Raw genomic sequence first — 137397 nt, 5'->3', positions numbered from 1 at the left:
ACAATAGCATAATTAGCTAAACTGTATATTACTTAACTGTACATTACTTAAATGTACATTACTTAACTGAACATTACTTAACTGCACATAGCTTAGTTGTTCATAACTTAATTGTATAAGATTAACCTGTACATTACTTATCTATATATAACTTAACTATACATAACTTAACTGTAGATTACTTATCTGTACATAACTTAACTGTATATTACTTAACTATACATGATTTCAATATAAATAACTTCACTATACATAACTTATCTGTGCATTACTTTACTGTGGCGTGTCATCACGGAAGCTGATAAGAGGTTTCGTATTAACACACTTCAAATGTGAAACACACTCATTGTTCATCACTCAAGTCCTGTATCCGAAACTTCAGTTATATCTTATCTGACGTTAATTAAGGAATTATGAGTTGATTGGGATATTTATAGCCAAGAAAAGTAGATTTACCATGTTACAGTTATAATTCAGGTAAAACAAACAACATGTTTCTATCATTTGCAGCCGTATTTGGTCTGTAGATGGATTTTTTTGGAAAATTCAAAATAAGTGTGGTTCCATCACTTTGCGGTGAAATGTAAATAGAAATAAAAAATTAATAATCACGTATACTTTTAATTAGGTATACCTATGATTAAATATCTTATACTTACGGCTTCTTTACATAGAAATATAGGGGCGATCATATCTCCTCGACACCAATCCCTTTTCATAGTTAGAGGCGATGCCATATCCTCCCCTCTCATTGATATATAGATGTTTTGAAATGAGAAGTCAGTCATAGTAAACAGTTTCCTTTATCAGAACAAAAAACGAAATGCTTATCAATTGATTTCGAACATGCTGAGTCAAAGGTTTTTTTTCGAAATCTGTCATGAGTAGCATTACTGGAGGAATTCTTCCTTTGACATTTTAAAAACATAACATAATTAAATAATTAAGTATCAATATACCATACCAATATAAGTAGCCTATCAGAGGTAGGAGTATATCTTTATGATCTATCCTTAACTGTATCGGGGTTATCCCCCTTGCCATACTATCAATAACACGTGTATTGATCATATTTATCTCTAATATATGAACTTTTTAAAAATTCAAGTTAATTACAATCTCTAATATTGTAACTGGCACACATATCGTTTCACAATACGAGCAGTCTTAGTGAGAACCTATATTTCTTTTCTCTAATTGGGTGTATTTTTAGATTTAGTTTTTGAATCTAAAATGATTTTAAAGTACATATGTTTTCGCCATGTAGCAAGAGGGTGTCTTTTCGAATCTTATTCCTCGGCTGAATTTATCAAATCAAGTTTCAATAGATGGATTAAAAACACCTTTTCATATGATTACTCTTAGACCCTGACAATTTGCTGAGCGATATAATCATATATCTCTCAGTCCTGTCACAGAAAAAAGATCATATCGATTACATGATAGTCCGATACGATTATCAACTCACTTGTAGAATGACAAGGTCGTCGTTCTGGACTGCCCCGTTCTTAGATTTGTGTCCCCTACATCGTAGCTCGACTACATTGTGTGTCAAAATTCTTATGATATTTAGATACAAGTAAGAGTATGGTATCGCTTCAAAATAATTACCTAATATCTTTTATTATCACACTTGTTTGTATATTCTTTGTAACAAAATGAAAGCTTTTGAAAATGCATCATTGGGAAAATGTTTTCTTTGCTCGATGTAACCTAAGGGCAACACCAATAGCATGAGAACTAGGGGGAACCCACATTGTTTTATAAATAGGACAATGGAGGGAAACCTGCAATGTTCTATAAATAGAACAATGAGGGAAACCCGCGTTGTTCTATAAATAAGATAACTAAGGGGTACGTGCATAATGTGAAATATCGTTCAATTTGGACTTAAAACAGCTCTTAGTTCGTCCCGCAAGCCAACTTCGACCATTCATAAGTTCTTATGAATGAAAGTGAAACTTATACATCTATTTGTTTCAATGTATTTTTAGCTATTATCAATGTTGATGTTGACGAACTCAATATTCAGTCTTAAAATTCCAGAAAGGCTGATTTGGTCGATTTAGGCAATATTCCTATTTTTTTGTTTTTTTTTGTGTTTTTTTTTTTTTTTTTTTCGCTAATTTTGGCTGTTCATTTAATAAAGTTAATAACACCAGGTTGATAAATGCTTTTCCAGATTGATCTAGTAAGCAATAATTTCTTCTTTCGTGAGCCTATTTCGAAGAATATAGGTCAGTGCCTGCTGGTTGAAATCAATAGATTTTTATACTATAAATTCACCATTGACTGTAGATATAAGATGATAGATTATTATGATAAGATAGAATAAATTAACGAACGTTCAGCGTATTAATTAATTCATTCATTTTAATTTTATCTTAAAACCTTTACAAACAAAAGTATACAGAGATAGACGAAAGAAAATCATATCAGATATTTCTAGCACCAATGGTAGCCATGCGCAATTATATACAATTGTAGACCAGGAAGTACTTTATTGATTACCCTGGAGATGATATATTGTTTTAATAAAAGTGCATACCATTTCTTTAAAGACCAATGCTCTTTAGGACATCATGATATCTTTTAACGAGAGTACATACTGTGTCTTATCATCAACTTGAAGGATAAAAACCTTCTTTTTTCAGTTTCTATAGTCGAACATTCAAATAGGTTGCGATATTCATCTCCAATGTCTTTTAATTAAACTTTTTTCGGCAAATATAATCTTCCCATGGCATATGTCTCAATCTTCCAAGTTTGAGAGATAAAAAGTTATTTATTGTTAAAATCTGTATGTATGCATGTTTATGTTAACCATTGTCATTTGTTATTCGCATCGACTGTAGCCGTCCATTAGGTTACCTGTGTCCATCCAACAAGTTACCATTAAGCTATTCGTATCTCTCCAAAATGTTACCTGTATCCGTCCAATAGGTTAACCTTATCTGTCCAATACATTATTTGTGTCTGTCCAATGAGTTACCAATATCTGCCCAATAGGTTAAACGTATCTATTCAATAAGTTACATGTATATGTCAAATGAATAACATGTATCTTCCAATAAGTTATCTGTATCTGTCCAATAAGTTACATGTATTTGTCCAATAAGTTACCTGTACCTGTCCAATAAGTTACATGTAGTCGTCCAATAAGATACATGTATCTGTCCAATAAATTACCTGTATCTGTCCAATAAGTTACCAGTATCTGTCCAATGAGTTACCTGTATCTGTCCAATACGTTACATGTAGTTTGTCCATTAACTTACCTGTATCTGTCCAATAAGTTACATATATCTGTCCAAAAGGGTATCTGTATCTGCCAAATAAGTTATCTATATCTGACCAATAAGTTACCTGTTTCAGTCAAATAAGTTACATGTATCCGTTCAATACGTTACATGTAGTCGTCCAATAAGGTACCTGTATATGTCAAATAAATTACCTGTATCTGTCCAATAAGGTTCCTGTACCTGTCCAATAAGTTACCTGTATACGTCCAATAACTGACCTCTATCTGTCCATAAGTCACCTGTATATGTCCAATAAGTTACCTGTATCTCTCCAATAAGTTACCTGTATCTCTCCAATAAGTTACATGTAGTCGTCCAATAAGATACCTGTATCTGTCCAATAAGCTACCTGTATCCGTCCAATAAGTTACCTGTATAAGTACAATGATTCACCTGTAACCGTCCAATAATTATCATGTATCCGTCCAATAAGATATCTGTATCTGTCAAATAAATTACCTGTATCTGTCCAATAAGTTACCTGTATCTGACCAATAAGCTACCTGTATCAGTCCAATAAGTTACCTGTATCTGTCCAATATGTCACATGTATCTGTCCAATAGGTCACCTGTATCCGTCCAATAGGTTACCTGTATCTCACTAATAAATTACCTGTATCCGTCCAATAAGTTTCCTGTATCTCTCTAATAAATTACGTGTATCCGTCCAATAAGTTACCTGTATCTCTCTAATAAATTACCTGTATCCGTCCAATAAGTTACCTGTATCTCTCTAATAAATTACCCGTAGTTACCTGTATCAGAAAACAAAAACCCTCGCGAGAACATTGGGTAACCCAGGCGGTGTGTCTATGTAGTGTTGCTCAGTGTTTGGGTTCCTTTTCTCTAACATCGACCCTAAATGATGAGATCATGAAACGGTGACACACCTTTCTTACTTCGTGTTTACCCTTGAAATATATGTTGAGCGTAGAGAATGGATGGATTGGGCACGACGCGTTGGGCGCTTAATACTAAGGACAGTCAACACCTGCTAGCTGGTTGACATCGTGTAATCATCTGTAAATCGTGTATAATATTAAAACGTTTCCTCCACTACCAAGGTGTAAATGCATTTCCATTATACAAGGATAGTGTTACTAATGTTGTTCATGCTCCTTTCAATAACATTTTGAAACGCTGATTCCAATTTGATATAATTTCAGAGATACGTGATTACTATCCAACACAATGACATGACAGAAATGGTTTCTATTTATTGTAATTTTAGGAGGTAAATAATTCCAATTTAATCTATTATTAGGAGAGAAATGATTCATATTTAATGTAATTTCAGGAGATAAATAATTCATATTTATTGTATTTCAAAGAGAGAGATGACTCCTATTTAATGTAATGTCAGGAGAGAAATGGTTCCTATTTAATGTAATGTCAGGAGAGAAATTATTCCTATTTAATGTAATGTCAGGAGAGAAATGATTCCTATTTAATGTAATGTCAGGAGAGAAATGATTCCTATTTTATGTAATGTCAGGAGAGAAATGATTCATTCTCAATGTAATGTCAGGAGAGAAATGTGTCATTCTCAATGTAATGTCAAGAGAGCAATGATTCCTATTTGACGTAATGTCAGGGGAGAAATGATTCATATTTAATGGCATCCAGGAGAGAGAGGATTCTTAATTAATGTAATGTCAGAAGAGAAATGATTCCTATTTTCCTGTTTAATATAATATCAGGGGAGGAGTGATTCCATTTTTAATGTTAAATGTAATGTCAGGAGAGAAATGACATTAAAGTTTTCATATGGAACCTTAATGACAATTCTAAACATCATTATGCATAATGAGCAGTTTTGATGTCATCTTAATAATACAAAAAGTTGTTAATGTATTTAAAATCTTTTTATTTCATTTGACTTTATTTTTCATCTTTGAAAAACAAATAATCAATACAATCACACAAAGAAGGAGTGAACTCATCCTCCTAGTGATTTGGTCAGGTTTTGGACTTCGGACGAAATGATGTCTGATGTACAGTCAGTGTGATAGCTCTTTTGTTTCGTTACGTTGAGTTTTATCTGGATTTCTGACGACGAAATATCGGATGTGTTGTTAGTGTCGCAACAATAGTGTGATCAGGCTCTGGATTTCCGACGAAAAGATATCTCAAATGAGAGTTTTTAATGTTTTCTCAATAATCATGATGCGTTTTGTTATGTTTTTTTAGTTCCGACGAAAGAATGTCGGATGTGGTGTCAGTGCCGTGTGATTTCTCCATCGCCTTGATACGGTTGGTCAGGTTCAGGATTTTCGACGAAAGTATGTCGGATATATCGTCCATCCCGTGCGATTTGTCCATCGCCATGACACGCGTGGTGATGGTCTGTATTTCCGGAGCTTCCATTCATTTTGTGAGTTTTTGAACTTCAATGAAAGTCTCTCCATCGCCTCGATACGTGTGGTCAAGTTTTGAATTCCCGACAAAAGGATGTCGGAGGTGCTGTCAGCACCTACTGATTTCTCCATCGTCTCGATACGTTTGGTGAGGTTCTGGATATCGCAGGAATGGCTATCGGATGTGTTGTCCTTGGCGTTTGATATCTCCGTCGCCATGATACGTTTGGTTATGTTTTGGATTTCTGACGAAGGGATGTCGGATCTACAGTCACAGTCATGTGAGTTCTCTATCGCCTCGACGCGTTTGGCCAAGTTCTGGAATTCCGATGAAATGGTTTCAGTTATGTTGGCAATAAAGTGTGATATTACGTTCTGGATTCCCGAAGAAAGAATGTCGGATGAGTTGTTACAGCCGTGTGATTTCTCAATCACAAGGATATGCTTGGTCAGGCTCTGGGTTTCAGATAAAAGGTTGTTGGATGAATTATCAGTGGGAGCTTCGCAAGAACAGTGTTGCATTACAAGTGACCTAAACAGACGCAAAAAGTATAAAATAGAAGGTGCTACATATCATTGAAAGAGTCTATTTCGAAATCCTGATCACTTTGAGAGAGAGAGAGAGAGAGAGAGAGAGAGAGAGAGAGAGAGAGAGAGAGAGAGACAAGTGGTTTAATTTGAAGTAAACAATTACCTGATGTTCGCAAGTATACTCTGTCCAATGCGGACTTCATCAACTGTTGCTTGCCGGCTAGATGAACAATGTTGCATTACAAGTGACCTAAACAGACAAAAAAAGTATTAAATAGCAGGTGCTACACATCATCGAAAAAGTCTATTTCGAAATCCTTATCACTTTGAGAGAGAGACAGAGACAGAGACAGAGAGAGACAGAGAGAGACAGACAGACAGACAGACGAGTGGTTTAATTTGAAGTAAACAGTTACCTGATGTTGGCAAGTATACTCTGGCCAATGCGGGCTCCATCAACCGTTGCTTGGCCACCAGATGACATAACTTGTACCATCGTTATGGTGTAAAATGAGGAGACAAGTACCCAAGCGAGAAATTGATTGAACATTTTAACGAGACACCTGTAGTCGTTCCTCGAGGTGAAGTTAAAGGAACTGTTTTTGAAATTACATTTTATATACCTATCTCAGTGACGCGAACACTCTTTAGATTAGTTTATCAGGAACAAAGGCTTTGTTATCAAGTGTTTCCTCACTTCGTATCTTATAAAACATTTGTCCCCACTTTTCAGAAAGCCGACTCGACACGGAAAAACGTCTTATACTTAGGGTTCTTAAGTTATGTATCATCATATTGTTATTCATATATGTATAAATCTTTGCTTTTATCATGTATGTATCAAGTGTGTACTCTGGGATAGTGGGATTCCTTTAGTAAAACTGCTGTAACAACACTAGGAATGTCAAGTATGCTGAAATGCCAATCAATGGAAAATACTTTTGTATATTGGTTTCACGAACCTTAACTTAAAACATATTTAAAGTTTTCAAAGGTATGCTATTTTAGTATAACTAACATTGTATATGGGACCAACCAACCAATTGTTTTTCCATAGAAGTGATAATAACGTTTTGGAGTATTTCATTCAAATTCTTGAATTCAATATGACAATTATGGTTTATAACAAAAGTTTAGGGTCTCATATAACACCTAATCGGAAAAAAGTTGGGTCTTTCAGCTAAAATTTTCTCAATGGTTGCCATTTTGTTACTCCACGTCAACTTGACGGCGTCATTTTGAAAGGAATGGTCAACACAATTTTAGCTTTTTCTGCTGTTATATGAGAATATGTACATGAATAGCTAACGTCAACTGAGTATTTTGTCAAAAACTAGTTTTATTAGTTTGATAAATTTCTCTATTTCACTGTCCAAAATGCAATAAAAGCAGGTATCTGGTGTACCTGAAAACACATCAGTCTCCACAGCTAAATCACTGTAATAGTTACACCATGGTATCTTCTCTAATGGACAACAATTCACTTGGCACAGGCACTAGGCACAAATTCTCAACCATGGTCTATATATATTGTATATGCATACATATATATGGGTTGTGGGTTTGGAATCTCTATCACATTTCTGTCGCCGCACTGAGTACAGATTACGATTAAATTAAGTAAAACGTTTGATTCACAATTGACAAATAGGCCTAAATCTAAAGAGCTTATCACAGTCGTAATCATACATTTTTGTGGCGCCCTGTTGGACAAGAACACACTGGTTTGGACCGTCTACGTCCGGATCGTCATCTCCCCACCTGCTATCATTCTCCTTGACAACTTCATCACTAGTAATCCATTTCAAAATTCCTCCCGTATTCCTGGCTCCAATCCAAAAGTATAAACCTAAACAGACAATAATTACGCATTGTTAACATTTTCCCGGCGTTTGTCCAGATGAATTACGAAAATAATATTTGATATAATCGGATATTCAGACTTCATTACGTGTTTCCGGGTGTACCTTATGTCAATAACTTATAATGCGTACGAAGTCGTGTTATAATATAAATCCCCCATCAACTTTTGATACATGACACACCGACTCTGATATATATATACTTTTCAAAAAATAAAAAGCTATTTTGTTCATTTATTGATTATAGTGTTGTGATCATACCTTTATGCTTATTGAATGGGAAAAGGGAAGATAACCCCTACATTTAGTTTCTACTTTCGTTTTGTATCCGGAATATTCGACCCGGGATATGATTTATGTTTAGTTGAGAGTAAAATGGAAGAAAAACAAGGCCATCTCGTGTTATGCTCTCATGATCAGCTATTCCCAAAGTTCAGCAAAGTTAACGAAATGGAAACATCGGCAAAATCGAAAAGCGTTTGATACTCTTTAGGGGTTAGGTTATGGAAGAAATTACTAAAGAATAAAATTACAGGAAAAATATTTAAAATTACAATTAATTTACATACAAATACTAAAATTTGAGCTAGAAATGGTATGACCGATGAGCCCGGACAAGATAGCTGAAGGCCAGACAGAAAGACGGAATGGTGGAACGAACACATGCAAGACCATATCCCTCGACGGTTCCAGGCAATTATGACCTACATTTTAACCTTTGACCTACATCAAAGAAAACGTTTGTGCGGCTCTATCTACTATATTATTTGTCACTAAAACATCATACTTGGGGCAAAGGTTCGGCTACGTGTGACGTCATGTCACGTCCCAAACATAGGACACACTGGTCTATGTTTTGACCTTTGGATTACATATCAATGTTGTTATGACCTCATGAATGTTGAAAAATAAATGTCATTCCTTAAATAACAGTAAACTTTAGAGACTATTAACTATTAAAATTGATTTCCAAATTTACATTAGCCTTAGAAAATTATTAACCATTTTGTTAGGGTACCCCCTTCACTAAACTCGGTGTTATGCAAGGAGGTCCCCTAGGACTATCAGAAGTTATAATGATTAATCATTTTTGTGGTTATGGTTCATTTCCATGCCTCTAAAAATTGTGGGAGTTAGAAATTAGAGTTGGGGCCAAATGTTGACCCCTCCTTTCCCTAAAATCACAGGGCATCCAACGGTACGTCAATGTTGGATCCAAGTCTCTGTAATGATCACTTACCATATCGTCCAGGAATCCATTTCAAAAAGTACAGGAATTCCTCGCTTGGGTCCGTCACAAGGTTCGCCCCAGCTGATCTACACTTGGCCTATTGATTAATTTTTAAAATATTTTTTGTTTAAAACATCATATCATTAGAAATCCTTTAATGCCAAGGGTAGTAACGAAGAAAAGTTAAACGCATATATAAAGGACGTCCAAGTCAGTTTGCTTGAATATTTGTTTGTTTGTTGTTGTTTGTTTGTTTGCTTGTTTGTTTGTTGGGTTAATCACCCGTGAACCGCCATGGTCATTTTGAGGCGGGGTCTCCCTGTAATAGTTGGTCCGTCGCATGCCACCCATAGCAATTAGAGAAAGTTTCTTCCCCAAGGACAAACAACCATGACAGCACAGATCTGTCAATTTCTTATTAGCTTTCTTAGAAACACAAACTGACACGGGTAGGGAGAGTCGAACCACGCACCTCGGGATCTTCACCTGAGGTCACGTGGTCGGCGCTCTAACCGACTAAGCGATCGCACTGATATTCCATGATCTTATGTATGTCAAATACATGTTCTATTCTGTGCATCTTAAATTAATATGAATGTAGTATGTTTGACTTCTAGGGTATGTTGTAGGCCGAAAAAACTGCATGTACATGTCTAAAATAAATTGTGAAATAATGATTGTATACAAACTTTAAGAAGACATGTGACAAGTGATGTCCAATTATTTTGATTACTTACGATAAAATATGTGTCAATCAAAATGACTTACATACACGCTCTCTCTCTCTCTCTCTCTCTCTCTCTCTCTCTCTCTCTCTCTCTCTCTCAATGACATATAATATAATATAAACAATCAGTCTGCAGTAATATACGTGTGTGAAATATTGCGGGTACCTGTGCTGATGTCCAATTCAAATATTCCACTCCAAACAAGTAGCATCGACCACCAATCACATGCACCTTCGGGTTCATTTCAATATTTTCTGAAATAAATCCAATTGTCATCACACTTGAGGAACATATCAACGCATCTCAATCAATAATTGTTAAGCTTATAATGGGCCATTTCCTGGATAGGATATTGTACACGACCAACATTAAAATATTACACACGACCAACATTAAAATATTACACACGACCTACATTACTATGTTACACACGACCTACATTATTATATTACACACGACCTATTTTATTATATTACACACGACATACGTTATTATATTACACACGACCTACGTTATTATATTACACACGACCTACATTATTATATTACACACGACCTACATTACTATGTTACACACGACCTACATTATTATATTACACACGACCTATTTTATTATATTACACACGACATACGTTATTATATTACACACGACCTACGTTATTATATTACACACGACCTACATTATTATATTACACACGACCTACATTATTATATTACACACGACCTACATTATTATATTACACACGACCTACGTTATTATATTACACACGACCTACATTATTATATTACACACGACCTACATTATTATATTACACACGACCTACATTATTATATTACACACGACCTACGTTATTATATTACACACGATCTACGTTATTATATTACACACGATCTACGTTATTATATTACACACGACCTACGTTATTATATTACACACGACCTACGTTATTATATTACACACGACCTACATTATTATATTACACACGACCTACATTATTATATTACACACAACCTACGTTATTATATTACACACGACATACATTATTATATTACACACTACCTATTTTATTATATTACACACGACCTACATTATTATATTACACATATACACACGACCTACGTTATTATATTACACACGACCTACATTATTATATTACACATATACACACGACCTACGTTATTATATTGCACACGACCTACGTTATTATATTACACAAGACCTGTATTATTACATTACACACGACCTACATTAACATATTACACACGACCTACATTATTATATTACACACAACCTACGTTATTATATTACACACGACCTACATTATTATATTACACATATACACACGACCTGCATTACTATATTACACACAACCTACGTTATTATATTACACACGACCTACATTATTATATTACACACGACCTACATTATTATATTACACATATACACACGACCTACATTATTATATTACACACGACCTACATTATTTTATTACACACGACCTACATTATTATATTACACACGACCTACATTAATATATTACACATATACACACGACCTACTTTATTATATTACACACGACCTACACTATTTTATTACACACGACCTACATTATTATATTACACACGACCTACGTTATTATATTACACACGACCTACGTTATTATATTACACACGACCTACATTATTATATTACACACGACCAACATTATTATATTACACACGACCTACGTTATTATATTACACACGACCTACGTTATTATATTACACACAACCTACGTTATTATATTACACACGACCTACATTATTTTTTATTACACACAACCTACGTTATTATATTACACACGACCTACATTATTATATTACACACAACCTACGTTATTATATTACACACGACCTACATTATTATATTACACATATACACACGACCTACGTTATTATATTACACACGACCTACGTTATTATATTACACACGACCTACGTTATTATATTACACACGACCTACATTATTATATTACACATATACACACGACCTACGTTATTATATTACACACGACCTACATTATTATATTACACACGACCTACGTTATTATATTACACACTACCTACATTATTATATTACACACAACCTATGTTATTATATTACACGCGACCTACATTATTATATTACACACGACCTACGTTATTATATTACACACGACCTACATTATTATATTACACATGAACACACGACCTACGTTATTATATTACACACGACCTACGTTATTATATTACACACGACCTACATTATTATATTACACACGACCTACATTATTATATTACACATATACACACGACCTTCGTTATTATATTACACACGACCTACGTTATTATATTACACACGACCTACATTATTATATTACACATGTACACACGACCTACATTATTATATTACACACGACCTACGTTATTATATTACACACGACCTACATTATTATATACACACGACCTACGTTATTATATTACACACGACCTACATTATTATATTACACACGACCTACATTATTATATTACACACGACCTACGTTATTATATTACACACGACCTACATTATTATATTACACACGACCTACATTATTATATTACACACGACCTACATTATTATATTACACACGACCTACATTATTATATTACACACGACCTACATTATTATATTACACACGACCTACATTATTATATTACACACGACCTACATTTATTATATTACACACGACCTACATTATATATAATGTACACACGACCTACTATTATTACACATATACACACGACCTACATTATTATAGTACACACGACCTACATTATTATATTACACACGACCTACATTATTATATTACACACGACCTACATTATTATATTACACACGACCTACGTTATTATATTACACACGACTTACATTATTATATTACACACGACCTACGTTATCATATTACACACGACCTAAATTATTATATTACACACGACCTACGTTATTATATTACACAAAACCTACATTATTATATTACACACGACTTACATTATTATATTACACATAACCTACATTATTATATTACACACAACCTACGTTATTATATTACACACGACCTACATTATTATATTACATTCTACCTACATTAAAATATTACACTACGCTATTATATTACACAGGACCTACATTATTATATTACAAACGACCAAATATACTATATTGCATATCATCATTATTATTGTACTCATAGCCTCTACGACATACTTTATCATGAATACATGTTCTACACGTTATTATAATACATTAGGCCTACAGTATTATTTTCCATACTACCCAAATATTCAAAATATAACATACGACCTACTTTCTAATAATACACACGACCTACATTACGATATATTATATTTAAATGTGTGCGGTACGTAACTGACAGGATAGGTATTTACCTGTAACTGATGCGGCACATCTGATAGAATACGAAACTTCTATTTTGATTTCTTTGTTTTCAGATAGATTTATGTGTTATGGCTGCGGGGTGGCTGGATCAGTGATAGGCCATGTATATTGGTTCTTGGGTATTTTTACTCAATCTTTGTTCCCCATAAAATATCTAAAATTTTCTATGAGTTTTGCGTAAATATCAAATTTGTAAAGTAAAGCGCATTAAGTAATAATTTAAAGACTTCTCCAATGATATAATTCCTATCCGCATTATATACACCTTCTCAACATAAACGTATCGGGTTGGAAACCTTCCCACTGTATTTGGAAGTAAACAGACAAGGACGTCACAAAATGATATCCCTAATACAAAATGCATTTTCTAGACCCAACCAATGAAATTTAGACACATGCACCATTTTATTTTGATTTAAATATATATATTCCTAAACTAATAAAAAAAAAAAAAAGATTAGGCACAAATTATAACAAATTTATCAAACTACATCGCTGGTGCTAAATGTCTTCATTCTTGGTCATATATAACTATATAAGTAGGTAATTGTACAACAGCTCCTAAACCCATGAACGCGTGTGCATGAAGGTCATTCGATTTAAATCACCATTCAGCAAATATATATTTATTTTATAACATGCATGTACAATGTAAAGCCATTTCTGATTTGCTTACGGTGCAGACGTATTACGGCTCTAAAAAAACGCCACAGTGAATAGAAATGTCAATCTGGGGCGAGGTCCCCAAAAACTGCTCGAAACAAGTGTTTGTGTATCATAAATACATGTGTGTTCGCAAGTAAAATGGCGCACGTGTACACTTCTTTATTTCATTCTTCCGATATGTAGGACAGAGAAATGCATTATGGGTATCCTTTTGTCCCGTGATTGTCTTGTTTATTTGTTTACTTATATAGTGATTTTCATGACATGCGCACTGAAAGATCACTAGCTGCGAACGACCATGTGACATTCCGGTTATGTAAAACGAAAATAGTTGTGAACGAGTGACTATTCTCCGCGAAGGCGATATGTTTTACTGCTACCTACTTTCGCTTTCAGAACATGCTTTCAGTTACCTACGACATGACGAAATTTACACGGGTCATTTCTCCTCTTCAAAACACTTACATCGCTACAGTTCCAAAATATACCTTCTTTTGTTTTATGAACATGTGTGCCTAACGGCGCTGCTGGTACAACCGTTCAAATATGAAAACAGAGACATGTTTTTCTTTAATAGATCGACTTCGGCCATAATGGTGGTATGTATATTCCATTGGAAAGCTCCCTTTCGAAAACAGGTTCAAACGTTTAGATCTGTATAAGATACTCTGAAAGTATTATGACAAGCTACGAGAAAGTCAAATCGTTTTGACAAAAAAAACACCCCTAGTAATGAAATGAGAATTTTGGATCAAAGAGCTACAATTGAGAATTACCAATTGAGAACACGACGTCACAGCTAAGGGCGAAAACACAGCATTGCTAAGATAAACTCGAGAATAGAAGAAACATGATTCCTGTTTCAAACTGGCATTTTCTCCTTCATAGATACCGTCTGTTACAGTGTATTATTTTAGCGGCTCAAAAACTTAGTGATGATTCCAAAATCACTGTATTGGAAAGGAATTTTTCATATCAAGGAATCGATACCCTAATTCTTTAATACAGAATGATAAAAAAAGCAGGGAAACTTTTCTTTTCAACTTTTTTTTGACAATTTGATTTTGATGAAACAGAATCGTGACTTTTGACTTTTTCCACCATATTAATTTCAATATGCAATAAATGTAATTAATCACCGAACGAAGCGATGCAATCTGCCAACTTGATTTGTCGGGAAAGTGATTTCTCGATCACTAAGATTCGTTTGGTCAGATCCCGGATTTCCTGTGAAAGGTTGTCGCATGGTTGGTCAGTGGGAGCTTCACACGTACCGAGTTGCTTTATAAGTGGCCTAAAGAGATGTAAAAAAAAAATCATTGGTATAAAAATGTGCTATACAATAATAAAGTTAATTTTTACTTTAAATATACATAATACATCACTACTGCAATCTAGACAGGTAATGCGAATCTATGTTACCTAAAAAATTATGATATAACAAAACCTATTTTTCAAACTATTGTAAATCAAATAAGCCATATAGAATCTAATCTTTTTTATAAGTTAATAAACATTTTTTTAAATAACACTCGTGTTTTAATGCAGTCATGTGGCTGACAAACTGTACATCTTCAGTCATTGCTGTGGGAATCATCGCTCTTTTGCACGCGACTTGTAACTTGCACGTGACTCTGTGGTTCTCCTTTTCAGAATGACAAATATACATAAAGAAGATAGTTACCTGATGTTTGCAAGTATTCTCTGTTCCATCCGGGCTTCTTCAACCGTCGCTTGGCGACCAGATGGCAGAGGTTGTCCGCTTGATATGGTGAAAAATGAGAAGACAAGGACCAAGGCGAAAATAGGATGGAACATTTTGACAATAGACCCGTGTTCGTATCTAGAGAGGAAAGCTAAATGAACTGTCTTATGAGTAACTTTACATGATATATCTAACAATTACTTAGCTGTATGACCCAAACAGGATGTTCATGATTGTATACAAAACAAAATTAAGACCGCTCGTAAACTCGACACTATTTGATAAATCATCTGACACTTCCTTCTTTTCTTTCCAAAACCCTTCAACAAGAGGCTCTTACAATGTAGTACCAGTATCAAATTTTTCGTATTTCAAGTATTACACGAAATTTACTATTTATGTATAAAATCAAGTGTGTGTACTTGAGTTAACATCCCGACAGTTTCTTTTCTGTTTATTTTCTTCCCTTTAAAAAGTCAGTTTAATCCGGTAACGTTCAAAATGGAAGCGGAATAGGGAAGACGATGAAAAAGTAACGCTTTTAAATAGACACTGCTACAGGTCCGTACATTGAGCCCAATAGGGGAATGCAGCTTTTTTTATTTATTTTTTTTTTTTCTTAAATTCTTCGGAATGATGAATTTTGATGAGATTTCGTTAGGATGATTATCTGGTGAAGCAGACAATGCTTTTATAACATTGAATGTATGGTCTGTCTCCCTAAATCAGGGAAAGAAGATTTAAAGATAACTCGTTAAAATCTGTCTATGAATATGGATTTACAAGTCTGCTGAAAGGTAGTGGGGAGAGGCCAAATAAAGTCAATTGGTTTTAAAATGTTAGTTGACTTCAGCTTTTGATTTTGATTTCTTTTGAATCTTATGGAACCACACTGTTAAATGTTTGTGAAAGGGAAATGTTGACTCCGATATACGGTAATGAGAGAAAGATCTCGAAACGGGAAACGTATTGTGTAATATGACTTCCAGTCCTTTTCTATAATCATTGAATTCCAGGTGATCGATGCAGGCACTATGGGCCCCTTGCTTTTTTTTTTTTTTTTTTTTTTGTACATTTTGTACATTTTGTTCATTTAATATTATTTACTGAAAATATTATCCATTTCTTACTATAAAGAGGATGGTCCATGTCTTTTTTTTTATATAAATTTAACCCTGAATGTCCACTTCGACAAAACATACAAAGTACCGCATAGGTTGAGAACAAATACATGTCTGACCGTTTTTGATAGTCAATATCAACGATATTATTTCTAATTTATAACAAAAAGACACGTATTTCTGATAGTGAAAACAAAACCTCAGAAATATTTTACAAAACATGCGAAGTGGATACAGAGTAAGGGGACGCATGCATCATAACATTTTAACTTCACACTTTTCGAAACTTTAGCGGATCTAATACGAAAGAATTATCAGTACGAAAGAATGATCTCTGCGAACTCATTTTAAAGAGATATCCAAAACCGAAATATTCTCGTATGAACTTCACAAAATAACAAGCCGTCAATACACATGACTTGAACTTTTTTATATTGAAAATGATATAATAAACACGAATTGTTGAGCAAGATAACAACAAAAAAATGAATATTTGAAGAAAAGAACACCCTTAACGGCAACCAAAAAAAAGGCGAAGGGTCTATGCGTGAAATTCGCTCAAATTGGACGATATCGGTCTTGACCTCACTTCAGTATACCCTTAGTTTTGGCCTAATTCTGCAATTAATACAATGATTAGATAAATATGTAAATTTATGTGCACCGCGGGTACGTCCAGAGAGGAACCAATTCGGCAACTGTCCACCCACGAGGTTGATTTGCCTCAGAATATGACGTCACATATCTTTATTTTCACAACAAATAATTCACTTAACCCTTAATTAATTGGAAGTTGGTCCGGCTGAATTGTATAGTATTGTTTAACGGCCATCGACAATTTGAGTGATTATGGTTCGCGGATACACCGTATGTATGTCTTGTAAAACGTTAATAAAAAGTCAAGTACACAAATGAGCTAACTCTAGATTAAGTTTACTTCGTGTATTACAAAAATTAGTTGATAGGAAAACCTTGAAAACTTTATATACTTCATACATACGACCAATATTAGAATATGCTGATGTAGTTTGGGACAATTGCACTCAAGCCGAATCTGATCTTCTTGAATCTATTCAACTGGAAGCCATGCGTATAATAACAGGTCTCAGAAGAGGTACTTCTCACCATATCTTATATAATGAAACTCAACTAGAACCTTTAAGTAAAAGAAGACAGAATCATAAACTTGTATTAATGTTCAAAATTATTAATAACTATACTCCATTGTGTCTCTCTAATATTATACAACCATATTTAAATGTAAACAATATATACACCTTTAGAAATAACAGAGTATTTAATATACCACAGTCACGAACTAATAGCTACGTGAAAAGTTTTTTCCTTCAACTATGACTATGTGGAATTCACTTGATATTTCCATTAGAGACTCTATTACAATTTCTTCTTTTAAATGTAAGTTAAAAACTACTAATGATATAACTATTTCTGAACTTATCATTAATTCTGCTCCCAGACAACTTAACATAATTTTATGCCAGCTTAGAAATTTTAAAAGTGACCTTAATTATGATAAACATTTTGATCACCTGATTGATAACCCATCCTGTGTATGTGGTGCTCCTAGTGAAGATTTAGTGCATTTTTTCTTTCAATGTCCCATGTATTCCAATTCTAGGCATCATATTCTATCCATCTACAACTTATTAGGTTATATAAATCTTCAATGCCTAGTGTGTGGCATCATTAATGCTCCTGATCATTTCAATATCTCTATTCTATATCATGTAAACTTATATATTAAATCCTCAAAACGTTTTTCTGTGTATAAATAAGAAACTATATGTAATACTGTCTTTAGTAGTAATACAATTATATACATTTACTCAACTATTATAGCAAGTTTGTTATGTTAAATACTCATCCTTATAACATTCTAGTATGAAAGTATGAATGAATGTGTGTGAGTGAGTTATTGTTGTTTATTACATTACATATAACTTTTCATTTTAGGCTTGGTGGAAATATGTTGTGTCTTCACTTTATCGAATAATAGTTTTGTTTTCTTACTAAGTAATTTTGAATAGTAGTTATCTCTATAATTATAACACCTATTCTATTTAATTTCATGATGAACATATAATTCCTTACAGTAATCCCTTTTTGAATTAGATACTATACATGTAATGATATATAATTTCTGTAGAAATAATAAAGTGAAACATATCATCTTTCTACCAAGCCTAACCGGAAGTAATAGAAGAAGACTGATATAGGCATTGCGCCTGTTGTCTTATTCTTTTGACAATACTTTGTATTTATTTATATTTGTATTGTTAATAAAATATGTCTGAAATGAAATGAAATGAGCTGTGTTCTAAATGTGAATTCTTCCAATAGTTTGTAGGACCGCGATGGTCGAGTTCTTAAGGTGTCCCGACACTTTATCACTAGCCCTCCATCTCTGGGTTGCGAGCTCGAAACCCATGTGGGGCAGTGTTAGTGATCGAAGGCTAATGGCTTTTTCTCCGAGTACTCCGGCTTTCCTCTACTTTTAAAACTTGGCCCGTCCTTAAAAGACTATGGCTGTTACTAGGGCATTAAACCAAACAAATCTACTGTGCATTCTAGGGACACTGATGGTCTTAATCTTCAGGCCGGTACTACGAAACATAACTCTCCAGAAATTAGTGAATGTATAATGCAGTGTTCCATTTTGATCCTTTGGTCAGTACTGAACCCACAGAAATCTAGGATGCATACAAAGACAAATATTTCAAATTCCTTTATCACATCCGGTGATTTTTGGGATTTCCTCTGGACTCTTCCACAGGGGCTTGGCACGATTTTCCAAATGATAGTCCATATATATATGTATATAGTATCTACATATATATATGGACTATCATTTGGAAAATCGTGTCAAGCCCCTGTGGACTCTTCGAATATGTTGAGTAAAAAATATCTGTACTTTGGAGTATTATTTGACAAAATGGCTCTTAGCCGGAGTATTTCCGTCAAGATTATAATTTAATAGCACGCCATGCTAGAACCGATTCTCAATGGACAAAAAAAGAAAAACGCGGATTGTGCGAAAGCGTACTATCCAGACAAAACAAATGAGGCTAAATTTCAGGAAATATGTGTGGTTAAGGTCAACGAGGAACTGGGAAGACCGCAATGGTCCAACTGAAAGAATGGTGGACTAACATGCTCTGTGGTTCTAGCCGAAATAATGATGATGATGATGATGATGATGATGATGATAAATCAGCTAGGCAAAAGACAAAAACAAGTCGTGTAGTACCATCAGAAATGGGTTAGTAACTTTACTTTTGGCAGTGTAGTCTTTGTGTTACACACCTCACAAGTTTTATATTGATACAAAAGTGATGTGATTCCTATGAATTTTAACAAGAGACGAAGGGACACCTGTCAGTAAATGATCGTTATCGATCTGATGAAGTACTTACCCTTTCCTAACTTTCTTCTTTCTCTTTCTATCCCTCATCCTCTTAATCATTTGATAACACGAGGAACTATGTTGTTAAATCTGGAAGGAACTTTCTGAGATACATTTCTAACAATTTTCAACTGTCAAAAACATGAATTCAAAATTTGATGGGCTGCGAACCAAATATTAAGATTGAGAAATATTCGTCTAAATCTGCCCAACCAATAGCAATAACAAGTCCAATCTACTGTCAAAATCAAAGCAAGCCATTTCGTTTCCCGATCAGACATTGAATTGGCAAACTAGGAATCTACATGTGATGTGGGAAAATATCCGTTCAGTACTTTTCGAAAAACAGTGACGACAAGGATTATTTAGGGATGGATAACAAAAGACTTACCCATGATCATATATGCTGGTCACCAGTCAGCTTGGATCCTTTCTAAAATGAGAAACACGATGTCCTTTATTACCATACATCATAATATCAAAGCACTTGCATAAAGATTTTTTCATGTTCTAATATGATACAGTTTTAAAAGATTTCCTTAAGTAGAAGTTCCTGACCAATTTATAAGACAAAAGAAAAAATACTTGCTGGGACATGAACCAGGTTTGTGAAGAATATCATGAGAGCGTCAGTCTTTGGATAAAGATTGGTTTATCTACAAAGATCACATCGAAGCACACAAAAGATTCTGGTGTTGTCACAATAGGGTACAAAGCCATATACATGTGATCACAAAGGACAACACAGTGTCTTAAGGCATGAAAAAAATGGAAAACGGACATCTTATGACAACATGACAGAAAAGGATGTTCACGCACACGACAGGAATTTGTTCATCAACAAACTTGAAGGTTTAGGCGTTACCAATCAAATTGACCTGTGGCAAGCACTCAATGCACTGAAAAGGAAGTGAAGGCGGTATCAACTGGTTCAGCATAGAAAAGGGGAGGCATGGTCCCCTCTCCTACAGTATAAAGCAGAACTTGTTACACCCGAAGTCCACTGTCTGAAAGATAGCGAAGGGATCATAACACATTGAAAAGGGAAGTGAAGACGGTATTAACTGGTTCAGCAAAGAAACGGGGAGGCATGGTCCCCTCTCTTACAGGGTAAAGTTGAATATGTTACACCCCAAGTTCACTGGTGACTGAAACATAGTGAAGGGGGTCATAACACATTGAAAAGCAGTCTGGAAAATAATTATTTGTGTTACAAATAATCTCGAAATACAGATAGGTGGATAGAACGCGAAAATTTACTCGTCGCGTATAGTTTAAATATTAAAATTGCGAAATTAACCTCCCGCGAAAATAACTACGTTTACAGCAATCCTTCCTGTAGCGATCACTGTCCTGTAATTATAAATCACGTAAACGTCGTGCCCCCATTGACCCAATGCATCTTCCTAGTACCCGAACCTTCATGCCTCGACACCATCCCTCTTAAAGGGTTCGTATTCCCTTGTGAAACCTCTTCATCTGTTATTCAATTAACCAGTCTCCTCTGACATGCTTCCTAATGCACGAAAAATATTCATGTCACACCTATATATAAGGGCAAATATTTACGATGTGATCCATCTGCTAATAGACCAATCTCTGAAAAAAAAGTTTCTTAAACACATATTTAATTATCTTGCTGATTTCATGTCCAAACATTCTTATCCAGATTGCGTCCGTGCGTCCGTCCTCGCGTCCGTGATAGCATTGTGCACACGATAACTGATGCCCTGCATATTCACACTTCACAAGATAGCACCACACTATCAATGTCTACATCTGATTTTTGAGGTCATCGTTCAAGGTTAAAGGTCAAAGATCCACTAGACCACTTTTTTTAGAATTAAAAGCCTGATTACATGATATTTCATAAACCTCTGAAAAGATTTTGATTTATATTCATACCATAACATTACACCATAAAGGTATACACCTGAATAGATGGTTATGGTTAGCGGTCAAAAGTCAAAGGTCACACATAATAACTTCTAAAATGAAAACAAGTAGTTGTGTACAAGTCGTCTTCTGGACACATTTATTTTAATGATCGGGTGGGTTGGGAGTATATTTATGTGGGGCCCACTCACTTTGCTTTGATTCGTTGATTTAAGACCTCTGTCTCTGTAAAACTTGGCAATGATAGATTAAATCCTTTCTTTGATTCTTACCCGAAACAACTCAAAACGTTCCCTTCAATCATCACACTTCTTAAGTTTGGTCTGTTGTTCATGTGTCAACTTATGAGTGATCCATCACACACAAGCTTTTCTGTCAAACAACAGGTGTCAACAAATGAGTGATCCATCACACACAAGCTTTTCTGTCAAACAACAGGTGTCAACAAATGAGTGATCCATCACACACAAGCTTTTCTGTCAAACATTAGGTGTCAACAAATTGGGGAATACAACAGACATAAGCTTTTCCTTTCGAACCTCCGGTGTCAACAAATGGGGGATCCATCAGACACATGCTTTCAGTCGAACATAAGCGGTGTGCATTTCCTTCTGAAATACAAACATTACCAGCTACAAAAGTTCGTATCCTGTCAACCTGACGGCAGCAATGTACTGTTTTGATGCTGAAGCAGCTGGTCTGTCTTGTTGCTGTGTCCTCTTTCGTATCAATTTTTTTCATTTTAGATTAGCAATCCAACCTGAAAACAGAATTGACTTGTGTACTGTACAACTGTACATGTATCTGGTTTGGGTGTATATGTATGTAAAGGGAGGAGGAGGGGCCGCGGTGGCCGAGTGGTTAAGGTGTCTCGACACTTTTATCACTTGCCCTCCACCTCTGGGTTGCGAGTTCGAAACTTATGTGGGGCATTTGCGAGAAAAATGGCGATGTTGATAATATGCATTGTACACAGGAACTTAATTAAATAGTCCACTCCGAAGGGAGAGCAAGGATAAAGCCATGTGACGGAGCCACGAGACTGGATTACCTGCCTTAGTACCATTTCTCTCCGCTAGGCGCGCTCATGAATACGTATTTTCGAAGCGAAGTCTAGCGGAGAGTAGAAAAACTACGGCAGGTAATCTAGTCTACGGAGCCACTGGCTTGCCGAGTCAAGTAATATTCGTAAATACATTTTATTTTATTTTATTTATTTACAGTCGAATCTGTGTATAAAGGACACCTAAGGGACAAGGCAAAAGTATTCTTTATAGAAAAGTGTCCTTTATATAGAGGTTCAGCGAGTTATGTCCCTTATAAACGAAGAAACAAACCAAAGTCTGATTACACTACACTATATATCTCCTGATTATTATATTTGAACACTAAAACAAATGAATAAAAGACAAATGCTTAATTAATTTTCAATCATTCATCTTATACAAAAATTGAAGTTGATATTTGTAACAATTTATATTAAGCCTATAGTTTCAAAAACATTCTTCACAATATCATAACATACTGAATATCTTTTCAGACAATTTGGTTTGGTTTATTTTGTTTAACGTCCTATTAACAGCTAATGTCATTTAAGGACGGCCTCCCGTGCGTGCGACATGCATGCATGTGGTGAGTGCGTATGTGTGTTTTGGGAGGCTGCGGTATATTCGTGTTAAGTCTCCTTGTGATAGGCCGGAACTTTTGCCGATTTATAGTGCTACCTCACTGAAGCATACTGCCGAAGGCACCCAGCAGGACACCCCACCCGGTCACATTTAAATACTCAACATAGTCAAAAAAGTAAAGGTAATTCTTATTAAAACAATTTTCATTAATCATCAATATTTTGAAAAATAAATATGTTTGAAATATCTGTTCTATTACAACATTAATCCCTTATGAATGAAAGTACATTTTCATCTGATAATTATAATCTCTAAGCATTTAAGCGTTGTTTTTTCCCTAAATTTTAACATATTTATATATTAGACATACATTCAACACATTCATACCTTATCATACCATATCTTATACAAGTCAAATTAATACATGGATAACAAGTGTTTTTTTTGAAACAACACAAAACATAAAAAGACAAAACAAGAAAAACAAGGTAGGAGTGTTTGTTTCAATTTTTTTATTATCAGAAAAAAATGATTTTTTAAGTAAGGAAAAATAAGTTCAGTGGAAAGAAATAATTAGCTAAGTTTTTTTTTTTATTTAATCTTTTTTTTAACTTGATATTTTCAGTAAGTCTTTCACATTTGTTCCATTCTTTTCTAAACTTGTTGAAGGAGTTTTCTCCCTTACCCCTGGCAATAAATTTCTGGGTGAGATACAAATCTGTTCAAAACATGTTTAATGCTACAATGTCAATGTTATTCTGAAGACATCTAGATTTATAAATATCATGCTTGATGGTCAAGAATATCATATTATCAACCTATTAATGCCAATATCAGTTTTTAAAAAAATTGAATCAAAATGTGATTAACACGTTATTTAAAAAAAAAATCTAAATTTTGTCGAAAACTTGTACTTTCTCACAATTCCTTAATGTGTGTTTCAATGTTTCAATTTCAGTTTTACAAATATTACATAAGGGACTAGCAGATAATCCCGTTTTAAATAAATACGAATTTGTCGTCAGAATATGGTGATCATTAATCCTAAATTATAATTAAGCCTTTTTGGTAACAGAAAAAAGAAGATTAAAAATCAAATCCTTTGAATCAAAATGTTCTTCCATCTTTATAGTTAATGGAGAATTCGGTCGGTTCTAGTACTCCCCATCTTTATAGTTTATAGAGAACTCGGTCGGTTCTAGTACTCCCCATATTTATAGTTTATAGAGAACTCGGTCGGTTCTAGTACTCCCCATATTTATAGTTTATAGAGAACTCGGTCGGTTCTAGTACTCCCCATCTTTATAGTTTATAGAGAACTCGGTCGGTTCTAGTACTCCCCATCTTTATAGTTTATAGAGAACTCGGTCGGTTCTAGTACTCCCCATCTTTATAGTTGATGGAAAACTCGGTCGGTTCTAGTACTCCCTATATTTATAGTTTATAGAGAACTCGGTCGGTTCTAGTACTCCCCATCCTTATAGTTTATAGAGAACTCGGTCGGTTCTAGTACTCCCCATCTTTATAGTTTATAGAGAACTCGGTCGGTTCTAGTACTCCCCATCTTTATAGTTGATGGAAAACTCGGTCGGTTCTAGTACTCCCCATATTTATAGTTTATAGAGAACTCGGTCGGTTCTAGTACTCCCCATATTTATAGTTTATAGAGAACTCGGTCGGTTCTAGTACTCCCCATCTTTATAGTTGATGGAAAACTCGGTCGGTTCTAGTACTCCCCATCTTTATAGTTGATGGAGAACTCGGTCGGTTCTAGTACTTCCCATATTTATAGTTGATGGAAAACTCGGTCGGTTCTAGTACTCCCCATCTTTATAGTTTATAGAGAACTCGGTCGGTTCTAGTACTCCCCATCTTTATAGTTTATAGAGAACTCGGTCGGTTCTAGTACTCCCCATCTTTATAGTTTATAGAGAACTCGGTCGGTTCTAGTACTCCCCATCTTTATAGTTTATAGAGAACTCGGTCGGTTCTAGTACTCCCCATCTTTATAGTTTATAGAGAACTCGGTCGGTTCTAGTACTCCCCATCTTTATAGTTGATGGAAAACTCGGTCGGTTCTAGTACTCCCCATATTTATAGTTTATAGAGAACTCGGTCGGTTCTAGTACTCCCCATCTTTATAGTTTATAGAGAACTCGGTCGGTTCTAGTACTCCCCATCTTTATAGTTTATAGAGAACTCGGTCGGTTCTAGTACTCCCCATATTTATAGTTTATAGAGAACTCGGTCGGTTCTAGTACTCCCCATCTTTATAGTTGATGGAGAACTCGGTCGGTTCTAGTACTCCCCATATTTATAGTTTATAGAGAACTCGGTCGGTTCTAGTACTCCCCATATTTATAGTTTATAGAGAACTCGGTCGGTTCTAGTACTCCCCATCTTTATAGTTGATAGAGAACTCGGTCGGTTCTAGTACTCCCCATCTTTATAGTTTATAGAGAACTCGGTCGGTTCTAGTACTCCCCATCTTTATAGTTTATAGAGAACTCGGTCGGTTCTAGTACTCCCCATCCTTATAGTTTATAGAGAACTCGGTCGGTTCTAGTACTCCCCATCTTTTTAGTTTATAGAGAACTCGGTCGGTTCTAGTACTCCCCATCTTTATAGTTGATAGAGAACTCGGTCGGTTCTAGTACTCCCCAACCCTATTGAAATTATGTTATGTCATATAATTATATCCAATATCATATCATAATATATAATGTCATATAATTGTATGTAGTATGTTATATTATAATATATATATAGCATCATTACTGAGTTCTTGTTTGAAATGTAGCTTGATTATTGTTCCGCGTACATCTTAATATATACCAACTGTAGATGTAATAGTATATTTGTTCATCCTGTCTTACTCTCATTAATCGGTTGATTCGAGATCGATTTCTTCGCCTGGAATGAGATTTTTGCAACACAATGTATAGAAACTTTAAATCGCCTGAGGTCATTTTTTTTTTAATTTTATTGTTTTTTGTTTGTTGTTGTTGTTGTTGTTTTTTACCCTGGTTTTAAGATATTCGCGCCAGTTAGCAAATATTGGCGGACAATCGTATATTAGATCTATTAATGTTTTGTTTTTGTTTTTGTTTTTTTGGTTTTTTTTTCTGTTGTTGTTGTTGGTTTTTTTCTGTTTTTTTTTTTTTTTTTTTTGTAATTGTTTTGTTTGTTTTTGTTTGTTCCATGAATACATATTAATGCACATGGCTTTGACACAGTGTATACAATACAGCTAAGTAGAAACAAATATGATTGATAATTAGAATCTACATCAGGCAGCAGAAGGTGTGGGAGGTGTAAATAAAGGCGTTGGACTGTCTTGTTATGCTATTCATAGTCGATATAAATGACAGGGGTTATGCAAACATGACATAAATTCGCGCTATAACGCCCGCAATATGAAGTTTGCATTCATAGCTATGTCATTTATAACGACCGTACCATAGCAAGACAGTTCTATCCACGTCATCACGTCATAACTTGTCTTATAGCCTCGTCATGGACACGAGTGTAATATTCTATTTATCAGATAATTCGTTTTCGTAAGAAAGTAATTGATATATCCAAAAACCCTGGAATTGTTTTTTGTTGTTTTTTTTTTATTTTTTTTTATTTTTTTTTTTTTTTATCAGACATGGATTTCGAATCTTGTTACTAAGAGAATCGTCTTATATCATATTCATAACTTAAACTCGCATTGTAGTCAATATTAATGACGTCATCATTATATGTCTGTCTCAATGATTTAATTCACTGTATTGTCAATGATTATGACAACATATATATTCCAATGTGTATATTCATTAGAAAAGCTTCTTGAAAATCATAATCATATATTTTTTAAGAACAGGAAATTTTATAATTTTCGAAGTCGGCTGTAGTTACCTGGGTGAGTACGATCCATGGTAATTAATTGAGCCAATGGGAGACCGCTACACAAAAATGTTGCACATCTGTACATGTCACACCAGAGACGTATATATCACACACTTATGACATGGGCGTACACGGCAGATCGGACTGTTAATGTAGTAAACATAGTTTTTATTCACATGAAACAACAGTGTTTATATGTGTGGTTTGTAATCGACATATAGGTCTCTGCGTGAACCAAGCAAATTTTGTTTGTTTGTTGTTGTTTTTTTTTTCTTTCTTTAAAATTCACGAGCTGTAAGAGTAGAGGCAATGGGGAAAGAAACAAAATTTCCAAACTTTATTCTTTCTTTCTTTCTTTAAGTTTTTTTTTATTTATTTATATTTCACGAGCTGTAAGAGTAGAGAAAAAAAGGAGGGGGGGGGGGAACTTTCCAAACCATGCAGGCTCTAATTTAACCAAGTTTTCCCAATTAAAAAAAAACTCGTTAAAATTTGATATACATGTATATAATTTTTTCAATATGAATTAAAAGTATATACAGAATTTAAAGTTCCTTAACTAGATAAGATATTAACACTTTATTCCCTATGTGACATTTTATAAGTTAATTAAAGGAGTCTCCTGAAGTTAGGAATTGAAAGTCGATGAAACCATGGCCGGGGATTGTGTAAAGTATTTGTACATTTTTGTCCTAAAGATGGTATGTTTAACTGCATGACTGTGTCTGCAATTGGGAAGAATATTTCCGCCACTGTTTTCACAATCAGGTTGATCATCGGACATCGCAAAATTTGTCGGTCACCGTACATGATGGGACAAGCTTTTACTAAACAAAACAGGCTAGTGTTCAACGTTTTTACTTACCTGTATAGGAAATTTACCTGTTCGGAATATTTGCAACAATCTGATTGGCTGCTTCCTGTCATGTGATTTCAGTCCGTCACGACGCCATATTGGTAAGACCATTGACACTTTTACAGGTGGGACTTAGGTACATTTTAGAAGAAAGTTTGGGCAACTTTTCATCTACAAAATGAGCGAAAGTGAAAGGAAACCCCGTTTATGTCATCTGGTGAAATGGCCAGAATTTGCAGGCTATGGTTTTAACTTGCACGCTGAGCGGGGCAAAGCAGGTCAGTACATCGGAAAAGTCGACGAAGGATCGCCGGCGGTGGCTGCAGGATTGAAAGAATCCGACCGCATAGTTGAAGTAAATGGAACAAACATTGGTAACGAGAATCACCAGCAGGTGGTATCCAGGATCAAGGCAGGTGGTGAGGAGGTTACCCTGCTCGTGGTGGATGCGGAGACTGACAATTATTATAAAGAAAACCGTATACTGGTGTCCAGCGCAGACGAAAATGTGTTGAAGTTTTCGGCAGCCCGCGACAGCGAGCCACGCCCGGTCGAAACCGAAAGCCCCCCTCCAGGTAATTGCCCCCAACCACACACCCACCCCGGTTTATAGACAATGGTAAAAGCTAAATAAGTTATTCGGGATTTTTGCTGCCACGCCCCGGGTCACAGGGCATTTGGCTAACAGTTCTAGTTAGTGACATACTTACGCCACACCCCCAACAAACTGACCTAGAAATATTTACACAGCCTACAGCGGGATGTGTATTGCGTTACAATTCAATAATATCAGATATCGTCCGGTGTTCCCAATTAAATGTAATCAGGTATATAGATATTTAACGCTTGTTTGTATTATATGAATATGAATTTATCTTTAATAGACTAAATATACTTCTGATATAAAAGTCAAAAACATCAGTGACAATTTTGATACAATGTATCAATTTGTATATATTCGTGTACATTTATTTGCAGTACATTTTGTATACTCGAATTACTGTATCTCTAGACCAGTATCCATCTGTCCCACTAAATGAGGTGTATGTTTTGTCTGAGAAAATATTTTTATTGTACTTTCTTTTCATTAAGAACATCATGTAACTACATATATGGCATTGTTACATGAAGTTGAGATCAAACCAGTTACGGTATTGATTTTTTTTATAATTATGTGATTGGAACACATTCTTTAGTTGCTTTTCAAGAATCTAGTACACAGATTAATTTGAAGTCTGGTTTTATTACCATATTGACTGGGAAATATTTTTCAGCAACTGCAGAAAATTGAAAAACAGTTGCAGAATGTTACTGTAAAACACTGGATTTTCTAAATCTGCACATGTATGTTTAACAAATTCCTGTAATGGTGAATCCTACCTGTTGCAGAAAATTACAACTGGGTCAATAAAGTTCAACTTTTAACAAAAGGTTGTGCAAGTCTTTTTACTGGTATAAGCCATTTTTTAAAGCCAGCACATATTGTTGGCTATTCACATTCACCCTTCATCCACGGTCCATCATCATCTCAGGGAATCTACTGTTGTGTAATATTAAGACACCACCTGATGGCTTCAGAATGGGATGAAATGATTAACAACTGAAAATAAACAACACTCTTTCTCATCTAGTGAAGTATTTGTTTCTAATTTCATGATATGATTCATGCTTTTATATGGTTGAAGATGGTAAGATAGATAAATATGAAAAAAAAAGCATTAAAATTCATAGACAATAACCTGCTTCATCATCAAGTGTTCAAAGGTATTTTCTGCACAAAATGTTTACACAAAATGTTACACTAGAAAGTCGAGCTTCCAAAGATCGAGTTGATAAAGATGGCCTTTACCTGTTAAATACCATTTTTTGGCATAGCCGTATAATATTCTTTTGGCCCCGAATATGACGCAACGGGTGGCGTTGCTGGTCAAGATGAAGTATATGTGATGGTCAATGTAGCGGTAAATGCAAATGCAGATTAATTCGATATACAGTTAAAAGCGAAACAAAGTTGAGATTGAATGCAAGCTGAATAAGTTGATGTTTCTTTTAAATGACACATTAATAAAATTATATTCCTGATTCAAATTTAGTCTTATTATCACCAAAAATGATTCAAACTGATATTTTGTTATCCGTCCTGAAATGCATTAGTTCGTTAATTTATTTCATTCACCAGCAGTTCTACATTATAACCACCAGCCGTTTATCTTTTTTAAAGATATTTCTTGTTGGACTTATTTTTCAAGTGGCAATCACGTATTGAAAGCTCTGATCATGATTGTTGATGAAAGTTCAATACTTCTTGACGAGTGTCTTCTTGCCAAATTTATTAAAGGTCAAATATCTAAACAGACCAGTTAATATGTAGAAAAAAAAACACTGTAACAGACATTTCATAAATGTATGGCAATTAAAGATCATCTGGTATCTATATATATAAGATGTTCAATAAGGTAAACCTGGCCATAGTTGTTAATTCCACCTGTGCGCAGGGTTAGGGTATATCATTCGTTGAATTACGCATCCTTTAGCAAAATGCAACCATTGCCTTGTCAATTCAATAACATTCCTGAAAATAACATGATCTTCCTCTGTAACCGTCCATACTGCACATATTAAATTACTAAATATATATACCACTTGCTTTTATTTACTCCCTTTATCTTTTATATATTTCAACAATCCCTCATGCAAATTAAAGTGCTTGTGATCAGTGGCCTTGGTGCTTTGATTTATAATTATGTGAAACATACAAATGGCTTATAAATTTTATTAAAGCTGCCTCAATATATGTAACACATGGTCATGATCAACTACTAAGCAGATCATGGGAACTTAAGGCTTGTGATGACATCTACATCTATATAAAGACCCATTATAAATTTTGCACATGATTCGCATCAAAGGTCAAGATATCGATCTCACCTATGAAAAAATGTAAACATTATTTATTTTACAACCATAGCGAAACAAGTTAAATTTATATTAATCACTTATGTTGGCCTGGGTGGAAGCGCGAGAGGGGTCTTACTGTGGGAGAAAATCAGAGTACCCGGGGAAAACCCATGTGGCCGAGGAGGTGACCCCATACCTTTTCCCGTCCGATCGGGGACTCGAAACTCGGCTGCCTAGGTGAAAGGCAAGACTTGATCTGTTACCACTGTGCCACCTAATTCCATGCACAAGATCTCGGCTATCAACTTTATTCCTTAGACATGTATCCAGATCATAAACGTACACAAACGAAGCAGATAATGATTTTATAAAGCTATAATAAAGGTATTAAGGCCATCATTAAAAAATTGTTTGTTTGTGGTTACCCGACCGACTCACTAAAATAGCCGCGACTCAAACAATTTTTTGGACCTTTGCTATTTTTTTTTTTTTTTTTATCTGCTGCTTCCCCCAGCGGTAACACCAATATGAATGTGCCTTGTAACGAACGCACCGACAGCATACAAAATACTTTGAATGCTCTCGGGAGTTACCTTCATATTCAATACTTGCGGATTCTCTCGGGTCTTAACCATTTGAGACAACGATGAGTGTTTCAAATAAATATAGCTAGCTTAACCAACCAATCAGAAAACGCATTATGGTGATTCCCTGTGATATCAAAATATAATTCCAACAGCGATTGGTTAGTTTGGGAAAGTTACTGATGTCATTTTTCAATAATAATGAGGGTTTCCTCGGCGAGAGTGAAGCATCGATCAATCATGGCGGACGATGTAAACATTCTTTCAAAACGTGTTCGGCAGCGAGACAGACTTTGATGAATACAATGATTTTGTTGTTAGACAGAATTAGGGAAGACAAAGTTTATTTAGCAGAGGTTATTTGCCTGGCAGATATATAGTTACATTTAATCCATCTCAAGATAGATATCGACACGGAGCGGATCAATGGCGGTATAAAAATTTTCTTCGGCTGTGAAGATAGAACCGCTTGATGCAATCTTCAAATAAAAGCGTTTTAGGTGTTGAAAAGTAGATATCATTAATATAAAATATTTCTAAAAGTTTGGCTTTGATGAGATCAATCAATTTATATCGGTACACAGCTTCTGATGTCTCTTTGATCTCTAGTCTGCACAGCCATTCCTGGCAGACGGAGAAACGATGTCTGTTTCACTCATAAAAAAGTTACACAGGTGAGGTCAAATACATCTCTATCGAATTAAAAATTTTGAGACACTGATTTCTTCATCGAAATATATTTTATCCAGTATCAATATGCCACTCATAATAGTTGACAAATCTAGTAACAAAATCATCTTTCTTGCTTTTAAATTGCAAATATTTGTTTTTTACCAACATTTGCACCTGTTGATTAAAATGCTGAAGACACAATTGACAACATATATTCAAACTAGAGATAACAACAAACATTTTTTATACAAGTTTTATTCTCATATTTTTTAAGTTATACACATTTGAAAAAAAAAATTAATTTTGTAAAATATCAAAATATTAATTCAGTCATGGGGGAAGTGGTATACAAAAATATGTAACATTGAAAACATAAAATGTTCATTGGGTGTGCTGTTTTAACCGATTTCAAATTGTGCTTTTTTATTTCTTTTCAAACAAATGAGAGTTGTTATGTTGTTGGATGATTAACCAGTTTGAAAGTTCTTTTTCTTATTAAACTGAATTCATATATAAACATATAAGATCAGACATGTATTAAAAAAAAAAAAAAAAAATACCTACCTACCTACCCAGTGAAAAAAATGTGGGTCGGGTAACCACAAACAAACAATTTTTTAATGATGGCCTAATGGCAAGTGTTCTGTTGTATATTTAAGATAAGTTTCAAGGTCACTTATCTGAAGGTCGAAGTCATAATTATTAATGCCATCTTCAAACAGCTCGACAGGACTCATGACGCGGCTGGTCTATAGTCTGATATAATCAACAGCTTTACAAACTGAGCCACAGAAGCATGTTCCATCAGCTGTGTGACAGAGAGAGTATATATATAGTTAACACTGAGTACAAGTCACACTGACCCACTCCATCAGCTGAGTGACAGAGACCCTAACACTATGTACAAGTCACACTGAAACACTCCATCAGCTGAGTGTCAGAGACAATAACACTATATATATGTACAAGTCACATTGACTCACTCCATCAGCTGAGTGACAGAGACCCTAACACTGTGTACAAGTCACACTGACCCACTCCATCAGCTGAGTGACAGAGACCCTAACACTATGTACAAGTCACACTGACCCACTCCATCAGCTGAGTGACAGAGACTGTAGCACTATGTACAAGTCACACTGACCCACTCCATCAGCTGAGTGACAGAGACCCTAATACTATGTACAAGTCACACTGACCCACTCCATCAGCTGAGTGACAGATACCCTAACACTATGTACAAGTCACACTGACTCACTCCATCAGCTGAGTGTCAGAGACCCTAACACTATGTACAAGTCACACTGACCCACTCCATCAGCTGAGTGACGGAGACCCTAACACTATGTACAAGCCACACTGACCCACTCCATCAGCTGAGTGACGGAGACCCTAACACTATGTACAAGTCACACTGACCCACTCCATCAGCTGAGTGAGAGAGACTGTATCTAACACTATGTACAAGCCACACTGACCCACTCCATCAGCTGAGTGACGGAGACCCTAACACTATGTACAAGCCACACTGACCCACTCCATCAGCTGAGTGACAGAGACTGTATCTAACACTATGTACAAGTCACACTGACCCACTCCATCAGCTGACAGATACTGTATTTAACACTACGTACAAATCACATTCTGACCGATTCTATTAAACGAGTGAAAGAGACCGTATTTAACACACTAGTATTAGTACAAACCACACTGACCTGTACATGTGCTATTTAAAATAATTTACACAATGTAACATATAATTGCCTGGGTGATGAATAACTACAAATCAGAATTTTATAATACAAATACATATCCGATATACATGTACATTTGTATATAGGCAATCATTGTGAAAAAGAAAATAACTCGCAATTAAAAAACATCATAGGGGAAGACATCTAAGCAAATGTTGAAATGCTATTTACTATGCAAGAATTGTACTTATATATACTATGTCACTGTGTCATCCATACTATTTCTGATACAGTTTCCAACTAGACACATTTGTGATTCTAGTATCTTAAACAGGGGACATATTGGTCCAGTACTACTTCTGACAATGATTGGTGTTACAAACATAGTCATGATCTAGAATCATATATATATATAGGCTATATTAGTAAAGGTAAATAAAAGTCCTCCGCTCTGGATCATTATCTGGTGAAGTGCTCTGGTGATCAAGGGGGACTCACAAGTGTTTTACACAAGCGGTTTGACTAGTCCCCTCCGCCACCCACCCACCCTGGAGGCACTAGAGTGCAGGGCACATATTAAGTAATACATGTAATTGTTAGAAATCTTTTTTTCTACTTTGATCAATGGATTTGGACCAAATTCGCTCTGTTCTTTATTAAATATTCAAGTGTTTTAAGATTAAAGATGTCACGTACAGGCATTTCATGATCAGTGCACAATGCTCATGAATATCTGTACAGCTGAAAACTTACACAAAACAAAAGCTGAAAGGTGGTATATGCTTTCTCTGATAATGTAAGGGTAGACTGCCACTGGCACCAGTGGTACCAGTTGACCTGTAAAGATAATTATAAAGTCATAAATAATTTGTCTCTCCTGTATATTGACCAGGCATGTTGTCTGTGTGTTACAACATTTGTAGGAGATATGTGTTGTAACTGGATTAACATGCATATCTACAGGGCCCAAGGTATTTTATGTAAGATTGGCTGAGGTCCTTCTCTCTTCCTTGAAAAATAAAGGGGTAAATTTTCTAATTCTCTGCTTCAAAATATATACGATAGGTGCAGCATTAGGTTCCATGCATACAAACTGCACCGATCGCGATACCGTTGCAGTATATGTTAACCAGCGGCAATACAATTGCAATAAGTTATATAGTGTCACATCGTTCTTGCTTGTTAATTAGCCCAACATCATCAAATGGTTCATCCGTCTGTCAGTCTATCTGTCAGTTGTCCGTCTGTCTGTCAGTCTGTCCGTAAACCTTTTCAGGTATAAATATTTCTTGAAAAGTCCTGAAGGGATATACCTCAAACTTCATGTGCAGGTTCCCTTTGGTACCTATATAGTTGAGCCAATTCAATTCAGATTTGACACGTTGTACTTGTTAACCCAACAGGTGGCCATCTTGGATTTTGAGAATGGAAGCTTGTTATCACTATATTTCTTGAAAAGTATTGGAGGGATATTTCTGAAGTATGATGAGAAGAGGTTCCCCTTGGTCCCTATATAGCTAGTTGTGCCAATTGAATTAAGATTTTTGATCAGAAAAACAAAATGGCCGGCAGCCAGCCATCTTGGATTTTGTGAATTGAAGTTTGTTACCGCTATTGATTTCTTGAATAGGACTGGAGGGAATTATATATATACCTCAAACTTCATGTGTAGGTTCCCATTGGTACCTAGTTGTGCAGATTTTAGTTAGATTTTTCACTCATCTGGAAAAGAAAATGGCTGACAGGCAGCCATCTTGGATTTTTAGAATGGAAGTTTGTTATCACTTTTAATTTATTCTTGAAAAGAACTGAAGGGATGTTTGTCAACCTTCACATGTAGGTTTCACTTGTTCTTGTTATCAGATTTTTAAGAAGAAAAGAAGAAAGAAAGGTAGAGAGAAGATCAGTATGACATAGAACCAATAAAGACCGTTCAATGGTGGACATGGCAATTCAAGATCCATGTGATCTATATAGTATGCATGATATAAAATTTGACCTAAATTATCATTATCCTCCTGTATCTTAATTAAATTTGCAAAATGGACTTATTGAAAATTGAAAGCAATATATGTATAGATCTATTTAAAGCAATATATGTATAGATCTATTTATATTTATCTGAAAACAATACCCTATTATCCTTGCCATACTTATAACACAAATTGTGCTATGAACAGAAATTAAAGGGGCCTTGGGCTTTTTGTTTATTTGGCATTGTGTATGATAATGCAGAGCGCCATCAATTTCTAGTGTCTATATACAGATGTGTGTAGATAATCGGTGAGTGTGGGCTTTAGCATTCCTGTACAAGTTAGGAGTGATATGTATGTACAAGCATGCATGTGGGCAGGCTTTAGTGCCGGGCGGGACAGGTCACATACATATAATAGACATTTGTGTGTGACAGGAGGGGAGTGTCCTAGCCTTCAGCTACAGGTGTATGAGTGTGTCTGATCAGACATCAGCCGAACTTTCATCCAGTATATCGTAGAAATTCTCTGATGGAGCCTCAAACTATCAAAGGTACCATATTCTATCATTTATCTAAACAACGATATTCATGTTATTATACAGTAGGTTATTGAATACTTTTCATATTTTCAGTTTATTATTTAGTGCTCTTTCTATGGAAGCCAAATGTTTGATATTAAGTTGTGACAGCAGGCTTGGAGGTGTCTGTTATATTTCACCTTCATTTAATAGCTATGGTATATGTGCTATTGTGGTGTTTCAAAGTTGAGGTCAGAAAAAAATATGTTTATTCTGGATGTATGAAAAAATACTGTACTCTGAAATACGTTGATACGTTACCTGTATTATGGCCAGTGAATAATTTATTCCAAAACTGTGTGGTGTACTGCGACTTTGCCGGTGAATCGTTTTCAAGGTGAACATGGATGTAAGGAAACGACGTCCTGGTCATCAGATGACCAGTACGTCCAGTAAATACTGATACAGGTCCGGATCCCCCCGGATCAGTCTGTAGATTCATTAGGCGAAGCATTCATTCTGTTCTCCTTCTGTTTATATGCATGTGGACCTTACGGAACATTTACAATACTGACCGATGTGTATATCAGAAATGTGGACATCACAGTGAATTACATATACTTGTACCATATATTTGTGTGTATAACATTTTCTAGGGATTACCACACTGGACATTCAAGTGAATACAACATTAATTATAAGTGATACTAGATAGATGACAGACAAATTAATTTTATCTCATAACTCAATTCTTTTGTGCCGTGTATAGATGCCACGCCCATGTTGTAATGTCATGTGATTTTATTGATATAGCTTGGTTGTAAAGAAATGTCCAAAGTCACCTTTCTTATAGATATCGTGATCAACAGAATCTTACACTTGGGTCTTGTAATGATTGAATGCTGTACAGGATAAATTTGACCGATATAAAGGCTCGTGAAGTATCTGTATTAACACCACTCTTAAATCTAAAGCTATCTTCTTATAGATATATATGCTGATCTGTGTCTAATACATATGTAGATGTCTGATCATGAAAAATACTTTTGATTGTCTTGAAAATTTCATGCATATTTTAAAGTACTGTCAAAACTAGAGCTTTACCCGCTTATATATGATTACTCTAGTAACAATCAACACCCTACTCGCTTATCTGTTCAGTTTTCAATTTCTAAAATATCTTCGATTTCATTGAAGATTCTATTTTGATACAATATTAATGTATTTCACAGAACCAGAAGATGTTAAAGATTCTAATTTGATACAATGTATTTTACAGAACATTTAAGATTTTATTTTGATATAATATATTTTACAGAACCAGAAGATGAGCCTGATCAGCCCGAACCAGAGGTGGAACAGGATCCCGAACCTGAACCTGAAGTGGAACAAGAGCCTGAACCCGAGGCTCTGATCAACGACTATGAAACAGTTCCACCTTACGTACCTCCCCAGGAGGAGGAACAGGAAGAGGAACAGGAGGTTGCCATAGAACCGGAGCCAGAACCAGAGGAGGAGAGTGTGCCGGAACCAGAGGTCAGTGTCGAACCTGTCGTGGTAAATGATGTTTCGGAGGATGCCCCCTCCACTTTCTACCCACGTCTGTGTCACATGGTAAAGTGGCCCGACTTTGTTGGCTATGGTTTTAACTTACATGCTGAAAGGGAGCGTACCGGTCAGTTTATTGGCACCGTGGATGAGGCGTCGCCGGCCGAGACGGCAGGCCTGAAGGAAGGTGACCGGATCGTCGAGGTGAATGGATCCAACATTGAGTCTGACTCTCACCAGGACGTCATCAGCAAGGTGAAAGCTGGAGGAGACGAGACCCAAATGTTAGTGGTGGACAGAGAGACAGACGACTACTACAAGTCTCGGGGAATCCAAGTACACAACGGTCTGGAGGAGGTCCGCTATAAGAAGTCTGATCGTAGTGGTAAGTTACCTCAATTTCACAGGGATTAATAGAGTATATCAAAAAACCACTAGAACAGGCTCGCAGTAAATAAATTATGCTAGGAAAGTAAACCATAGTTGTGAGAAATGATTGCAAATATATGTTGTTACTCTGATTTGAAATGGTACATGCATGTTGTTTTTGTTTTTTTTAAGTAAATACGAAAGTCAGAATATTAGGTTATCTCCCTTTATTACAATTGACAACGAAACTTGTCCTAGCCGATGTCTCAAATGCTGCGTCTTGTTTATTTAATTGATTCAACCTGTGTTGTCTAGATCTCTCAGTATTGTCGAACATCATCTTATTTGATCTGTGTCCTCATGCTACTGATTGTCTTTAGTTACAATGGTGTCACAGCCATTTTTCAGTGGAATATCTTTTTTTTGTAGAAATTCAGGAAAATAAGGAGAATAAAGTCCCGAGTGTGAACTCTTCAGTCACAAGCGCTGACAGTGGGGCCATGGCAAGGTTATGTCATATCACAAAGTGGCCACATTTCCAGGGCTACGGTTTTAACTTGCACGCGGACAAAAACAAAACTAGCGGACAATTTATTGGTAAAATAGACGACGGATCTCCGTCGCAAAGCGCAGGATTAAAAGAAGGAGATAGAATTGTGGAGGTTAACGGATCGAATGTAGAAGCAGAATCCCACCAATCAGTGATAGGTTACATTAAGGCTGGTGGTAATGAAACAAGACTTCTTGTGGTAGATTCTGCAGCAGACCAGGCATTCAAATCACAAGGGATTAAAGTCGGCGGCTCAATGTCACAACTCCAGTACATCAAGACTGAAGACCGAGGTAAGCATCAATCTGAACAACGTAACACATCAAATGTGATCTTTATATACCTTGGTAAGGCATTTAGGACCAATAGCATCAAATCAACATTGAAGTGTTGAATTTGTCACAAAAAATTGCTTTATTTCACTTCAATATGGTAAATGACAAGCATACAGTTACATATAATTACTCAAAAGATTAACAATATAAGTTCTTTACGTGTGATCACTGGAAAAATGTTTAGGTGAATCGTATGTAAGTTGATCAGAAATCATTGGCATTAATTAGGAAGTTAACCATTATATAATTATTTAATGGGGAATATTTCTAATGATAAATCAGTGCAGATATTTGTAGCTTGTACAAATATAGAATAGTTGTTCTGTTCATGTGCAGGTATGAAAATTAATTACATGAAGGTTTAGCAGTACTATATATCCCTATCGGTAGCCCTCGGTTTTTAGACTATGTAAATTCCTGAGCATTAGTACTAGGAAAGTGTACCTAATAAATATTTAGTATATTATTGTAACAAGCCTACTTTCCATACACACATTGTAACCTACCGTTAAGTATTAACTGTGTATTGGTCAGCGAAGGTTTATCGAGACTCGCAATAGATTGTGTATTATCTCCACATCATGGCTTCCATAGGACATCTGCTCGGTCATGTGTGACGGGCCTTTCTATTCAGCCACGGACAGTACTAGTGTGGAATGTTTAATTTGATACGTAAATGTCTTGTGTGCACATGAATTTAATTTCACTGTTTCTAAGAAGGTTGAGCCCTAAGGCTATAAGGCCTTCAGGTATGTCTGTGTGAACATGTACAGTGACAATCAGTGCTGGGTTACCTAGTACGTTATATAAGTACTATACATTATATAACGGCTCATTGTTACAGCCGACTTCTGTGTATACTGGACCAGATTCTAGGCATAACACTAAAATTAGCTAATGTATAATTCACCACTGTTGACCAATACTGATGGACTGTCTCCATGGGAAACTTAAATAAAGGCAAGGATGCATGGACACTTTTAAATATACATCTGGGCCCAGTTGTTCAAAAGGTGATTAGCTTAATTAATCACTTGATTAGTGAAAATTTCATTTATCATTTGTTGCAAAACCCGTGAGTTTATCAACTTTAAATTATGCCAGTTGGAAAAGAATTAAGAATTACAGAATTTCATTAAGTTTTTGTCAAGTTAGTTCGACCAGAAATTATTGTATCAGGATTTGAAATTTAAAGATGTTGTTAAAATGTGATTAGCCTAGCTAATCACCTTTTAAACAACTGGGCCCTGATGCGATCATGTTGCCCTGGAAAGTGAATATGTATCTGTGATCAAAAAGTCTCTTCTAATATGTCTGTACGCTTTCAATAATTTAGAACTTATATATGATTTATATATAAGTTACCTACCGAAGAAACCGGGGGGGGGACTATAGGCCTAGGTTTCCTCTCCCTCCGTCTTGTACAAACGTAACGCCAAAATTTGTTTGCTCACTAGCGACTTCATTCCTTTAGGGACTTTGATCATATCCTTGTGGGATTTTGATCAAACTTTAGACAATGTTCGCATATACCATAATATCTCGTACAAGTTTGAGTTGCAGGGATTCTGAGTCATGGTCATTAAATTTTTATATACGTATATGTAATACCAAAGTTTGTCAGCAATCTAGCACATTCATTCTTTGAGAGATTTTGATCAAACTTCACACAATGATATAATTGACCACGATATCTTGGAGAATTTCGAATTTCAGGGATTTTCGATCATGGTCGACACTGTTACTGTTTTTAGCGGGGGCCAGTACGGAAATCGGACATGTATATTGCTTTAGCAGTACCCAGCTGTATATATATATGCTTGGTTTAAATCAAATCTTCAATCAAAATCTACTGCAAATGGTGCAAGAATTGATCATGATGATACAAATTATTTATCAACCAATTAAACATACATGTACATATGTGGAGGCCAGAGAAATAATTTATTTGTCCCCTGCCGTTTGAAAAACTGGGGGACTTTAGGTTTATCCTCCGTCCGTCTGTCCCTCCGTCTGTCTGTCTGTCACGCAACAGTTGTCCGGACAACTCCTTCTAAAGTACTACTCCGATCTTAACGAAACTTGGTATACATGATCAGTATAACATGTTGTTGTGCATCCCACATTTTTTTTCTCGAAAAAACATTTTAAAAAAAGAGAGAAATAAATAGGTGCACTTCTAGCTCAGGCAGGGGACTTTGTATTGCTGTTGCAATACTATCCATCCTTGTTATATTCTACAAAAAATTGAGGGAAATAGCTTGCTATATATAAAAAAAAAGGATGAATATAAAAATAAGTGACTTATCGTTCAAAACTCATGATGAGTCATATACGAGAGAAAATATGTTGATTAATTTTTAGCGGGGGCCAGTACGGAAATCGGACATGTATATTGCTTTAGCAGTACCCAGCTGTATATATATATGCTTGGTTTAAATCAAATCTTCAATCAAAATCTACTGCAAATGGTGCAAGAATTGATCATGATGATACAAATTATTTATCAACCAATTAAACATACATGTACATATGTGGAGGCCAGAGAAATAATTTATTTGTCCCCTGCCGTTTGAAAAACTGGGGGACTTTAGGTTTATCCTCCGTCCGTCTGTCCCTCCGTCTGTCTGTCTGTCACGCAACAGTTGTCCGGACAACTCCTTCTAAAGTACTACTCCGATCTTAACGAAACTTGGTATACATGATCAGTATAACATGTTGTTGTGCATCCCACATTTTTTTTCTCGAAAAAACATTTTTAAAAAAAGAGAGAAATAAATAGGTGCACTTCTAGCTCAGGCAGGGGACTTTGTATTGCTGTTGCAATACTATCCATCCTTGTTATATTCTACAAAAAATTGAGGGAAATAGCTTGCTATATATAAAAAAAAAGGATGAATATAAAAATAAGTGACTTATCGTTCAAAACTCATGATGAGTCATATACGAGAGAAAATATGTTGATTAATTTACCATGTAAATCGAGCCCTATACACACTGTTGATGAGGGTGACTCAAATCACCTGGATTCTGGAGAAACTCATGCATATATACAGTATTTAATATATGTAGATGATAAACTACCAGTTACCGGTTCAGAAGTTAATGAAAGCTTGGTGTTAGGCTTTTGCTGTACACAAATTACTCTAGTAAGTGCCCCTCCCACGTAAAACAATATAAAATAATAAAATTAGTATTCTTCCCAATACAGGTTGAGACCATGGCCAGCTCAAGATGATTTATAATCATTCTGAAGCAACTTGCATCATAAACCACAAGTTTTAAACAATTGAAAGCAGTAGCATATAACACCTACATACATTTTTACACGTGTTTCTGCGCGCCCATCAAGTAATTTTAACTTCATTAGACTCCTGATGAGGACATTGGTAAATATGTTACCCTAATTAGCACGCTTGTTGTCACCATTTAAATGTATGGAGTGCTAATTTGGGCAAATGTGATAACCGTTTGATTATAGACAGTGATTGTAGCCTAGGGTGAGGAGAGAAACAAACAGCCCTGTGTCAGTTTATTATAGACACAATGTCTCGGGGGCAGTATATGTCTTTGTCACCAACATGTTATATTGCAACGTTATCAATGATCGTAAATTCTACCATAGCATCTTTTGTAAGGTGTGAGTTTCGTAATGTATTTACACACTTAAGCTTGGTATAATATATATATACTCCCAGTGATTCTATCATAACATTTTCTGGTCTGAAACTAAAGAAGTTAACTCTTAAAGATACCCAAAATAATTTGGTGACAATTTATTAAATTTTGATCATCAGGTGCATGGAGGTGTATTTTCTGGACCATGTAGATGTCGTCAATTGTCTTATTACTAGAACTGTTGTCCGGAGGCTGTCTGGTTTCAGAAATAGATATATTGCAATATATATAAAGTGTATGTGCACAGTTCCCAATCAATTAACTTGATGATAATAATGAAATGTTGAGGTTACAGATCCTAATGAAATGAAATGTTGAGGTTATATAAATTACAGATCCTGGTTGTTTTGAATTTATTGTATATATAACCGTATGCTGTCTATATATATATGACCATCAGTATAAAGTACTCCTTTTGACAACTGCCAAGGAACCATTGCAAGATGACATTATTATTACAAGTTGATTACCAAAGCTTAATTATGGCATGTTTCCATGGTAATTTATATAAAATAATTATATACTTTTTGTAATGCATATGTCCAATCGTAATCCTTCGTGGTTTAATATAATAATCTCGATAGCATATATCATGATGCAATTAATCTGGCATGGTATACATAAATTCCTAGATCATGTGAACTTTTTATCTTTTTACTGGAGATATCGATGTCGTCAGTAAATTTTCTAGGTATGACAGCTCAAGTCTGGGTATACTTAAGTCGCAAAAATTTGTCTGATACTTTTGTCCTTTGGTGTTACATAATTGTGTTTATATATCCGATTATAAAAAACACAATATATCATATATATACAATAGACGGTGTTGTTGATCCAAAGGTTTAAAGATGTAAATTCCAGTCGTAAGTATACATCATATATACTGTTGTATACAGAGTTTTAGAATCATGATAACTTATTTCACATTGGGAAATATTTGTAGACATTTGATATTTACAATAGTTATACAAAACAACATCTAGTGGAGTTTTTAATGTAGGATCAGTTGGTTCTAAATACATTAATCATCTGGCTATGTACATGTATTTCGCTTTTTCAAGGTGATACAAAATACAATTTGAAATACATAGGAGTATGTGTGCTATCTCTGGAACCAGCAGACTGTGACTATCGGCTGTAATTAGCCATCATCACACAAACAGGTTTCTCAAGTCTAATGCATCACGTTACTGGGAATAGGGCCGGTATACGTACTAGTGGTAATAATTACAGCTGAGCACCAAAACTCATTGACCCGAATATCCCATAATGCACTCCTTTTTCTTTTCACAACTACAATTGAAGGAATGGCAGGGATTGGGTGGCAGCCAGAGGGCTTTGTTAGATAGTTGTAGCTACATTTGTCTCGTAAAATCTCATTAGAAATGAAAACAAATTGAAGATACTTGAAACTGAAAAAAAAAAATTCATTTCGACAGATTTCAAAATTAGATGAAGGCAGCCATTTTGATGTGCCATTTTCATGACGTAACATCAGATTCTGTATTATGATGTCGCAATCAATTTCTGACTGGTGCAGCAGCCAGTGAAGAAATCCTCTAGGGTCGTCTTACACTAGCTGGTGTACAGGCTCAATCTGTATCAAGATATTAACTGCTCATGATCAGGATACCTTACTGATGGAATTTGAACTGTACCTACAGTACATAGGCATGGGACCTGTATACAATAACACTTTATATATATATATATATATACTGTACATAGGCATGGGACCTGTATACAATAACACTTTATATATACTGTAGGTGTATATATGATACATGCATGTACTAGAATTATTGATCTCTGATTATGAGGTCAGACGGTGAAATAAATGAAAAAATTCCATTAACTTATAATCAATAACATTAAATTTAAAAGGAGAATACATTTAAACATAACAGATTAGATCTAGTGTAACATTATATTAGTGACGAAGGAATTTATATGGTAATCAATAAAACCTGATCATGATCATTTAGGAATTTACCGATAATCAGTAATATCTGATCATTAATTATAAGGAATTTACCAGTAATCGATAATATCTGATCATTAAGGAATTTACTAGTAATCGATAATATCTGATCATTAAGGAATTTACCAGTAATCGATAATATCTGATCATTTAAGAATTTACCGGTAATCGATAATATCTAATCATTAAGGAATTTACCGGTAATGGGTAATATCTTATCATTTGCAAGTAGGTATTTCAAATGTGTAAATGTATGAGGGTTGGGGGGGGGGGGATTCCCCATAAGCATATTACTTATTTATGGAAAAAGGGGAAATAGAAAAATTTACAGAAATAACTCTATGCCTATATGGATTATGATTGTGACTTCATAGAATTAAGCTTTCAGCTTTCAGTATATTTAATAAAATATGAATCATGATCATGTCTTCAAAATTGAAGGGAAATTTCTTTAAGAGGTTTCTGCATATAGATGCTAACAATAAAAAACATGTACAGACTAGCTTAAGTACTGTGTGTAGATCTTGATGAAAACTTGAATTCCTTATTTATTTAATTTTTGACAGTATATGTGATCGAGCAATGATCACTCATCATTTTGAGAAATGGTGCGGAAGTGAACTCATACCAAAATGTATAGCTATAGTTGTACACCTAGATGTAGACAGGTGCCCTAGGTAAATCTGGCTATATGGCTATATATGTGTAGACTGGAGTACTATATATAGGTGTTATCAGCTAGGTAGACCTGATCCTGTACATACATTGGATAACAACTGACTGAACTGAGACTCGAGAAGATGAGATTTCTGATTGGGTCAGCAATTTTTTCTAATCCTCTATATAGCAGCCATTATGTACAGTGTATATATATCCCCGGATCTAGATAAATTCAAGTACATGAGTTATCAGATCTAGAGGCAACATTGAAAACACGACTAAACAGCTCTTAAGGAACAGGTTCACCAGCAATTAAACACGTAAACCTGCATCTTTATAAAAATGTCTTTGAAATTATCAATGAAAGGGTTATCAGATTTTCAGAGATGGAGGCGAAAACTGAAAAATGATAACATAGACAGTGAAAACTTCGAAATAATTATATAAATTACACTGTATATGTATATACAGTCAAACCTGCTCTAACGACCCCCTGTATATAACGACTGCCTGTCTATAACGACCGGTTTTAAGATTCCCCGTGAGATTTTACTATATAACGACCCTCTGTATAGCGACTACCTGTCTAATGTGGCTAACGACCGGTGATTTCGGAACGGCGGTCGCTAATTTGTTTTCTATAGCGACCGATTTCTGTCAGCCATCTTCTGATCTCGGCAGTCATCCCTCATAAAATCCCCGGAAAATTCAGACACATAGACCCTGGCTTGATTATACAAACAAAGGACCACCACAACCCTGGCCTGAGTATATAAACAAAAGACCCCTACCACCTGTAAGCCTATAATTACGATAGCTGCCCTGGCCTGGGGCTCGGTAAGAGAGGAGTCGGTAAGAGAGGGTCACCATGCGTGTCGGTATTACATTACAACTGTGCACAGGTGGCTTCATTTGACACGGTCAGTTAATTTTGTGATTACAACTAGGATACATCACTTCAATAACAAACACTGGTCATATCTGTCAACAAAATTTACTCACATGAAAGCCAATAATGCCTTTCTTAATCGTAGCTGTCGGTACTGGCGTTTGTACTGCCGCCATCTTTAATTAGTCAATACTAATAAAAAGTCGTAAACTGACACAAATATCCGGATTTCAATTTGGGTCAGAAAAAAAATATTTTGGTATTAAGAAGTAAGACTATAACACAAAATAATTAGTAGTAACACAAATATAATTAATTAATTAATTATTGTGTATTCTTTTTCTTTATTTATGAAAGAAAGGGAGATAATTTGATAGATACATATAGCATTACTTCAGAACAAAATATTAAAAAAAAAATATCCATAAGACCATTTTGAGTTATATTTTGTGTTTGAGTCCACAAATCATTAAATATTAAACCCTTCAGATTTATAAAGTTTATGCATTTATTTAACTTCTGACTGGTCTTCTGAATGCCCTGTTCAATGACAATTTATATATGACAGATTTAAGTAAATTTGTTGGTGCAATAATTTTGACCTGTCTATAAAGGCAACCTGTCTATAGTGACCGTTTTTCTGCCTCCCCTTGGGCGGTCGCTATAGACAGGTTTGACTGTATCTGTATAGGTATATATCTGTATATGAGAAAGATTTAAGTGAATCCTCTGAACATTTCACTATAATTATTCCATGATACAAATGAAAAACATACACTATCTTAAAAAGATATTTTTTTCAGCCCTTATTTCCTATCTGCAAGCCCTCTGGTGTTTATAAATGTATACACTCTGGCGTTTATAAATGTACATACACTGGTGTTTATAAATGTATACACTGGTGTTTATAAATGTATACACTGGTGTTTATAAATGTATACACTGGTGTTTATAAATGTATACACACTGGTGTTTATAAATGTATATACACTGGTGTTTATAAATGTATACACTGGTGTTTATAAATGTATACACTGGTGTTTATAAATGTATACACACTGGTGTTTATAAATGTATATACACTGGTGTTTATAAATGTATATACTGGTGTTTATAAATGTATCCACACTGGTGTTTATAAATGTATATACACTGGTGTTTATAATGTATATACACTGGTGTTTATAATGTATATACACTGGTGTTTATAAATGTATATACACTGGTGTTTATAATGTATATACACTGGTGTTTATAATGTATATACACTGGTGTTTATAATGTATATACACTGGTGTTTATAAATGTATCCACACTGGTGTTTATAAATGTATATACACTGGTGTTTATAATGTATATACACTGGTGTTTATAATGTATATACACTGGTGTTTATAAATGTATACACTGGTGTTTATAAATGTATACACTGGTGTTTATAAATGTATATACACTGGTGTTTATAAATGTATATACACTGGTGTTTATAAATGTATACACTGGCCATGGTGTTTATAAATGTATATACACTGGTGTTTTTAAATGTATACACACTGGTGTTTATAAATGTATACACTGGTGTTTATAAATGTATATACACTGGTACTGGTGTTTATGAATGTATATACACTGGTACCAGTGTTTATAGATGTATATACACTGGTGTTTATAAATGTATACACACTAGTACTGGTGTTTATAAATGTATATACACTGGTACCAGTGTTTATAGATGTATATACATTCTGGTGTTTATAAATGTATACACTCTGGTGTTTATAAGTTTATGCAAGCTTCGATTCAAATTCATTTAATTCAGCCCTCTGGTGTTTTATAGATACGAAACCTCTGCAAATGGATGCCCTACTTGCGTCTTTAAGTGCACTGTTCTGGTGTTTATAAGTGCATATTTATATGTTATGCCTCAAATTTGACTTATTGGATATTCTTGCATTTATTGCACTGTACATGTAAACATTTTCTTTATTGGAAAACTCAACTCTCTTTTCTCGTTACAGGTGCCCCAGTCAATGGACAGGCTGAAGTTGTAAGTATACATTGATTGTTTAATACTCATATTTGGCATTGTTGCGGCAAGAACAGAGAAAGTTCCATTATGACAAATGTTTCAATGCATACTTTTATTTGTATAGTAAAATGTACATGTATTTGCTATTTTGCTAAGGAAGTACCAGAAGAGTTAGGTTTGCTTTGACCATTTAAGGTGCCCTCATTTTATAGCAGATGTTTCTAAATGTGCATTGTTATTTAAAACATTAAAACTGTTTTTTTAACAGCAGTCTCAGCCTCAACGCCAGATGGCTCCCACCCCGTCAGTGAACTCCGCTCCACCCCAGACAAACGGCAAACCCGCTGATTTGTCGCAGGGACTCCAAATGTCAGCCAAAGAAATGAGGGAGATGCTCGCACGGAAGAAAAAGACCGACCCAAAACACAACAAGATGTCCTTCCAGTCCAAATTAGAAGCCTTCCAGAAAATGTGATTGTTAAACTAAAAGGTTACATACATGATAGTGGTAAATCGGACAGTATTTGGTCAGGACTTATTTTGATTCGTGGCAGGTTTACGTACAATATAGTACATTTAGGTCTGAATTTCAGTTCGGTGAGATTTATAGATTTCTGTACGGTAAGATCTTAAGATTTCGGTACAGTATCTGTACGATAAGATTTGATGATTTCTGTACGATAAGATACGACTTCAGTACAGTAAGATTTATAGATTTCTGTACGGTAAGATCTTAAGATTTCTGTACGGTATCTGTACGATAAGATTTGATGATTTCTGTACGATAAGATACGACTTCAGTAGAGTAAGATTTATAGATTTCCGTATAACACCTTCAGCTTGTATTTACATGATCTATGTGAATTGCTGGATTAACCTGCGGTCTAGCTAGGCTGTGTATCGAGACATCAATATTGTCAGAACATGACCAACTGTAGCGATAGATAAATCCTTTATATATAAAATGTCAGCATCCATTGTTTCTGTATCGTACCATACAGGCCAAGAACATCAATACTACATATATGTCTGTATTGAATTTCTTTAATCGTTGCCAGAAGAAAAATAGATCCATCTCCTATTACAATGCAACAGGAAAGATTGTTGGTTAGGACATCATTTCAACAGCTTTTATTGACATGATGTCATTGTCAATTGGATTTACCATGTTTATAGGATCCAAGTGCTATTGTTTTTATTTTGTGTGTTAAGTGAATTTAAATTTCATATCTAAAATTTGAGGATTTTTTTTTTTAAATTTGACGCCACATTTCATATTAATAGAATTTTTTTTTAATACTGGATAAAATTACGATGAATCTTATGTTTACTCTTTATAGTGCTATTTCTGGGTACTGCCCGATATCCTTGGACAACATCGTCCTTTAATTTCCTAATTATGAAATTTTACTAATTTCGTAGAATTTGTGCTGATCCAATGTAGGGTTTAACATGTTTTATGCATTTAAGTGTTTTGGTTCAAAATTTTTGGGATTTTTCCCCGTTAATACCTGTATGTAAGAGATAGGAAATGAATCTATTTGTCAGTGTAGCGTGTAACATACTGGTAATTCATAAAGTAAGCCTAAAGCATGGACCAACATATCTACCAGCTCTGTCTGGCCACCTGTGGGAACCAAACTCTGGTACATTCCATCTCTCAGCTTCATTCGTGTAAACAGTAACAGCATTTGTGTACCATTAGAAATGGAAGCATTTGATTTTTTGATTTTTCATATAAAATTGTTAACCTATGGTTATTTTCCATTCTATATCATAAATGTTTTTGATTTTTAGAATCTTGAAAACTTCATAGTTACATAATAGTTTTCTATAAACTGCAGATTGAGTTTTGGTCAGCCTGGAAGCACTGTTCAACCTATATATATAGCTACAGGACCAGGAAGAATAATGATACAGATTAAAAAAAAAAAAAAAAAGAATTGGAGATGTCATCAGTAATGCTCTTTTGGTAAATACCAAAAATCAGATTATGTATGTCATTATTTAGTTTACCTGCTAGGAAATGTTTCTTGTCAAAATTTATGCGTCTCAATGTTTGCTGACGATGGTGAAGTGAAAATGTGGTCGATTATGAAACTTATAAGAACTTGTTTTTTGAGGTGTTGTTGGTGGTGATATAGTGATATGTTAGCAAGACGTTATCTTGGTTAGTGAGAAATTGAAGAGAAAAAATCTTTGAATAATTTTGTATCCTTATTTACATAATGTCCTTATCTGTTTTAGATCAGCTGTTGGATTGCCAGTATATAAATGTATTTACTTATATTTGATCGAAATGAATGATACTTTTCGTATGGTTGGGACATACTTGTAGCCGGTGTCGTGTGAATTCAAATGACTACGGCCGTCCGACATCTTGGATGTTGTTTATATTGATGCATTCATTCAGACATTACTAATATAACTAATGATGTTTGTTATGAGCCATATTTGGTTAATATATTGTATTTTTTCAAGGTCATTTTTTTTTATCATTGTTGAAAATTGCAAAAGTTGTCTCATTTTGTTGTCGTATGTATGGATATACATTGTTCGGAGTTATCCCATTGTATCCGAGTTTTCTCAACTTTTGAGATTGTGAAGAAAACATTCCACCGATCATCATTTTGATATTAATTGCTGAGAAGTTCAAGGGAAATATTAATCTGGAAATCACGTTTGATAAAAATGTTTATGTGCTACTCGAAAGCAAGCCATGACAACGGTGACAATACCAGTAGCTCACCTGTAGCAGCCGTGACTCGGGATTTCACAACTGTATAAGAATTTCCTGATATTTATTAGGGACAACTCGGAAATTACAATGGTTGTGTAGTGAAAATATTGGTGGAATGTTTCCTTGACAATCTGAAAAAGAGGTCAAACAACCCAGAGGACGTGGGTTGTAAGATGTATAATCACGGGACTTCATTTTACTCATGTACAGATATTTATCATTATATTATAGAAATTAATTATACAGTGGAGTATTACGTAGATGATTCTAGTTTAAACTGTTGAGGATTATACTATTATAATATTGATAAATGATTACAGTGAAACCTGTCTAATTTGACACCATGTGGGAGTGACAGTTTTGGTCGGATTAGACAGGGTGTCGGAGTCAGGTATTTATTGTTGACTACACTTGGCATCACGGGAATAAGGTACAGTGTCGGATTAGACAGGGTGTCGCAAAAGTCAGGTATTTGTTGTTGACTACACTTGGCATCAAGGAAATACAGTACAGTGTCGGATTTGACAGGATGTCGGAAAAGTCAGGTGTCGGATTAGACAGGTTTCACTGTATTTACGATGCAGGTTTTCACTGCCCACACACTTCTATACGGTACACTAACTGGCACATACTGTCAACATCTTCCGCACGTTGTCTGTTTTCCTGGATTGCTGGACAGAAAAATCTTGAACACTTAATTAGTTTAGTGTAACACACACTATGCCATTTAATTGCCATCCATCAATTTCTTGTGATAATTTTTAGCTCACTGGTTATACACTGGTAAGTTGTAAAGAAATAGTTTTGAATGTTGAAAACATAAATGTGTTCAAATGCAGGGTCGTGGTTTGGTTAAATTGCTGTTAATAGTAAGAAATACATTCCAAATCTATTATAGTTTTCATCGAGTCATCTAATTCATTGCATGTTTCAGCAAAATTGACGCGACTATGGAGCTGTACGTTTAATTTCTGTTCACATGAAATTCCAGCCTTCCGTACTAAACCAATCAACTTCAAATCTGGATTTAAATGTATTACAAACTTTTAAGGCAGTTGATATGGCTATCAGATGTGGTCGAAACACTACCTTGTAACCGTGTTTGAAATCTATGACATATTTACACTCTTGTGTTGAAAAAATCAGATTTTTCCCTCATTTGTATAATGTACTTTGCCTTACGTAGGACCCTCTTTAATCAGAACTTGGACAATCGAAAATGATGCACAAAACAATTACTTATACATATATACTTAAGAATTTTCAAAATATCAGCATCAACATTTTGGACATTTGATTATTTTCGTATTTTGCTAGCTTTAATTTACACTTGTTATTTTAGCAGAGAGCAAGATGGCCAACCCCGACGATGGATTCTTAACGTTGTTCATAGATTTCCAAAAGTAAAGTTTGCAAACTTAGACAGATGTGAAATATAGATGCTCTATACATATAGATTACTATAAATAGTGATAGGTATAAAGTGAACTTTAACGGCATATGTTTTGAACCATAAAGTTACCCTAGCCAATCAGAGTGCACCGGGACTAATCCGTCATATGTAGAGTTTTGTAACAATCAGGTTTTTGTTTATCGCCACAACTGAATATATTACAGCAATAATTGTCTAATTTTTTTATATCCATGTAATCACTAATGTTTAGGTAACTCTCACATGTATATACCACATATAGGTATCTCACAGAATTTCGTCCAGCTAAAATGTGATTGTATTTAATCAGCGAGGCATATTGCTTGCCCTCCGTCGAAGGTTGTGTGGTGTACAATATGTGTAGCTATATGTTTAATTGTGTGTACTATACATCATCGCTGTACCGACTGCTGTACTCCGTATATTTGCTACTTTCACACACAACTTAATTGTACAAATGTATAACAATTGGCTAACTCCTAACAATGCCGACCTATGTTTCATTTTCAAGAAACAGCTCAATTTTTTTTTTTTAATATAATGTCTGGTACATCCTGAATTTGAATTACAGGTTATTGAATATTGAACATACATGTTAGAATTTCGAAAAAAAAAATTAAAAAAAAAAAAAAAAAAGATCCAAAAGAAAAGGAAAAAGATAAACATTGACACTGTCAGAATTTATCAAACAGTAATTATAAAATTAAATCTTGTAACAAAATGAAGTTTTCTGTGTGTAACGACTAGCTGTTATACCGTGTATAATGTCCATGTACCATTATTTTCATGCGCTCTCTTGGCTTACAAACACCTTTTATTGTCAGGGTTGGAGTGGACCAAGGAATCCTTCCTGCTGTACTTATGTAATTAACATGTACATGTATACCGAAATGTGTCATTTTCATTTTACTTTATAAGTTCCTCAAGAAGGAAAAGAAAAGCAAATGTTGGCAAGTAATTCATTTTGAGCCAGAAAACCTGGCAAGTGTCCTGTTTATTTTGTGAAAGTTTTTTACTGGTTGATTTGACTTTTTGTCAACAGTGAATCTTTTGAAAATTTATTGAAAAAGATAGCTTTTTTCTCTGAGCTACTGTGATGAGTGTACATATTACTATTATCTGTTATACAGTCTATATATACAAGTGTACGGTTATAATCTTGTGTGCAGACACCAGATATATTCCAGGAGCAAAACGTTATATTTTGGTACAAATAAACATTAAAAAAAAAAAATTGATGTTGGTGTTTTATATTATTACAGGGCTATTCCAGTAAAATATGATTTATATCTGACAGGAAGACTCCAGAAAAAAAAGAAAGTCTATGCATATTGGGTTTGTGAGAAAATGTGTGTTATTAAATGATAAAATGTGTGTTATTAAATGATAAAATGTGTGTTATTAATGATGCTGTTTAAATTAAATCACTTCCGATAGTTGGTCCTTTTGACTGGAGTATTCCAATTAGGTATATAGATATTTTACTGGAATAACTCTTATTGGCTTCAGATTACACAAGCCCCACTCGATTTGCACTCTTCTTCCAGAATATATCTTCTGGTCACTCAATTTGTAGCTCTTCTGCTTCTGGAAGATCTTCTACCTCTTCCGTCTCGAAGCTGGTAGATTTATCTTCCAAGATGGCAGCGACCATGTTTTAAGTGTGCGAGTGATGAGTTTCACTAGAGAAGGATTTATGACACATACATGCACGTGTTTGTGTCATAGTCTTTGAGAAAACTTAAAAACTTTATATTCTCCCAGTTTACTCGATTTACATATTACGGAATGCGATCTTCTGAGAAGAATGCAAATCAACTGGGGCTCAGAGTCCTCATTTTAACACTAGTACTGTATGATTCTCATTGACCAAGGATGAGTCGTCAAGCTGTTACAAACTTTCGTTGATCTTGACAGTGGTTTTCGATGTATGAAAATGTTGATGTGCACGCGTACGGGCAATAGCATATTTTTAGGTTACATAACCTATAAGGTAGACCATTACGGAGCACTAGGTTCAAACCAACTGTAATTCACTTCTCTTTTCAATAAAAACTTTCAGAAGATTTTCTGCTTGATCCAACATTGATGTTGAACTCTGAAGACCGAAATAAAACTGATCTTGAAAACATTCTGAAAGTTGAGCATTGTGTATGTTCCTCTAGGGCCATATAATGACATTTACACAAATTGAAGGAAACCTCTGACGTATACGACTATCCTGTGTTCTACGATTCATTAAATTGTTACAATCTTTCCATCACATCACAATGTACAAGCTTTGAAACCATAAGGATATGGTGTTTTAAATTTGCTAGCTGTAAATTACTAAATAACACCCAATGTTGAATTTGAATGTTTTGTTTATTTTCTATTCGTACATCAGTGCTACAAATTATAACTTACATACACACATCAACAAGATCTGGAACAGACCTTGATATCAACAAGATCTGGAACAGACCTTGACACCCACAATCAGTGGTCACATGACTGTATGACCTTGACCTTATACACCAAGGAGGATTTCTTTTCAATCCAGCCATACTGATTCACATGAATTTTTCAAATATAATATTCAGTAGATCAGTTCAACATTGACCTTTCTCATGACCTCATGATTTGCATATATATCGGTAATCAAAATTAACCTGGGTAATAGCTGTAACAATTGCCTGGCAAACTCTGATTGACTGACTGCAGTGCACCACAGCCAATCAAATTTTTTTTAAGTGAAATCGAGTCGGCAATACTCGAGTCTCAATTTAAAAGAAACTTAAGATGCTGGTATGTATCGGATAATACATGTACATGCTTTTCAATGAGAGACAACAAAACTTGTTTCACACCATGCGGCATCACAGCAAATTTACTTTTGCAGAAGTTCAAGAACTAATCCGATTAATTGTTTCCTATGGCAGCATGTGATGCCGGTCGCAGCTCATCTATTGCACTATTCCGACTTCGGACATTTAACATAATTCCAGCCTCCTGGCAAGATACAGCACAGTCCACCATCGCTGTTTATGTAGAACAAATCCTCTCCGTGTTTTGAATTGGCTGTTTGTGACTTCTATATCACATCTAGCATATGTATATTAGAAGCTTTCTCAATATTAATCTTCAGAAACTTGGCAACAAAGTAAGTCACAGAGTACTGTATGACTTTTCTACAGATGATCGGGGAAGTGAAACTTTTTCACCGTATACAGGCCATGGTACAAGTTTTTAAGGAAGCATGTCCCCCACATGAATTTTACATGAAAAGTTTTAACGGGGCCCATTACTGTCTACTTGCCATGGTACAAGTTTTTAAGGAAGCACGTCCCGCAGATGAATTTTACATGAAAATTTATAAGGGGGCTCACAACTATCTACTTGTCACAGGCCTTCATGATAAAAGTTATCTGATGTGAGCTCTGTTAGTTTTCTACTTTATAAAGGCCTTGATTCAGACTGAGGTACATACATGTATAGGTAACTAGCCCTGTTTCTTTTCATTTTGTGCAGAAAATAGCTGAAAAAGACATTTCCTGTTAAATTCTCTGAATTGGCAAAACTATTAATTTAAAAATTAAAAATTGAATGAAGATCACTGCTTATTTGTGCTGTTTTCTTAACAAAGGAAGATTTCTATTACAGCTTTTGTTGCTATATCAAAAAAAATAAATGATAAACATGAAATTCAAAACGGCCTCAGGTTTAAAATAACCATTTAAAGATAATCCACACAAAATATTTTGATCCTGCATCTAGTAATTTCCTTTTATATATTTATACTAATTAAGGCATACCATTTTTCACCCTCAGTTGCTCCAGAAGCTTAAAGTTAAGTATTAAAATTTTAGAACAGCTTATTTGTTAACTTTTTGCTTATTTATAATTTGAAAATGAATGATTATGTAAAATTGAAGAATTTTTGATGACTGGATTCCAGTAAAGTCTGATGTTGTATGGTAGATAGTGTCAGGATTTCCTTGTGACTGGCACTCTTGCTCTGACGACCGTTTCATACTGGCACCTTCAAGATATAGGACTTTTCGGTGCTGACATATTTGCGATAGGACTTTTCCATGCCGACATATTTGATTTAGGACTTTTCGGTGCTGACATAAGGATCATCAGGATTGTTTGGTGCTGAAAAGTTTTCCTGTCACAGGGCACACATGTTTATTTTTAGCACAATGTACGTGTGTCACTACTCCATTTGGATAACGCACGAAAGAGGTGTCACTAAATGCCCGGTTACACATCGCACACATCCTGAAATAAACAGACAATTTAGTTCATTACAAATGACACAAATACAACATATATCATCAGGTTTTTAGACAATGTATCAATAAAACAAGAGGCCCATGGGGCCTGTATCGCTCACCTGGTTGAATTTGACCAAATGTCAAAATAATGTTCATGTTCAATTTGTTAATACATTATACAAAAATGTACTCTCTGAAAGACCATATGGATTATTTTTTACAACATAATGGTGTTTAAAGAAACTAAGTCCCTTAGGGTGGGGAAAACCCTTTGGCCTATGTTTACATAAGAATTGTGTTTATCCCTTTATGCCCAGCGTTACTATACATAGTTATGGGATTGAGGGTCACAGTAACCATTTATGCAAAATCTGTTCCCCCATCACCACGGATGTTTCTGACCAAATTGGGTTCAAATCCATTTAAAACTCAAATCTCTATTTCCCCTATTTGGCCCCTCCCTTCAGGCCCCTTGGTGGTCAGAGTCAATATTTATATAAACTCTCTTTCCCCCTTCCCCTAAGAATATTCCAGACCAAATTTGGTTCAAATCCATTAATAACTTTATGAATAATAGCGATTTAAAGGATAAACCCCTATTTCCCTATTTGGCCCCGCCCCTCAGGTCCCTAGGGGTTAAGAGTAAAAATTTATACAAACTATGTTTCCCTTCTACCAAGGATGTTCCTGACCAAATTTGGTTCAAATTCATTCATAACTTTATGACTAGTAGCGATTTAAAGGAGTAACCCTATTTCCCCTATTTGGCCCCGCCCCTCAGGTCCCTAGGGGTTCAGAGTAAAAATTTATACAAACTCTGTTCCCCTTCTGCCAAGGATGTTCCTGACCAAATTTGGTTCAAATTCATTCATAACTTTATGACTAGTAGCGATTTAAAGGAGTAACCCTATTTCCCCTATTTGGCCCCGCCCCTCAGGCCCCTGGGGGTTCAGAGTAAAAATTTATACAAACTCTGTTCCCTTTCTGCCAAGGATGTCACTGACCAAATTTGGTTCAAATTCATTCATAACTTTATGACTAGTAGCGATTTAAAGGAGTAACCCTATTTCCCCTATTTGGCCCCGCCCCTCAGGCCCCTGGGGGTTCAGAGTAAAAATTTATACAAACTCTGTTCCCTTTCTGCCAAGGATGTCACTGACCAAATTTGGTTCAAATTCATTCATAACTTTATGACTAGTAGCGATTTAAAGGAGTAACCCTATTTCCCCTATTTGGCCCCGCCCCTCAGGCCCCTGGGGGTTCAGAGTAAAAATTTATACAAACTCTGTTCCCTTTCTGCCAAGGATGTCACTGACCAAATTTGGTTCAAATTCATTCATAACTTTATGACAAGTAGCGATTTAAAGGAGTAACCCTATTTCCCCTATTTGGCCCCGCCCCTCAGGCCCCTGGGGGTTCAGAGTAAAAATTTATACAAACTCTGTTCCCTTTCTGCCAAGGATGTCACTGACCAAATTTGGTTCAAATTCATTCATAACTTTATGACTAGTAGCGATTTAAAGGAGTAACCCTATTTCCCCTATTTGGCCCCGCCCCTCAGGTCCCTAGGGGTTCAGAGTAAAAATTTATACAAACTCTGTTCACCTTCTGCCAAGGATGTTCCTGACCAAATTTGGTTCAAATTCATTCATAACTTTATGACAAGTAGCGATTTAAAGGATTAACCCTATTTCCCCTATTTGGTCCGCCCCTCAGGCCCCTGGGGGTTCAGAGTAAAACTGTATACAAACTCTGTTCCCCTTCCCCAAGGATGTTCCTGACCAAATTTGGTGAAAATCCATTCAATACTTTATGACTAGTAGCGATTTAAAGAAAAAGTTGACGGACGACGGACGACGGACGCCGGACGCCGGACGCTGCACCATGGCATAAGCTCACCGGCCCTTCGGGCCAGGTGAGCTAAAAATATACATAACAAGTCCCTCGACGAATGTAGGTCAAAGTTCAAAATATAGGTCATACTGACCTACTTTTGATACATGACACACTACCTCACCTAGGGGCACTCAAACCTAAAGTTTGAAGTTTCAATAAGTTACCAAGTAGTGTAGAAGTTAGAATAAATACTTGGTTTTTTTTTTCTCTTAAATATAGATCACAGTTCAAAATGTAGGTCATAGTGACCTACTTTTGATACATGACACAGCACTTCACCTAGGGGCACTCTACCACAAGTTTGAAGATTCAATAAGTTACCAAGTAGTGTAGAAGTTGGAATGAATTTCAGTTTTTTTTTCCTTAAATGTAGATCGAAGTTCAAAATGTAGGTCATTGTGACCTACTTTTGATACACGACACACCACCTCACCTAGGGGCACTCATACCACAAGTTTGAAGATTCAATAAGTTACCAAGTAGTGTAGAAGTTAGAATGAATACCTGTTTTTGTGGGGTTTTTTTTTTCCTCTTTTAAAAATGTAGTTCGAAGTTCAAAATGTAGGTCATTGTGACCTATTTTTGATACATGACACATCACCTCACCTTGGGAAACTCATGCCCAAAGTTTGAAGATTAAATAAGTTACCCAGTAGTGTAGAACTTAGAATGAATACCTGTTTTTTTTCTCTCTCTTAAATGTATATACGTAGAGCCAAGTTCAAAATGTAGGTTAAAGTGACCTACTTTTGATACATGACACACCACCTCACCATGGGGAGCTCATGCCCAAAGTTTGAAGTTTCTGTGACACAGTCTGGACAAGTCAAACAAGAGGCCCAGAGGGCCTGTATCGCTCACCTGGTTTCATGAGATATGAAATAAGGATGATGCTTCAGTATATTTGTCGCTGGTATTGCTATGTCAATATATATCATAAGCATTTTATATGGGTACATGTACATTGGTTTTATTTTAATACTAAAAATGCCAAAAAGTGCATTAATCCATGAAATGAAATGGACTTTTGGCGTGACCCCATAGGGTTGCTACCAAACAAATGTGAGTGATATCCATTGTTTAGTTTCAGAGAAGATCTTGTTTGGACTAATTGACCCCTTTTAACCCTGCCCTCTGCCCCCTGGGGGGTCAGCTCCTTCCTTTATACAATTTTGAATCTCTACCCCTATAGGATGCTACCAGTCAAACCATTGCTAACTTTCAGAGAATAATTTGTTTAAATCAATTTAGCCAAATTGACCCCTTTTGACCCCAAGGTGATGCTACCAGTAAAATATGAGAGATATCCATTGTTTGGTTCCAGAGAAGAGGTCAATTATATGAATATAGCCCGATTGACCACATTTGGCCCCGCCCTTCAGGCCCCTGGGGGGTCAGTCCCATCATTTGTACAATTTTGAATCCCCACCCCATAGTGATGCTACCAGGCAAATATGAGTGACAGGCATTGCTGGGTTTCAGAGAAGAAGTTGTTTATATCAATATAGCCAAATTGACCACATTTGTCCCCACCCCTCAGGCCCCTGGGGGGCCAGCCCCATCATTTGTACAATTTTGAATCCTCACCCCATAGTGATGCTACCAGGCAAATATGAGCGATATCCATTGCCCGGTCTCAGAGAAGAAGTCGTTTATATCAATATAGCCCAATTGACCCCTTTTGGCCCGCCCCTCAGGCCCCTGGGGGGCCAGCCCCATCATTTGTACAATTTTGAATCCTCACCCAATAGTGATGCTACCAGGCAAATATGAGCGATATCCATTGCTCGGTTTCAGAGAAGAAGTCGTTTATATCAATATAGCAAAATTGACCCCTTTTGGCCCCGCCCCTCAGGCCCCTGTGGGGCCAGCCCCATCATTTGTACAATTTTGAGTCTCCTACCCGTAGGGATGCTTCTGACCAAATTTGATCAAATTCTGATCAGCGGTTATGAAGAAGAAGTCAATTGTTGACGGACGGACGGACGGACGACGGACGACAGACGCCACGGTATGGCATAAGCTCACCTTGGTCTTTGGACCAGGTGAGCTAAAAAACGGAAGGACAAAAGGATGAACGGACATAATCCAACCCTATAATAGCACCTAAAGTTGTGAGTCTGAGCAATGTTTTCATTCAGACCCTCTTTAATAGATTAGAGAAACTGAATACAAATGTTACTTAATATAGATTATTCATCTGAGTGGGAAGGGTGTAAACCAATCAGAAGCATATGATACCAAATAGTGTTGACATTTTACTTTTCGGGCATAATTTGATTATATATATCTTCTACCTAACTCGCAATCTTTGAGCTGATGCAAACATTTGAATTTTGATTTACACTAGTGTAGTATATGAAGTAATACTGAAAAGCACCCTGCCCATGCTCTCAATGTATTGTTTTATTAGGAGCGGTCATTTTTTTCAGCAGTATTTCGGAATTTAAATGGAGGCTGTAATGTAAGTGTTATGAGTTTGCCACTTTTCTATTTAGTTTCCAGAAACTGAATGCAAGCCACCTTTTTCATAAATAAACAATGGTTATAATACATGTACATTAAGGTTACACAACAAGTGATTGTTGGATATGGAATTTATTTCACATGAGTAAGTTATTTTTTAAAAGTTACAAAAGACACAAGTGTGAAATAAATTTCATATCAAACAATCACGAGTCATGTGACCTGTTTCTACCACAATAATATCGGCTTGAATCAAAGGGAAACGTGGCCTAGTAAAATTTCGCATATGCAAATAAAGTGTACCGGTGACGTCCGGGACCCGGTGATGTGACGTCATTCGATTATTGATGACGTCAATAACAATTACAGCTTGGGTCAAAGTTCGAATTCTTGACCAATCAAAACACCGGAAGGTCATATACCACTAGTGGTATATAACATATATTTATCCAACAGTCGGCACATTTATACCATGGCTTGAGAGTGGAATAACAGCGTATTGTGGTAGAAAATTAATTATATGTGTAACAGAATGTACATGTAAAATGTACAAGTTTCTGGCAGGTCTTAGTAATAACCCTGGGCTAGGTCAGATCAATCAATCATTAAAGGAAGACTATGCCAAGCTGATGCTACACCAAGGGAGGTGTATACTCTAGCTGCCTGTCACAAATACAGGTAATATAGTATAGAAATTTAATAAATACCAGCAAACGAAAAACCTATACAGGGTCGTAAAATGACCGCTTATTACACCCAAAGTTACATACTGAATGTAGAGACTCTGTAAGATTTCCTCGGGATGCCATTGATAATTTCTTCACTTTGAATTTAAAAGATATAAAGAGAATCTCAAACTTGTGGAGGGTGGCAATAGTGTATATTATGAAACTTTTGGTATTTTTAAAAAATATATAATAGCCTTGGTTTACCTGCTTATAATTACTCCGTTGTCTGCGTACAGTCCTAAAATTAAGTTCGAGAGTCATCATGGCGTTACTGGCCTCTTGGTTACTATATTTTCATTAGAATGTGTTTTATTATGATTTTCATAGCTTTATATAACAATTTTAAAAAATATTTTCATTGTTTGTTTTTGTTTAACGTCCTATTAACAGCCAGGGTCATTTATGGACGTGCCAGGTTGAGGAGGTGGAGGAAAGCCGAAGTACCCGGAGAAAAACCACCAGGCCTACGATCAGTACCTGGCAACTGCCCCACGTAGGTTTCGAACTCGCAACCCAGAGGTGGAGAGCTAGTGATAAAGTGTCGGGACACCTTAACCACTCTGCCCCATTTTCATTAGCATCAGCATATAAGGCATTTAAAAAAAAATAAAAAATTCTATATGGAATAAATTCCAACCATTTTGCTACATCAGAGTTTTTCACAGCTCACAAAAAAAACTTATCACTTTGATGAGAATAAAAAAAGGCCATGCTTAAATGAAAATCTGCTTGTGTATATATTAAAATGTCTGGTACCAGTCTCTGAAGTAGGAAAGAAATGTGAGGTTTCATTGATATACTGAAATATATATCTGAAACCTTCATGAATAATATACACAACATTAAAGTTCAAATAAAGCCTCCGGCGTACCTGTCACAAAATACCTGTCTGTGCATATATGCATGTACTCGTCAAGAGATTTAGCTGTACTGTGAAATTCCTTTCATTAAGGTCATTGAAGGAAATCATATTCCAAGGGACAATATGTAAGTGTCTGTTCAGCTAAGACAGCTACCTGTCCTAGTTAAATCATAAACAAAGAAAAAAGTATTGCCAACAAAGTCAGAACATGTACCACTCACTACCCTATCAGTTACATTTCAATGACAATACACAAGGTTTTTAAATTTCATTTCTTTTTAAAAAAGTTTTTGCAGGTAGTGGATAGCTGTCAATGTTTGTATGAGGTTTGTTTTCACATTTAAAGAAACATTTGTTTGCTGGATGCACTGTTCCATGAACAGCGAGGGTAATTTTGAAGTAAATTATATTTTTAGTAGCTGGTGGCTACCTCAATAAACATCACATGGGAGGCCTGTCACATGCTATCCAGAGCAATCAGGGTAATGGAAACTTTAGACTTGTGTTTTTTTTTAATTTTTTTTTTTTAATTTCCTTTGAAATGGAAGCTTACATAAGATTATTAATTACAAAAACTGCTTGACATTCCCCTGCAGTGAATTTCCCCTGGAAATTGTCGATACCATTAATGTCTGGATACTGATGGGGGCTTTATAAGATAGTGATTTTTTCAACATTTACAATCCAGTCTGAATTCTCAATGAGTCGTATAAATCCAAAGTTATATACAAGATTTAAATGAGCAGAACCCTAAGAAATTAAACCTTTTCTTTTCTTCTTCTGTTTTAATATGTGATATGAGATTTTGCTAATCTCCTTTTTGTCAGAGATCCTGGAGTCTGTCCCACTGATGATGGTATGTACAGTGAGACATCCCTATGTATAAGAGGAAGGATAAAACCATGGCCTATTGCTGTGACATTATACACTAAAGCCAGAACTTCCTTCTGATGTCAGACAGTATATGAGATCCCAGAGTGGAGCTATTTATACAGTGACAATAATTCTAATGTGAAAACACACTACTGTAGTTATACTAATCAACGCCCAGGGGTTTGACCTTCATGAGCGAACACTTAAAAGAGCACAAAGTTTCTAAGTTTGTTAGGTGGGACCAAAACCTTTAAACTCAGGGTAAATACATATACATGTATCTGTTCTTTAAATTTTTTTTTTTTTTTTTTTTGCATTATCCTTAATTTGTGTATTGATTATTTTCTAAGTAAAGTGTGGGGCGTTTATAGAATTAAATACTGTACGTCCTCAAATCGTATGCAGGTAAGAGATATATTTCCTCTTCATAATTCACTTACCAGGCTGATGACTAACCAATGAATGGCTCACCTTGGCCCATAGCTTATTATGGTAATACGTAACCACAGACTACTGTTCAGAGCAATATCATCAATTACATGGAGCAATGACGTACTTTATAAAATATATTTTTATCAAAAAGCTCTGTATGTCTGCAAACTGACAAGAAACTATTTTCAGAAGATAAAACGATATTCAGGAGATTTTAGCTATTCTCAGATATTTATAATCAATATTCTAGGAAAATGATAAAGACCATATCTGCGGAATTGATCCGAGATTTCCGTTGTATGGCCGACGAGCTTGTACAGGATATGATAGAAGCTCTATAATCTACAATATCCCGAAGGACACTATGGCCATATAGCTTATTTTAATATCATTTTCAAACAAAAACTATACTCAAAAAGACTAACACTATTGGACTTCAATCTAAATGAAGATCAGAGGTGTTTGGTCCACTCCCTCATGCTAAAGGATGGGGGTGCGAGCTGTTGTGCTTGTGACTTTGTGCTAGATAATTATATATATGATTTTCCAACATTGTTCTGGATAGCATGCAACTGGCCTCCAATAAGTTGTTAAGTGAGGTAGCCACCAGCTACTACAAAGTTTTCTTGAATTCTGGACAGCATGCAACTGGCCTCCAATAAATTAAGTGAGGTAGCCATCAGCTATACAAGGTTATCTTGAATTCTGGACAGCATGCAACTGGCCTCCAGTAAGTTGTTAAGTGATGAGGTAGCCATCAGCTACTACAATGTTATCTTGAAATGTTTTAGGTGATTTTGAATATAATAATCCAGCAAACAACCAAATCAATCTATTACAAGTACTGGAAAAAAAATCGTAAAACATTTGCTGTCCATGATAACAAGTTGTCAGGAATAAAAGAACAACTAACAAAGAACGAAGAAAAAAAAAATATCTAAAGTCCTGTGATATCATATAATGATACGCCTACATACTCATGTGTTGCATGAATTAACAGGAGAAATTTCTTTTAGCAACAACAATAATAATTCTTATTACAAAACAAGAGAATTTATCATAAGTAACATATAGGCCACAAATTTTCCAGTTTGGATACTTTCCAAAAACTGACATCTCCTGTTTTCCGTTTTTAGCTCGTGACAAGAATTACGAGCTGTAACACCATTAAATAGCTGGTATTCTATCTAAAAAAATTACAACAGCTTGACCCGATGAAATGTACACAATAATATTTAGTTTTGTACGAATCTACAACATCGTAGTAATGACACTGGCATGTACGCCCAAGTTAGGAATGAATCATAAATTTTCTGTCTAAAATGAGGTTACAATCATTGTACAGTCAATTATCACAAACAACCAAGCGATGAAGATAAAAATGTCAAAAATGTACAAGTTACGAAAGAATGAAACCTCTGTGACCTAATACAGCATCAAAAATACTTCGGGGGGTAAGATTTGACAATTTGTATATATTTTTTCTGAAAGCTATTATCATTTGTAAAATATATTTTTCACACGTTCTCTCGGTCAGCATTGTCAAAAATGTTTTGAACACAATCAAACCGTAGACAGGAAATCCCTCTGAAACTCTGATTTATTGTGTAATGTTACATTATAAAACGGGTAATGATGGAGGAGGGGCGACCTTTAACCTTAGTAATGATCTGAGGCTAAGAGGGGGCAACAACTATAAAGATATAGCCTTTTGATTTCAGTCAATACATTTGATTGACCTCATCACAAGGCAATAATTGTTAATTATTGAAATTCCGTTAACTTCCTTTAAACCATGAAATTCTGGACGTATTACATGAATAAACCAAGAATTATCCCTGAATACAATTTAAATTTCAAAATATTTTATTGTCAACACAACAAGTATAATAACAAGGTATTTTTTACATAGAATATCATCAAGATTTGGTGTTGGCAAAAGGGATTGAACAACAGGATCAGCCTATATTTAGTACTTTCTTAATAGAATACACGGTGAAAGAAGAATGGTATGAAGATATGTAAGGATTTTGTCTACCACTTATGTCCCTCAAATCTCCTTAATTGGGATATGTGAATCATCCGATGATAATTGTCTTAAAACAAAAACGAAAAAAAAACCCAAAAAAATTGAATGTGTGAGTCAGTCTACAAGTTAAATGATGTAGCAGGAAAAAATCTGACGACAAAACTTTCCATTTTTTAGCGGCCTAGCGTTGATTGGTCGCCTAGCTAGGATGAAGTTTAATACTATCCATTGCACATCTCCGACAACACCCCCTCAGACGTCTCGACACAACACAACAATATAAATATCTGTGTGTCCTAGCGCGTGTGGCATCTCCCAGGTACACTCCGACAATCACACACAGAGCTGTCTACAACGGCAATCAGAGGAAGCAAATTACATGAACCTGTTCCTATCTAGATCCCTCCCAATATGGCGCACCATAGAATGTTATCAGAGACACCCGTTACTACGAGCCTTATCTGTAAAACATGCAGAGTCCTTTCAGAACCTCTTCACAAAGCCAGGTATGATTTTGACAAACGGCTCTGGGTATAGATTTTGTCAGCACTGTCAGCTAGAAAATGTGAGGTTTTAATTAACATTAACTTTCCACAAATGAACCTGTCTAATCTGACACCTTGTGGAACACAGCGTATTGGTCAGATTAACCTGTCTAATCTGACATCCTTTGAGACACAACATATTGGTCAGATTAACCTGTCTATTCTGACACCCAGTGGAAAACAATATATTGGTCAGATTAACCTCTCTTATCCGACACCCTGAGTTACACAACTTATTGATCAGCTAAACTTCTCTAATCTGACATCCTGTGAACACAACATATTGGTCAGATTAACCAGTCTAATCTGACACCCTGAAGCACACAACATATTGGTCAGACTAACCTGTCTAATCCGACACCCTGAAGCACACAACATATTGGTCATACTAACCTGTCTAATCCGACACCCTGTAGAACACAACATATTGGCCAGACTAACCTGTCTAATCTGACATACTGTGAACACAACTTATTGTTCGGCTAAACCTCTCTAATCTGACATCCTGTGAACACAACATATTGGTCAGATTAACCTGTCTAATATGACACCCTGTGTAACACAACTTATTGTTCAGCTAACCTCTCTAATCTGACACCCTGTGTGACACATGTTTTTGTTTGTTAACCTGTCTTATCTGACACCCTGAAGCACACAACATAATACTCTATAATTCAGTGAGGTAACCACCATCTATCTATAATACGAGACAGCCACACCCCAAAATAACCCAGTCAGTGTTTACAGGATGATAAACAAACTAAACAAACAAATACATAAGTTATGATGATATAATGGATGACCTTTGAAATGCCTTAACTACACATTATGATGATTTATTGGAAAACCGTTTAACTACGTACTTTCATACCAAAAAGCCCAGTTTTTTTCATAAAATCATAAATCTTAAAAAGCTAAACGAAAATGAATGAAGACTCACATGCCAAGATATAGTATGTACAGTGATTGTGCCTTAAATTATAGGTACATTTGTACACACACTTGATAACTTTTACGACTACAAAGCTGTTCCAACAAATATCCGGCCCATGATATTGGCTATATATTACGGGGGTGGATCTCAAAGCTCTGTGACGTTTCCTGATGTCAAATTATTCAAACATACGAAATCTTTAAAGAATTTGTCAGTGCATTAATTACTAGGTGTGGCCCCAGACACCCTTACACACGTATAGCTGTCAAGATAAACCAACAAGCCTTTTTCACCACAACTACTGGAATTTCATTACAAAAAAAAAATGAGAGTTTGCTTACTGCAAATTCCATGGGATCTGGGAATCGTTGATATTTAAAAGAAGTTTTTGTAAAAGATTGTTTAACCCAGCTCACAAAAATTAAACAACAGGCAGAATGTTTCAGTAATTGTTTTTAATAACCGGTGTATATGATAGAAAATAACAGTAATTATAACTGTAGGATTTTCATGTCAAAGATCTTAAAAACAACATGACCAGTACAATGTATTTATTTATATAGTATAACAAATAATCTATTGTTCTTGTAAGAAATATGACTCACTTCAGGAAAAACATCTTCATTATCTCCCTGATAACAGGTCAGTAAGTGTATATTATCATTTATACCATATCTATTCTAATAAATGTCCTACCCTATACTAACCAGTGTATATTCTCATTTATACCATATCTATTCTAATAAATGTCCTACCCTATACTAAACAGTATCTCTTCCTGTTTTTCTTTAATATCATACAAACCACCAGAGAACTTACTGAGTCCATAATATATAGCTTAAGTCCAGAATAATTTAATCCAAAACAGCCAACAATATAACTGTACCAAGAACACATACATGTACATGTATATTAACATCCAGAACTTCATTTTGTCATCATCCATGTAAATGTAACTATGCCTTGTAATACACTGTATATATGTTGGGAGAACGCGTTGATAAGTTGTTGTAACTTGTGCCTAATCCCGTGTCTATGTTTAGACAATAAATATGTTTAAACTAAAACTTCAGGACGGTGACACCTTGGGCGTTCATTAGAATGAATATGGTAATACACTATAAAATGTCTTAAAAGTTTCCAGAACAAGGAAACAATTTGAAATACTTAAGTGACATTTATCATATTTATATTACCAGGTATCCATTATCAAGTAGATTTATTTTTTATGATATTCAATATATTTTTTTTTGGCTCAACAATGAGGAAGTTTTTAGCCTGTTGATTAGCTGACAGTGTAAACAGTATATATATGTCAAGACACCCCAAATGGAACAGCTGTGAAATGAACGACTTTGAAATGGGACGACTGTGGAATGTGAAGACTATGAAATCAGACAACTGTGAAATGGGACAACTATAAAATCAGATGACTATTGAATGGGACAACTGTGAACTGGGATGACTGTGAAATCGGACAACTATAAAATCAGACGACTGTGAAATCAGACAACTGTGAAATCGGACAACTGTGAAATCAGACAACTGTGAAATCGGACAACTGTGAAATCAGACAACTGTGAAATCGGACAACTGTATGGAATGTGCCGACTATATATATTGAATGGGACGACTTTGAATTGGGACAACTGCAAAATGGGACGACTGTGAAATGGGACGATTATGAAATGGGACAACTGTGAAAGGGGATGACTAATAACTAAATAGACAACTATAAAATGGGACAACTATTCCATGGGGGGACTATGAAATGGGACAACTACTCTATGGGGCGACTATGAAATGGGACAACTATTCCATAAGGCGACTATGAAATGGGACAACTATTTGATGGGGCGACTATGAAATGGGACAACTATTCCATGGGGCGACTATGAAATGGGACATCTATTCCATGGGGTGACTATGAAATGGGACAACTATTCTATGGGGCAACTATGAAATGGGACAACTATTCCATGGGGCGACTATGAAATGGGACAACTACTCTATGTGGCGACTATGAAATGGGACAACTATTCCATGGGGCGACTATGAAATGGGACAACTATTCCATGGGGCGACTATGAAATGGGACATCTATTCCATGGGGTGACTATGAAATGGGACAACTATTCCATGGGGCGACTATGAAATGGGACAACTACTCTATGTGGCGACTATGAAATGGGACAACTACTCTATGGGGCGACTATGAAATGGGACAACTATTCCATGGGGCGACTATGAAATGGGACATCTATTCCATGGGGTGACTATGAAATGGGACAACTATTCCATGGGGCGACTATGAAATGGGACAACTATTCCATGGGGCGACTATGAAATGGGACAACTATTCCATGGGGCGATTATGGAATGTGACAACTATTCTATGGGGCAACTATGGAATGTAATGACTACATATTGATTGGGACGACTATGAATTGGGATACTGCAAAATGGAATGCCTGTAAAATGGGACGAATATAAAAGGAGAAACCTTTCCAATGGGACAACTAAGGAATGTGACGACTATCAAGAAGGACAAGTGTAAAATTGGACAACTGTGAAGGGATGATCTAAAACTATTAATGACACTGAAATGGACATACACTTTGATATATTTCAGTGTATTCTGATGGCTGTGACTGGGATGGTGAGAAAGATGTTCACCAACGGGGTTTTACCAGTTGATCGCAGGACATAAATACAGTGAATTACCTGTCAGCATTTTAAGAATTTCCAATATAATGATACAAAACACTTTCATGTATTAAACCAGTCTCTTGATGAACATATGAATAAATATATCATTGTACTAAAATTCATATAATTTAATCTAAGGGATGAAAAAAAGGATAAAAAAACTTTTACCACGAAAACTTTTAAATCCTGTTTATAGAACTTTAGATAATATCATAATAATTTACATGCAATTTACCTGTCAAAATAGAAATATATAGCAGTGAGCAGGCCCTAAATGTTTAAATCTTCCTGGTTTGGGGATAGCTTCCACAACCCATTTACCACAACAAAAGATTTACTTGTAGGACTTTGCATCTCAGCGAGTCACTCACAAGCCAGGTAACATATATCTACGGGCCCACTCAATTAATCTACTTTTAAGATTAAAGGTAATTTTTCATGTTCTAAATCCAGTAAATATATTGCTGATATAAATTTCCGTTTTTAGTTTCTCGTTTCTGAATGTACAGGTAGAGGTTTATCCCGGGACAGGGCCGTACCAGGTATGCCATCAACAACATGTTTCTTTTTTCTTATTGTTCACAAGTTCAGCCAGTCATGGGAAAATCTTGTATACGATGAATGTGACCTGGTGACAAGCCAATAAAATCGGTCTACCAAATTGACATTAAGTCAGGTAAATCTGTTATTGATGAAGTCTGGGCTCTGTATAAAATTTGTCTGGTTTAAGGTGATAAAATAACATCAGCAGTTTTGACTAAAAGAAATATATAAATAATTTTAAAAAAAAATAGCTGTTACATAATCCTTTGTTTCAGAAATCCAATATAAGTCAGTATGTACTATTGGGAACATGTATGTCACCTGTGCAAGTTCAATAAGTTACAAGTCCAGTAAGTTACAAGTCCAGTAAGTTACAAGTCCGGTAAGTTATAAGTCCAATAAGTTACAAGTCCAGTAAGTTACAAGTCCAGTAAGTTAAAAGTCCAGTAAGTTACAAGTCCAATAAGTTACAAGTCCAGTAAGTTACAAGTCCAGTAAGTTAGAAGTCCAGTAAGTTAAAAGTCCAATAAGTTACAAGTCCAATGTTACAAGTCCAATAAGTTAAAAGTCCAGTAAGTTACAAGTCCAGTAAGTTACAAGTCCAGTAAGTTAAAAGTCCAATAAGTTACAAGTCCAATGTTACAAGTCTAATAAGTTACAAGTCCAGTAAGTTACAAGTCCAATAAGTTACAAGTCCAGTAAGTTACAAGTCCAATGTTACAAGTCTAATAAGTTACAAGTCCAATAAGTTACAAGTCCAATAAGTTACAAGTCTATTAAGTTACAAGTCCAATAAGTGTTGACAATAATTCTGACTTGTGTGTCAGTGTTGGCAATGATTCTTACTTGTGTGTGTCAGTGTTGAAAATGATTCTGACTTGTGTGTGTCAGTGTTGACAATGATTCTGACTTGTGTGTGTCAGTGTTGACAATGATTCTGACTTGTGTGTGTCAGTGTTGACAATGATTCTGACTTGTGTGTGTCAGTGTTGAAAATGATTCTGACTTGTGTGTGTCAGTGTTGACAATAATTCTGACGTGTGTGTGAGTGTTGACAATGATTCTGACTTGTGTGTGTCAGTGTTGAAAATGATTCTGACTTGTGTGTGTCAGTGTTGACAATGATTCTGACTTGTGTGTGTCAGTGTTGAAAATGATTCTGACTTGTGTGTGTCAGTGTTGACAATGATTCTGACGTGTGCATGTCAGTGTTGACAATAATTCTGACTTGTGTGTCAGTGTTGACAATGAGTCGGACTTGTGTGTCAGTGTTGACAATAGTCTGACTTGTGTGTGTCAGTGTTGACAATAATTCTGACGTGTGTGTGTCAGTGTTGACAATGATTCTGACTTGTGTGTGTCAGTGTTGACAATGATTCTGACTTGTGTGTGTCAGTGTTGACAATAATTCTGACTTGTGTGTCAGTGTTGACAATGAGTCTGACTTGTGTGTCAGTGTTGACAATAATTCTGACTTGTGTGTGTCAGTGTTGACAATAATTCTGACGTGTGTGTGTCAGTGTTGACAATGATTCTGACTTGTGTGTGTCAGTGTTGACAATGATTCTGACTTGTGTGTGTCAGTGTTGACAATGATTCTGACTTGTGTGTGTCAGTGTTGACAATAATTCTGACTTGTGTGTGTCAGTGTTGACAATGATTCTGACTTGTGTGTGTCAGTGTTGACAATGATTCTGACTTGTGTGTGTCAGTGTTGACAATAATTCTGACTTGTGTGTCAGTGTTGACAATAATTCTGACTTGTGTGTCAGTGTTGACAATGATTCTGACTTGTGTGTGTCAGTGTTGACAATAATTCTGACTTGTGTGTGTCAGTGTTGACAATGATTCTGACTCGTGTGTCAGTGTTGACAATGATTCTGACTTGTGTGTCAGTGTTGACAATGATTCTGACTTGTGTGTCAGTGTTGACAATGAGTCTGACTTGTGTGTCAATGTTGACAATGATTCTGACCCCTGTGTCAGTGTTGACAATGATTCTGACTTGTGTGTGTCAGTGTTGACAATAATTCTGACTTGTGTGTGTCAGTGTTGACAATAATTCTGACTTGTGTGTGTCAATGTTGACAATGATTCTGACTAGTGTGTGTAAGTGTTGACAATAATTCTGACTTGTGTGTGTCAGTGTTGACAATAATTCTGACTTGTGTGTGTCAGTGTTGACAATAATTCTGACTTGTGTGTGTCAGTGTTGACAATGATTCTGACTAGTGTGTAAGTGTTGACAATAATTCTGACTTGTGTGTCAATGTTGACAATGATTCTGACTTGTGTGTGTCAGTGTTGACAATGATTCTGACTTGTGTGACAGTGTTGACAATGATTCTGACTTGTGTGTGTCAGTGTTGACAATGATTCTGACTTGTGTGTGTCAGTGTTGACAATAATTCTGACTTGTGTGTCAGTGTTGACAATAATTCTGACTTGTGTGTGTCAGTGTTGACAATAATTCTGACTTGTGTGTGTCAGTGTTGCCAATGATTCTGACTTGTGTGTGTCAGTGTTGACAATAATTCTGACTTGTGTGTCAGTGTTGACAATAATTCTGACTTGTGTGTGTAAGTGTTGACAATAATTCTGACTTGTGTGTGTCAATGTTGACAATGATTCTGACTTGTGTGTGTCAGTGTTGACAATAATTCTGACTTGTGTGTCAGTGTTGACAATAATTCTGACTTGTGTGTGTCAATGTTGACAATGATTCTGAGTTGTGTGTGTCAGTGTTGACAATGATTCTGACTTGTGTGTGTCAGTGTTGACAATGATTCTGACGTGTGCATGTCAGTGTTGACAATAATTCTGACTTGTGTGTCAGTGTTGACAATGAGACTGACTCGTGTGTGTCAGTGTTGATAACGATTCTGACTTGTGTGTCAGTGTTGACAATGATTCTGACTTGTGTGTGTCAGTGTTGACAATAATTCTGACTTGTGTGTCAGTGTTGACAATGATTCTGACTTGTGTGTGTCAGTGTTGACAATGATTCTGACCCGTGTCAGTGTTGACAATAATTCTGACTTGTGTGTCAGTGTTGACAATGATTCTGACTTGTGTGTGTCAGTGTTGACAATAATTCTGACTTGTGTGTCAGTGTTGACAATGATTCTGACTTGTGTGTCAGTGTTGACAATAATTCTGACTCGTGTGTGTCAGTGTTGACAATGATTCTGACTTGTGTGTGTCAGTGTTGACAATAATTCTGACTTGTGTGTGTCAGTGTTGACAATGATTCTGACTTGTGTGTCAGTGTTGACAATGATTCTGACTTGTGTGTCAGTGTTGACAATAATTCTGACTTGTGTGTGTCAGTGTTGACAATGATTCTGACTTGTGTGTCAGTGTTGACAATAATTCTGACTTGTGTGTGTCAGTGTTGACAATAATTCTGACTTGTGTATGTCAGTGTTGACAATGATTCTGACTTGTGTGACAGTGTTGACAATGATTCTGACTTGTGTGACAGTGTTGACAATGATTCCGACATGTATTTGAGTGTTGACAATGATTCTGACTTGTGTGTGTCAGTGTTGACAATAATTCTGACTTGTGTGTGTCAGTGTTGACAATGATTCTGACCCCTGTGACAGTGTTGACAATGATTCTGACCCCTGTGACAGTGTTGACAATAATTCTGACTTGTGTGTGTCAGTGTTGACAATAATTCAGACTTGTGTGTGTAAGTGTTGACAATGATTCTGACTTGTGTGTCAGTGTTGACAATGATTCTGACTTGTGTGTGTCAATGTTGACAATGAGTCTGACTTGTGTGTGTCAGTGTTGACAATAATTCTGACTTGTGTGTGTCAGTGTTGACAATGATTCTGACTTGTGTGTGTCAGTGTTGACAATAATTCTGACGTGTGTGTGTAAGTGTTGACAATGATTCTGACTTGTGTGTTAGTGTTGACAATGATTCTGACTTGTGTGTGTCAATGTTGACAATGAGTCTGACTTGTGTGTGTCAGTGTTGACAATGATTCTGACTTGTGTGTGTCAGTGTTGACAATGATTCTGACTTGTGTGTGTAAGTGTTGACAATAATTCTGACTTGTGTGTCAGTGTTCTCAATAATTCTGACTTGTGTGTGTCAGTGTTGACAATGATTCTGACTTGTGTGTCAGTGTTGACAATAATTCTGACTTGTGTGTGTCAGTGTTGACAATAATTCTGACTTGTGTATGTCAGTGTTGACAATGATTCTGACTTGTGTGACAGTGTTGACAATGATTCTGACTTGTGTGACAGTGTTGACAATGATTCCGACATGTATTTGAGTGTTGACAATGAGTCTGACTTGTGTGTGTCAGTGTTGACAATGATTCTGACTTGTGTGTCAGTGTTCACAATAATTCTGACTTGTGTTTGTCAGTGTTGACAATAATTCTGACTTGTGTGTGTCAGTGTTGACAATGATTCTGACCCCTGTGACAGTGTTGACAATGATTCTGACCCCTGTGACAGTGTTGACAATAATTCTGACTTGTGTGTAAGTGTTGACAATAATTCTGACTTGTGTGTGTCAATGTTGACAATGATTCTGAGTTGTGTGTGTCAGTGTTGACAATGATTCTGACTTGTGTGTGTCAGTGTTGAAAATGATTCTGACGTGTGCATGTCAGTGTTGACAATAATTCTGACTTGTGTGTCAGTGTTGACAATGAGTCTGACTTGTGTGTGCCAGTGTTGACAATGATTCTGACTCGTGTGTGTCAGTGTTGACAATAATTCTGACGTGTGTGTGTCAGTGTTGACAATAATTCTGACTTGTGTATGTCAGTGTTGATAACGATTCTGACTTGTGTGTGTCAGTGTTGACAATGATTCTGACTTGTATGTCAGTGTTGACAATAATTCTGACTTGTGTGTCAGTGTTGACAATGAGACTGACTCGTGTGTGTCAGTGTTGATAACGATTCTGACTTGTGTGTCAGTGTTGACAATGATTCTGACTTGTGTGTGTCAGTGTTGACAATAATTCTGACTTGTGTGTCAGTGTTGACAATGATTCTGACTTGTGTGTGTCAGTGTTGACAATGATTCTGACCCGTGTCAGTGTTGACAATAATTCTGACTTGTGTGTCAGTGTTGACAATGATTCTGACTTGTGTGTGTCAGTGTTGACAATAATTCTGACTTGTGTGTCAGTGTTGACAATGATTCTGACTTGTGTGTCAGTGTTGACAATAATTCTGACTCGTGTGTGTCAGTGTTGACAATGATTCTGACTTGTGTGTGTCAGTGTTGACAATAATTCTGACTTGTGTGTGTCAGTGTTGACAATGATTCTGACTTGTGTGTCAGTGTTGACAATGATTCTGACTTGTGTGTCAGTGTTGACAATAATTCTGACTTGTGTGAGTCAGTGTTGACAATGATTCTGACTTGTGTGTCAGTGTTGACAATAATTCTGACTTGTGTGTGTCAGTGTTGACAATAATTCTGACTTGTGTATGTCAGTGTTGACAATGATTCTGACTTGTGTGACAGTGTTGACAATGATTCTGACTTGTGTGACAGTGTTGACAATGATTCCGACATGTATTTGAGTGTTGACAATGATTCTGACTTGTGTGTGTCAGTGTTGACAATAATTCTGACTTGTGTGTGTCAGTGTTGACAATGATTCTGACCCCTGTGACAGTGTTGACAATGATTCTGACCCCTGTGACAGTGTTGACAATAATTCTGACTTGTGTGTCAGTGTTGACAATAATTCAGACTTGTGTGTGTAAGTGTTGACAATGATTCTGACTTGTGTGTCAGTGTTGACAATGATTCTGACTTGTGTGTGTCAATGTTGACAATGAGTCTGACTTGTGTGTGTCAGTGTTGACAATAATTCTGACTTGTGTGTGTCAGTGTTGACAATGATTCTGACTTGTGTGTGTCAGTGTTGACAATAATTCTGACGTGTGTGTGTAAGTGTTGACAATGATTCTGACTTGTGTGTCAGTGTTGACAATGATTCTGACTTGTGTGTGTCAATGTTGACAATGAGAGTGACTTGTGTGTGTCAGTGTTGACAATGATTCTGACTTGTGTGTGTCAGTGTTGACAATGATTCTGACTTGTGTGTGTAAGTGTTGACAATAATTCTGACTTGTGTGTCAGTGTTCACAATAATTCTGACTTGTGTGTGTCAGTGTTGACAATAATTCTGACTTGTGTGTGTCAGTGTTGACAATGATTCTGACCCCTGTGACAGTGTTGACAATGATTCTGACCCCTGTGACAGTGTTGACAATAATTCTGACTTGTGTGTGTAAGTGTTGACAATAATTCTGACTTGTGTGTGTCAGTGTTGACAATAATTCTGACTTGTGTGTGTCAGTGTTGACAATAATTCTGACTTGTGTGTGTCAGTGTTGACAATGATTCTGACCCCTGTGACAGTGTTGACAATGATTCTGACCCCTGTGACAGTGTTGACAATGATTCTGACTTGTGTGTCAGTGTTGACAATGATTCTGACTTGTGTGTGTCAGTGTTGACAATAATTCTGACTTGTATGTGTCAGTGTTGACAATGATTCTGGCTTGTGTGTGTCAGTGTTGACAATGATTCTGACTTGTGTGTGTCAGTGTTGACAATGATTCTGACTTGTGTGTGTCAGTGTTGACAATAATTCTGACTTGTGTGTGTCAGTGTTGATAATGATTCTGACTTGTGTGTGTCAGTGTTGACAATAATTCTGACTTGTGTGTCAGTGTTGACAATGAGTCTGACTTGTGTGTCAGTGTTGACAATAATTCTGACTTGTGTGTGTCAGTGTTGACAATGATTCTGACTTGTGTGTGTCAGTGTTGACAATGATTCTGACCCGTGTCAGTGTTGACAATAATTCTGACTTGTGTGTCAGTGTTGACAATGATTCTGACTTGTGTGTGTCAGTGTTGACAATAATTCTGACTTGTGTGTCAGTGTTGACAATGATTCTGACTTGTGTGTCAGTGTTGACAATAATTCTGACTCGTGTGTGTCAGTGTTGACAATGATTCTGACTTGTGTGTGTCAGTGTTGACAATAATTCTGACTTGTGTGTGTCAGTGTTGACAATGATTCTGACTTGTGTGTCAGTGTTGACAATGATTCTGACTTGTGTGTCAGTGTTGACAATAATTCTGACTTGTGTGTGTCAGTGTTGACAATGATTCTGACTTGTGTGTCAGTGTTGACAATAATTCTGACTTGTGTGTGTCAGTGTTGACAATAATTCTGACTTGTGTATGTCAGTGTTGACAATGATTCTGACTTGTGTGACAGTGTTGACAATGATTCTGACTTGTGTGATAGTGTTGACAATGATTCCGACGTGTATTTGAGTGTTGACAATGATTCTGACTTGTGTGTGTCAGTGTTGACAATAATTCTGACTTGTGTGTGTCAGTGTTGACAATGATTCTGACCCCTGTGACAGTGTTGACAATGATTCTGACCCCTGTGACAGTGTTGACAATAATTCTGACTTGTGTGTGTCAGTGTTGACAATAATTCAGACTTGTGTGTGTAAGTGTTGACAATGATTCTGACTTGTGTGTCAGTGTTGACAATGATTCTGACTTGTGTGTGTCAATGTTGACAATGAGTCTGACTTCTGTGTGTCAGTGTTGACAATAATTCTGACTTGTGTGTGTCAGTGTTGACAATGATTCTGACTTGTGTGTGTCAGTGTTGACAATAATTCTGACGTGTGTGTGTAAGTGTTGACAATGATTCTGACTTGTGTGTCAGTGTTGACAATGATTCTGACTTGTGTGTGTCAATGTTGACAATGAGTCTGACTTGTGTGTGTCAGTGTTGACAATGATTCTGACTTGTGTGTCAGTGTTCACAATAATTCTGACTTGTGTGTGTCAGTGTTGACAATAATTCTGACTTGTGTGTGTCAGTGTTGACAATGATTCTGACCCCTGTGACAGTGTTGACAATGATTCTGACCCCTGTGACAGTGTTGACAATAATTCTGACTTGTGTGTAAGTGTTGACAATAATTCTGACTTGTGTGTGTCAGTGTTGACAATAATTCTGACTTGTGTGTGTCAGTGTTGACAATAATTCTGACTTGTGTGTGTCAGTGTTGACAATGATTCTGACCCCTGTGACAGTGTTGACAATGATTCTGACTTGTGTGTCAGTGTTGACAATGATTCTGACTTGTGTGTGTCAGTGTTGACAATAATTCTGACTTGTATGTGTCAGTGTTGACAATGATTCTGGCTTGTGTGTGTCAGTGTTGACAATGATTCTGACTTGTGTGTGTCAGTGTTGACAATGATTCTGACTTGTGTGTGTCAGTGTTGACAATAATTCTGACTTGTGTGTGTCAGTGTTGACAATGATTCTGACTTGTGTGTGTCAGTGTTGACAATAATTCTGACTTGTGTGTGTCAGTGTTGACAATAATTCTGACTTGTGTGTGTCAGTGCTGACAACTGATTAACATACTTGAATTAATTAAAACACACATAATTGAAAATCCTTGTTTGAAATCTTCTCAGTTTCCCCGTGGTATGAATATAAAAGTCAATGTGTTGTAACCAGCCTATTTAGTATAAACGCACAGAACTCCAAAACTTACAACAATTTGTAAAGATAAGTGCATTTCAAAGGAGAATGATAATCTCCGACAGCTCACAATAACAGGGACACTTTATCAAGCTTAGTGTTAACATATGTTCAACAAACAACATTTATAGTGTCTTTTTTATGAAGGAAGGGCATATAGCTATATTGTGAGAAATGACTGGGGCAGTCCATATCAAGAGGTTATTGGTGATAGTAGGGGTACAATTGGGGTGATCCATTAACTTCAATAAACTAGGAATTACTTTAGGTGTAATTAGTGATAGTAAGGGGTACAATTGGGGTGATAAATTAACTTAGTAAACCAGGGGTACATTAGGGGTAATTAGTGATAGTAAGGGGCACAATTGGGGTGAGAAATTAACTTAGTAAACCAGGGGTACATTAGGGGTAATTAGTGATAGTAAGGGGCACAAAAGGGGTGATCCTTTAACTTCAATCAACCAGGGGTTCACCAGGGGTATTTAGAGACAGAAAGGGGTACAATTGGGGTGATCCTTTAACTTCAATAAACCAGGGGTACACTAGGGGTATTTAGAGACAGAAAGGGGTACAATTGGGGTGATCCTTTAACTTCAATAAACCAGAGGTACACTAGGGGTAACTGCCCCACGTAAGTTTCGAACTCGTAACCCAGAGGTGGAGGGCTAGTGATAAAGTGTCGGGACACCTTAACCACTCGGCTACCGGGGCCCATGCACACACAGACACAGTAAATATAAACCCCACTTTATTAAGACTGCAAATAAAATTAAATCGCTACACGTACGAATCGAACACTATTTCCCTTCTCCAACTTCATCGTGAGGGGATGATTATTATTATAAAACACTCATTTCAATCTCTATATTGGCTGTACAACTTTTTGAAAACCTCTCATTTCTAATACAGCTGATCTCATTAATTTGCTAACTTTATCGGGGAACAGGTGTTTCCTGTCCATCGAGTAAACAGTTGTGTGGTTAATACTGCTTCAATTTATATACCAGTACATTATACCATCAACACCCAATCACCAGGCATCAGAATTAATGAAGCTGTCAAAATTAACGAGTCTGAAATAAATCATCTTAATTGGGTTAGCCTTATAATAAAACAATAGAGAATTAATTTATTCGTCATGTCTAGTTTTTAATTAGGTTGTTGATTTAAACTTTTGATTTTAACGTTTCGATTTACATTTGATAAATGCCAAGTCATGTCTGATATGTAGAATAACAATGACTTTAACTACAGACATCTTTAATTTGATTTTCCTCTAATTTTAAAAAAAGTTGTTTCTGGGATTTCCGCCACATTTCTGCAATATACTGCAACCATTACAATGCTATTTTGTATTTAATTTGATTTCTGACATCTCCATCAAAGACAAATATTGTTTTAACTTGCTGCACTTGTATAGTCTGTCAGAACAACTTAAAACTAGAATTGTCACCAGGATGGCTGACTTCAATACTCTCTGCCCTCTCACTCATGCTGTATTTCCATACCCTCCAATAGTTTGCTGATTGTACATATGAAGATGAATTATCGGTTACAGAAAAACAACAGAATTCAAAGGGTAACTGACAACTGTTGTCTAGACAAGATTATGTTTACCGACAAAGGAAAAGGGAGATAACTGCCAAAAAATATGCAGTTCAAAAATATTCAAATAAGCCAAGGTGCATAAATTCTGAATCATTGAATATGGCTACATCAGTGACAGATCACAACACTATATCTCTGACAAACATTAATAATGATCGATTGGAAACAATAAAAAGCTGTTGTGTATTTCATACAATTTCAAAATTTACATACCGTACCTTATCCTGTTAAACACCCTCCAAAAAATTATAATTTTATTTTTTTAATATAAACAAGTAAATAATTGATTGCATACCGAAGAAAGTCTATTGTTTTCTGCCTCTATAAAGTAAACATTGGGGCATTGTTATTGTCTTTTATCAGTTTGTTGGTGTTAATTATAGATGTATTTACCCAGGTATCTGTACTTTATGTGTACCATTTACAGACTGAGAACACAACCTGATTCCAGTATCCTCAACCTCACTTCCCACCTTTGTAGTGGTGGTAATATTATTAATAGTCTCAAGGATGTCCCCCCCCCCCCCCCCCCCCCCTTTTTTTTAGAAGCACAGGTTTTTAAAAATTAATCACAATGAAAACCATTTTTTATTAACGTGTAAAATGATATAAATACAGAGATCCAAATGTAAATCCACATAAATGTAAAAACATGTTAGGCACCTAGACAGGTCTATACCGTATTTATCCTCGAAGAAATTCTGTCCCTTAGTGTAAAAGTTTACTTTGTCCTCAAACCAACCCTTTCTTCTAGTTCTCCTAGTATGAAAGTTTAGTACCATATTTATCCTCAAATAAGCCCCCTCCCCTAGTGTAAAACCTAGTACCATATTTACCCTCAAATAAGCCCCCTCCCCTAGTGTAAAAGGTTAGTATCGTATTTATCCTCAAATAAGTCCCTCCCCTAATGTAAAAGTTTAGTATCGTATTTATCCTCAAATAAGCCCCCTCCCCTCTATTTATCCTCAAATAAGCCCCCTCCCCTCGTGTAAAAGTTAAAGTATCATATTTATCCTCAAATAAGCCCCCTCCCCTAGTGTAAAAGTCCTTCATATTGTACAAAATACAAAGGATAACATATGGAGATCAACATTAACATACATGCTATACATATTACATAAGGTACTAAATATAAAGATCAATCTACATCGTTACACTTATATATGATGATATTTAATACTTGTATCGAAAAATCTTACCACTTTTAAAACATATATAATGTACTGTCATTTAATTTGAAATATAATTAAACACATATTAAATCGTTCTCCGTTTATTTGCCTGTTAGTTAGATCATGGTCAGTTATCACTTAACAGTGACGCGCATGCCGCACATTTTGTAAGTTCATGTTTGTTTGTAATATTTTTAATGTTTTCAATCTTCTTAACTCATTTATAAGCGATATATTCATGTTACCATAACATATTTTAATTGAGGAAAAATGGCTACAAATGCGGGTATGCAACATACAAACATACATAAAGCAGTTTTAGAAACACAAGGCAATTTTCGATAATTAACATACTGACACTTAACACATGATCCATCTGAATATGTTGCTAGCAAGTTTAGATAACATATACTACAATAAATACTGGCAGGGTTCCATGTCTCAAGACTTTGTCTGGTAATAATATACATGGATGCTCCTACACAACAATGAGTCCTGTGCAAAAGGGGTCAAAGCAGACCTTTGTTCAGAAGGGGTCAAAGCAGACCATTGTGTAGAAGAGGGCAAATCAGTTTAATTAAAACTGATTTTACCGAGAAAGGGTCAAAGGTCACCTTTGACCTTTTAACCTTGATCAATGACCACCAGAATATGATTAAAGTGGAAACCGATGTTATGATACTACGGTGTAGATATAAACCAAATATGTTGGATGTTTCCAACGATATATAATTTGGGAAAATTAAACATTGTAACATCTGTATGATATGGGAGCATAAAAAGTGGATTATTCAGTAAAGTCAGATTAATGAGATTATAAAATCCGTTCCACAGCTCTTCCATGTCTGTGATGTAAAAATCACTAGCGGTATGCAATGTTAACAATAAGCTAAACACTTTCAAACCTGTTCAGTAATGACCTGAAGGTTATGCAAGAAAATGAATAGAAAGTTTGAAATCACTCTTCTTTGGTTTGGTCAGACATTTTTATGCCATTTTCACCTCTCAAAAAGACCAACCGTATTGTATAGTGCTAAACACATAATGGTAAACAATGTTAAACTCCGTCTGATTCGTGACCAATTTATCATGCAATCACATGACAAAATGATACACCCATAAAGTAATTTCCCAATCCAGTCAATCAGTTGAAGTATAGACACATTTACTACAGTTCTAGTGTGAATTTGGTATCCACATACACAATTAACTTGCTTTATGCAATTTTGGGCAGGAAACCCCAAAGGGACATGGTTTAAATTCAAAGATCAGAAATCAAGTTGACGTCTGTTTCTACGGTATTTACATGACTGCAGACAGCAATTATACCAATGAACCAAGAAATATATAACGCCTGCCGGCAATATCCACGAAATTACTCTCAAATCACCAGTTGTTAATACACCTGAGAAATGACTGTAAACTCACCTGTCGTCATTCATTGTGACATAGTTCCGTTGCATTTCTATAGAATTTTGTGTGATCTGTAAATTTTCTCCTCGGGACATCATCCGTTCTATACGCTTATTTCGACAAGAGTTCATACTTTTTCTAGTCGTTCGCATCAGAAATTGTGACAGTAAACTCACGGACCAGTTCTCAGGTATTGACTGTATCACCTACAACAATTACACACAAAGAATGGTCAGGGGCTTTATCAAATCACCAACAAATACACTCTCCTATTGACAATATTATCTATTTGCTACTTTCATGATCTGTTACTGAATAACAAGTAATATTTGTGAGATTTAATTTTGCTATGTGGTCATTAAATACAAAAGGAAAATGAATTCTCCACAAACACTGTGTATATATACACACAAATGTCTCTATAAGTTTTTAATTCCTGCCTATTGAAAAATTTTGAATCAGTGGAATTTCCTTGAATTAAGAAATAATTAACTGCAAATGAAACTAGTTTCAACCAGGACAACCTCAAAATATGATTACTGATTTACTAAACAACTAAACAATATCATGTTTGTAAATTATGAGATTTTATTATAAAATATAATAGAATTTATGCTGGAAACATTCTACGAACCTTTACGGTATCAAACTCTGACAAGTTGCTATTGAGCAGAGTAACAGCTGGCTGAACCAGGGAATCCCTTTGTCTGAAATTAAAAAATTTTTTTTTTTAAAAAGTCAGGAATCGTTCTCCGTTCCAATCTGGCTTCATCGAATTAAGACAAGATTTTAATGTTAAATAATCAATGGGAAATTAATCTTCCAAAAATGATTACAGAAATACTGGTCACAAAATCTCAAGTTCATATCATGATTATATTTTTTCCAAGTTTCTACAATAAAGGGCAATAACTCTTTCACAAATTGAACTTAAGAATGATAACAAACCCTTTAGTTTTAAAGAGATTTGTTAAAAATTCGAGAAAAAATCTCAAAATAGTTCTGTAAAAAGAGTTACACATTTTGGTGTGAACCAGAAATGATACACTAATCCTAACTCTTTAGTTCAGCATTAACTCTTTAAAAGCCAACTGTGAACACTCAAAATTTCACTATAAAACTCTTAAAAACTCGGAATAAACTATCAAAATTCAATAAAAAAAAAGAAAAATCACTATAACCTCTCAAAATTTCACTGTAAACTCTCAAAAGCTATATCAAAACTTCCAAAAAACTCCATAAAAAACATTAAAAATTGAGTAAACCTGAATAATATTGTGTGTAATGTTGTAACTGTATAACTCACTCGTAGGACGGGTCAAGGTAATAACTCACTCGTAGGACAGGTCGAGGTAATAACTCACTCGTAGGACGGGTCGAGGTAATAACTCACTCGTAGGACGGGTCGAGGTAATAACTCACTCGTAGGACGGGTCGAGGTAATAATATTGTGTGTAATGTTGTAACTGTGTAACTCACTCGTAGGACGGGTCGAGGTAATAACTCACTCGTAGGACGGGTCGAGGTAATAATATTGTGTGTAATGCTGTAATCGTATAACTCACTCGTAGGACGGGTCGAGTTAATAATATTGTGTGTAATGTTGTAACTGTATAACTCACTCGTAGGACGGGTCGAGGTAATAACTCACTCGTAGGACGGGTCGAGGTAATAATATTGTGTGTAATGTTGTAACTATATAACTCACTCTTAGGACGGGTCGAGTTAATAATATTGTGTGTAATGTTGTAACTGTATAACTCACTCGTAGGACGGGTCGAGGTAATAACTCACTCGTAGGACGGGTCGAGGTAATAATATTGTGTGTAATGTTGTAACTGTGTAACTCACTCGTAGGACGGGTCGAGGTAATAATATTGTGTGTAATGTTGTAACTGTAACTCACTCATAGGACGGGTCGAGGTAATAACTCACTCGTAGGTCGAGGTAATAATATTGTGTGGAATGTTGTAATCGTATAACTCACTCGTAGGACGGGTCGAGGTAATAATATTGTGTGGAATGTTGTAATCGTATAACTCACTCGTAGGACGGGTCGAGGTAATAATATTGTGTGTAAGATTGTAATCGCATAACTCACTCATAGGACGGTCGAGGTAATAATATCGTGTGTAAGATTGTAATCGCATAACTCACTCGTAGGACGGGTCGAGGTAATAATATTATGTGTAATGTTGTAATCGTATAACTCACTCGTAGGACGGGTCGAGGTAAACACTCAGCAGTATATGAAATAGCCTCTTTCTCACACTGGGATCTTTGCCCTGAGAGTTGACGAGACAATAGTTTTCAGCAGCCCCATAATCCTTGAGTTTGTGCACCAGTATCCGTAGGGCCTTGTCATGTTCCTCAAGCTGTGCAAAATACCAGCAAGAATAATTCACAGGGATTCTCAGAGTAACTAAGATTTTGTAAACCAACTCATTTTCACGGCAACTTATTTTCGTATCAACTTAATTTCTGCATACCTGATATCTTCTTCACAGCGATTGCATTTCTTTTAAATTTGTTAAGTCATAAAAGGCCTACTGTACTTGCGACTGAAACTATTTTGCGGTGATTAAGTCATAAAAGGCCTACTGTACTTGCGACTGAAACTATTTCGCGGTGATTAATTTTCAATCATTTTAATCACCCGCGAAGTATGGAAAAATTAATCACATGTGAAATAATGTCAACAATACCCAGTATGTCAAAGACATAATAAAAGATTTTACATGAGTGGCTATGTTATAACAGATTCAATGATTTATCTTAAATTATTAAACAAGTTTGATAAATTCCATATGACACACTTACAAGTTTAAGATTCTGTTTATCACATGGCTCACATTGACGACAATAAAAGCAAAAACTTTCAAATTGATTTCTATATAAGAAAGGTGAAATTGACTAGAATGACAATTGTGGGACGTCATAAATCATTTGTGACATCACAAACGTATTATTACACCTGTCTTACGATATTCATGAAATGGTCGTATTACATAGCAGAATGGGCCTGTTATGTGATAAACAAGAACAGCTAATTCAAGAAAACAATTCATACAACGATAAAGTGTTCACCTTTCCGTAAAGTATGGCACATTCTGCATACATGTCCGTCTGTTTGACCTTTCCGAGGATGAGTTGTACTCTATATAAATTGGACATCTGTAGAATGTGTCGCAGTTTTGACCTGAAACACGTAAAACAGATTTCTTCTTAAGTTGGTAAAGGATTTGATACTGAATCTACAAACTGCTTGCTTTAGAAAAATTGATGATTAAGTTAAGTTTAAATAGTCACTAAAACTAGGACACTTGTTGTGCTTGTACACCAGCTACTACATATCTAAATATCTAAATATCGACTAGAAATCAGTCGATCAGATACAGGATACATCAATTGTGCACACATATTGGTGACATCATGCACACACATTGGTGATATCATACACACATATTGATGACATCAGTATGAGCAAAACAACAGGACCCCATTGATATAGACAAAATGGTGATATATAATATCCCATGATAAACAAGATTCTCTAATCCTTCAGGATTGGAGAATCTCAAGTGGATTTTTAACTTACCTTGCAATATCTAATTTTTCTTTTTTAACATTGTTTTCCTTCATGAGCTGTAACACAGCGTCCAGGTACAGCACAGCGAGGTGTGTATGATATTTCTCCTTCTGTCAACACAACATTACGATTTTATATAAATATTTCTCCTTCTGCCAACACATTACGATTTTATATAAATATTTCTCCTTCTGCCAACACAACATTACAATTTTAATGTAAATATTTCTCCTTCTGCCAACACAACATTACGATTTTAATGTAAATATTTCTCCATCTGTTAACACAACATTACAATTTTATATAAATATTTCTCCATCTGTCAACACAACATTACGATTTTAATGTAAACATTTCTCCTGTCAACACAACATTACGATTTTAATGTAAATATTTCTCCATCTGCCAACACAACATTACAATTTTAATTTAAATATTTCTCCTGTCAACACAACATCACAATTTTAATGTAAATATTTCTCCTTCTGCCAACACAACATTACAATTTTAATGTAAATATTTCTCCATCTGTTAACACAACATTACAATTTTATATAAATATTTCTCCATCTGTCAACACAACATTACGATTTTAATGTAAATATTTCTCCTGTCAACACAACATTACGATTTTAATGTAAATATTTCTCCATCTGCCAACACAACATTACAATTTTAATTTAAATATTTCTCCATCTGCCAACACAACATTACAATTTTAATGTAAATATTTCTCCATCTGCCAACACAACATTACAATTTTATATAAATATTTCTCCTGTTAACACAACATTACAATTTTATATAAATATTTCTCCATCTGTCAACACATCACGATTTTATATAAATATTTCTCCTTCTGTCAACACATTACGATTTTATATAAATATTTCTCCTTCTGCCAACACAACATTGCAATCTTAATGTATAAACTTGGTCTTTCGACCAGACGAGCTAACTGTATTATTTAGGAGAAGTTGTTCTAACCTCTAACTTCTTCTGAAATACTAAATGTTCTAGGTACGTGATGACAGCCTCCGGAAACCGATGTAAGTAGTCGATCACTGCCTCTGGTCGTAAACGCTCTGACGGAGGCTCCTTAGGGGGGCGCTCTGTAAATACCTGTAAGTGTATAGAGATAAGACGGATAAACAAACGCTCATTAAACACACAGTCAGAAGTAGTAATATATAAAGTCTTATTCAGAGTTATATAAAAACAAAACCATGTCATCCTGTTTAATGGAAACATATTAATGGATTTCTTCAACAAGCAGTACATGGTTATGTTATCAGGTAAAAAATACATGGAAGCTGCCCAACATACATGTCATATTACAGTATACTGTGTAGTATGTACTTTGACCCCTAGTTGTGACCTTTGACAGTCTACATACCTTGACCCCTCGTTGTGACCTTTTGACAGTCTCCATACCTTGACCACTAGTTGCGACCCTTTGACAGTCTACATACCTTGACCATCTACATACCCTGACCCCTAGTTGTGACCCTCTGACCATCTACGTACCTTGACCCCTAGTTGCGACCCTTTAACAGTCTATGTACCTGGACCCCTAGTTGTGACCCTCTGACCATCTATGTACCTTGACCCCTAGTTGCGACCCTTTGACAGTCTATGTACCTTGACCCCTAGTTGTGACCCTTTGACAGTCTAAGTACCTTGACCCCTAGTTGTGACCTTTGACAGTCTACATACCTTGACCCCTAGTTGTGACCTTTTGACAGTCTTCATAACTTGACCCCTAGTTGTGACACTTTGACCATCTACATACCTTGACCCCTAGTTGTGACCCTTTGACAGTATATGAACCTTGACTCTAGTTGTGACCTTTTGACAGTCTTCATAACTTGACCCCTAGTTGTGACACTTTGACCATCTACATACCTTGACCCCTAGTTGTGACCCTTTGACAGTCTATGTACCTTGACCCCTAGTTGTGACCTTTGACAGTCTATGTACCTTGACACCTAGTTGTGACCCTTTGACAGTCTTCATACCTTGACCCCTAGTTGTTACCTTTGACAGTCTATGTACCTTGACTCCTAGTTGTGACCTTTGACAGTCTATGTACCTTGACCCCTAGTTGTGACCCTTTGACAGTCTACATACCCTGACCCCTAGTTGTGACCCTTTGACAGTCTACATACCTTGACCCCTAGTTGTGACACTTTGACCATCTACATACCTTGACCCCTAGTTGTGACCCTTTTACAGTCTACATACCTTGACCACTAGTGAACCTTTGACCATCTATGTACTTGACCCCTTGTTCTGAATCTTTGACCATCTACGTAGGTATTAGCTATTATACATACCTTGACCCCTAGTTGTGAATCTTTGACCATCTACATACCCTGACCCCTAGTTGTGACCCTTTGACAGTCTACGTACCTTGACCACTAGTTACATGTATGACCATTTGACCACCTACATACCTTGACCCCTAGTTGTAACCCTTTGACAGTCTACATACCTTGACCACTAGTTATGACCCTTTGACCATCTATGTACCTTGACCCCTAGTTGTGACCCTTTGGCCATCTACGTACCTTGACCCCTAGTTGTGAATCTTTGACCATCTACGTACCTTGACCCCTAGTTGTGACCCTCTGACCATCTACGTACCTTGACCCCTAGTTGTGACCCTCTAACATCTACGTACCTTGACCCCTAGTTGTGACCCTCTGACCATCTACGTACCTTGACCCCTAGTTGTGACCCTCTAACATCTACGTACCTTGACCCCTAGTTGTGACCCTCTGACCATCTACGTACCTTGACCCCTAGTTGTGAATCTTTGACCAGTATAGTGTCCACATACTTCCACACCAGTTCATGGTCACTGAGACTAAAACACAGAAAACAAAAAATTCTTATCATACATTTATTACAAATTAACATTAATTTCAACAAGGATTCCACAGAACAAACATGTGTTGCTATACTCTTTAGTACTGTGATTTTCTCTAGACTGAAGACAGAAAAACAATTCTGACTCATTTTTTCAAAGACCTGTTATAAAGTTAAAAGTACAATGTTCAAGAGTGTGAAAAATCAAAAACCAATCTGAAAATTACTGAAGGTGTAATTGCTAATTCTATTATCAACCAAAATTTTAAGTTTTTCACCTTAACGTATCGCTAACCTGGATATGGCAGTAAACTATGGGAAAACACAAGATTTTGTTAAATCAATGGCCCTGCTCCTCAGGCCCTGGGGATCAAGGCCCTCCATTTATACAACATTAGGTCTTTTTGCCCAATTCTGCTCAAGACCAAATTTCATCAAAACCAATTTAATCATTCAGGACTAATAGTGATTCAGAGTACTTACTTCAATTTCCCCTATTGGGCCCCGCCCCTCTGGCCCCAGGGGAGCCTTACCCTTCGTTTATACAACAATGCGCTACACCAAATTTCATTAAAATCCATTCAGTAGTTCAGGACTAGTAGCGATTTAAAGGAAATGTTGACGACCAATGATCTGATGTACCTTTGTGTCAAGTTGGCTAATAATGGATAAATACACTCAAAATTCTTGTCCTTGTTTCATGGTACAAACGGATGTTTTTACTTCACCAAATTTGGTTGCTGCTACAGTATTATATATTCTGATATACTGATTTAAATGCAACTTGTTTGTCATTGTGGACACTGATGAAAAACAACACTCCTTCGTTAGATCAAGACATAAATATCAAATTTTGAATAAATCAACAGTTGCATTTATCCAGATTTCTGATCCCATTTGGAAGATATGAAGCACAAAAACTTTTTGAGAATTTCGAATTAGATCCGTTAAAATGTTTTCGACTTACAATATCATGAATCTAAAATGACTTTTAACTGGAATACAAAGAAAGGAAATCTCTTACTTTGCCAGGAACTCTGCGACAAACTCCAGGCCAGGAAAAGTTTCATCTTTGATCTCCTCATTGACAAGTCTAAAAGCGTAATTTTTAAATTATGAGTCGTTTTGTTATACATGAAGTCATATCTAATAGCACTGGTAATGTTTTTCCAAGGACAAATCATGGAACCTTTGATTTTGTTTTGCTGGGTTAATTGCCCCAACCAGCCAGGTTCATTTTGAGGCGAGGTCTAGCTCCAAGTAGTAGTTGGTGACTACTTCGGTGAATAAACTCGGGAGGCCCGTCACATGCCATCTGGAGCAATTAGGGTAAAATGTTTTGCCCAAGGACACAACTACGACAGCATAGACTGGTCCGTTTCTCAGCTTCCCGTGAAACCCAGCCTGACACCAGCAGGGAGTGTCGAACCAAGCACCTCAGATTTTCACCTGAGGCAACATGTCCGGCACTCGAACTTACTAAGCTATGGCGGCTGCAGATGTATATTATAGTAGATAATAATCTACTGTATTTACATTGGCATGGAAATTCATGTGTTGCACCTAACAGACACATATGGTTTATCAGACAGTAAATGCAATTTTACATGTGCTAATGCATTTTGTCATCAGTATTAAGCATGTTTACTTTAAATAAATCAAATTTGGAAATTAAATCAACCAGCAAAAATTATGAGAAATGTAACTATAAAAAATGTTTAACTCTATGTCATTCATCAAAAATATAAATGACAAAACATATCATTACACAATAGCTCACAATTTGATATCAAAGTAGTGTCAATCATATCATACATACTTTTATGTTTTTGGTAAAAAAAAACAAAAACAAAAATTCAACCCCTGACCCTTAAACACTTCTTTAAACAAAAACATCTGGTTTTGAATTTATCCTGACAAATGCTTTTTTAGTTGAATTTGTTTTGCAGGTCAAGAACTAAATATCAAACTCAAAATAGGTAAATAATGTAACAACAATCGAGCTGAGATACCTGACCACTGGTCAAACTTGAACTAATTTTAAATAACTATTAAATTTGATTAATTACACATAATCAACGTTTTTCAATATTGGACGATTGAATTTAAACTTACTTTACCCATACAGCTAAAGCCTTGTCGTTCTCCTTATGAACCTTGTACAGAAGCGACAGAGAGTGGTGTCGCTCGTACTTCTCCAACCATTCAACACAGTCCTTCAGATCACAGCCGGTATCAACAGCAATAAGGGGAACTAACTCTGGCGAATTCACTTCAGCGTACAACTTCAGTAAAGCTACATCTATTTCCTACGAAAGAACATATCAGGAGGCTAATATGATTTTTGAATCTCTAAACTGACAACTTGTGAAATACATTTAAGCATTGATGTAATTTTTTTTAATTTCATTTGGGTATGAAAAATTTTTTCTTTGCAAACTGTATGAATCCACATAGCGGATTGTTACAAAAGTTAGCAAACAAATTTTTTTTCATACTCCTCTGAAACTTAAAAATAATTATCATCAACGCATAGAATTAATTTTTGAAATTGATTTTTAAAATTAAAACATTTTTCATGTACATTTTAACCGATCTTATAACAGATTCTTTTTCACAAATAAATATGCAAAGACAATGGTTGTATTGTGACATCACATTTTTTGCACCATTTTCGGATTTTTTTTCTCATAGAGACATGAAAAAAAAAATCTCAATCAATCAGAAAGCCGCATTATGCATACAAACAATGGAAAATTAATTATATATACATGTAGTCTAATAGTAATAGCAGAAAATAGGCAAGAAGAATTGTGGGTTATGATTTAATGTATTGAATACAGCACATCTTTCCCAAGATGAACAGGCTTGATTCAAATTTCTGCTTATTATGAAGTAAATTAAAATCCCCAATTAGGTTCAATCTTATATATTTTAAAATCTTACCAAAAATTTCATCTACAATGAACAAATTTCTTTGTTCCCATGGATTTTATTATAAACAAGTTTTACTGTATTTAGAAAACGAAAGTATGTTTGGTATCTCAGAGAGGTGATACATTTGTATCTCGTCCTGCCACTTGCCACTCGTGGTATTTAAGATCAACATCAATGTTACGATCGACTTACGACTGTAAAATCAGTTACCAACCTACCTGTTTATAACCAACAGCAGCCTTTGTGCCTCGTAAATCCTCCAAGTAGAGCCGTAGGAAGTTACGATATTCCTTCATGACGGCCTCGTCTCCACGACACAGCTGGTTCACATCAGCGATCTCATGTAGGGGAGGCACGGACCTCGTAAAGTTACAATTGGACGGCAACAGCCGTGGGTATAAACTTAGCACCTGATGAAGAAAAAAGGACGAGACCTTCGAAGTAAAATGTATTTACATTTATTGTCAATAAGATGCATGGGAGAAAACTTGGAGCAAAAATGTATGAAATAACACTTTTTAGAATGTTTTGTTTCTATGAGAAAATTAACTTTAACATTACAGGGCTCAAAGTGGCGCCTATTTTAGTGGCCATGGTGCCTTAAATTCACCATTGGCGACCAGTTATTGACCTATAAAGCGCCTGCATGGCCCCTAAAAATCCCTAAAATTGGCGCCTAGATTTTATGACTTGTTAGCCAAATAGGCCACCTGATAAAAATATCCAGTTTGAGCCCTGCATTACAACCAATATACAGGAAAAGTCTGATATCAGATTTTTATCTCCAAGTTGAACCTGAAGCTGAAACTAAACTTTTATTTCTGCTAAGTTTGTATATATACCTAAAAAGTTGTTTTTTGCTTATTTTATCACCCTGTAAACAATGATCATTTTAAGGTGGTCTTTTTGTAGTAGCCGGTGCCTACCTCACTGAATTAAATATATAAGCAGCAGGTATAATGTTTCCCAAGTTATAGCTATGGAAGCACAGGATGGCCCATGATCTCATCTTCCTAAGAAACACAAACCAACCAGGGTCAAGATAGAACAACATAGGTTGGACCTCCCTGTGAGGTATTTTATCCCGATCCTATATCACCTTGGTGAGAATATTGGATTGATCACATTGTTTTGAAATGACAGGGTACAGTACCTCTCTAACGTCCACTTGTCCTTCCTTGAAAAGCTCCCGTGCCTCCTCAAAATGTTGCTGAGAAAACTCTATAAAGGCTGCCTGTTGTTCAAATCTTCTGAATATCTGCAATTCACCAGTACCATAAACATTAGAGTCATCGTCATCAACATTGGAGACAGACATCCAATTTTTTAACATCATAATTTTACAACTACATGCAGAAATTCTGCATAATGATAATGATTACATTGAAAAAATATTAGAGAAAGAGAGAGAATACCTACCTTGTTGAATTTATCCTTGCTAAGGCCCACACGATTGGCATTCCGCGCTAAATCTAAGGCCTCCGAAACTCGTTTGTCTGCAAGTAATGCTTGTACCTATGGTAAAGAAATCCTCAATGCAATCCAAATGTAACTCAATGATCCGGTTTAGAAATAACTTATTTTTTTTTATAAATTCACTTTGTTACCTCTTAATACCATACTAATCAACTGGAATATGTTGGAAAGCATTAAAAACAAAGGGGAGATAATTCAGAATCTATATCTATTCATATCTGTTAAAGGGGCATTCCTCCGTTCGGACATCAGAAACATGCACTATTTCTATTGATGAAATCTATGTCCGAACGATGATTATATGAGTGTTTGTGCCTACACGTAATGAAATGAACGCCGAAATGTACAGGAAAAATGTGTATTTTATACAAATACCATATGTCTTTGTCGTAATTAGTGATACTTCGGGTCGAATTAAGAATTTTCAGGACTTACTTCAGTTTATCATGAGAGTGAAGCTGCCATATTAATGCAAAGATTATAACTTTTACGACTTGGAAAAAATACATATTGTCCAGTAAGTTGAATCTTGACAACCTAAACTTTATTCAAACGAAGGAATGTCCCTTTAAAGGAACAGGTCAGGTATCCTTGGTACTACAGGGGTTAAGATCACATACGTGTATGTGACTTGCACCCTGAATTATCGAGGGTGTCGGGTCGCTGTGCGAGGCTTTGTACATGGCATTAACTAAACTTCTTTGGCTCAAGAGGTAGAGCAGAGCCCCACTCGATTTGCACTCTTTCCCTTCTAGATTATATCTTCCGGTCACTCGATTTGTTGCTCTTCTGCTTCTGGAAGACCTTCTACCTCTTCCGTCTTGAAGCTGGAAGATTTATCTTCCAAGATGGCGGCGACCATTTTTAAGTGTGCGAGTGATTAGTTTCACTAGAGAAGGATTTCTGGCACATACGTGCACAGATTTGTGTCACAGTGTTTGATAAAACTTAAAAACTCATTTGTTTTGGGTTATACTTTTCCGTTTTACTCGATTTACATATAATGGAATGCGATCTTCTTAGAAGGCTTCTCTTCCGAGAATAGTGCAAATCGAGTGGGGCTCAAGGGATTAACCTCATGCCAGAGAAGGGGAGTTAACTCCAGTTGATTACTTGACAGGAATGTTTTTACCTATATTTTCACCCATTAAATATCAATATTAATGTCCCAAAAAAGATAACAAACCACGATTTAACTGTAAGTTGACTGTTTATGCATTCCTTAATTGTTATATTTCTCGTGCAAATTTCATGTATTGTACGAGTCAAATCGCAAAACGTCTGAAAATCATCAGAATTCTAGACCGTCTCTTCACCTCCTAAAGTAAAATTACTTGGGTGTTATCAAGGCGAAAATATTAATGGAAGTTCTGGTCACTTATTAATGAGTTATAAGTATCGCAGGCATAACAAATTGCAGTCGCCGGTTGCGTAAACAGAGGGTCGCTCAATAGAGTTAAAATATATAGCGAAAACGCTTGGCAGAAATTTAAATGGTCACTTAGAACAGAGAGTCGCTTAACAGAGATGGTCGTTTGGACTGATTTGACTATATTACCATAGCAACACAAATTTAAGACAACAGCCTGATACACTATAATAAAAGTTGTCAAGGTGATAGTGTTTTACCTGTTTTTCCCATGCGACTGGTACAAGGGAGTAGATTTCTCTCTGAGAAGCTACAAACATTTTGCCGTCGAAGTTTCCTATAAATGACCCTCCTTGGAAAGGTATGGCTTGTTTCTGCTGCTGGTCAAGTATACTGAAAACAGAGACTTAATTTTACTCAATGGAATTAAGTATCAACTTCCTAACAACTTCACAAGATTTTTTAACCAAGAGCTGACTACTCTAGCTGTAGTGGTGGGCAGATGATAGAAAATATTCTAAAATTAGTCGATAAAGAAAATAAAACCTATCAACGGTGACAATTTTGAAAGGCATTTAATCAGAAATTTCTGATAGTGTTTATAAATCTTTAGATTTGAGTATTTCTTTAATGTTACCGAACCATGAGGTAAGTTAATTTCATATTTTACTGATATATTCATTAAGGAGATTACGATTACGATTAAGGAGACTTATATATATTAACAACTGGTAAATGTTTAGTTTGTGTTCATTATTAAAAGCGTTGATAACAAAGGCCAAGATGTGTAATAGATGCATTTGAGATGAACATAAATGTTTTACAAAAGGGCAATTCTTCACTACACTTAGAAAAACGATTATAATTGATAATCGATTGATTTCATACATGTATTTCCAATTATTCTGAAAGAGAAGTGAAGCCAATTCCCATCACTACAACTCAGACTTTAAATTGTACATCTATCTGTTACTGAAATAAGATTTTGCTTTGGTTCGTTTTTGTTTAACGTCCTATTAACAGCCAGGGTCATTTAAGGACGTGCCAGGTTTTGGTGGTGGAGGAAAGCCGGAGTACCCAGAGAAAAACCACCGGCCTATGGCCAGTACTAAGCAACTGCCCCACGTAGGTTTCGAACTCGCAAACCAGAGGTGGAGGGCTAGTGATAAAGTGTCGAGACACCTTAACCACCTGGCCACTGCGGCCCCGTTCTGAAATAAGACCATTCAATTGCAAGTATATATCTTATTTAGTCTTTGAATCTGTGATATGGAAAACCTTGTTTGAATGACACATGACCACTACAAATATCACATGTACTGTAAACCTTGCCTAATCCAACACAAGATATTGGTCAGATTAGACAGTATGTCAGAATACTCAGGGTTCTCACCAGTAAATTATCACTGTGTTTATGGATATTATTATGGAGACACTAAATAATCTAACTTCAGATTGAACAGAAATTGTGACTGCTTTCTTTTGGCTACTGAGTGACCTTGACCTCAGGTGAATGTGACCTTTGTCTAATAAACTTTAATTTTCTCTGAGTTTGACCTTTGTCTGATGACTCCAACTCCTGTCTGATAAAATTGAATGATCGATGATGACCTAAACTTTAGAATATAAGGTCAATAGGTGTCTTCTGATTTTGATCTTTGTCTGATCTCTGTCTGATGACCTTATAAACTCTGCATACTGATTTTCACCTCTATCTTATGACCTTAACCTCTCTCTACTGATTTTCACCTCTTTTTCAAACTGAAAATCTGTCTGATGACCGTAACCTCTGACAGTGACTGCTGATTTTGAACACTACCTTATGACTTTGACCCTTGTCAAATGACCTTGACTTCTTTCTGATGACCCAAATCTGTCTGCTGATTTTGAGCTCTATCCCCCTGTCTGCTTATTTCAACCTCTGTCGTTTATCCTTGACCTCTGAATACCTTGATCTTTGTCTTGATGATCCTAACCCCTGCCTGTTGCCTTTGATGACTATCTTATGACCTTTAACTCTGCCTGATGACCTTAACATCTCTCTGCCAATTTTGACCTCAGTCTATAACCTTTGCATCAGTCTGATGACCTTGACCCCTGCATGTTGCCTTTGATGTCTATCTTATTACTTTGACCTCTGTCTATAACCTTAGCATCAGTGTGATGACCTTAACCTCTGCCTGTTGCCTTTGACCTCTATCATATGACCTTAACCTCTGCCTACTGATTTTGACCTCTATCCTATGACTTTGACCTCTGTCTGCTGATTTTGACCTCTATCCTATGACCTTAACCACTGTATATAACCTTAGCATCAGTCTGATGACCTTAACCTTTGCCTGCTGATTTTGTCCTCTATCCTATGACCTTGACCTCTGTAAGAAGAACTTACCTATGTATAGTGATAAACTCGTCGTTGAGGGCTATGATGTAGGGATGGATGTAGCTGACTCCGAGCAGATTCTCCGACCACTGTAGAGGAGGTCGCTGTGATATACCAGCCGATGTTACGAACATACCTAGCGCACTTGGCCCGCTTAACAGGAACTCCTCCTGATAAAAATATCAGTACATCTTTAACATAAAATTATTTCGAAAATCTGCATAAAATGTCTTGATATATATTGTGCTTTACTTTTCATGATATTTTTTCGATAGTGAAATTCATCATATCAAATTGCACTCAAAAGAAATTTGGTTTCCTATATACATGAAGTTAAAAAAACATGAAAAGTTTCAATCTTAAAAGTCACAGTGGCTTTCTTGATTCCGAGACTGAAATAAAGAATATTTGACAGTGTACACTTAATTCTCCCTTATATCACCATATTTATCCTCAAATAAGCCCCCTCCCCAAGTGTTAAAGTTTAGAACCATATTTATCCTCAAATAAGCCCCCTCCCCAAGTGTTAAAGTTTAGAACCATATTTATCCTCAAATAAGCCCCCTCCCCAAGTGTTAAAGTTTAGAACCATAGTTATCCTAAAATAAGCCCCCTCCCCAAGTGTTAAAGTTTAGTATCAAAGCCTGGGAAGAGCTTATTAGTGAATCACCTTTAAATCACAAATTGGTGATTTTGCAAAGATGAAGAATGGAGCCTATCTGTAGGTAGGAGCTTGTTTTCTGATAAATACAGTACATAGTATTCAGCATAAACAATAGCATTTTAAGCATGTTATCTATTTTTTTTTTAAATCTTTTTAAAGTAAATATTCTTGATTATTAATTTTTATAAGGAGACAATTTTTCCCCAGTAACAGCATCAAACCCTATCTTCAATTACTGACCAATCCAGGTCTGTAAGCCATCACTGATTTTTAATGTAATGTGTCACGATCTTTACGACTTACCTTACTGATACGGCGGATGAGAGGTTTGCTGTTTTCACTGTCGAAGGGGAAAAGGTCCTGCATATGTCCAGATTCATAGTTTACCATGCAGTATTGGCTCATTGTGGCAACACAAATAAAACTGCCATCCACACCCTGAAATGTAACAAAAGGTCAGAGGTTACCTCCCTTGATCTATTAATACACACACCAATAATACAGAACATCTTTCTTTTTGTCTCGATATCATTGACTTTATCCTGATATGAGTTACCTCCCTTGATCTATAATTACACACACAAATAATTCAGAACATCTATCTTTTTGTCTCGATATCATTGACTTTTTCTGATAAGAGTTACCTCCCTTGATCTATAATTACACACACAAATAATTCAGAACATCTATCTTTTTGTCTCGATATCATTGACTTTCTCCTGATATGAGTTACCTCCCTTGATCTATAAATACACACACAAATAATTCAGAACATCTATCTTTTTGTCTCGATATCATTGACTTTATCCTGATATGAGTTACCTCCCTTGATCTATAAATACACACACAAATAATACACAACATCTATCTTTTTGTCTCTATATCATTGACTTTATCCTGATATGAGTTACCTCCCTTGATCTATATATACACACACCAATAATACAGAACATCTATCTTTTTGTCTCGATATCATTGACTTTATCCTGATATGAGTTACCTCCCTTGATCTATATTTACACACACCAATAATACAGAACATCTATCTTTTTGTCTCGATATCATTGACTTTATCCTGATATGAGTTACCTCCCTTGATCTATATATACACGTACTTAAACTTCTGGGGCCTTACACCAGGCATTTATCAATCAGAATGCCCAAGTCAGGTGTCAGGGTCAGAGGAAACTCTGGCTACAGATGTGTCTGGTTGTGAATTCTACTGATTCAATGTGAAACCACTAAATACCTTCTCAGAGGTTTATCTAGACCGATTTTACTACAGAAAATAGGTAGTATTACCCTCTGATGGTGCCCCCCCCTCCTTCCCAAATAAAGACAAATTCCCCATCAAGAAAAAATTTCCATAAAAATCCCCAAAATTTTGATGAAATATGTAAGGTTTATAGCAAAGAACAGCTGTAAAATGTTAAAGTTTAAAGAATAATTTAAGACACTGCAGCCCTCCATTTCCCCAAAAAAATCATAATGAGTAGTATTCCCCAAATCCTAGATTAGCCCCTGCTTCAGTTCTATACATCCTACCTTACTCCATGTATATATTAACTACTCTCAAACCCTACAACCCCTTTATAATGTCAAAATTACACTAAAAAAAGTGGTGGCAGGATAAAGGATTTACAAGACTGGTCAATTTTCTCACCAAGGACACGGCCGGCTCCGACAATGAGATGTCCTTCACGTGAATTAGTCGATCCTCTGTTGCTGTGTAGTACTGTAGCTGTTTCTTCTTCAGAGCTACACAGATCTGCAAAATAAACCCAACTTAAAATGTATGTCAGTGATTTTATTGGGTACATTTAAATTTGGGACCCCTTCCCCTAAAGAAATTTTGCTATATTTTCACAATATTGAGTTCATATTTTCCCAATAAGAAATTGTTAGTTTCCTTGTATGTTAATAAACATAAAGAAAAGTTTATCATTATACATTTCACATGTTTTCACAAGCCAATGTATTAAATTCTATAAGTCCCTATTTTTATTGATCACACCTAAATAATGCATTTTAAACAAAGATTTTATGGTAATGCTTGAGTTTGGAGAATTTGTTTGTTTTTGTTTAACGTCCTATCAACAGCCAGGGTCATTTAAGGACGTGCCAGGTTTGGAGGTGGAGGAAAGCCGGAGTACCCGGAGAAAAACCACCGGCCTACGGTCAGTACCTGGCAACTGCCCCACGTAGGTTTCGAACTCGCAACCCAAAAATTAGCAAATATTCAGGAAACATTCACATTAACATGACTACTAAATCTCCCTATAAACAGTAGCCTATATGGAAGGAACTTCATATTTTTCCCATTTTGGACATAAATTACAAAAAGATAAAACTTGTTTATTTTCCCTGCTGACTGATCCATAACTGTGTGTTTCCACCCTTTTAAATTCAGAGCATAATAGTCTACCGATATAAATCCACTATTTTAAAACCTTTACAAGGATTAAAATGGGCCGAAGTTTTGTTTTGTAGACACATATCTCTACACTGAAGGGACTATTACGGGCCAGAGTTTTGTTTTGTAGACACATACCTCTACACTGAAGGGACTATTACAGGCCGGAGTTTTGTTTGTAGACACATACCTCTACACTGAAGGGACTATTACGGGACCAGAGTTTTGTTTATAGACACATACCTCTACACTGAAGGGACTATTACGGGCCGGAGTTTTGTTTTGTAGACACATACCTCTACACTGAAGGGACTATTACGGGCCGGAGTTTTGTTTATAGACACATACCTCTACACTGAAGGGACTATTACGGGCCGGAGTTTTGTTTTATAGACACATACCTCTACACTGAAGAGACTATTACGGGCCGGAGTTTTGTTTATAGGCACATACCTCTACACTGAAGGGACTATTACGGGCCAGAGTTTTGTTTTGTAGACACATACCTCTACACTGACAGGACTATTACGGGCCGGAGTTTTGTTTTGTATACACATACCTCTACACTGACAGGACTATTACGGGCCGGAGTTTTGTTTTGTAGACACATACATCTACACTGAAGGGACTATTACAGGCCGGAGTTTTGTTTTGTAAACATGTACATCTACACTGAAGGGACTATTACAGGCCGGAGTTTTGTTTTGTAGACACATACATCTACACTGAAGGGACTATTACAGGCCGGAGTTTTGTTTTGTAAACACGTACATCTACACTGAAGGGACTATTACAGGCCGGAGTTTTGTTTTGTAGACACGTACCTCTACACTGAAGGGACTATTACGGACCAGAGTTTTGTTTTGTAGACACATACCTCTACACTGTAGGGACTATTACAGGACCAGAGTTTATAGACACATACCTCTACACTGAAGGGACTATTACGGGCCGGAGTTTTGTTTATAGACACATACCTCTACACTGTAGGGACTATTACAGGCCGGAGTTTTGTTTTGTAGACACATACCTCTACACTGAAGGGACTATTACAGGCCAGAGTTTTGTTTTGTAGACACATACCTCTACACTGAAGGGACTATTACGGGCCAGAGTTTTGTTTTGTAGACACATACCTCTACACTGAAGGGACTATTACGGACCAGAGTTTTGTTTTGTAGACACATACCTCTACACTGAAGGGACTATTACGGACCAGAGTTTTGTTTATAGGCACATACCTCTACACTGAAGGGACTATTACGGGCCGGAGTTTTGTTTTGTAGACACATACCTCTACACTGAAGGGACTATTACAGGATGGAGTTTTGTTTATAGACACATACCTCTACACTGAAGGGACTATTACGGGCCAGAGTTTTGTTTTGTAGACACATATCTCTACACTGAAGGGACTATTACGGGCCGGAGTTTTGTTTATAGGCACATACCTCTACAATGAAGGGACTATTACGGACCAGAGTTTTGTTTTGTAGACACATACCTCTACACTGAAGGGACTATTACAGGCCGGAGTTTTGTTTTGTAGACACATATCTCTACACTGAAGGGACTATTACGGACCAGAGTTTTGTTTTGTAGACACATACCTCTACACTGAAGGGACTATTACGGACCAGAGTTTTGTTTTGTAGACACATATCTCTACAGTGAAGGGACTATTACAGGCTGGAGTTTTGTTTATAGACACATACCTCTACACTGAAGGGACTATTACAGGCCAGAGTTTTGTTTTTTAGACACATACCTCTACACTGAAGGGACTATTACAGGCCGGAGTTTTGTTTTGTAGACACATACCTCTACACTGAAGGGACTATTACGGGCCGGAGTTTTGTTTATAGACACATACCTCTACACTGAAGGGACTATTACGGGCCGGAGTTTTGTTTATAGACACATACCTCTACACTGAAGGGACTATTACAGACCAGAGTTTTGTTTTGTAGACACATACCTCTACAGTGAAGGGACTATTACAGGCCGGAGTTTTGTTTTGTAGACACATACCTCTACACTGAAGGGACTATTACGGACCAGAGTTTTGTTTATAGACACATACCTCTACACTGAAGGGACTATTACGGGCCGGAGTTTTGTTTATAGACACATACCTCTACACTGAAGGGACTATTACAGGCCGGAGTTTTGTTTTGTAGACACATACCTCTACACTGAAGGGACTATTACGGGCCGGAGTTTTGTTTATAGACACATACCTCTACACTGAAGGGACTATTACAGGCCGGAGTTTTGTTTTGTAGACACATACCCCTACACTGAAGGGACTATTACGGGCCGGAGTTTTGTTTATAGACACATACCTCTACACTGAAGGGACTATTACGGGCCGGAGTTTTGTTTATAGACACATATCTCTACACTGAAGGGACTATTACGGGCCGGAGTTTTGTTTTGTAGACACATATCTCTACACTGAAGGGACTATTACGGGCTGGAGTTTTGTTTATAGACACATACCTCTACACTGAAGGGACTATTACAGACCAGAGTTTTGTTTATAGACACATACCTCTACACTGAAGGGACTATTACAGGCCGGAGTTTTGTTTATAGACACATACCTCTACACTGAAGGGACTATTACAGGCCGGAGTTTTGTTTATAGACACATACCTCTACACTGAAGGGACTATTACAGGCCAGAGTTTTGTTTTGTAGACACATACCTCTACACTGAAGGGACTATTACGGGCCAGAGTTTTGTTTATAGACACATACCTCTACACTGAAGGGACTATTACAGGCCGGAGTTTTGTTTATAGACACATACCTCTACACTGAAGGGACTATTACAGGCCGGAGTTTTGTTTATAGACACATACCTCTACACTGAAGGGACTATTATGGGCCGGAGTTTTGTTTGTAGACACATACCTCTACACTGAAGGGACTATTACAGGCCGGAGTTTTGTTTATAGACACATACCTCTACACTGAAGGGACTATTACAGGCCGGAGTTTTGTTTATAGACACATACCTCTACACTGAAGGGACTATTACAGACCGGAGTTTTGTTTATAGACACATACCTCTACACTGAAGGGACTATTACAGGCCGGAGTTTTGTTTATAGACACATACCTCTACACTGAAGGGACTATTACGGGCCGGAGTTTTGTTTTGTAGACACATACCTCTACACTGAAGGGACTATTACAGGCCGGAGTTTTGTTTATAGACACATACCTCTACACTGAAGGGACTATTACGGGCCGGAGTTTTGTTTTGTAGACACATACCTCTACACTGAAGGGACTATTACGGGCCGGAGTTTTGTTTTGTAGACACATACCTCTACACTGAAGGGACTATTACAGGCCAGAGTTTTGTTTATAGACACATACCTCTACACTGAAGGGACTATTACGGGCCGGAGTTTTGTTTATAGACACATACCTCTACACTGAAGGGACTATTACGGGCCGGAGTTTTGTTTTGTAGACACATACCTCTACACTGAAGGGACTATTACGGGCCGGAGTTTTGTTTTGTAGACACATACCTCTACACTGAAGGGACTATTACGGGCCGGAGTTTTGTTTATAGACACATACCTCTACACTGAAGGGACTATTACGGGCCGGAGTTTTGTTTATAGACACATACCTCTACACTGAAGGGACTATTACGGGCCGGAGTTTTGTTTTGTAGACACATACCTCTACACTGAAGGGACTATTACAGGCCAGAGTTTTGTTTATAGACACATACCTCTACACTGAAGGGACTATTACGGGCCGGAGTTTTGTTTATAGACACATACCTCTACACTGAAGGGACTATTACAGGCCGGAGTTTTGTTTTGTAGACACATACCTCTACACTGAAGGGACTATTACGGGCCGGAGTTTTGTTTATAGACACATACCTCTACACTGAAGGGACTATTACGGGCCGGAGTTTTGTTTTGTGGACACATACCTCTACACTGAAGGGACTATTACGGGCCGGAGTTTTGTTTATAGACACATACCTCTACACTGAAGGGACTATTACGGACCAGAGTTTTGTTTATAGACACATACCTCTACACTGAAGGGACTATTACGGGCCGGAGTTTTGTTTTGTAGACACATACCTCTACACTGAAGGGACTATTACGGGCCGGAGTTTCATTCAAACAGAAACTTGTGACTCCTTTGACTTTCGCTCCACTCATGATCGGCTGAAATCAAACAAAAACAAAATCCATATAATTGTGTCTTAGTTACAGTAAAATCTTCAGTAGAAAATATGATAAATGGAAAATTATTATAAAAACATAATTTACAAATAAATCATGAAAGTTTAACCACACCACCATATTGACACCATAATAGGCCCCAGGACGATATTGTAGGATTATGAAATATCAATTTCAAAGAACTGCAACTGACATGGGTGTTCTTAATACAATCTTTTCCATTTTCACCGATCAGATTAATAAACCCCAAGAAATTGCAAAGTTAATCTAAATGCTTCTTTTGCATTTATAATATATAACAAGTCAAAAAAAAGTGTGCATCATTTTTTTTTATCAATGGCAGTGTACAGCTGTAATAAAATATTGATATAGTAAAAGTATTGGTAAAATTTACTTGATTTTGTATTGTTTAACATCCTATCAATAGCTATGGTCGTTTAAGGACAACCTCCCCTGTGTGCAGACAGGTTCCGCTATACACTGGATAGAAACAGATCACAATCACTTTATCTCTAAATAAAATCAACCAGTTACTGTAGAATAAAGTGTACTAATTACCGACCTCTAAATCAAACATGTTGAGTAGTGTCAGGGTATTATCACACAGGACTAGAATCCGATTTAAAGCCGACGCTGCCTTCAGTTGAGAAACCGGCTTTTTCTACAACAAATAAAACAATAAAATAATTTCATCAGATACTTGTATATGTTGCATTAGAGACTTGAGAGAATCTTGGTTCAAAATTTAGGTTTCTTGTTGCATCACTGCTAATAATATGAACTTGACCATAATGGTGAGCGAATGATGGACTCCTGAAGAATTCCATGCACTCACAATACCCGAGATCTAAGCATCCTAACAAGCACAATGTGATTAAAGCCAGATTTTTAATGCTACTGCAATATTCTACCCTCCAATTGATAAAACCATATTTTTAATTTTACTCCGATATTCTACCCTCCTATTCTTAAAAAAAAAGTCTTTAATTGAAATTCTACTGCGATATTCTTCCTTTCAATCATTAAAACCAGATCTTTAATTCTACTGTTATATTCTACCCTCCTTTTGTCAAAACCAGGGCCCAGTTGTTCAAAAGGTGATGATCAGCTTAATCACTTGATTAGTGAAAATTTCGTTTCTCCTTTACTTCAAAACCTGAGTGTGTGCATGTCTTAAAATGGTCAGGTAGGAAGAGAATGACAGGTGTTACTGTTTCAGGAAATTTTGTTAAGTTTTGAAATTGTACTGCACCATTGGTGCATGATACCTATACTATTTGTGAGGTGAATCGGGAGTTACCTCCCCTATCGGTTTCAGTCCATGCTTTCGCCATGAGCCGCGGAAAAGCACGCTGCGTGCTCTGCTTGTCAAAATGTCGAATATAAGTCCCAAAGTAAGTGGTTCAATGACAGATTGATTTGTTTACATGTTTAATAGATTGATTGATTTGGTTATATGTCAACTTTAAGTGCAAAGATTCAGGAAAGTCGAAAATGCGTTGATGAAAAGTTTAGTGTAACAGTTGTTATGGTTTGGAAGTCATTTCGTCCATATGTTGTATTATGTACCGAAATGTCCTGATCATGTCACAGATTTCGAAGTGTATTTTGTTCAGTGAAAGAGTTATTATCTCGTCATGTATATTCTCAGATCAAAGCGTTACAGTCTAACTATACAGAATAATTAATCTAGTCATGATTTGTGCCCTTTATAGGTCTATCTGTATGAGTCGAGTCCTATCAACTTACACATTCTTGTATGTTTATTTACAGCTGGGAATACTGTTATTCTATAGGTAATTCCTGTCATTGTACATGTTCATCTTTACAGAGATCATCAGGATGTAAGTGTAACTAATATTGTATAATTTTGTTAATTAGTAAGGATACTTATGTCACATAAGAATTGATAATATTTTCATGAGAAAACAAGTGTTACTGTCTAAGACTATTTTGAACCTTTCAAGTATTGTATCACTTTAAGTAAGGGAGATAACCCAATTCTGAATTTGTCAAAACTATAGAAATTATAATTTCTCTTAATGTGTAGAGTTTCATGTGTTTCTTATCAAATTGGTGAAATGTTAATTGAACATAATGTGCATTCATGCATTATTGCTGATATTTCTAGTCATATCACTAGCGAACAATTCTAGCTTATCTGAATTTCATATTGAGTTTGATTATGATCCATTGTATAGTGTAATCTTAGTAGCCTTGTATTGAGGTATGTTTGATTTGTATGTTGTAGTTTTACGGGATCAATAAAGAGATTGGATCTTAGTTAGCTGTCTGTAGTTTATGGCAGAACAGAAATTATTTTATCAGGATTTTTAAATTCTTGTTAAACCGTGATTACATTTAGCCTATAATCACCCTTCGAATAACTGGGCCCAGATCTTTAATTCTACTCCGATATTTTATCCTCCTATCATTAAAACCAGATCTTTAATTCTACTCTCATAGACTTCCTTCCAGTTAACTTGAATGCAGAGTATCTGAGTGGAATTAAAGATACAGATTTAATCAGATTGTGGGAAACAAATACTATCCAGGGGAGGGATCGCACCACAGACCTCATATATATATATCTTCATCTAATGTTCGACTCATTAAAGCCCCACCCATATGCACAACCTTAAGATACACACTTACCTAAGTCAGTACATTGTAATTATGATCACTTACTAAAGACTGTAATTATGACAATCAGTAACCAAAGACATTAATTATCACCATCACTTACCAAAGTCAGTAATTATGATAACCACTTACCAATGTCAGTAATTATGATAACCACTTACCAAAGTCAGTAATTATCATCACTTACCAAAGTCAGTAATTATGGTAATCATTTACCAAAGTCAGTAATTATGATAATCACTTACCAAAGTCAGTAATTATGATCACTTACCAAAGTCAGTAATTATGATAATCACTTACCAAAGCTAGATATTTATGTCCCAGTTTTTCATTATGAAATACAACTTTTCCACTTGACGACTGACGCTCTTCGATCATGTAATGAACCACAAAGCTGAAAGTGAAATATAACAAATTGTTAATAAACATGTACACAAAGTTCAATATACCTTCCACGGAACAGGTAGTAAATATATAGGCATTAAAAAGCTGACAAAATTAATGCAAGCATGTACAGATAGGAAACTTATCTTATTCCTTATAGCAATGTTAAGATAATCCTCCAAAGTAGGGATATGACATGATTTTATAATCAGTAAATACAAAACATATTCAAATGACACAAAGTAAAGAATTCCAGATGTTTTCTTCTAATTCTACAGGAAAATGACCAACTTCAACATTATGTAACTGTCAGAAGAGGTGTAAAAAGACATTTTTAACGGGCAGAATATAATTGAGGTTGGCTGGTAAAATGATACAGAGCTGACTTGAATTATGAGATTCAAATAAAATTCAAGAAACTGTCTACACGCATGTGTTCATTACTTTTTAAAATGACTGATAAAGTTCTATCATATTATAGCTTAAATATACTTACCAGTCACTAGTTCCAATGTACAAATTTTTTCCACAAAAATCAATGCATTCGATCTGTGAGAAAACAGAGAAAAGTTAATTATATATGTATATATACCCATTGAGTTAAATGCATAAAAAACTACAAAATACCACAACAAAATTGAACTGAAACATTCATAAATTTGCATATTACATACAAATTCTGATTATAATCTTCTAAAGCTTTCATTATAAAATATCTTAAATCTTCTTTTTATAAATGTATAAAGATAATATGAGTATGCCCTTTGGGAATTAATTATATAAGCTAGCTAGCTGATGAGTAACCCACATCACTTCAACCAACTTACCCTGGACGGTACACACTCAATAATACATAATAAACTTACTCAGAGCAAATATATATACTCTACCTTCTCCAATTGTATATATATAGTATTAAAGCTATATAGGGAATTCATGAGGATACACAGCCATCAATAAACAGACTACTGAAAAACTTTTGACAGGTGCTAGTATAGAGAATAAGGCCACCTTACTTGCTCAGACTATAGCGGGAGTTTCCTTTCGCTTAGTGGTAGGATGTTTGCCTTGAGAGCAAAAGGTCGCTAGTTGGAAGCTCAGCATGGGCAGGTTATTTTTCATTACTCCTTCCTATTACACATTTGGTACAGTTGACCACTCCAAGGGAAAGCTATAGGAAATTGAGAGGCTTCCTTGGAGATAATATAAAGAACCTGGGTTTTGGTCGTCTTCGGGGGCAAAGACTTTGTGAAGGAGGAAGTACGTAGTGTACATGTAGAGAGTATAAGGTCACATTATATTACTAGCTCATCAGACAAGCAGGAATTTTCCTTTATATTAGCCTAGTGGTAATTAAGATCGCATGTTTGCCTTGAGAGCGAAAGATCGCAAGTTCAATGCCCGTCACAGGCAGGGTATTTTTCATTTTTCCTTCCTATTATAATAACGTCAGATAATAAATTGCCATCGACATGCAACCTCTTATGTTATAAGAGCATAAGCTAAAATTTCTTATTCCCTTTTGTATAATTAACACCTACTAGTATAGGTATACACAAGTCCAATCAGTTTACACATTCTGCCAAGCCATCAACTCGATTTTGTGTGCCACAGTAAATTGCGGAAGCAATGAAGCATCATAAAAGTCCACCATTAACCTTATAGAAATGGAATGGAGAACAACCCGTGTCATTGGCTAAAAATGTTATTATATAGGTCCTAAAGAAACAACCAGGTGCTTCCCAGTTAACTATAGTTTGTAGAGAAGTGTACTTATGTGTTTGTGAAAGATTCTACTCTACAGATTTGGAAGTGATGTCTAAAATAAGTCAGCGATGGAATTTACCAAGGAACTCGAACCTATGGCCAATTTGATTACATTTGCCCTGTACGTGTATAGCCAGATTTGACCCTATAATCCAAATTCATACAAAACATCCATTAGCCAATGTCGGTGTTCCGGGATCCGACAGTCAATTCCCGACAATCAGCCGACATATTCAGTCATTCATCTAAAGCACACCACGACATGTGAATACCTATATAGCCATAGCACCCCAATAACAGACCATCTGTTTAATTCTCCTCAGGACCACCCGCCGATCTGCTTCTACTTGCATCAACATCGATTGACAGCTACAATTCACGAGTTTGATGTCAATATTTACCTGTGTTTTTGCCTTATCGGACATCAACTTGATCCGCTCGATCGCGGGAACCAACTCGAACGCCTTTACACTCATTTTCCCGCATTACACGAATCAAATCAAATGCAAAACCAGGCTTATGTTGTGACAGCAGGATAACCGATAGAATTTTTACAGGGCAGCGCCATTTTGGATTCAGCACCCTCACTGACTTCCGGTAGATCCCACCCACTTCGCTTCAGTAACCACAACTCTTCCTGATTGCCGCAAAATGAAAAAAAAATGAACAAATAATCAAATAATATTGTTCACACGTACAAACAGCGCGTTTAAACAAAACACTTTCCACTTCAAAACGCATCTGAATAAAATGTTTGTTTTTTTTAAACTTGAACACGTGAAGTTAAAATTTAGGTGGCTGAAGAAGAGTAGTCGACTCTCATATTATGATTTATTTTTGCAAAATATTCTGTACCGATCAAAAACAATCTTTCCTCCTTTATTTCAATAAAAAAAAATATCACCCGGGTGACCATTCTGCCAAAGCACAATATCTTTTGCAAATAAAATTGAAACCTTGGATAGCTCTTTCTGAAAAAAAAACAACAACAAAAACAAGTGGTTGGGAGTTACCGATATAAATATACTCAAGCTTGGGGTGAAAGTGGTTATTAAAATTTCACCCCCAAAAATGTAAATACACACCTGTATATGCATGTTGGCAGGCAAGATAGCGAAAGAAAATATTATCTCAAAGGCGAAGAATGACAGAAAGTGGAAAGGGAAAGACACTATAGGTGTTGTTATACAGTTGTAGTCTCTGGCTTTTGATGAACACATCATATCAGTACTGAAATTAACAGGGGATCTAAGAAGGATATTGGCGCCCACCATTGAATGATCCATATCAGTCAAATGAAAGACTGATCTTTTCTCTGCTTTTCCCTTCTTTCACTCTTCCTTCAAAATTCCGAGTAATTTGATTAAGCCACATAACAAGTAGACCGTTAATATAAAGCTCCTCTTGAAATATGTATATATAAAAAGAAGAAAAAAACAATATCAAAAGTTAAAAGAAATGGCAAATTATGGAGAAAATATTTAAGAACTGGGGAGCCAATGATATACAAGGAATATTGTAGAACAAAGTAAAGGCATTAACCAGGAAGACTGTTAAATTACACGAGAAGCAAATAGTCAAACAAGTTAAAGATCCCCCCCCCCCCCCCCCCCCCCCCCAAAAAATAAATAAATAAATAATAAAACTAATAGTAGAACCTATTACCAGACCCGATATTACTCCGGAAAAACCGGGAAAAGTGCAAACAAATTTACCTAAGTTGAAATATTCAAAATCTCCAGGACCAGATATGATTCATCCAAGAGTTTCAAAAGAAACGTGCGATGTCATATGTAAGCCGCTATCATTACTATTTCAAACATCACAAAGTACCAGAAAATTACCAACAGACTTGAAAATGTAAGAGCTACGTCAAGATATATGTTTGAACTACAAAATTTATTACATTTAAAAACTGACGAACCGGTTTGTCTGAACAGTCCCCTGATCTACGGTTTCACAACTTATAACTCGGGCTAAATGGAACCATGTTATAAGCGGTATACCACAAGGATTAGTTTTAGGACCACCTTTATTTGTTATTAATATAAATGACATGCCGGGAGTCACAAATCCTGGAAAGAATATATTTCTTTTCGCGGGCGATACAAAGGCATTTAGGGCAATCATTGAAGAGGAAGATTGTCAGATTTTACAGCAAGACATTTCTAAAAAAAAATAATAATAATAAATAAATAAATAAAAAAATAAAAAGATGGTCCGATATATCTGGCAACTCCGTTTTCACCCAGAAAAATGCAAAAAGATGTGCGTGGTGAATTCAAATATAGATCAATTTAATTACACCCTCAATGAAGATGCAGAAGTACTAGAATTTGTGAACTTCGAAAAACACATCGGTGTCACAATATCATTATTGTCATTTGATAAACATATATGTGAAAAAGGCAAATAAACTTAACGGAGAAAACTCGAAAATAGGAACTTAACGGAGATAAACTCGATAACAGGAACTTTACGGGGAACAACTCGATAATAGGAACTTTAACGGGGGAAAACTCGAGAATAGGAACTTTACGGAGAACAACTCGATAATAGGAACTTTACGGAGAACAACTCGATAACAGGAACTTTACGGAGAACAACTCGATAATAGGAACCTTACGGAGAACAACTCGATAATAGGAACTTTACGGAGAACAACTCGATAATAGGAACTTTACGGAGAACAACTCGATAATAGGAACCTTACGGGGAACAACTCGATAATAGGAACCTTACGGAGAACAACTCGATAATAGGAACCTTACGGAGAACAACTCGATAACAGGAACTTTACGGAGAACAACTCGATAACAGGAACTTTACGGAGAACAACTCGATAACAGGAACTTTACGGGGAACAACTCGATAATAGGAACCTTACGGAGAACAACTCGATAATAGGAACTTTACGGAGAACAACTCGATAATAGGAACCTTACGGGGAACAACTCGATAATAGGAACTTTACGGAGAACAACTCGATAATAGGAACTTTACGGGGAACAACTCGATAATAGGAACTTTACGGAGAACAACTCGATAATAGGAACTTTACGGGGAACAACTCGATAATAGGAACTTTACGGGGAACAACTCGATAATAGGAACTTTAAGGGAAACAACTCGATAATAGGAACTTTACGGAGAACAACTCGATAACAGGAACTTCACGGAGAACTCGATAATAGGAACTTTACGGAGAAAAACCTCGATAATAGGAACTTTACGGGGAACAACTCGATAATAGGAACTTTACAGGGAAAAACTCGATAATAGGAACTTTACGGAGAACAACTCGATAATAGGAACTTTACGGAGAACAACTCGATAATAGGAACTTTACGGGGAACAACTCGATAATAGGAACTTTACGGGGAAAAACTCGATAATAGGAACCTTACGGAGAACAACTCGATAATAGGAACCTTACGGAGAACAACTCGATAATAGGAACTTTACGGAGAACAACTCGATAACAGAAACTTTACGGAGAACAACTCGATAATAGGAACTTTACGGGGAACATCTCGATAATAGGAACTTTACGGAGAACAACTCGATAATAGGAACTTTACGGGGAACAACTCGATAATAGGAACTTTACGGGGAACAACTCGATAATAGGAACTTTAAGGGAAACAACTCGATAATAGGAACTTTACGGAGAACAACTCGATAACAGGAACTTCACGGAGAAAAACTTTGATAATAGGAACTTTACGGGGAACAACTCGATAATAGGAACTTTACGGGGAACAACTCGATAATAGGAACTTTACGGAGAACAACTCCATAATAGGAACTTTACGGGGATCAACTCGATAATAGGAACTTTACGGAGAAAACTCGATAATATGAACTTTACGGGGAACAACTCGATAATAGGAACCTTACGGAGAACAACTCGATAATAGGAACTTTACGGAGAACAACTCGATAATAGGAACCTTACGGGGAACAACTCGATAATAGAAACTTTACGGAGAACAACTCGATAATAGGAACCTTACGGAGAACAACTCGATAATAGGAACTTTACGGAGAACAACTCGATAATAGGAACTTTACGGAGAACAACTCGATAATAGGAACTTTACGGAGAACAACTCGATAATAGGAACTTTACGGAGAACAACTCGATAATAGGAACTTTACGGAGAACAACTCGATAATAGGAACTTTACGGAGAACAACTCGATAATAGGAACTTTACGGGGAAAAACTCGATAATAGGAACTTTACGGAGAACAACTCGATTATAGCAACTTTACGGGGAACAACTCGATAATAGGAACTTTACGGGGAATAACTCGATAATAGGAACTTTACGGGGAACAACTCGATAATAGCAACTTTACGGGGAACAACTCGATAATAGCAACTTTACGGAGAATAACTCGATAATAGGAACCTTACGGAGAAAACTCGATAATATGAACTTTACGGGGAACAACTCGATAATAGGAACCTTACGGAGAACAACTCGATAATAGGAACTTTACGGAGAACAACTCGATAATAGGAACCTTACGGGGAACAACTCGATAATAGGAACCTTACGGAGAACAACTCGATAATAGGAACTTTACGGAGAAAAACTCGATAATAGGAACTTTACGGAGAATAACTCGATAATAGGAACTTTACGGAGAACAACTCGATAATAGGAACTTTACGGAGAATAACTCGATAATAGGAACTTTACGGGGAACAACTCGATAATAGGAACTTAACGGAGATAAACTCGATAATAGGAACTTTACGGGGAACAACTCGATAATAGGAACTTTACGGGGAATAACTCGATAATAGGAACTTTACGGAGAACAACTCGATAATAGGAACCTTACGGAAAACAACTCGATAATAGGAATTTTACGGAGAACAACTCGATATTAGGAACTTTACGGAGAACAACTCGATAATAGGAACTTTACGGAGAACAACTCGATAATAGGAACTTTACGGAGAACAACTCGATAATAGGAACTTTACGGAGAACAACTCGATAATAGGAACTTTACAGGGAACAACTCGATAATAGGAACTTTACTGAGAACAACTCGATAATAGGAACTTTACGGGGAACAACTCGATAATAGCAACTTTACGGAGAATAACTCGATAATAGGAACCTTACGGAGAACAACTCGATAATAGGAACCTTACGGAGAACAACTCGATAATAGGAATTTTACAGAGAACAACTCGATAATAGGAACTTTACGGGGAACAACTCGATAATAGGAACTTTACGGGGAATAATTCGATAATAGGAACCTTACGGAGAACAACTCGATAATAGGAACCTTACGGAGAACAACTCGATATTAGGAACTTTACGGAGAACAACTCGATAATAGGAACTTTACAGGGAACAACTCGATAATAGGAAGTTTACGGAGAACAACTCGATAATAGGAACTTTACGGGGAACAACTCGATAACAGGAACTTTACGGGGAACAACTCGATAACAGGAACTTTACGGAGAACTCGATAATAGGAACCTTACGGAGAAAAACTCGATAATAGGAACTTTACAGGGAACAACTCGATAATAGGAACTTTACGGAGAACAACTCGATAATAGGAACTTTACGGAGAACAACTCGATAATAGGAACCTTACGGAGAACAACTCGATAATAGGAACTTTACGGAGAAAAACCTCGATAATAGGAACTTTACGGAGAACAACTCGATAATAGGAACTTTACGGAGAACAACTCGATAATAGGAACTTTACGGAGAAAAACCTCGATAATAGGAACTTTACGGAGAATAACTCGATAATAGGAACTTTACGGAGAACTCGATAATAGGAACTTTACGGGGAACAACTCGATAATAGGAACTTTACGGAGAACAACTCGATAATAGGAACTTTACGGGGAACAACTCGATAACAGGAACTTTACGGGGAACAACTCGATAACAGGAACTTTACGGGGAACAACTCGATAATAGGAACTTTACGGAGAACAACTCGATAATAGGAACTTTACGGGGAACAACTCGATAACAGGAACTTTACGGGGAACAACTCGATAACAGGAACTTTACGGGGAATAACTCGATAATAGGAACTTTACGGAGAACAACTCGATAATAGGAACTTTACGGGGAACAACTCGATAACAGGAACTTTACGGGGAACAACTCGATAACAGGAACTTTACGGAGAACAACTCGATAATAGGAACTTTACGGAGAACAACTCGATAATAGGAACTGTACGGGGAACAACTCGATAATAGCAACTTTACGGGGGAAAACTCGATAATAGGAACTTTACGGGGAACAACTCGATATTAGGAACTTTACGGAGAACAACTCGATAACAGGAACTTTACGGGGAACAACTCGATAATAGGAACCTTACGGGGGAAAACTCGATAATAGGAACTTTACGGGGAACAACTCGATAATAGGAACTTTACGGGGAACAACTCGATAATAGCAACTTTACGGGGGAAAACTCGATAATAGGAACTTTACGGGGAACAACTCGATATTAGGAACTTTACGGGGGAAAACTCGATAATAGGAACTTTACGGGGAACAACTCGATAATAGGAACCTTACGGAGAACAACTCGATAATAGGAACTTTACGGGGAACAACTCGATATTAGGAACTTTACGGGGAACAACTCGATAATAGCAACTTTACGGAGAATAACTCGATAATAGGAACCTTACGGAGAACAACTCGATAATAGGAACCTTACGGAGAACAACTCGATAATAGGAATTTTACAGAGAACAACTCGATAATAGGAACTTTACGGGGAACAACTCGATAATAGGAACTTTACGGGGAATAACTCGATAATAGGAACCTTACGGAGAACAACTCGATAATAGGAACCTTACGGAGAACAACTCGATATTAGGAACTTTACGGAGAACAACTCGATAATAGGAACTTTACAGGGAACAACTCGATAATAGGAAGTTTACGGAGAACAACTCGATAATAGGAACTTTACGGGGAACAACTCGATAACAGGAACTTTACGGGGAACAACTCGATAACAGGAACTTTACGGAGAACTCGATAATAGGAACCTTACGGAGAAAAACTCGATAATAGGAACTTTACAGGGAACAACTCGATAATAGGAACTTTACGGAGAACAACTCGATAATAGGAACTTTACGGAGAACAACTCGATAATAGGAACCTTACGGAGAACAACTCGATATTAGGAACTTTACGGAGAAAAACCTCGATAATAGGAACTTTACGGAGAACAACTCGATAATAGGAACTTTACGGAGAACAACTCGATAATAGGAACTTTACGGAGAAAAACCTCGATAATAGGAACTTTACGGAGAATAACTCGATAATAGGAACTTTACGGAGAACTCGATAATAGGAACCTTACGGGGAACAACTCGATAATAGGAACTTTACGGAGAACAACTCGATAATAGGAACTTTACGGGGAACAACTCGATAACAGGAACTTTACGGGGAACAACTCGATAACAGGAACTTTACGGGGAACAACTCGATAATAGGAACTTTACGGAGAACAACTCGATAATAGGAACTTTACGGGGAACAACTCGATAACAGGAACTTTACGGGGAACAACTCGATAACAGGAACTTTACGGGGAATAACTCGATAATAGGAACTTTACGGAGAACAACTCGATAATAGGAACTTTACGGGGAACAACTCGATAACAGGAACTTTACGGGGAACAACTCGATAACAGGAACTTTACGGAGAACAACTCGATAATAGGAACTTTACGGAGAACAACTCGATAATAGGAACTTTACGGGGAACAACTCGATAATAGCAACTTTACGGGGGAAAACTCGATAATAGGAACTTTACGGGGAACAACTCGATATTAGGAACTTTACGGAGAACAACTCGATAACAGGAACTTTACGGGGAACAACTCGATAATAGGAACCTTACGGGGGAAAACTCGATAATAGGAACTTTACGGGGAACAACTCGATAATAGGAACTTTACGGGGAACAACTCGATAATAGCAACTTTACGGGGGAAAACTCGATAATAGGAACTTTACGGGGAACAACTCGATATTAGGAACTTTACGGGGGAAAACTCGATAATAGGAACTTTACGGGGAACAACTCGATAATAGGAACCTTACGGAGAACAACTCGATAATAGGAACTTTACGGGGAACAACTCGATATTAGGAACTTTACGGAGAACAACTCGATAATAGGAACCTTACGGAGAACAACTCGATAATAGGAACTTTACGGAGAACAACTCGATAATAGGAACTTTACGGAGAACAACTCGATAACAGGAACTTTACGGAGAATAACTCGATAATAGGAACTTTAGGGAGAAAAACTCGATAATAGGAACTTTAGGGAGAAAAACTCGATAATAGAAACTTTACGGAGAAAAACTCGATAATAGGAACTTTACGGAGAATAACTTGATAATAGGAACTTTACGCAGAACAATAGAATACATGAGCCTGGTTGAATACAGCTTCGGTTAGACCACATATCGAGTATGAAAATCAAGTTTGGAATCCTCATCTCGAAAAACAAATCAAAACGATAGAAAATGTTCAACGTCTAACTAAAAACAATTACCTGGGCTGAAGGACTTACCATATTCCGCAAGTACCAACACTATCAAACAAGAGATAACGTGGCGATATGATTGAGGTCTACAAAATACTATCCGGGAAATATGATTGTGAAGTGTCAGATATTTTTAAAACAAGGATTGAATCCTCAACACAGGGGCATGGCCTGAAGAAAAATGAAAGTTTAAAATAATCTTAAAATATGTATGCCAATGTGCCAATAGCTCGTCTGTTAGATTTAAGTGCAAGCTATAATGCATGTATATTTCAAAGGTGTTAGGTCATGGATGTACGTGGGACCCAGTCACCACGATGACGCTTTTTTTCAGTCGCCCATTTTTGCAGTCATTTGAACAGACTTGATAGGCCTCGTCTCAGCATGCATTTTCGTAAAATAAGTCCCTTGATTAAAGACAAATTCGTTTAATTTGAAGTTCGATTATGTGACCTTAAATGCACGTAGGTCGAGGTCGTTTTTTTAAACAAGTTATGTAGCCCTTCATCTAAGCATACTACTGAAAAATAATAACATGATCTGTCCTCATTGATAAAAATGAAAATGTTTTGTTGTGAAACAGTGCTGTGTATCAACTACGAAAACACCACTATAATTGTATATATTATGATATTATAAATATGTTTTTCTCTAAACATCATGTCAGTATGTGAAAAGAGAATACAATTAATTTGAATTTGAATTTGAAAAAATGGAACTGGCACGATTTCAAGTGAATGACCCTGGTCGAATCGCTCTTTGATTTTGAGACGTCATTTCAAATGTAGACGCCGGATGGACGGCGCACGAATGAAGCAGACGGGCTGATTGGCGGGCGACAAATGCCACACAGGGGCAGCAATTTGCTTATGAATGTCGAAATGTAAGTTGTTTTAAGATACACGAAGAAAATGGAACTGACCAAAAAGAATCATTGAATTTTGACAGCTGAATTTTGTTTTCGCTGACCTTTTTGAGAAGTGTTGAAAAGATATTTCTTTGGCTTTATATAGATTCCAATCGACCACAGGGACATGTCTAGTCTTATATTATAAAATAGCCAGAAATACCTATGCCCATGTGAATCGACCCCTTGTTGTTCAAGTGAATTTTCAGACTGATCGGAAAAAATATACTTTCAGAGGGACATTTCTGAAATTTCATAATGTAGAATTTCCTTTTGCTTGTTCAAGCTTGAGTGAAAGTAATCGCAAAAACGATAAGACAGCTGTTGTTTGTTGTTTATTTTCTCTATGCAACTTAGCAAGTGTAGCTCTGTCTTTGCCCTAAATGACCTTAGTTGTCGATGGGCCGTAAAACCCAAACAAACAAACAAACAAACAATAGTCTTTGGCTGATTTAGGATAATTGAAAGCTCCTCTGCAGTAGGTTGACGGGGCAACAGAAAAGAGGGGTTGGTATATTTTAATTAATTACTTAAATGCACATAATGCGAAAGAATTACCTAACCTTGATAAAAATATCGGTTGACTTATATTGGTTTAGTCTTTTACAGAAGGTTGTTGACAGCCATGCAGATAAGAAGGTTGTTATTACAAGATTTTAAGTGAGGAAGTGAAGTGTGTTTGTATGTGCTTGTGAATGTAAATATTGTGTCAGGTATTCTTTTATTGTGATCAGTTTAAGAATCCAGAAAATAAAGAATCTGAATCTGGGTAAAAGGACCGGAGCATGGTGATCACTTGTCGCTGATTTTATTCATATCTATCTTAAACGGCGTAGAGAATTTGTTTGGAGGAAATATGTACCTAAATAAACAATTGACAGAACAAACCTAGGAATGCAAGCAGATGGCTACTGTAAACTTTAAAAATAATTTTATCAAAAAAAAAAAAAAAAAAATGGAGTGCGTAAGAGGGTCTTGGTGGCTGAGAGACCCCCCCCCCCCCTTTTTTTTCACCGGTGTTATTTTCGTAAACGGCACTGTTTTGGGTTTTAAAAACGCGTTAATCCTATTTGCTAATTGGCAGTTGCTCATTTTGCTTTTTCGCGGTAACCATAATCTTGCTGTGGGAGGAAACCAGATCACCGACCGGATCTTCTAAGTATAATAAGGTATCAGGCTGATCTCTTTACTTTTCCTTTCTTTATTTTTCCTCTTAATAATCGGGAAACATGGGTAACATGAACAAGAGGCCATGAGGGCCTGCATCGTTCACCTGGATATTTCAGTAATCTTGGTACAATACTGTAATTCAAGTTATATTTCAAATATTTTCGTACTTTTCAATTACTTCTCCACGCAATGGTTCAAACTACAGGTTGAATAAATCCTGTCATTCTTGAAAAAGATAAAGGATTCTAAAGTTATTTTTTCTATATTTCTTCCCCTATTCGGCCACTTTTCTTCTGTCCAAAGGGGAGCACATCCTTCATTTATGCAAAATACTATAAATAATTCTCCAGACCAAATTTCATCAAAATCCATTAAGTCTTTCAGGACTAGTAGCGTTTTTAAAAGGTTTTCCCCTTTGGACCAGGTGAGCTAAAAATTGTTAACAATAAAATCATTGTTACTGTCGAATAATTTCCATTTTCAAACTCAATCAAGATCTTGTCAATATATGGCTGCATACAAAGTTTCATCAAACTTCCTTGATATCGTGTTCACAAGGTTCAGTTATAGTATTATTACAAAGGACAATAACTCTGTAAGTTACTGTTGAACAATTTCCCTTTTCTAACTCTCGGAGATCTTGTCCATATATGGCTGCATACTAAGTTTTGTCAAATTTGGTTGATGTTTATTTTAAGGTCCTTTGGTAGCAGACTACCAGAGAGGAATGTTGACTTGTGTTAGGACACTTGGCTACATGACCAAAGGTAGCACACTACAGTAGGACAGCCTGGCCATGGGCGATTTTTTTGTTAAGTAAATAACTCCTGTATTAAATCCATAAAAATTGAAAAAATAAATATACAGTATAATTGGTATATTCAGTATGAAGTAGTACATACAGGCTTCACATTTGTTTAAACAAAAATTAATAAATTGGTTCCAGATTTTCCGAAAGGGTGTTTACACAGGAAATTTAGTTTTGCCTACAGCGAAAATTGTAATCCCACAGAAAAGGTGAGATAGCGGAAAAACTTAATTTACAACATATGTCTAAGCAAGAATAATTCTGTCTTTAGGATAGAGATATTTAGTTTTAAATAGGTTTCAGAAAAAAAAATTGTGTAGAGAATTGTGTCATTTTAGATCAAATTTTGCAATTTTTGAGCATTTTTTAAGCTGTTACCATGGTATTCACAGCTCTAAAAATCACAGGAAAAAATAAGTTTACTTATCCTTCAGAGCTGTATTAAAATTGCAAATGTTGTAAAGATTACAAATATATATATTTTATTAGAGGTAATATGTAGGGTTAACTGGCAATGTTCACATATTTAAAACATGTGCCATATTTTTTCAGAATTGGGCATTTTTACTGCACACTGCTACCTTTGGACCAGGTGAGCTAACAAGTAGGACCTACATGTGAAGTTTGAGGAACATCACTCCGGTACTTTTCAAGAAATATCGATAACAAACTTCAGTTCTCAAAATCCAATGTTGGCCATTTTGTTTTTCTGATAAACAAACCTAAATTCAATTGACATAACTATGGACTAAGGGGAACCTACACATGCAGCTTAAGGAATATCCCTCCAGTACTCTTCAAAGAAATAGCAATAACATACTTCAATTCTCAAAATCCAAGATGGCCACCTGTCAGCCATTTTGTTTTTTCTGATTAAAATCGACAGACGGACAAAGGACAATTGACCAAAGATGCAGACGATTTGAATATCCCCACCATCATCAGATGGTGGGCTAATAAATATCAAAACTCAAGAAACTTGTTACATTTTATTGTCAAAAATGAGCATCACACACATACATTGTACCACACATGGACTAGGTTTGATAGGACAACCTTATGGCCCTACACACAAAATTTTAAAGTACAACTTTATGTGATGATTTTCACATTTCTCCATAAGTACTTTACAGGAAATTCTTTCTGCTTGTCTCCCTTTTTAGCCTCATTTTGAAAACTATTTTTCTTCTCTTTTTCTTTTTCAAAGTGGCATCTATTAAATTTTACCACAACTCCTTCAGTGGAAACATAAAAACTTATCAAATTAACTAAATTATCTTCTGAAATTTTTTTTGGGGCAACATGAAGTACCTATCATACCTACTCCTCCAGGTAAATCACGAGTTCTCACATTGCATATGAATTATTAAAAACAGTCTATAAAACAACTGAACTTTCAAAAACAAAATAACAAGAGTTTCCTCCCTTTGATTCATCACATCTTGCATACACATAGATAAATAATATCTATATAAAACTCACAAATCTTAATAATGTGACTGCTTACATATGATAATAATCTGAATGTATACATCTCTTTCAAGTTACTAGTATATAATACATATAAACTGTACCAGAATATGATTTTTATGAAATGTATTTAATAATTTCAAACATTTGAACTTCAAACTTTTCAACAAGGTTTGGGTTCTCTTGTTTGGGTTAAAATTTTAAGTTTATTAAATACGGGAACTTTTTTTTAATCTTTGTGTGTTTCTTTCATCAGTAGATAACTCATTTTAAGAGCATGTAAATGTAAAAACACATGTCCAAAAATTACATCAGAAACATAATAAATTCTGCTATACACCATCATGGCCATCTAATCACGACACCGTAAGTGTCCTATCTGGTCTATAATTCAGATCACACATGGTTTCTGTTTTGTAGAATATTTGTTCAGAAACAACAAATTTCAGCGTTGTTCGAATACATTCACACAAAATCATACAACTTCAGCTGTCTCTGGGCAAGCGACACAAGTAAACTATTACCTTGGACAATCGAGTACTCAATCGTTATACTAACCCTTGGACACTCGAGTACGCAATCGTTATACTAACCCTTGGACACTCGAGTACTCAATCGTTATACTAACCCTTGGACACTCGAGTACTCAATCGTTATACTAACCCTTGGACACTCGAGTACTCAATCGTTATACTAACCCTTGGACACTCGAGTACTCAATCGTTATACTAACCCTTGGACACTCGAGTACTCAGTCGTTATACTAACCCTTGGACACTCGAGTACTCAATCGTTATACTAACCCTTGGACACTCGAGTACTAAAGAACCGACAAGAATATTCTCGCACAAACACACCCTTTATTATAAAACACACTAAATTGTCACATATAAAACATACAGGTAGTCACTTGATTCTTACAGAACAATTAATATTCTAGTAAAATATATTTTACTTTGGTACCACTACTACCATGTGATATATTTTACTAGGTCCTGTGTGGGATATGACACATGGCCACGTACCAGAGACGGACAGTTTGTACTACAGTACAGAACAAACGACTCTATATTATCACACGAGTACAACACCATGTTGTGGATTACCTCCTTTACAAACACCCATTGTCATATTAGAATTAAAACGAATCGACATCAGATAATCGCTTGTTTAGACAAAAGATCAAACTGATGATGTTGATGGTCAAAAAAAAAACTGTTCCTAATGTTAAGATACTACATGCTGTCCTCCTCACTAATTCTGGATTTATTTGAAAATGATTCCTCCGCTTTCTCCCTTCTATGCAAAATTATGAGTTCATCTGTAAATAAGACAAAAATCCAAATTAATATTATTTTTCTGATTGGACATCACAGAAATAGCATATTTTAAACAAATTTAAATACCACCTTCAACTTGAGAAACTCTTGATCTCTTAGGTAAAGCATAAAGTTAAGAATGAGATCTTATATGTGCTAACCAGTTTTGCATGGAGCTTAAAGTTATGTACCACTTCCAAGTTAGTTAAAGGTTATGTACCTCTTTTATGCTATCTAAACAGTTATCTAACAAGTCAATATAAAAGTTATGTAACCAGTTAAGACGAAAGTTATCTAACTAGTTTAGATAATAGTTATCTAACCAGTAAAGATGAAAGTTATCTAACTAGTTATTTAATCAGTTTAGATAATAGTTATCTAACCAGTTAAGATAATAGTTATCTAACCAGTTAAGATTAAATACTTACCAGCCAGTATATTCGTTATAGTCGACCGTTTTCCATCTCTATCAGTCCATTCCCTATTATCAAGTCTGCCCTCTATATAAACTCGTGACCTTCAAATGATAAAAATTATCAGGGATGAGTAAAGAATTATTTTGTTTCATTACAAATAAATAAACTTGAAACATTGACGTACTGAGCACCTGTCTGTCTTAATGCTACGGCAAATCTAAATATATCATCAAACTACTATGTGACCATTTTGGTAGGTATGTGTGACCGCTCCTAGCATGTGACTACATGTACAATGTGACCATTTTGGATTGTATGTGCGACCGCTCCTAGCATGTGACTACTATGTGACCATTTTGGATTGTATGTGTGACCGCTCCTAGCATGTGACTACTATGTGACCATTTTGGATTGTATGTGTGACCGCTCCTAGCATGTGACTACTATGTGACCATGTTGGTAGGCATGTGTGACCTCCAACAGGCAGCTTTGTAAGCTACTGGAACAGCCTTATCAGGCAGTCAGTCATGTTGTTTACTACTAAACGTAGGCCAACATCACTCAAGGGAGATAACTACAAATTTTCAGGTATCACAATACAAATCAAGGATAGACGATGCATCAATGCACCATCAACCTGCGATCCAATACATCGGTGAATTTTTAAACCCCTAGTAAGTATGTGTGACCATTCTAAGCATGTGACTATTATGTGACCATTTTCGTATGTATGTGCGACCGCTCCTAGTGTGTGACTATTATGTGACCATTTTGGTAGTTATTAAATTTGACCATTATAAGTATGTAACAAGTATAATATGATACATCCTGTTTTTTTTATCATTATTATTTTCAAGACACTTTTTGAATTTGAAATGGATATAAAATCGGCCACATAACTATTTCGTGTGAACAGACAAATACCTGGATTACTAAATGGCACCCACACTAAAATATATACATATCATCACTCAAAGAAACCACATCTTTATTGATAATGAATATTCATCTAATTTATGATATATGTTAGATATACTTACCCCTTCCCAACTCCCTCAAGTTTCCTTGTAATGTAAGGTCGACTCGCCGATATGCTATGCCACGTTGTTATCTGATTTCTCTCATCTAACAAAGTGAAGACATTTTATAATATATCTTGTCTTCAATTTGAACATTTTTCTTTAAAAGAATTATCCCTGTGCCTTTTGAATGCAAATAAAATCATGCGACACAGACTTTTATATTTCCCATGTATTTTATTCTTCGGCTATTTTAACTTTTTATTGAATTTGATGACAATGTTGGTAGTGTTTGAGTTTATTAAGACTTTGATGGACCAAGTCACATATTTTTTTAAACTTCTATAATTTTCTTTCAAATCATTACAGCCCCTCACAAACAGATATATGCATCATCTTTGTTCTGGGGAAACAATACTTACTTGTGTCTTTTTTAACATAAGAAAGGGTTGTAGCCAATCGAAAATTAGAGAATACAGTATTGTTGAATTCATTGAACTGGGGATCTGTTCCGATTCTACCCAGCAATGTCACCTTGTTGACACCTGAAACATACAACATCACGGTTTATATAATCAAACATGCAACATCACGGTTTATATAATCAAACATACAACATCCAGCGATAAATCTACATGCGCATCCTGCATCCTGTACTCGTAATTTTTTTAAAGGACCCATTAAATTTTCTTAAATGGGTACTTTTATCACTGTGGGACCCACTGGTTTTGGTAATACAATTGAAAAGGACCCATGAAAAATAATCGAAGATTGATCACTGAACATCACGGTTTATATAATCAAACATACAACATCACGGTTTATATAATCAAACATACAACATCACGGTTTATATAATCAACCATACAACATCATGGTTTATTAATCAAATACACAACATCACGGTTTATATAATCAAACATACAACATCACGGTTTATATAATCAAACATACAACATCACGGTTTATATAATCAAACATACAACATCACGGTTTATATAATCAAACATACAACATCACGGTTTATATAATCAAACATACAACATCACGGTTTATATAATCAAACATAAAACATCACCGTTTATATAATCAAACATACAACATCACGGTTTATATAATCAAACATACAACATCACGGTTTATATAATCAAACATACAACATCACGGTTTATATATAATCAAACATACAACATCACGGTTTATATAATCAAACATACAACATCACGGTTTATATAATCAAACATACAACATCACGGTTTATATAATCAAACATACAACATCACGGTTTATATAATCAAACATACAACATCACGGTTTATATAATCAAAGGGCCAAGGTTACTGTGCACAAAAGATTAAAACAGGATATTAAGAAATTACAAACAAGGAGATAATTTATTGTAAGATTGCTTGTTGGGTTTTTTTGGAGAGAAATTATTCGGCCCTATATCCTGAACTCATTGCATACTGCTTTAGAAATATGCAACATTATAAGATTCCCCAAGGAATTCTGAATCATTTAGTCCTCACTGAAGACTGTTAAAGGTGCTGAAGCCACATGTACAGCATCCGACAACAGATCCCATAGGGATCATGGCACGGAATGTTATTATGACCTTTATTTGATCTTTATAAGACTGATTTTTCTCAACTTTACTCTTACCAGTATTCATTTGAAAACAAACTGAATCTAATCCATTAACAACTGTCCGAGAAATAGGGTTAACAAACTCAATATTAAAGGAGAAATCTTAGAAATATCCATGAAGAACTTTCTTGGAAATAGAGCAAATAAACTTTAACCAACAAAATATGAAAGTGTTAGTCATTTTATTTATCCAATCAGCATTTTTTCTCATTCAGTTTAAAAGCAATGGTCAAATTGGTTACCATGTTAATGTAATTAATTTATAAGAATTTCGACTAACAAATTTATTATGAAGCAATAATCCGAAATTTCCATCACTTACTTTTTTCAAAACTTTGTTCACGTGTTGCATCTGAACCCCTGCGCTCATTGTCTGCTTCAAAACAATAGCTTCTGCTCCCAAACCAGGCAAGCCGGTTAGTCTGAAAAATCCAGGAACACATGTACACATATGAGTAAAATGGCCTGGAAGATGTCCATAGCGGAGTCATCCTTATAACCTGTATTCAAGTTATGCATAGAATCATACATATGACATACCGTATTTGACCTAATAAGGGCGCCTGCCCTAATAAGGGCGCCCCTACCTTTTTTCAAGGAAATAAATCTTTGACTGAGTGTCAAAATGGTGTTCAAAAGTAATAATTCATGTGAAATATTTTGATACTTTATGTGTTCAATTTTCTTCAGCAAATTAAGTAACTGGAACACATGTTTTCGCCACATTTTGTGTATTCCTACAGGCTACAGGTGACATGTCAGTGCAAAGAGCACCCAAAACTAAACACACATACAAATAATAACTTACCATCTTTATTTGAAGATAAAGTAAAGACTTCATTCTTGTTGATAAATAACTTTTGTTCAGAACAGAAAGCTGGTAAAAGACATTGTAAATCAATTATGAGGTCAAAGAAAACGATGTCTGATGAATTTGCAGCATGATCACAGCATAGATGCAGTATGAATGCAGCATGGAATTGCAGCATGAATGAAGCATGACTGCAGCATGGTGCCTAATTTACCTCACTATATATTCTTACTAGTGAAAGCATGATTGCAGCATGTTTCAATTATGCAAATTATGCTGGGATCATGCTGCATTTATGCTTTAAGGAAGCATGGCCGCAGCATGATCCCAGCATGGTCTGTGAAGCATGATCCCAGCATGGTCTGCAGCATGATCCCAGCATGGTCTGCAGCATGATCCCAGCATGGTCTGCAGCATGATCCCAGCATGGTCTGCAGCATGATGCCAGCATGGTTTGCAGCATGATCCCAGCATGGTTTGCAGCATGATCCCAGCATGGTCTGCAGCATGATCCCAGCATGTTTCAATTATGCAAATTATGCTGGGATCATGCTTCAATCATGCTTCATGGCAGCATGGTTTACAAAATCAATGAAAATCATGCAATAAAAACATGAAGAATACTTTTGTATTACATTTTATTTGGTAATTAACATGGTATAAAACTTTTCATACAGGCTGTTTTTTCTAGTTCAAACATTTAAAACTTATCAATGAAATGAGAATGTGACAAAACAAATTTTAATTCTAATTTACCCATGGTACTTATTTTATTTGCCTCTTATATTCTTTTTCTCAAAACTTCCATCACATACACAACACAGCTATCTTTTTCTAGTACAATTTTCAAATACAACTAATATCAATTCATCCTAGCTAGAAGTGGTTTGTTTCAACAAAAATAGTCAGCAAGATATACAAGTTCAATGTCAGTACATACTACAGTATGTATTTATAATTCTGTTTTTTTCTTCTAAAATAGTAGGAAAACAGTACAAAATAATATTTTCCAGCAGAGTTATAGTAGGATATGTATACATTTTGTCACCGACGCACAAGACTGATTTCAGACAGTATACGTAGTTTCCTCGAAGTAGCCCAGATGTACTGGAAACTGTTTACATGTGTGTCTGTGAACTTAAAATAAACAAAAACAAGCAACAGTCGAAGACTTCTTCTATCGAATTTAACATTATTTCTAATAAACTGTGAAAAGATAATCATAATTTTGGAATCAATTCTAAATACTGACTAAATGAAATGTTGATTGACAATTTGAACAATGGTGTGTTGTTTGATATGTACGTATACGTAGCACGTACTGTAGTGATATATCTCTGTCACTGTCCCCGGGGATTTCAATACAACCAAGCTTGAGACGACTATATTATATTTTTTGCTAGTACAACAAATAACTAAGAAGGATTTTTAGATTATATACATGATTTTTTTTTTGTATATATATTAATGTTTACACTTTTATTATGAAAGGAAATGTTGTATACCTCGACAGATAACATATCTCGAATAATCTTAATTAATGTGAAACATAAACTTCTTAATTTCTCTTCATTCCTTTCTGCTTTGTGTTAAGTTAATGCCATCAATTTGGACCACAATGCATGCGGTGTTCCTCATTCCAGATGTACTGCATGAAGACTCAGTCTCTGTTGGAAGAAAGAAAGACTTTTAGAATATTCTTTTATTTCAAAATTAGAATAATTGTCAAGTTTTTGAAGATAATGTATGTATTTAACTTATGTACTTTTCATGATCACTTTGCTATCATTTTCATTAAGTTTGCTTTGGAAGCCTTTTTATCAAGAAAATTTAAGCCAGCCACACAAAGCTACAAAATAAAACTTGCCAGGATGACTTAATTACTAATTAAATCAAGCTACTCCCGAATTCTCCATCAGTTCATATCAATGTGAAACTGCAATATACTATACATAAAACAATGTTACTTACTTATAATTCATCTTAATTCACCTATTTCATTTAATCGTTTCAATTTGATGCAATAATCTGCAAACATCGATCCTCAAAAAAAGTGGAGGTAAAGATCTTTCACGAAAGGTTTCATTATCCAAAACACACATTTTCCTCACCATTGTTTGTGAATACGTATGTACGTCATAATCATAACAAGGGTTGTGTGAGTGGGGAAAAAATGCAATTTAAGTCGGGCCGAAGATCGTTAATAATAAATAAATAAAATTGAAAACTTACGATTGTAACACATGGATCGGTACTGCGTTTCCTTCGGCCGTGTAATCTGTGATAAATTAATCATCAAAACCCTGAAAAATAAATAATTAGGTATTATTGTATATCAAATTCATCGCCGTATAATGTGAAACGATGTCAGAACGTGAAGAAGGTTATATAATTAAAACTTACCCTGTCTCGTAACGATGTTTGTCGGTAAAAATATGCATCGGTCGTCAAAAACAACGAGAAAGCTGATATTCATTCGTCGGTAACTTGAAGTAAGTCGATCTTCTTCAGTAAGACGGGAAACAAACTTCGTTTTTAGGCTATCGTCGTGTTTGTTTATACTTTTCTTCTGGAAATAAACATCCGGTGAATTCAAACATGGCTATATCAGACTTCCCGCTAAACTCGTGTGTGTTGCATCATGGGATAAATATTTTACTGCCAGAGATTAACACGATTCATTTTTACTTGTGCGTGTTTTTTAATTTTAAATCATAAACTTCTATTGTGTCATACTTTTAAGATAAATATTACAGTATCTAATACTTGTATCGTGCACATTTAGATCGCACGAGCTCGAGGAGCACTCTCGTCACATCTCGGGAGCAAGGTAAACAAACGAGGTCATAGGTGAACCGAACGATAAACATGTAATCTGACCAGAGGTTTTGGCCTCGTCTGTCATACGCCTATTGTTTAATATGGATGTATTTTCAGACGAGGAACCGACCAATGCACGTTTTCTTTTTATGTTCACGATTTCAAATAATTCAGATTAAAGTACGGGAATATCGTCTGTTGTTAGTAAACTCATGTCGACGTCGAGATCATCACAGCGCTTAACTTCAATATACGTTTTACAAGGAAGCGTCCGAGTGACAACATAAGTTCGACACATGTTTATTGGAGTTTATAGCGATGAATGTTGTGTCAAACACGACGTGATTTCATATGCTATTATCAGATGTAATCTTAACACCGCATATATCCAGAAAGTATGCGATACAAAGACAAAGAGCAGGTGATTTTAATCTTATTTGATTGAATTAAAAGCGATATTCCAAGCACATGTGTAACTGTTGGTAGAGTGACCCCGATTTTGTTTTGGCGAACATGTTACATGTATGGCTACCTGGCCATGGTAGTAAGCTGGTGCATGGTAAATGGCAACGTCTTGGTTTATGTCAGTGTTTGGATAAAGTGACTGATTCTATCGCCGATAAAAAGTGTATAATAGAAGCAAAAGTCAAGATACTGGTTCTTCAAAAAACGATCTAAACTCTGAAAATTTGAATGAAATTTTTATAGGGATGAGTTTTAAGTCGTCACACGAATGTACTAACTTGCAACATTCATCAATGTTTAAGTTAATTCCTTCTGAGATAGAACTACAAGTGAAAGCTGACAAAATATCACATTTAAAAGCTGTGAACCGTTATACTAACAAAGAACATACTTATAAACGAAATACTTAATTAAAATAATTGTTATTGAATTTTAAATAAATATGTGTGGTACTGATCAAGTATAAAAAGGAAATTCTGCAACACAAACATGTTTTTAAAAATTATTTTGTTATCACCATTGATACCTGGAAATTTTCTATATTTTATTTAAAATTTAAAAAAAAAGATACTAAAATATCTAATACCAACTTTTGTTAATTTTCTGTATCTTATTTTATTAATTAATAATTGTTTAGGTTAATCTTGGTACCTGGGAAATTTGGTCCTAGATTTTGGATCCTCGCTTGGACCTACATTTCACCCACAGAAATTTTGTGATGTCCGAACAAAGGAATGCCCTTTTAAGCTAATACAGAATGGCCAAGCATATACACATTTCAACTTAAACAATTCATGTTAATACATGAAAGAATGGTGCAGTTCATTAAATTAACTAAGTTAATACAGCATAATTGCAGCATGGTACAGCTTGTATCTAAAATGGCAAAGTTAATACAGCATGGTTGCAGCATGGTACAGATCCTATCTAAAATGCCAAAGTTATTGCAGCATGGTTGCAGCATGATGCATTTCATATGATAAATTTACTAAGTCCACACAGCATGATTGCAGCATGATATAATTCGATATCCAAACTGGCAAAGTTATTGCAGCATGGTTGCAGCATGGTACATATCCTGTCTAAAATGACAAAGTTATTGCAGCATGGTTGCAGCATGATACAATTTATATGATAAATTTACCAAGTCCACACAGCATGATTGCAGCATGATATGATTTGATATCCAAACTGGCAAAGTTAATGCAGCATGGTTGCAGCATGATACAGTGCATATGATAAATTAACTAAGTCGACAAAGCATGATTGCAGCATGATAGAGTTCAGATATTCAATTACCTCAATTTTCAAAGCATGGTTGCAGTACATGCTGTACAGAAGCATGGTACCATGCTGCTATGCAGCACATGCTGCAATCATGCTGTGAAACTAGCAGCATGATGCCAGCATAAAAGCAGCATGATTGCAGCATATGCTGCATTGCAGTCCATGCTGCAAATTGATAAGGGTATATATGATCTGGGAAATCACCTGTTTCTATAAATAGAACACAAAAGAGTTCCATTTGAACATAAATGGTGGAACACACGTTCTCTGGTCTAAAGATCAGCTGGCATGGTTTACAAGTTTACAGGAGTATTCAAGTGATGTTTAAGCTTAATATATGATAATGAATAGATATCTTCATCTGGAATATTTTTATGACTGAATATTTTACCGTTTCCACAACCTTGGGTATTCTGCTATAAGGTATAGTCTGTTTCATAAAACTTCAGAATAACTAATCTTAATAAGGGCGCCCCCACTATCAATTACCCGCGCCCTGCGCCCTTATTAGGTCAAATACGGTACATTTCTACCACAGTTAACTGAATATCTAGATATCCAGTTTTAGATGTGAGATGTCTCTGTCAACCCCTATCTAGGGTATGACGGATTGCGTGCGCTAACCTTCTGAACTGGAAGTACTTCTGGAACTACTTTTTGAGTGATGTTACTATAAATAACTACAGTTCCTACATTGTTATTCAATGTCAAATGTGCGTGTACGTAAGAGACACAAAGTTTTATGAAATAACAAGATGAACTGCTACTAACATCAAAATGGTATCACTGATACCTTATTTTAGTGTCTGTTTGAATGAATATAATGAATTAATTTTAGAACTATTTTTTCTTGATACTGGTTTGTAATTTTTTCGGGTTGTGATTGGTCTTTGTTCAAATGAGGTTGTTCATGCACCAAACATGTGCATTTGTTTACAAACAGACCTTGATCACTGATTGGATATGCAACTATCTAAAGTGGTGTGACTCAGAAAAATAATCATAACCTACCTAGGGATTGGGACAAACAAATCTCCACCCCCTGGGGAATTCATGAATGTCGATCAAACCCTCTGCAAGCCTTGTGTTGGACATTCATGAATTCCCCTTATTTATAGGGCTGGTTTCACACTGTTGCAGACAATGCAAAACACTCTGGAAACTCACTTGACATTTGGTCTGGTAAACATTTATTTTTTACCTATGCTCGGGAATCATGATGGATTGTTTACACCGACAAGAAAATGGTGGACTTGTAATTTGCTTTCATTTTCTGATGAGAACAACAAAATTAAACCATCAAAAACAGTTAAATATATCGGTAACGTCTCTCATCAAAATCAAGAAAGGTTACATTGTACGTAACATTGGTGCTAACAATAAATGATATGTTATGAATGCATGTTTACATGCAATCCCGGGACACAGATCAGTCATATTTTATGTCATTCTACCGAGCGATCTTGTCATACTTTTGTTGGAAGCACTTCACTGATTGAGATGCAGGTGATTTTAATTCTAAAAATTTACCGGACTGCTGGTCCTGAAATCCAAATTGTTTAAACCAGATTCTGACCTGTTGGTATTTTAATTACCGGTCATGTCCGTTGGTCTGATGGTATTTGGGATTGACTGCTGTTGTCCCACCATTTTGTAAGTGACAGCGCAACTTATTATAATCACCCGAATTAGAAAGCAATGGATCGAAACCTAATATCATTTATTGTTTTTTTTTTCTGACATAGTTTGATTTGAATTCAGAAAACTAAGCTTATTATTTCCCAAAGCCTGTTATATTTAATACAAGAATACATTATTTACAAATTATAAGCGGTAAACTTTATAAAAATAAATGTTGCATTTTTCTTCTAATAAGGCAACCCATGACCTACATAGTTGGCAAAATGGCATCAATTGCAAGTCAAGCGTGAAATTTTGACCAGCGTTAAGCGAGGGTCTATATATACGGACAGAACATAACACTGATATGGGACTAAATGGGTGTTTTAGTGTAAATGAATATCTCATCTATCTATATAAGAAAGGTAGGTGTTATGTCACGCCTGATTTTATTATGTTTGCACCAAAATCTTAGCAACACCAAATGTGGTGTCAGAGAATTCCACATTTTCATATAGTAGTGCGCTCTAGATCTGGCCCTACACCAGACATGCATGGTGTCAGGGCCTCCAGAGGGAACTTGGGCTAGACTACAGTCTGTGATTTGCAGATCTAGAACAACAGTCCAGCTTTGAAACAATAGCCACACTGCAGCTTTGGAACAATAGCCAATGCAATGTTTTTCCCTTTACCAGTGTGGTATTCACCTCACTTGAAGCAAGGTTTGGTCACGGCACCAAATGTACCATGAGTGGATAAATGCATGGCCAGACCAGAGCCCCGTTCGATTTGCACTCTTCTAAGAAGAGAAGCCTTCTAAGAAGATCGTATTCCGTTATATGTAAATCGAATAAACCGGAAGAATAAAACAAAAAATAAGCAAGTTTTTAAGTTTTCTCAAACACGATGACACAAACATGTGCATGTATGTGTTATAAATCCTTCTCTAGTGAAACTCATCACTCGCACACTTAAAACATGGTCGCCGCCATCTTGGAAGATAAATCTTCCAGCTTTGAGACGGAAGAGTAGAAGATCTTCCAGAAGCAGAAGAGCTTCAAATCGAGTGACCGGAAGATATCTTCTAGAATCAGAAGAGTGCAAATCGAACGGGGCTCTGGGTTCGAACCCGGGTTATTCAAACACTAGCCGGATGCTCTACCAATTGATCATGAGCTACCTTGTCAACGATGATCGACCCGGTACTGTTCCGCTACATAATTATATAATTCTGCACAGGATTACTTGTACAACATTGATTTATCTAAGCTTAGACCTGACGTCTACTGTCAAGAGTCGTCGTGTTGAACCTCAAACATTGTAAAGCTAGAGATATATCGATGTCCCTGTATATCTTTCTATTTATATAAAGGTATGTCTTGCTATTTTTATCGTATATACGTCAGCTGTCCATGTGGTGTATCTATATTTATGTAGTCAAGTTGTTTCAGAACGGTTACTGAAATAATAACTTTTACAATAACTAAAGTCTGCAATACACTGTTCGCCCCGCTATCACCTGTTATAATTACCATCACCTAAATACTTACTGCTCTGCATGCGGCACCAATTGTCCTTTGCATCATTTTTGCTATTGTGGGACTGAGTTGAAGGTTGAAGTAAACACGTGCGGACCTAAAGCGCCAACAAACTAGTACTATGTTGCGTACCGCTACCGCTAAAGGGATCGTCTAATATTGGACCCGGAATATAGGCAACGGAAAAATGCGGATAAAATATTGTTTTCATAACGCCCTCAAGTGTATTTGATATTTGTCCAGTCATTGGCGTCTACATCTTGTTAGTATTTTATAAATGGATCAACTCCTACTCCTGCTATAATAAAGGAGTAGGGGTAATATATTTTTTGTAGTGTTAATTGTTTAATATCCATATTGTAAAGTGCTACTGCTAACGAATCTAACGAGGTACAGTAACTCCAGAGACCTATATCAATTTAGTCTCTGGTAACTCCAAAAGAAATATATTTAAAAAAATATTTTCTGCAACTATCTGTTTTTACAATTTTACAATGTTTTAA

The 137397-nt window shown here is 36.0% G+C and overlaps 4 protein-coding genes and 1 long non-coding RNA gene across 6 annotated transcripts; 1 reads left to right on the top strand and 4 right to left on the bottom strand.

The window, feature by feature from the left end:
- Positions 1–7544: 7544 nt before the first annotated feature.
- Positions 7545–16909, bottom strand: LOC117336480 (C-type lectin domain family 2 member D2-like). Its single transcript, XM_033897029.1, has 5 exons — positions 15818–16909; positions 15273–15427; positions 10177–10265; positions 9293–9380; positions 7545–8039 (listed from the first exon to the last, which is right to left on the bottom strand). The coding sequence occupies exons 1-5, from the start codon at positions 15949–15951 to the stop codon at positions 7825–7827; spliced, it is 681 nt and encodes a 226-aa protein (XP_033752920.1). The 5' UTR covers positions 15952–16909; the 3' UTR covers positions 7545–7824.
- An 11809-nt stretch (positions 16910–28718) lies between these two features.
- On the top strand, positions 28719–53845 carry LOC117336043 (Na(+)/H(+) exchange regulatory cofactor NHE-RF1-like). 2 transcript variants are annotated; one of them, XM_033896383.1, is made up of 5 exons: positions 28719–29232; positions 38317–38931; positions 39345–39758; positions 49027–49055; positions 49306–53845. In XM_033896383.1, the coding sequence occupies exons 1-5, from the start codon at positions 28836–28838 to the stop codon at positions 49510–49512; spliced, it is 1662 nt and encodes a 553-aa protein (XP_033752274.1). In that variant the 5' UTR covers positions 28719–28835; the 3' UTR covers positions 49513–53845. The 2 variants fall into 2 exon arrangements, with proteins under 2 accessions (XP_033752274.1, XP_033752275.1); XM_033896384.1 differs by lacking the exon at positions 28719–29232 and adding an exon at positions 36913–37031.
- Positions 53846–55554: 1709 nt separating this feature from the next.
- LOC117336042 (transforming growth factor-beta receptor-associated protein 1-like) lies at positions 55555–111581 on the bottom strand. The gene is made up of 22 exons (XM_033896382.1): positions 111391–111581; positions 109719–109771; positions 109139–109232; positions 106758–106856; positions 106091–106177; positions 101217–101321; positions 99857–99991; positions 98899–99059; positions 96767–96899; positions 95081–95176; positions 94815–94919; positions 93880–94071; positions 92840–93033; positions 91749–91817; positions 90650–90722; positions 88841–88975; positions 87863–87963; positions 87352–87463; positions 86479–86639; positions 84899–84971; positions 84280–84470; positions 55555–57472 (listed from the first exon to the last, which is right to left on the bottom strand). The coding sequence occupies exons 1-22, from the start codon at positions 111463–111465 to the stop codon at positions 57331–57333; spliced, it is 2586 nt and encodes an 861-aa protein (XP_033752273.1). The 5' UTR covers positions 111466–111581; the 3' UTR covers positions 55555–57330.
- A 13135-nt stretch (positions 111582–124716) lies between these two features.
- LOC117335878 (single-stranded DNA-binding protein, mitochondrial-like) lies at positions 124717–137043 on the bottom strand. Its single transcript, XM_033896134.1, has 6 exons — positions 136907–137043; positions 128676–128775; positions 127129–127251; positions 126728–126812; positions 125700–125788; positions 124717–125273 (listed from the first exon to the last, which is right to left on the bottom strand). Exons 1-6 carry the CDS (start codon positions 136940–136942, stop codon positions 125188–125190), a joined length of 519 nt encoding a protein of 172 aa, XP_033752025.1. The 5' UTR covers positions 136943–137043; the 3' UTR covers positions 124717–125187.
- On the bottom strand, positions 130668–131761 carry LOC117335879. Its single transcript, XR_004534505.1, has 3 exons — positions 131568–131761; positions 131397–131467; positions 130668–130831 (listed from the first exon to the last, which is right to left on the bottom strand). It is a non-coding gene; the product is annotated as an uncharacterized LOC117335879 (long non-coding RNA).
- Positions 137044–137397: the final 354 nt, after the last annotated feature.

The sequence above is a fragment of the Pecten maximus genome, chromosome 10 (genome assembly GCF_902652985.1).
Source record: "Pecten maximus chromosome 10, xPecMax1.1, whole genome shotgun sequence".
Classification (NCBI taxonomy): Eukaryota; Metazoa; Mollusca; class Bivalvia; order Pectinida; family Pectinidae; genus Pecten; species Pecten maximus.
The sequence above is the reverse complement of the archived record's forward strand: the minus strand, read 5'-3'. Positions and strand labels throughout refer to the sequence as shown.

Bases quoted from the DNA above. Each gene is read 5' to 3' on its own strand.
- LOC117336480 (XM_033897029.1), bottom strand. From the start codon at position 15,951: ATGTTCCATCCTATTTTCGCCTTGGTCCTTGTCTTCTCATTTTTCACC. The intron at 9,381-10,176 runs GTACCCGCAATA...ATTAATCAATAG, and splicing joins TGAATTGGACATCAGCACAG to GCCAAGTGTAGATCAGCTGG. The intron at 8,040-9,292 runs GTAAGTGATCAT...TTGTCTGTTTAG, and splicing joins ATGGATTCCTGGACGATATG to GTTTATACTTTTGGATTGGA.
- LOC117336042 (XM_033896382.1), bottom strand. From the start codon at position 111,465: ATGAGTGTAAAGGCGTTCGAGTTGGTTCCCGCGATCGAGCGGATCAAG. The intron at 106,857-109,138 runs GTAAGTGATTAT...TATTTGTTGTAG, and splicing joins GACATAAATATCTAGCTTTG to AAAAAGCCGGTTTCTCAACT. The intron at 91,818-92,839 runs GTAAGTTTAAAT...TTACGCTTTTAG, and splicing joins GCTTTAGCTGTATGGGTAAA to ACTTGTCAATGAGGAGATCA.
- LOC117335878 (XM_033896134.1), bottom strand. From the start codon at position 136,942: ATGATGCAAAGGACAATTGGTGCCGCATGCAGAGCA. The intron at 126,813-127,128 runs GTAAGTATTGTT...TCACTTTGTTAG, and splicing joins TTATGTTAAAAAAGACACAA to ATGAGAGAAATCAGATAACA. The intron at 125,274-125,699 runs GTAAGTATTTAA...TCTTATTTACAG, and splicing joins TATAACGAATATACTGGCTG to ATGAACTCATAATTTTGCAT.
- LOC117336043 (XM_033896383.1), top strand. From the start codon at position 28,836: ATGAGCGAAAGTGAAAGGAAACCCCGTTTATGTCATCTGGTGAAATGG. The intron at 29,233-38,316 runs GTAATTGCCCCC...TATATTTTACAG, and splicing joins AACCGAAAGCCCCCCTCCAG to AACCAGAAGATGAGCCTGAT. The intron at 49,056-49,305 runs GTAAGTATACAT...TTTTTTTAACAG, and splicing joins TCAATGGACAGGCTGAAGTT to CAGTCTCAGCCTCAACGCCA.